This window comes from Molossus molossus, unplaced genomic scaffold, assembly GCF_014108415.1.
Source record: "Molossus molossus isolate mMolMol1 unplaced genomic scaffold, mMolMol1.p scaffold_m16_p_15, whole genome shotgun sequence".
Taxonomy (NCBI): domain Eukaryota; kingdom Metazoa; phylum Chordata; class Mammalia; order Chiroptera; family Molossidae; genus Molossus; species Molossus molossus.
The window spans coordinates 49,318,306-49,462,484 of record NW_023425350.1 but is presented as its reverse complement, the minus strand read 5'-3'; the positions used below and the strand labels follow the sequence as shown (position 1 = coordinate 49,462,484).

Sequence of the window (144,179 nt, the reverse complement as noted above, 5' to 3'; positions counted from 1 at the left end):
CATATAAACAGTTTAACTGCTGCAGCAACATACTTGCTTGGAATTACTCCCTCAGATTCAATTCCCTTTTCCTGCTCCACTTGTAAAAATGGTTAGTGTCCTCTATAAACTGCAGCTCACCAAGGTGCAGGGCTTGCTGTGCGGTTGTAGAATAAATGTTAATCTAATACAGGTTACTAGGTCAAATGCAATCACAGGCTTGTGGGAAAACCTTAATACTGTTCTGCTTCTTCTAACACAGTAAACCTGGATATTATATGATAGGTTAAACACCAGTGAACCATGGCAAGAATTTTCTTGAAAGTAGGATTTAGTACAAAGGAAACTACATTGAAATGGTGACCTAGGATTGACTTTGCTTTCCAAGAGAGCATTCTAAGGCGCCGAGGTGCACTGTGCAAACGAACTCCGTAGAAATGTGACGTTCTAGAATTCCTTGCTCAGAGGACAGCTAGTGGAGCAACTGTGACACATCTGAAGCTTTCATGCGTTGTCAACTATGACTTCAATTCCCCCTCGTTCCCCAGAATTCATGAATGCAGATACAGACACACACAAGCTTTCCTTATGAAAAGTTAATGTGGCGTTGGATGGCCTGTTAGAATTTGGATCCTGACTTGAACATCAAGTCATCACAGCGTCATGCAGGCTGAGCATCTGCGGGCCAACTGCCTGGAGAAGACTATACACAGATCTTCTTGGTGGTGGACTCCTCACTGTTTTATGTGGATGTTAGTGCATTAAGTGTTCCCAGCCTGTGTTTGTGATCAAATGCCAGAGCTGAGAGGTACATATGCTAGCAGCTGGATAATAAATGCTTCAGTAAATGAACATCAGATTTCAGGGGAGCTGTAGTCTGGTTTGTGGGAACACTTAGGTTCTATCCTTCATGGAGACAGGACCAAGCCGGGGTTAACTTTGCAAAGTCTTGTGCTCTCAGACTCTCGGAATTAGCCATGTAATGACCGTGCATCATCCTCGCTTTCTCCTGGGACCGCGTTCAACAAACAGCCACCGCGAGGAGAGGCAGCCACAACGCTGACTCCGGCTGGAACCCACCTCTCCTGAGAGACGTTGAGGACGTGGCTTGATGTCTTCGTTTGCTTCTGAAAAAAAAGTTCTTACCGGGCTCCAGGGATCTGTTTGACTTGTGAAAAATATATTTGTCCATTTACAGATACGGCAAAGCTCTCAAGTGATTAAGCTAGATCACTTAGCAGGGCAGCTGACTTAGAGGGTGTAGGCATTTGATAAAGGGCCTCTCTCTCTGCTTGGGTTTGCAATTAAATGACCGAATTAATCAGGTAATGCATTCCTGGATGTGTATGAAACTCTGATGAAAGTCGTCCCAGGGATGTGAGTGACCCTTAGGAAAACTGCATAGAAGAACCAGTATAGGCTGGATGTAGATTTTGGTGAAATGAATTGTTTAAATTGTATTTTAAAAATCTTAAGAGTCTTAGGAAACAAACCCAGCGAACTGGATTTTATTCCTAAGGCCAGTTGTTGGCAGGAATAGAAGAGACCCTCTGCGGTTAATTTCTGCGCTGTGTCGCTGCGTGGCCGTGTCCCCCGGCCAGCCCGTGCTCGCGGCTTGCAGCGCGCTCCCCGAGGGCTGGGAGCAGGCGACACTCGGAAAGCGGGCTGGAGGGAGGCGGCTGCAATGAGCTCCTATTCGGCTAGTTTCCCTCCAGCCCCGAAGGAGAGCAGGTTCCTTCAACAGAAACGGGACCCCGGGCACTTCCCTTGATGGGAAATGTCAAGCACACAATACAGAGGTGATTGAAAATGCCGTTGGTCCCTTTTCTCTCTTTACTGCAGACTGAATGGTCAGGTGTCTCTGCCTCTTTAGGACTCCACTTTCTCCTCAGTTTTTCTTTGAAAATATGGAAAGGGGAACACATGCCTTTCTCCACAGCTTCTGTGTATTCACTGAGCACAGAGTGTTTGCAAGAGCTGCCTCGTCCGCTTTCTTTATGCGCCTGGTCACAAGCACGGCGCTGGGGATACGCACAGACGTTCACGTTAGCGGACGCCAACCGGGCAAGTTTTCGAGCCGTGGCCTGCTTGGGATAAAAGTGCCCAAGAATGGAATATTTTTTAGGAGGTCACTGCCAAAGCTCAAAATGGAGACTTGCCTCTCTACAGATGTCTGTTCTTCAAGTGAATATGACATCAGGGGTCAAGTGTCGTTTCGCCACTTGTCAGCTGTGTGCCCCGAGACTACCTAAGCACTTAGTGCCTCAGTTTTTCCAGCTGCAAAATGGGAATGATATTATCTAGTTTCCCCGTTACACCTTTACGACAAGGGGGTCCTGGGGCCCGCTGGCCTGTCTGCATCAGCCTTCTCGTTCCCCCAGGTTCCTGTTTCACTCCATTTTCTGTCTCAAGGGCCTGGACTCTGTCTCTTGTTTCGAGGCTTTCTCCTACCCTTTGGACTTAGTTTTTTTTTTTTTCCATTCTCACCTGAGGACATTTTTCCATTTTTTGTACAGATAGAGTGGGAGGGAGAGAGAGGAAGAGAGAGAGAGAGAGAGAGAAACATCGATGTGAAAGGGACACATCGAGTGGCTGCCACCCGCACGACCAACCAGGGCCGGGGACAAACTGCAACCGAGGTACATGCCCTTAGCGGGAACCGAACCTGGGTCTCTCCGGACCGCAGGCCGACACTCTAACCGCTGAGCCAAACTGGCCAGGGCTGGACTTAGTTTTGTCACTAGGTTTTTCCACCTTCTCCTAGTGACCCCTAAGCCCTTCCTCCCAGCCAAGCTCTCCGTGGACCGTTCAGATATCACCCCACAAGGCTGTTAGGGATGTAATGGTGGGTTGTGTGTGGAACACCTAATATAGAGTAATAGGTAATCCTTGATTCTCATTTCTTTCCCTTTCCCAAGAAACACTGTCAATTACCAGATGAGGCAATTTGGAACAATCACTTAGAATCTGAGTCTGTGGAAATAGGAACAAAATCCTTACTTCACTGGGTTAGGGAAGAGCCAACGAGATCATGTAGGTTAGGAAGTCCAAGTCCTGTCATCTTACCCTGAAAAAATTAAGTCCCCTCTCAGCCAACTCCAGGGATGGAATATGGGAATTGGAACCATCCAAGTGGTGAAAAGTATTTGCTATCAGAACCGACTTATCCAGGACACACAGTAGGTACAGGGCTGAGGATGCACCATGATTTTAGGGCCCACAAAAATATCTTAATTTCTGCCTGGCTGGTGTGGCTCAGTGGATTGAGTGTTGTCCCATGGACTGAGAGGTCCCGGTTCAATTCCTGGACAGGGCACATGCCCAGGTTGTGGGCTTGATCCCCAGTAGGGGGTGTGCAGGAGGCAGCCAGTCAATGTCCCTCTCATGTTGATGATTCTATCTCTCTCCAAAAAAAAGAAAAAAAAATCAATAAAAAATTTTTAAAAATATCTTGACTTTTTTAAAGAAAAATTAATCAGAAAAATAAAAGTAAAATTTTAGATTGAAAAACATTTTTATATACAATGACAATATATGCATTTTTATAATAATGCAGTTGCAAAATATAATTTCTTTTCCTCACCCGAGGATATCTTTTTCATTGACTTTTTTTTTTAGAGGAAGGAAGAATGAGTGAGTGAGTGAGAGAGAGAGAGAGAGAGAGAGAGAGAGAAAGACAGAGAGAGAAACATTGATGTGAGAGAGAAACATCGATTGGTTGCTTCCTGTACATGCCTGACCGGCGATCAAACCTACAACCTTTTGGTGTATGAAACGATGCAGCGACCACCCGAGCCACCTGGCCAGGACACAAAATATAATTTTTAATATTTTTTGTGTATGAAGGAAGAGGCCCCAAAGGCCACAGTGCCCATGTGACCCAGGAAGGTCATATATGGCCAGGATTCTATGACAGCCTGAAAATCCCAGTGGTTAATGCACACATTACTGTTGTTTAGTGGTATCATTTACTTTAGTTTTTTAAGTTTAAGTGTAGTTGGTATATAGTATTATATTAGTTTCAGTTGTACAATAGTGATTTGACATGTTTATGCCGTATAATGTGATCACCCCAGTAATTCTAGTGATCATCTGTCACCATGCAAACTTATCACAATGCTATTGACTATATTACCCTCCACTTTTATCACCCGGCCCCCCACCCCACCCCTCCCTTGTGGTAATCATCCCTTTGGTCTCTGTTTTTATGAGTCTGTTTTGTTTTGCTTTATGGCAATATGGATGGACCTAGAGGGTATTATGCTAAGTGAAATAAGTCAGACAGAAAGGCAAACGCTGTATGGTTTCACTTATACATAGGCTCTAAACAACAACACATAACTAACAAACAAGCAAAGGAAACAAAACACAGCACCATTTTAAAACAGAAGTTCCTCTTTTCTTTCATGAACCAGGAAGAAAATCCGCCACAGATAATCAGAGCCTCTTAACACCGGTGACTTCCAAGCAGGGGAATTGGTGGTCGTCACCGAAGTCAAATGCGCTGCCTCTGAGATGCAGAGTCCCTTAGTCCTTCGTTCTCGGGATTTCCTGTGCTGGAGACCTGATGTGACCTGTTCGCCATCAGATCCGAGAGTTCTGGGGCTGGGGAGGCCTGAGCGTTTGTCAGATGTGAGTTCTGGGGTTGGGGAGGCTTGGGGGTGTCAGATGTGAGTTCTGGGGTTGGGGAGGCCTGGGGGTGTCAGATGTGAGTTCTGGGGTTGGGGAGGCCTGGGGATATCAGATGTGAGTTCGGGGGTTGGGGAGGCCTGGGGGTGTCAGATGTGAGTTCTGGGGTTGGGGAGGCCTGGGGGTGTCAGATGTGAGTTCGGGGGTTGGGGAGACCTGGGGGTGTCAGATGTGAGTTCTGGGGTTCGGGAGGCCTGGGGGTGTCAGATGTGAGTTCTGGGGCTGGGGAGGCCTGGGGATGTCAGATGTGAGTTCTGGGATTGGGGAGACCTGGGGGTATGTCAGATGTGAGTTCTGGGATTGGGGAGACCTGGGGGTGTGTCAGATGTGAGTTCTGGGATTGGGGAGACCTGGGGGTATGTCAGATGTGAGTTCTGGGATTGGGGAGGCCTGGGGGTTTGTCAGATGTGAGTTCTGGGATTGGGGAGGCCTGGGGGTGTCAGATGTGAGTTCTGGGATTGGGGAGGCCTGGGGGTTTGTCAGATGTGAGTTCTGGGGTTGGGGAGGCCTGGGGGTGTGTCAGATGTGAGTTGCATTGGTATCCAGGACACATCGTGCCTGCAGCTGCCGGGACACAGGGAATACACATGTATTTAGCTCCCATTGAACACGAAGAGAGAAAACCAGATGTTCTCTCACTGAATTACTTCCCCGAGTGTGGGAATCAGAGAAAGGGCTCGCCATCAGGGAGTCAGAATATTCTCGTCAAACCTTCGAATTGCTGCAAATGAAGTGTAAGCCTCTGTTCCTTCCTCCATGCCCTTCTGCCTTGTTTTAAATCCTCTGGAGAGGAGACTTCCCCCCTGACAACTACAGTCCATCTCTAAGAGGGCAGCTCCTGTGTGTAAGTCATCCCGGCTAAGCAATCTGGGCTCTAATTTCATCACAACATCACGAAACTGATCAGTTTCTTTGTATAAAATCTTAAAAGGGCTCCTTGGACTCTTTAAGCCAAAAAAGGGCTTTTGAAAGCAGTTCAGGAAATTGCCATCATGGAAGCGATTTCCACATGTGTCTCAATATCGCAGCCTCTCTCTTTAGGTGCTGATCTCTCCTGGACTCTAATAAGAAATGAAAGAACAGCTTCGTTTCCTTTTAAAAGGAGGCTCAATTAAAGAAAAAAAGTCCCCAAGAAGTCTGCATGTGGGAACGACATGGCGTTCAGGCCGACCTGTATTCCCCAATTGCTAAGACCATCTAGGTTGGGAGGAATTACGTGTGTAGAACCGAAGTGGAGTGTAGATTTTAAGCAGAGCATGTGATCCTAAGAATGCAGAAAGATGGTATAAATTTGCATCTTCTTAAGAGGAACCCTCTCTAAAAACACTCAAACCATCTTAATCCGATATTAGAAAAAGGAAGGAGTGGACATTCCACCCAAAGTCTTCCCACAACCTTTCCTTTTCATGGGAGTAAAGAGTGATCAAACCATCTGGCCAGCTGTTCGATGACTTTGCACAGACTTCTGGAATCGTAGCGCACACTGAAACGCAGGCTAACACCATGCTCTGGAGGCGAGGGAAGAGCTTCTGTTCCTGGGCAGTGAGTCATCACTTCTTCCTGAAGACCTTTCGCCTGTGGGGCTTGAAGCTACCCCGGGGGCCGAGAGGCCAGTGTTCCAGACCCGTCATTAGTGAGGACATAGAACACAGATTTTTGGGGGCATCCCAGCCTCTTCGATGCCTTGCTGTGGAGCGGAATCTGGGGCTCCACCCAGCAGTCACCAGTTATTTACTGGAAACCAACATGTGGCTCACTCTGTGGGATTTCTTCAGCTTCTGCTTTTGAATTTTTTTTTTTTTTTTATCCTCACCCGAGGATATTTTTCCATTTTTTTGTACAGATAGAGTGGGAGGGAGAGAGAGGAAGGGAGAGAGAGAAACATCGACGTGAAGGGACACATTGAGTGGCTGCCACCCGCACGACCAACCAGGGACAAACTGGAACCGAAGTACGTGCCCTTAGCGGGAACCGAACCCGGGTCTCTCCGGACTGCAGGCCGACGCTCTAACCGCTGAGCCAAACTGGCCAGGGCTGCTTTTGAATTTATATGAGTCTTAGGCTGAGATTTTTTTTCGTCCTTCTCCAGCGTTGCCACTGCGCTGTGCAACCCACCGTGGATTCAAATTTCTTGGAATGGGTTTCTGGTTAATTCATGCTTATTTTTTGTCCCCAGCTGCATATGTGTTTGTCAAAACAAAAGGGTGACATATATGGATAGGCAAGCTGTTCTTTGTGCTGTTTGGGCAAGTTACCTGAGAAATTCAGGGTAATTGTATAAAGAGAGCATTTGCCCTTGAAGTTGGCCCTAAGGGTTCAAGTTAGTTCAGTGTCAGAGTGTCCACTGAGCGAGGCTCTGTGATAGGTGCCGTGAGGAAGAGAAGGATGAAGAAGAGATGGTCCTGCCCCTCGAGGACATTACAATCAAGTAGAGGAAACAGAAGGCCTTGAAATACACACTGTGCTGTCGTGCAGACAGTGCAGGCCCGGGACGGCGAGGGTGAGTGGGGACAGGAGCTGGGCTTGCAGGATAAGGAGGGTTTCACCATGCAGAGAGGGTGTGAGGTGAGGGCATTTGGGGTGAAAGGACTAGGAATAAAAAGGCATGGAAGAGTGAACCAGCACTGAGTGTGTGTGTGTGTGTGTGTGTGTGGAGGCTTGTGTACTAGATGCTGCTGGAGATACAAAGACAAATCAGGCTCAGGATCTCCCAGTCCAAAGGATCTAGCGGGGAAGACAGACACGTGCATAAATAACTTGAATATGAAACAGACTGCAAGAGATGCTAGGAGAAAGTCCTGTGACGTGCTCAGAGCGCATCTCAGAGGGATCCAGAAAGGAAGAGTGTAATAGGACTTAGCATAATTAGATCCAGGGAGTAAGACAGTTCGAAAAGCCAAAGATGACGTCTGCATTTCAAAGATGGGGCACTTGAATAATGAAATAATAGATACAGCTCATTTTGCTCCTTGTTCAGGTAAAATTTATAATTTTTTTTTTCTCTCTAATTCAAGACAACCACATACCGTGGCTTTACTCACGCTTTGGTGTACTGATTTATCTCATGTCCTCATAAATGCATATACAAACTAAAGTCTCTCAAAAACTGTAACAATTCACTCTTGTACTGGTTTCAAACCCTATCAGCAAACAGGTGCCTTCTAGAATCAGTGCTGTGTACCACATATAAGGGTAAATGTATTTGCAAGTGGGGGAAGGGGGTGGTGTGGAAACGATGAACATTTTTTTCTTCCAGTTACTGTTGCAGTGGCTGAAGAGAGATGCCCTGGTAGGCTATGGATATAGAAGGGAATGATCTCTATGTCACACTGTGATAAGTCACAGCTCCAGAGGATGTCAGACTGGAAAATGTATACAATAAGCATAATGTCTTGAGATGAATAAGAGGGTTGAGTTGGAGACAGGTGGCAAAGGGCTATCATTTACTGAGCGCTTACTAGGTTGTCAGCATGGCCCTAAGCACATTATCACTACTAATTCATTTGAAGTTCATAACGCCCATACGAAGTAGATCTTATTATTACATTCACTTTACAGATGAATAAACTGAGGCATTACACTTAAATAACTTGCCAAGTCACACAGTTATAAATAGGTTGTGCCCAGAGCCTTTGGACTTAATCCCTTTGCCAAGATAAGTCTCAATAAGACACAACAAAAGAAGAGAGGTATGTGACCTTAGGGTGTTCCGATATAAAATATTTTGTGTAGACTTGAGAAAAAGAAATTTATAAAACCTTGTTAAATTCCCTCACAGAATCATATCATTTTCGACATTTAAAGTGCCACAATCTATTTCTCATTCATAATAACTTCTCATTTTTCAGATGAGAAAACTGAGGCTGAGAATCAGTTAAAATGACCACCTTTGTTGGAGGTTAGCACTGAGCTGCCTGGAGAGGGGGGTGCTGCTCGCCACCTTGTTGACAGCCAGGCGGTCCGCGCAAGGATCGGGAAGCCAAGGCCAGACGCCCTAACACAGGGCTCTGCCCCTGGAGGGGCGCCTGGAGCACAAGGGAGAAGGTCGGCTTGACTTTGTCGGGAAGCAAAGGGCAAGTCCAGGGGGCCTCTGACCCCACTTTCAAAATGGAGAGTTCACACTTCTCCCAAGGTGCCCTGATTGGCTGTTCAGTCTTGGCCTTCAGCTGACCAGAGGAAACATTCCCTTTACACTCCATAAACTTACTTCTAAGAAATTCTCAATGTACGATATAGAATATGTGTTGGCCGGCACCTTGCTTTTCTGATCAAATCGAATATGCTTTTGCATTCATTGGATGGCCGCTTGGAGTCCTTAGACAGTCCGCCTGAAAGTGCAGGGTGGAAGGTTGCACGGTGGAAAGATCCCTGAGCTGACTTCAAGTTCAAACTCCGTGATGACTCGCAAGTTATATAACCTTGGGGAACATTCTGTACCTCCATAAGTCTCCATTTTCTCTCATGTGTAAAATGAGTGAAATAATAATCCCTGTATCATAAGATTTGGGGGAGGATTCAATGAGCCAAAGCCGAGAGAGGGCTTAGCACTTGCCTGACTAATAATGAGTGAGAACTCAATGTGCCTTCTCTAATTAGAACAAACAAAATACATTAATTGTAAAATCTGTATTGAGTAAGTTCATCATTATTGAACATGTAAATTATAGTAAGATACACGCGTGCGCACGCGCACACACACGTCAAGGTTTACCAGGTTTTATCGCAAATAGCAAACTTCCTTTTCCAAGTTGGGTTTCCAAATTCAGAGTCCCTCTCAGTGGGGCAGAGAACCAATAAAAGTGGTCATGTTTAGAAAACCTTTTATGGAGACTACTGTGTTGTTCAAAACCGGTCATGTGAAGACTCCTGTGAAAAATTTCTTCCAGAATTTAGAGTTAGGAAATGACTTTCTCCCTCTGAGGCTTTCTGACGTTAGAAAAGGAAACCACTCCACTCACAACCTTGTCCATTTTGCTTTGACTATCAATAAACTTGGTGTTAAGTTTTGTGTTTTGTTTGCAGAAATTTGTGTTAGCATCGATTTACTTTTTCTTTTTCTTCTGTCCTTTGACCATTTTAATAATTTTTCACTTGTATGATATTTGTACCTTATACTTTAAGTTTTCTTAAAATCCTTTTGTAAGTTGAAAGAGAGAAATGTAAGTAAAGACCATAAAATAATATCATGTGGGTGGTTTTTCTTATATAAACACACTTTATGCCCAGTTCTACATACTTGGTTTGAAACATTTTTTTATTTGACCAAAATCAAATCAAAATGGCAAAGTTGATTTTTATATAAACATTTATGTTTTAATAGAATAGGATATGAAAGTCCCACCCTCACAGGCCATTTAATTGCAATAGGAAATGGGTCTTACTAGCGACCACAGGTCAAGGCTGTATGTGAGCTGACCAGCCACGTGAGCGTATAACTTGCTAGTAAGCCAATGGCATTAATAATTAAAAAACCAAACCAAATAACAAAACAAAAACAGCAGCTAACATTTATAGAATATTTTGCAAGGTATCCTCATATACCCTGGATCGCATCAGCCCTGCAAAGTAGAAAGCATTATTTTTAGCTCCATTTTATGTGAGAACACAGGCTCAGATATTGTAGGAGCCGTGTCCTGGCTCTCACAGGAAGTAGGTATCCTGGCCAGAATTTAACGTCAGATTTTAATTTAAAATCCCAGGTCCTGTCCACTGTTGTAGGCTGTTTCCCCAAAACCTAGGTGTGACAAACAAGGTTTTCCTCTAGTCACTGGCGCATCCAAAGGTGTGTCTGATAGAAGAGAACAGGAAATAGCAAAGGGTTTCTAAGTAAGAATTGTTTTTCAGTTTTGATTTTTTAAGGAGACTCCATACTATTTTCCACAGCGGCTACACCATTCTGCCTTATGACCCAATGACTCCACTTCTGAAAATAAATCTGATAACAATGATTCAAAAGAATATATGTTCCTCCCTGGCCAGTTTTGCTCAGTGGTTAGAGCGTCGACCCGTAGACCAATGAGTCGCAGGTTTAATTCTGGTCAAGGGAATGTACCTTGATTGTGGTTAGATCCCTGGCCCTTATTGGGGTCGTGTGGGAAGCAAGCAATTGGTGTGTCTTTCTCACATTGATGTTTCTCTCTTTCTCCCTCCCTCCCACTCTATCTGAAAATCAATGGACAAGTGTCCTTGGGTGAGGATTTTTAAAAAGGATATATGTTCCCTATGTTCATTGCAGCATTATTTACAATAGCCGAGATTTGGAAGCAGCCCAAGTGTCTACCAGGAGCTGAGTGAATAAAAAAGCTGTGGTACATTTACTGAGTGGAATACTACTTGGCTGTAAAAAAGGAAAGCTTACCTTTTGCGACAGCATGGATAGACCTGGAGAAGTATTCTAAGTAAAATAAGCCACTCGGAGAAAGACAAATACCATATTATTTCACTTATATGTGGAATCTAATGAACAAAACAATTTAAGAAACAAAAGCATAGATGCATAGAACAGACTGACAGCTGTCAGAAGGGAGGGGAATTAGGGGTCTGGGTAAAAAAAGGTGAAGGAATTAAGCAAAAATAAAAAAAACCTCATGGACACAGACAATAGTATGGTGATCACCAGAGGGAAAGGGGAGTAGGGGAGGAAGAAGAAGCTAAAGAGGAGATAAATGGTGACAGAAGGAGACTTGACTTGGGGTGGTGAACACACAATACAATATACAGATGATGTATTAAAATTGTACACTTGGAACTTACATAATTTTATTAACCAATGTCACCTCAACAAAAAAAAAGTAGAATTGTCTTTCAGGTATGTTTTCTTTTTCTTGCCTAAAACCAGGATGATTCATAGGTGTTTGGAAAAAGAAATTTTTGCAACAGCAGTTAGCTGAGCCCACGTTTTGGAAGAGAGTCACATTTGCTGAAATTTTACACTTTCATGGGTCTATGCAATGAGGAGATCAGTATCTAGAGCTGTAGGAGTGAATTTCACATGTCTGAATGAAGAGTCTTTGCTACTGGGTAGAAAGCAAGGTGACCAGTTTGAGTGAGTCTGGGTGTGGGATGAAGACTTCCCAATGAAGGAAGACAGGGCTTCATGGAGACCTAGGACACCTCCAGGCGGAGTCTCATCAGCTATCTGATGAGGAGGGTTAGGTAACTAGACTTGGCTTAGACTCTGCTTCTACCCACACGCAAACGTATTTCATGTGCCAATGAACTGCGTAGTAGTGGTGTGTGGTGTATGCCATCCCGTGAGTTGAGTTCTTCCCAACCTGTCCTTTATTATAAAAGTGAGTTACAAGAACCCCTTAGGTATTGCCACGGAGACGTCACTGATGTGGGTGGACCCGACCCGACGACCACTCTCTTCAGCACCCTAGCTCCTGAGTGGGCAGATTTGGGTCGACAGAAGCCCTGGTGGAGCTGCACCTGCTTCTGCTGCTCACTTCTTATCACCAGGAGGCAGTGTTTTCCGAGAGACTGCATTGGAAGATTGTTCTGTCCATTTTCTTCTGGAAAATGTGTTTCCTTTTAGTACCTTTTCCAGACACAGGGAAACTGGCACGCCTCGGCTTTCTCCCTCCACCACCCCTAAATTTGCAGAGTTAGAACTCCGAAGCTCTCATTTGGAACACCAGGCTCAGGTCCCAGACGGGCCAGCCGGAGTTTCAGTGGGCACTGTAAGTTTGGAGGTATCGCCTCTCTAGAAAACCGCATTTTGTCTGGTTTGCTGCAGGCACACCCTCAAGAAATACATTCCTTTCTTTTTAGCTTATGAGAGAACAAAAGTCCTATCAGGAGCAACGAAACCACCTGAACCATTCTTTTTATATTTCCAGAAATAGTTTATGGGGCCACTGAAAGATGTTGATGTTATCTTTTTAATATTCTGAGAAATAATCCTATTAGACAAAAAACAAGGGAAACTGTTATGCCCACAAGGCGGAATTACCCAAAGCCGAACAGCAGGGTCGAGTTACTGCACAAAACCCTGGCTGTGCGCGGCTCCTATCGCTCCATCAGGGGTTTGGTGAATGAGCAATAATTTGTGGATTCTGCTCATCTCTCTTTGCGAACTTTGTTCTGTGGAATTAGATACAACTTTGACAAATTAGAAAAGGCTCCCCCGTGCCCACTGTCCCCGAGCAGCACAGTCCGCTGATTGTGCTTTGCCTTCTGAAGTCCGGCTGTGGCGGGCCGTCGGTGACAGCCCGGCCACCAGACTACGCTTTTTAATAAGAAGGTCTGTCAGCACCAGGTCCTTTGGATCTTCCGACCTTTCCTTAATCCTCAGGACGCACTGACTTTCTTCTCTGTTTCATTTATGGCAAAAGGCCCTGTGCCAGGGAAGAAATATCTTCTTTGTTTACAGCACAGAGGCAACAAAATTAACCTCTGAGATTAACTGTAAATGAATGAGGATCACGGTTTATCTTTGCCTGGGACAAGGGCGGGGATTAACACATGCGTAAGGGAGTGAGCGTGTGCACACGCGTGGACGCATGTGCACACATCCCTCCCACTCCCAACAGAACCCCAAATATATTTCTGCTTTTTCCTTCTTTTTATTCATGTACGGGTTTCTTCTGGGGTGGATAGAGCTAATGAATATTATTCCATTGAAATGCTTTTTTTTTCAGTTACATTTTGCATTCAATATTATTTTGTATTAGTTTCAGGTGTACAGTACAGTGGTTAGACAATCATATACTGTATAGAGTGATCTTGCCAATATTTCAACTACCCACCTGGCACCATACATAATTACACTGTTATTGACTATAATTTCTATGCTGTACTTTACATCCCTGGGACTATTTTGTAACTACCAGTTTGTGGCATTTTTTTTTCTTTCTAATCTTTAATTCTGTTTGAAGGGATGTAAAACATCAACATATTATAAGTGATGCTCAGTACGCCTAAGGATACAAACTTGTCTTTGGCTAAAGATATAGGATCACTTTTTGCTGTGGAATTGTTCAGCCCGTAGAAGTAAACAGTGTAGAGCAAAGACCATGAAGGATATCACAAAGGCCAGGATAGGGGGAAATGTCTTTGCACTGGTTTCCATGGTAATGTATTCATGTTTAATAGCGTCAGATGAAAGAGCTGTTGTTCTGCAAGATACAGAAAATGTTACGCTGGTAAATAACCCTCTCCTGTGCTTTTTATGGCAAACAAAAACTGTTTAATAAGACAAATAAATGAGAGGTCTTCATGTTCATTTCTAACTGGTTATGTTCAAAAGGCAGTTTGATTCAATTATACAGGCTTAAAAAGTCTTTTTAAAGAAAAGCTGACACACTAAACCAATAGCGATGAGAGAGACAGAGAGAGAGAGAGTGAGAGAGAGAGAGAGAGAATGGAAGTCAACTGCCTCATTGAGATATTACGCTTGGTCTCTGGAAAGTGCTTGGGACACGATGAGGTCAAGATTGAATTATTTTGACCTATGGAGAGCTGGGAAATGGATTTCAGCATCCACTACTTGCTGCTGAGAGTGTAGGACCGCCCGGTCGTCTGTGCACTCCTGTTTGGTGGGGTCCTCACCTTCCACATCGCTCAGTAAGGACGGGAAGTCATACCACCATGGGGACCAGATCCAGGCCCTCCATTCCGGGGCTCCAGTCTTCATTTCTTGAAGTTGCTAAAATGCACCTGGCACTCATCCTGGCCACAGCCACTTCTCGAAACCGATGGTCCCATCAGAAGCCTATTCTGATCCCAGTTTCTGTATATTTGCTTGGGTTCTGTGGCATTTGACCACTGTTATCATTTCGTTGCCTTTCATCACACAGGCTTGTTTTCTGCTGGTTTTTGTTCTACTCTTTCTCTCTCTTAATAAACAGAACAAAATAAAGTGGCATGTCAGCACAGGGATATGTTATTTTTCACCCAACAGTGGCAATGACAATAACAATTAAATAGAAGAGCGAAGGGACTGTGTTGGAGGTGCAAGGCTGGGCTTGTATGAAACGGAGAAGTAACCAGGTCAGTGCCCAGGAGCCCCTGCCGGAATGATCGGCGTTTCAGGGGACTGTAACGAGCACGTGTGTTGGGATCCCTGGTCTCCCCATTATCCTCATCCTGGGCCAGGTGCTTAACGTGTGCAATGCAGGTTTTGGCTGAGAAAGTGCTTGCAGGAGGCAGTTTTCTAAGTTCACTTGATGTCTCTGGGAGGTCATAAAGACATTTATTTACAAATAATGCACTTGCTGTGAAGTGCCTTTGTGTGGGCTTCGCTCAGCCTAGCAGAACGACAGGTCCTTTGTCTTGCCTTGGTGAGGAGAGCAGAGGTTCGTCCACAGGATGCCCAGTTTACTCGCAGGGAGTGTGACAATGCTGAGGTCCTTCAACCTCTCGGTTCCCCAGTGTTCTCATGTCTGGAATGGAGTTATAGTGCTGCAGAGGAGCAGGAGATGAAAGGCTCCGTTTCACTGCCTGGCCACCTTGGAGCTAGACTTCAAAATGCTGTCAGTGCCACCTCCTCAGAGAAGCCTTCCTGGACCACTGGGAGGCTGGGGAGCCCGGGCGCACGCCGGCGAGGGCGCTTACCGCACTGCCTGTGACCCTGGGTTATCGGGCGGTTCCACAGATTTCCTGCAAGACTCGTGACGGGAGGAACAGTGATTCTCATCTTGAGTCTGATCAGACTCCGAGCCCAGCCGAGGTGGCTCACAGTAGACGCGCAGCAAGGCAGACTAGATGGAGGGACCGGACTCTGTAATTACCACGGGTGCTCCAAAGGAAACTAGACTCCGCGTCCCCGTTCCTCATGGCAAAGTACATTGAAGCAAATTCTTAAATTTTTAAATCAATTTCTTTCTTACGAGTTCATGAAGCCCAAGGAAACTAAAAATAGAATACCTTTATTGGATAAAATACGTGGGCGTGTCATTCTCCCCACCGATCATGTGAATTCAGGTGAAGTGATGACCAGACTGCAGGCAAGGTGAGGGCTTCGGCAAGGCCCTGGGCTGTATCATCATGACGGTCGCGGCCCTGCTCCTCTGTGACCCGCAGAACAGGGCACCCTGCTATCGCTGGGGGGTGAAGTAAGACATGTCTGAGCGGGGTCATGTGGGGGTGTTCGCCTGGCGGGCGAAGAGCAGCAGAAGATAGATTTGGGATTTTCCAGCAGGAGGGATACATCCGTAAAACAAAATTGATTTGTCTCAACCCAGATGACCACTTCGATGACATCCCTCTGAGGACAGGGCGGCCTGGCGTTCCTCTCATCTGTTCCTGCCTCCCTCCCCTCACATCCGCTATCTCATAATGCAGTTTCCAACAGATACGGGTTGTTCCACAATCACCAGCAATACACTGATGGATTATGTGTGCCAGACTTTCAGTATATAATTAAGCTAAACAAAACTGCATTAAAGTAATATGAATAATTTGACTTCAATCCACCAAGACGAGAAAGCGGCGTGAGAGCAGAATCTCTGCCCCCACTCACTGCGGCATGTCGTCGGGGACCCAAGTGCATCGGTCATAAATCACACAGCTGCCTCCGCGTGACAGTGCGAAGGAGGGGGTGTGACCTTTGAGCTGGAGGACTTTCAAAGGTAAAAATGGAAGTGAACACTTCGTTCTCCAGTAGAAACAAAATTCTTCAACTAGAAAATACCATTTTTTTTTTTTTTTTTTTTTACTTAAGTGGGTAATGCCTATTTTTGTTTTTGTCAAAAATTATTTTATTGCATTTTCTGTCTGATTTAGATCCGGCACATTTCCTTTGTGTCAGAACGCCTTCATGTCAACATGCTTTTACTGTCTCCAAAACCGAAATTCACAGGATAAAATATATAAATATAGTCCACATCTACAGAAACCTAATGAGTTCTTTATACCCTCCCAATTTAAAAAAATAATATTTATTCCCTGTGGACAAATTTGGAAAAAGCAGAATAACTGTATGGAATGGAAAATAAAACCTGTTTATAATGCTACTATCTTGAGAATCTGGAGGTGACCACGGTTGATTCTTGTTTCCTTCCAGTTTGCAGTGTGTGTGTGTGTGTGTGTGTGTGTGTGTGTGTGTGATTTATGATCGTCACGTTGCATCTACACTTCGGCACCTGCTCCTTTACTTCACAGTGTTTCACAAGCATTTCTCCATTTTCTGAAATATTTTGCATAAACAAGATTTTTAATTGCTTAATAGAATCCTGCCACATGGGTAAATTATACTTTATTTAACAAGGTTAATCTTTTTAACATTTAATTGTTTCCAATGTTCAATGATTATTTTTAAAAAGCAAAGCACCTGAATGAACAATGCTACGCGTGACTCTATGCGTGGCCTCGGTTTTTGCTACAATTGTGTTAAATTCCAAGAGGAGATCTCTTAATAAAAGGGAATGAGCAGCTTTAAGCCTCCCGTTAAAATCGTATCAGAGATTCGTCCAAAGGCCGGAGAGGCCGCGCTGTCCTCCCTGTGAGCAGCAGAGAGTGAGCACATGACCAGCCCCGAGGAGGGTGTTCTTCAGGGAGTATTTTCACAGAAACCTGGAGACAGGGAGGGGGACATGTGGAACTATAAAATGCAAGAATAAAAAAAAAATCATTCCTTGTTTTCCTCTATGCACAAATAGCGACAGCCAGGAAAAGAAGGGAAAAAACTGTGAAAAATGTAAAAAAGCCATGTAAATGTATTTTTCTTGTTAGAACCTGTGGGGTCTGACATCCTTTCTAGAGTGAGCACCAGGCAGGAGTTGATGGGCAGAGATGTGACCAACCAATTTAAAAATGGAAAGGACCAAAGCACAGAGGGCTGTGTATCCAGACTTACTAGCAGATGGATATCTTCACTGATAGTAGATTTTATTCAGAATATCACGTACCCCTCATCTGAGAACTGCTCATTCACCCAAAGCTGGGGCTCTGGCACCTAGCAACGATGCCTGGACCCCTGCCGTGGCTGATTCGACCGGCTGGCTCAAGCTAGGTGGGCTAGAGAGTTGCCTGAAGACGGTAAGATGTCTCTCATTTCTGTTGGTATTCTTTAGTGGCAAAGAATAGAAAACTTGACTCATACTGTCTTAAGCAAAAGGGAGTTTTGTTGACTCTTGTACCCAAACTGTTCTAGGAGAGATTCAGGGTACAGGAGTGATTTGATCAAGGACTCAGATGCTATCACTGAGATCCAAGTTTTGACTTCCCTTCCTCTGAGTTGGCTCAGCCCTCAAGCTGGCTCCCCTTATGGTGTCACCAGTGAAGGGGTTCTTGCCCCTCCCTCAATGTAGAAATCAAGAAAGGAGGTGAAACAGATTCAAAGGAAGAGGTTTACTGGAAACAAGGTGGAGGGAAAGGAGAAAGGGGGAAGCTTGATGCCTCAAGGGAGCACACACCAATGAAGAGTATGGCTCCCTGAATTTCTGCTGGGGTCTGGCGTACACAGGGTTCCCCATGCAGGTGCAGAGTAGATTTCTTTGCTTCGCAGGTTCCCACCATGAGCTGGCACCCACGGGTGCAGGCGCAGGGCGGAGCTCTTTGGGGAGCACCTGAAGAGAAACTTTCAACTCATCTGGAAGAGGCTTTAAAAATACTGAGGAGCAGCTCCATTCGTTTAAGAGAGACTGAACTCAGCCCTCCCAGTAGCAGTCTCCCCTCAGTGGGCTCACGCTCACATTCTCACCCAGATTGGCCCAAGGAAGCAAGTTTGAGTCCCAGCATTCTAGATAGATATTCCCTGGATTCAGTCTGGCTGGATCTACTTAATCCTCGAGCCTTTTCCGTGGCCAGGGTAATGGAATCCACTGGTTGGCTGAAGCTAATCTGAGTTTCCCTGTGGAGCTAGAGGTAGGTCCATTCCTGGTGTGGTCCATCCCTCAGGCACCGTGTTGCCAGGCAACTGGAATACTTTTAGGAAAGGGCGATACATCCCACAGGGGAAACCAGCAACTATGCACTAACATCTCCCAGGTGGTTGGGACTCTGACTTGTAAAAGCGGCTGGAATCGCGAATTCTACCACTTGGATGAGCGGCAGTCAGGTGAGCAGAAGAAAGCAGGTGAGGACCGAGAGGCAGAGCCAGAGGTGAGGAGAGAATGCTGTGGTTTCTACACAGTGCCTGAGGTCCTTTCCTAAGGTCTTCTATCCCGGCCCTCTGCTCCTTGAGAAGTCCCGCGTCCTTTTAATACCCACCCCACCCCACCCCCCTTTTGCTTAGGTTGTTTTGAGTTGTTGCCTACAAACACATTTGCACCAATAATGGCCTCTAGAACATTCCCAATCTGCCATGGAGTCTGCCTCCTCCACTGCCCCCTTTGGCTCAGATGTGGGGCTTCATTTAAGAGTCCTGTCCCCTCTTTTAAAGGTGATCTGGTGAGGTGTCTTGGAATAAATGTGGCAAGCAGGAACAGGGAGCAATCCGAGCTGACCATGAACCTGAGACGGGCTGGCGGCCGATTCTCCTGCGTCTGAGTTGGGTACAGGGAAGACATTCGACTCCATTTACTTAGCAGATGTTTATCAGCTCCCTCAGCAGGAATGTTGCAAAAATCTTCAAAGGAGCTTTTCTTTCCCTCCCTCCTGCACCTTGGATGCGATGCTAGTGAAACATGTTGTCGTTTTTTTTCTTTACAAAGCTCATAAAAATGTCCTGGTTGACATGCAGTGTTGTGACAAGCCCTAGTAGATTGTGTCAATCATATTGCTTTATGTTACGTTAAGTGACATATTGTAATGTGATTGATACAACATGGGATGGCACATCAGAATGCAAAATATCATCTGGAAAATGTAGAAAAACAACAGAAGACTTGAAGCCACTTCAGCTTTTTAAATTTTTTTGAATAGAATGGGAGAAAGTATCTCCTTCATCTGAATAGTTAGCTGGGAAAGGGTTTAGGTCATGTTGGCGTTTCCAGGGGTTTTGCTGCTCTTTCCTTTGTAATTAACAGGTTATATAGAAAACACATTCTTTGGGGACTGATAAACTCTGAGTTTGAATGCAGTGTCTTTAAGCCTTGTTGCAACTCTTTAGTAGCGATATCTTTTCCACACATTAAAACTGTCTTAATAACACAGTGAAAGAATTCTACCTGCTCACTCCAGTTAATGGTTTCCTATTTAAATTCTCTGGGTTTTTTTTGTTTGTTGTTTTTTTGTTTTCCCTGTTGTTCTACAAAGACTGAGGGGCTAATGCCTTTTCAGATTTCACTGTAAGGTCAATGAGGGCCTCCTAGTGTAATATCTTTAAAAATTATTCCTGTATCTCCAGGAATACACAGTGGCAATAATAACACTTGATACATGCTGTTGCATGACTTACCAAAGAGTCTTTGTCTTTAATTATATTTTATTTACACTTATTGGGTGGCATGTAATTGAATATAGTAAAACTCCACGTATTAGTTTCCTAGGGCTGCTAGAACCTATCACTACAAACTGGGAGGCTTGATACAACAGAAATGCATTCGCTCACAGCTCTGGAGGACAGAGGTTTGACATCCAGGTGTCAGCAGGGCCATGCTTCCCCTGAAGACTTTAGGGGAGATGCTTCTTGCTTTTGGTGGCTCCATGGTTTGTTAGCTTGTGGCCACACACCTCCAAACTCTGCTTCTGTCTTCACATGCCCTCCTCCTCTGTCTCCGCATCTTCTCGTCTCATAACGACACTTGTCATTAGATTTAGAGCCCACTTGGATAATCTTGAGGATGAAAGGTCTCATCTCAAGATTATTAACCTAACTGTATCTGCAAAGACTCTGTTTTCCAACTAAAGTCATGTTTGCAGGTTCCTGGTGGGAATATATTTTTGGGGAGGGAGGCAGCATTCAACCCAAAATACCCAAATTAACCAAAATAATGAGATGAGGGCATGTTGAAAAATTAATATTTTTCATTGATGTTGCATAAAATCTGTTTGTTTTCATCTATGTTTAAAACCTTTTCTGTTTATTTTTATGTCTTAATAAGTGTGGTATTATGAAGATAATTATATATATCTTTACTAATAGATATCTTTATAGTATCACAAGCAGGGTTCTCAATATGAATATGAATTTTTGTTATTAATTGACAATAGAGAGAATTGAAAAAGCTGAGACGAGTTTATTGACCTTGATACAGACTCTTAAAGTCCTTTAGAAAGCACGCCGACGGACCCCCACGATCCCCAGAGTGTGCTATGACAGGTAGGTGGTTTGTCGCTCTGTTTAAGCAGAAGGTATGGAGGGATTCTGGCACTTGAGGATTTTAAGTACATGGGACCCAATTGAGTTTTGTCTTCAAATGTGAACTTCATCCCAATCACCTCCCCTAGGCCCATATCCCCCTGCAGACACAGTTCAGAGAGGAGAGAAATTAATGTTTGGGGTGACCAAGGAAGGTATGATGGAAGAGGTGATATGATAAGGGGACAGGATGGGGAAAGATGTGGCTTCAGAGTTATGTCTCAGGGCCACTGAATATTCGAAACACACTAACTGTGGACGTAGTGGGTCCAGGCCCGTAGAGCCGGGCGCCTCGTGGGCATGCTGGCCAGCATGCCTCTGGCCCTTCTCTCTGACAGCAAGGCAGCGTGACCAGAAACACATGAACTTCTCTCTCGGTGTTCAATGTCTTGTGGCTGCATCGAGTAATTGAATAAATCAAAATCATCTCTTTCCATTTTCATTGTGGCTACATTGGTGTTCTTTTGAATGGAGTTCAATTATTGGGATGGCATATATTACTCGGACTGATTTTATAGCTCAATCGATACACATATCTTCATAATAAATATTGATGTTTCTTGCATTCCTACACCAGTGTCCCGCACACTCAGACCAGCTGGTAGGATCCAGGCAGCTCCGGGTAAGTACTGTTTTTATTTTAGTCTTCCACTGAACTCTGTCACTCACCTCTGCATGTGGCCCTTCCAGATGCATTCTGAAACAAACAGACAAAAAAATCATCCAAAAATCTGTGACACTAAGAACACTTCCTGAAAAATTTGGAGAACTAAAATTTGAGGTGAAGCTCCATTTATATAGAATAAAGAGACTCAACTCATTAAGAAAATGAATAACCTAACTACCTTTAGTCTTTAAAAGTTATCGGTCAAGAAGAAATAGAATGTTTTCCTAGTAGGTGAGGAAAGGGAAAATCTTAACTAAACCTTCAAACAAGTAACGAAGGCCTCTAACTACGAAAACAATAAAAGATACCTGCAGCATATCTTTTTAAGGTGCAATGAAATCTGAGTATCTCATATCCCGATGATCATGCTCCCCACTTTTACTAAATGAGATCCTTATACAATCTTATATTTTACAATCAGATACATTCAAGGATTTACATTACAGTTCTGTACACAGTAAATTACTGTTGAGTAAATGGTAACATGTCTAAATTTCTAAAATATTTTGGTTTCTGCCAGAACTCAACCCCAGGTACTGTCTACAGTCAGAGCATAGGGTATCACCTCCAACTTTCCAAACGAAGGGTACCTAGAGAGCTAATCCGCATGTTCCTTCTCTAAGGGGTCATACAGCCTCTGGTGTCTGTATTCTAATCATAACAAAGCCAACATCTAGACACTCCTTTTTAAATTGTCACTACTACCTCTTTGGAACGCAGAGCCTTGACAAAATCATCCTGGCGAGGGAGAAAGACCCCAGAAAAAGAGAATAGTTTGGAATTAGGGCCAGAGGCTAAACTGTGGGACAAAAGGATTTTTGTTTGTTTGATTCACAAGTATGAAAAGAGATTCCCAAATGCAGGACAACAGGTGTGCCCTTTCACTGTGGTTTTGGGAGCCTACTGTCTATACTCGGGGGGGGGGGGGTGTGTATTTTTAAATCAGGTATTGTCTCAATAATTTTTAAAAAATATTTTGAGCTACATTTCAGTGTTGACTTATTACATATATGAGAACCTCTTGGCAAAATGTTATAAAGAGAAAAGGCAAGCCCTTCACACATTTAACAGTATCAGAACACTGTTGTCCCTAAACTTTGAACTGTCTAAGCTTAGAACTCAATCGCACCTACTTCTGTGCAATTTATTTCAAACCTTTCCCAGATTCAGATTTTTAAACATTTCATTTTGTAAGTTTCCTACTTATTTTTCTGTTTCTTGGTTCCAAGACTATAAAGCAACACTTCTCAGAGTCAGAAAATGTATAATAACTAAATGAGAGCCCTGAGTATAAATCTTAAGTCATCCTACGCTGCTTTCCTCCGGGCATGCGCTTGTACCGGTAATTTGATAACATAGAGCCCAGAATGAAGGAAGTGAAGAATGATCAACGTAGGAGGGAGTGTGCCTGCACATTCAGACCTTATCAGCTCCAGGATCAGTTATGTGTTTGAAGAAAATTACATTGCATCTGTCAATAGACTTAATAACTCAGTGCCTGCTATTTGATAATGGATAATCACACAGATTCAGGAAGCTAGACCATATGCCATTTCAGTTTTCTATTCTCTGATTCACCTTAATTTTCTAGATGAGTGAAATTATCTAGTCCTGGACTCAAGATGGCATACATGGAAATAGAGGAATCTGGCTGTCTCTGATGTTAGCCCACGCAGGTCGGGGCTGCCTGGTTTTGTCTGCGACCCTGGCATCTAATTGGAATGGGCAGAGTTTGGAAAATTGTAAACCTGGACAATGCAAAGGATTAATGGATGGAAAATAATAAAGGGCACATGTGGAACAGCTGAGGGACTTGGCAAGTGGGAAACAGTGAGGCTGCAGAAGCCAAGGATTCAGGATCTAAGGAATAATTCTGCATCTCTACATATGAGCTACGAAAGATGGGGACTAAATGGTAGAGATGATTTAGGGATACTTTTTCCTGTAAGAAGGGGATCCCTCAAGAGCCCTTCTTTCCTGTTGATCTAGGATGCTATCTCTATTTATAGAACCATTTCTCTACTCTCAAATAACATGGTTACTGTATCACTTAGTAATGATTTGGCAGTGAGTATTGCATGACATAATTCTAGTGACTGAAACAAATAGGTGTTTCTTGTTCGCAGATATCAAGAAGACCAGATGTAGGCAGTTTCTGGTGTAAATTTGGCTGCTCGGGGATGTCATCGGGGACTCAAACTCTTTCCATCTTTTTGCTATGTCCTCCATACCAGGGTTCTTGTCTTCATGCTTGTTTCTGGTGGTTACCAGGTGGCCACTGCATCTGTCTCCTCCTGTACAAAACAGGAAGGGAGGGACTGAGCCATCAGCACCTGCCCCTTCACATCAGGAGAAGCAAACCTGCTCCAGAGGCTCCCAACAGACTTTGGCTTTCATCCCGTTAGCCTGAACCACATCCCATTACCATCCTGGACTTCTAAGGAAGCTGGGCAAGCAAGTATCTCACTTGGGATCGGGCATCTTCCTGCTTGAAAACCATCAGATTTGTGAACCAGAAAGGATGGAAGGATGCATGTCAGTTAGGCGATGAGGGGGAAATGCCACACCATGCATTTAAAGTTTGCTGTGGAAGGAGAATGCATTAGATGCCTCTGCTGTTTCACATGATCACAGGGAGGGCGCGGTTCAAGTGAACCCAGTAGTGGGGGTCACCTGGACACCTCCGCAGTCTGGCTTTACATTCTCTGTTTAATATGAATCAATTGAATGTTTTTGGAATTTGTATCGAATCAAGCAAAACCACAAGGAAACACCACGGGGAGCTGACTCAGCAGGAATAGAAAACTCAATCCATGTTTCCAACCTGGTTCTTGGCTGGAATTATCCTTTGGATTTCTATAAGGCCATAGTCTAAACTGAGCTTCTCTCAGCCCCCCCCCCCCCCCCCGTCTCTCAACTTTTGGACCTCTGGTTTCTACTGGCTGGTAATAATGATCACATCATGTCCTTAGAGGAGGACATCTTGCTGGAATGAATCTGTCACCTTTTAGCTTTAGATAAGAACTTGAGAACAAGATGGATCACTTATTAGGCATATTTTGTATCTGTCTTACATTTTTTTTCTCCCAGAGAAACTATTAGGGTTTGATTTGCATCTAATATATCCTCAGAAATGCTAAAGAAGAAAGTTGAGGCAGATCTTATCACCCTAGTTTGCAGCTATGGATCCTGAGACTCAAAGGCTTTTTCCTGAGTCACACAATAGTCATCAGGGCAAACAGGGCTGCAAAATGCCTTCTACGTGGCCACTCTGCCTTCTACAAAAGCATGCCCTTGGAAAGCTGGATCGTGACTGCAAATGAAGACAAGGCCTTTTGCGTTTTTTGCTTGTTTTTTGAGAATTGCAGCATTGTTTTATTTTATTTTTTAATTTTATTTTTGTTACAGATGTTTCTCTTTTTTTACCCCATTGACACCCTCCTCCCCATCCCCCCCACCCCATCCCCGGCTTTGTTGTCCATATCCATTGGTTATGCATATATGCATGTAAGTTCTGTGGTTTATCTCTTCCCACTCCCCCACCACCGCCTCTTCTGAGGGTTGTCAGTCTGTACCCTACTTCCATGTTTCTGGGTCTACCCTATTCCTCAGACTGTTATATTCATAATATTCCATATATAAGTGAGATCATGTGGTATTTGTCTTTTTCTGCTTGGCTTGTTTCACTTAGGATAATACTTTCCAGGTCCCTCCATGTCGTCTCAAAGGATAAGAGATCTTTCTTTCTTACAGCTGCATAGTACTCTATTGTGTATATGTACCATCGCTTTTTTATACATTCGTCTACTGATGGACACTTGGGCTGTTTCCAGATCTTAGCTATTGTAAATAGTGCTGCTATGAACATGGGGGTACATATATTCTTTCTGATTGGCATTTCAGGCTTCTTAGGGTATATTCCTAGAAGTGGGATCACTGGGTCAAATGGAAGTTCAATTTTTAATTTTTTGAGGTAGCACCATATAGTTTTCCATAGTAGTTGCACCAGTCTGCATTCCCACCAGCAGTGTACTAGAGTCCCCTTTTCTCCACACCCTCACCAATACTTGTTTGATGATTTGTTGATGGCGGCCATTCTGACAGGTGTGAGGTGATACCTCATTGTTGTTTTAATTTGCATCTCTCTGATGATTAGTGATGTTGAGCATTTCTTCATTTGTCTCTTGGCCATTTGTATGTCCTGTTTGGAGAGGTGTCTATTCAGCTCCTCTGCCCATTTTTTCAATTGGGTTCTTTGTCTTCCTTTTGGGGAGTTGTATGAGTACTCTATATATTTTGAAAATTAACCCCTTATGTGATGTATCATTGGCAATGATGTTCTCCCATACAGTGGGTTGCCTTTCCATTTTGATGGTTGGTTTTTTTGCTGTGCAGAAGCTTTTGAGTTTGATGTAGTCCCATGTGTTCATTTTCTTCTTTGTTTCTGTTGCCTTAGGTGATGTATCAGTGAAAATTCTGCTCCGTATGATGTCCAAAATTTTGTTGCCTACATTTTCTTCTAGAATTTTTATGGATTCACGGGTCACATTTAAGTCTTTTATCCACTTTGAGTTTATTTTTGTGTATGGTGTAAGTTGATGGTCTAGTTTCATTTTTTTGCATGTAGCTGTCCAATTTTCCCAACACCATTTATTTATTTATTTTTTTATCCTCACCCGAGGACATTTTTCCACTTTTTGTTCAGGTAGAGTGGGAGGGAGAGAGAGGAACAGAGAGAGAGAGAAACATTGACGTGAAAGGGACACAATCGAGTGGCTGCCACCCGCACAACTGACCATGGCTGGGGACAAACTGCAACCGAGGTACATGCCCTTAGCGGGAACCGAACCCGGGTCTCTCAGGACCGCAGGCCGACGCTCTAACCGCTGAGCCAAACTGGCCAGGGCCCAACACCATTTATTAAAGAGGCTGTCTTTACTCCACTGTTGCTCTTGCCTCCTTTGTCAAATATTAATTGAGCATATTGCCTTGGATCCATTTCTGGGTTCTCTATTCTGTTCCACTGGTCTATATGCCTGTTCTTGTGCCAGTACCAGGCTGTTTTGATTACAGAAGCTTTGTAGTATAACCTGATATCTGGTATTGTGATCCCACCTAGACAAGGCCTTTTATCACGTATTTCTTTTTGAAGTAATGAGTTCCTTGAGTGGTCAAGGAGAGGGTGCAGAAGGCCTGAACTAGATTTGTAGATAGCTGGGCTTTTTCCTTTTTGGTAGATTTATGAGAGCTTGAAGATGTCACCATTTCTGTTCCTGCATCTTTTAAGAAGTAAGAACTTGTTTTCAATCTTGAATTTGTACTTCCAATTCTTCTGCCTGATCATGGAATAGCTGCAAAAGGTCACTCACACATTACATTAAAATTGTAATGTGTGAGTAACCGTTTTTTCTTTCTTTCATTCACTCTTTCAACTATTTATGGAGTGTCCACTAAGGCCTCGGCACGGTTCTGGGTGGGGAGAATCAGAGACAGACAGATGAGGCTGATACTCCCCAGAGGCTGCCATTCTATTGAATGGGGGACACAATGGCAAATGTGATTCTCAGTGCTTTTAACGAACTGAACTTGAGAGGTGGCAAACAGAGAGTGACTTCGTTTTTCCTACCCTTGTTCCTTGGAACCTGATTCTTGGTCTACTTATTCTTGTCCTGTGGATAAAATGTTGGGCTGGTTGTATAATTTCTCCAGTCCCTTTAGTTATAAGAAGAATTTCCAAAATTTTTCCCACTCGGTTGAGCATCGACCCATGCACCAAGAGGTCACCAGTTTAATTCCCGGTCAGGACACGTGCCCAGGTTGTGGGCCAAATTCCCAGTGGAGGGCATGCAGGAGGTGGCCAATTAGTGTTCTCTCTCATCAATGTTTCTATCTCTCTCTCCCTCTCCCTTCCTCTCTCTCTCAAATTAATAAAGAAAAAACATTAAAAGAAAAAACACAATTTCCAAAATTTTGAAAGGACATTGCTCTTGGATGGAGCAAGGTTTCCTGAAGGAACAGAATAGCCACAGGGCCACACTGACCTTCTTCACAGCAAAGGGGAGAGACTGTGGGAGGAGCTGAGGCAGAAACGCAAGGGGAGGCTCTCCAGGTCGTGGGCCAGGACCGTGGCTTTTATTTTCCTGTGTGACCAGCAGCAGAGGAAGGTTTTCAGAAAGGGCATGAGATCATCTGATGTGTCATCTAAAGTCACTCTGACTTGTCTGGGGGAATGGACTGTAGGGAGCAAGAGATGAGACACCGTTGGGGGAGGCAGTTGCCCTGATCCTGGGGAGAGATGCAGGGATGTGGAGGAGGATGGAGAGGATGGATTACAAATTTCTCAGGTGGACCCTTCTCCTTTACAGCAGTGAAACCTACCACGGTGGCAGCCATGTGCTAGTACTTAGCAAGTGCTTGATGATTTCACATGGATCTTCCTCCCTCCCCCATTCCCTCCCTCCCTCCCTCCTGCCTTCTTTCTTTCTCTTTTCTCTTGCTCTCCCTTTCATAAAGTAATAAGAGAATGGAAAAGTAAAGGGCTTGACTTCATTTACTTTGGGAGAAAATCCAAGGGGCGGTGCCATCATGAGCCAGGTTGACGTTTATACATGTTTGTCAATAGTTACTTTGAGGAGGGAAGACAGGAAATTCAATGATAACTTCAGAAAATGAAGACGCATCCCTGAGAGAACCATGATCCATCCCGAGAGCTGCCATAAACCTTCAGCACAGTGTATGGTTTCAAAGTAGGACTTGTGAGGCAAAAACCATGATTAAAGTGAGAAGAATATGAGCTTTGTGCAGTCCTGTTGGTCCCTGGTGTGTAACCTAAGACCCTGCCTCTGTGTCCCCTGCAGGGACGAGGCTCTGCCGGGCAAGAGGCCTCTGGGAGGAGCGCTCTGAACGTCCAGTGAGGGGCAAGTTGGTCTCACTAACCAGGGACCTCGAGCTCCACTTCTCAGGATTAAAAACAGAAACAAAACTGAGGTTGGAGTTCAAGGCAATACACTTTCTGACATATACACAGAACACACCTTGTTGGGCTTCTCAGCTAAAGGATACTGGTTAGACTTCTCTGATCCTTCAGACGGACTCTGCTTGAAAATTTAACTGTGGCTAAGTGTTCTCCTTGACGTCCCCTTTTGAAAAAATTCGCTCTTTCTCCCCTCTGCCCACTCCCAATCTTCTTGCTCTCTCCTCTAGTCCAAGTTCTGGGGCTCTCCCTCCCTCTTCCTCATCTCTCCTTCTCACCCTCACCCCTTTTGTACCCACATTCTCCTCCCCTCTTCCTTTGTTCTTCTTGACCACCCAGCCCCCTAGGGCCCCTCCCCCTTCTTCCCTGTCTCTCCTCTATCGCCCCTGTGACCTCACACCAGGCATTAGTTCAGGATAATCACAGGTGTTTATTTCTGTATTCTTCAGACTCCATTCTGGGTGGAGACAGATGTGGAAGCTTCTCTAAGTGTACGGATAGACTCAGGCCAATGAAGCCTTTCACTGTCCCCTGAGCATGCAGGGACACACTGGACGTGTCCTGCAGGAACGGACGGGGCCGCGGTTGGACTCCGAGTGCATGTGTGGACCCATCACAGCCTCTGGGGTCTCAGGGTGCTTACCGGCAAATGAAGGGGTCAGACCAAGTAAGGTCTAGGATCTTTACGCTGCATTTGTTTGCTCGCATTTCCAGCGGTGCCAGTGCTCCTTATTACCACGCTGCTCAGAAGAACAAGGTGCCCTGGGAATGAGACCATCATCCCGCGTGCCTGTGAGTGTCTGGGAAAATATGGGGCCCAGGGGGTCCTAATGAAAGTGGAAGAGCCCCAAGGAGTATGTGCATAAGTGTCCTTGAGCCCCTTGGGAAGGGACATGCCAGGTGTCTCCTGCGGTGTGGAAGGACTCCGCGGTGAGTTGAGTTTGCCGCTGCCCAGGAAAGACCTGCTGCCCCACCTTGGACCCCGGCTCCTTGAGCTCCCAGGCCAGCTCCAGCATCCCTCTCTAGGCGCGATGCAGGTGGGCTCGTCCGCTCTGTGGCAGCAGCTGCCTGCCCGGCTGCCTCCCTCGGGAGGCGACCAGCTGGCCAGCTCTCCCCTCCGCCGGTGAGCTGGCAGCCCTCGGGCCAGTCCCAAAACGACCGCAGAAAACTCATTTAAAAAGAGGGAAAAAAAACCCCAAACAGAGGCAACGTCATAGATCATCTTCTCCTTTCAAGCTTTTGCTTCCCCGCCAATGGTCAAATTGCTCTGGTGTCCTCTGCGGCCTCGGGACTGTCCCCCTGGCCCTCTCTGCTGCTTACAGGCAGCGGGCTGGGCTGGCCAGAGGCTCCTTCTCGGACGTTCCGCCAGGACCACGGCCTGTAATTTCTCCAAAGAGGTTTCTGCTTTTTTCAAGGCAAACAAAACTCCATGGACCAGAGACCAGCACAGGGGAGGGGGTGGGAAGCGGGGAACGGCACTCCTCAGCACCCGCAGAGGAAAGTGCTGAGCCAGCGCGGGGCACTGGGACCCCAGCAGATGGCCGCTTCCCGTGCGCATTAATCAAGCAGCTTCCTGCGCGTCAGGTGGAGCGTGATGCCTGGTGATAAGTGCTCAGTATTCAGAATGAGAAATTTAACAGTCTTACTTCCTCTCTCTCTCTCTCTTTCAAAATAGGAGCAGACATTTTCCATTTCTAGCCCAGATGCTACTATTTCTCTGTTATTTGCACTTTCTGAGTTGAAATGCAACAGATGTTTCGGAGGGTTTACAACGAAATTCCTCGTTAGAGACCATGACAAATAAATCGCACACCTAACTTGAGAGCCTTCCTTTGCTCAGACTCTTGGCGGACTGGTTTTTCCAAGGTGGAGAGGGGAAGAAGAATTCTGTGATGAAACGATGATGAAAAGAACATAATGATCATTGTGATTATTTATTGGTGGCGCTAGGATGTTCAACTACCCCAAGTGGTTTTCCATCTGTTATTTTATTTGACGCTCACAGCTGCCCAAAGGGGGAAGGTATGATGGCCGCCCCCCTTCTTAGGAAGAAATCGAAGAACAAACAAGAGAAGGGCATTGACTGAGAATGAAGTTGAGTCACAGTTAAAGGCAAGGGCTTGGTTACACCCTGGCATCCCAGGGCCTTTGGCTGCACACACAAAACACTCGAAATGAATTCCTTCAGCAAACCACGTTTCCCAGCCTTACCAACAAAAGAGGTCCAAGTATAGGTAGCACCCACACCTCATGGGGCCTCAGTCCCCTGTAGTATTTGCAAAGGCTGCCTCAGATGTGTCCCCCACAGCTCTGTGATTCTTTGCTCTCCTTTAAACATCGGAAGCCCTGTGTCTCACTCTCAACACATAGCTGGAGCCTTTGTATGAACAGTTTCCTTGTGACACCTTCCAGAAGCTCCAGACCCAGGCCTCCGTCACCGTCATCCGGTGCCCTTCAGACTGTCCTGTGCTGGAGCCAGGCTGTGATCCTGCAGGATGGGTGGCCCTTCTCCCCAGCAGCCCTTCTGTCGTCTAGGTATCCCTCAGTCCCTTGTGCTAAGCTTTTTCTTAGACCCTCTCTCTCCAGGACCTGAGCTGGGCTCAGATCTCAAAGGCTCCTATTGTCTCCTTATCTGGGGGTCACCTGTTAATCAAAGTCTGCTGGCCCTCCCACTTCCCTTACATACTGCAAAACCTTGACAAGGAGTCACTAGTTCCCAGAGGAACAGAACCGCTGACATGCTCCTCGAGGAGCACTCGCTGGCTTCTGTCAGGCTTTGCGGACAATTCTCCCCTCAGAACCAGTCGCCAGCTCCCTCAGTGGCCCTGCAGCGGATGAGAGCAGACAGGGCCACAGGGAAAAACAGCGAGAGTGTGGCCTCCCCCGTCGCCGTCTCCTCGCCAGAAGGGTCTTCACTTCTCCCATGTAGCCCAGTCTCTCACCTCCTTCTGGTCTCTGCACCAGAGTCGCTTTATCAGTGAGAACTTTCTTAACCATCCGATTTAAAATCGCAACCTCCCCAAACTCGGCCTAACTAACCCACGTCTCTGCTTATTTTTTCTCCATAGCATTAAAAAAAATACACATAACATAAAATTTCCCATCTTCATCATTTCAAAGTGTACATTTCAGTAGCGTTAAGGATATTCACATTGTTGTGCAATGAATCTCTACAACGTTTTCATCTTGCAAATGGAAAAGATTTCATTCAAAGATAATTCCCCTTTGCCCGCCCCACAGCCCTGAACCCCCCTCTCAGCGTCACTACTCTCCTGTGTCACTGTAACTCTGACTGGTCCCGGTGCCTCACGTGTAGATTCCTACAACATTGTCTTTTTGTGATGGGTCTGTTTCACTTTGCATAATGGCCTCAAGGTTTATCCATGTTGCAGCCGATGTCAAAATCTCTCTTTATAGGGCTGAAGAACATTTCATTGTAAGTATGCCACGTTTTGTCTAACCACGCACCCGTCGGTGGACACGGGTTGCTTCCACCCCTCGGCTTCTGTGAATCATGCTGTTATGAACACTCTCCATACTCTTTTCACTTTCCCATATTCTAACTTAAGTACTTGTTTTTGGTCAAAAAATTTCTGTCTGTTTTGATCCTTGCTATGTTCCCAGCTCCTAGAACAGTATCTGGGGCTGTGCAGGACTCATGAATCTTGCCGAGCGGGTTAGGAGGCTGGAGAAGGTAACAAAACAAAAAATAAAAATCTTTTTTTTTTTCCTCACCCGAGGACATTTTTCCATTTTTTGTTCAGGCAGAGTGGGAGGGAGAGAGAGGAACAGAGAGAGAGAGAGAGAAACATCGATGTGAAAGGAACACATCGAGTGGCTGCCACCCGCACAACCGACCAGGGCCGGGGACAAACTGCAACCGAGGTACGTGCCCTTAGCGGGAACCGAACCCGGGTCTCTCAGGACCGCAGGCCGACACTCTAACCGCTGAGCCAAACCGGCCAGGGCAAAAAATAAAAATCTTTTGAAGAAGTCGGATACCCAGTGCGGTATCAAATGGTTCTAGACAGGAGAGTTTCCTTTATGGGCAGGTCGCCCTCAGGCCAAGCCCCCTGTCTCTCTTCAGCCGGTTTCCTGACCGTGAGGGCTGAGTGCACAGGGGCGCCCTGGCTGCTCCCCTCGCCAGTGGCCCATCGCGCGGTCCCCTGCGCAGCGCCGGCCAGGGGGGTCTTCACCCACCCTTCTCCCGTCCTCCTCAAGCCAGTTCACGTGCGGAGTGACGCTTGAGGGAAAGAAGAAGGGTAGGAAGAAAAGAAAACCTCGTTTCTATATTTGTGCCTTGTTCTCATCTCCGTTGGGTATGGACCTTTAATGACCCTGAATCCAAACAATAAGAAAGCTTAAATAATAGGAGTGTTTTCCAGTGATGATCACTGATGAAACTGAAGCTGAGCAGAGACTAGAAGTACCTTCCAAGTCATCAAATATCAAATGGCCCTTAGAAAAATCTGAGTGTAGAAGGCTGTCTTTGAAAATTGGTCACCTAGGGGCCTGAAGTGTGGTCTGGGTACAAGGGGTGACAGCAGCAGCATCTGGGAGACTGTTAGGGATGAGACTCTCAGGACTGTTCCCGGCCTGCTGAGTCAGGACCTGCCTTTAGCCAGATCTCCACCGGACGCAAATGCACCCGTCTTGGTCAGTTCAGGTGAAAATAACAGAAAACCGTAGATCGGGTGGCACATAAACCACAGAAATGTATGCCTCAAATCTGGAAGCTGGCAGTCCAAGATCAGGGTGCCAGCATGGCTGGGCTCTGGGTGAGGGCCTCCTCCAGGTGGCAGACTGCGACTCCTCACAGTATCCTTCTGGAAGGTAGGCTAGCAAGCAGCCTGGCCTCTTCTGATAAGGGCACTAATTCCATTCATGAGGGCTCCACCCTCATAACCTAGATCTCTCCCAAAGGCCCCACCCCAAATACCCTCACATTGCGATTAGTGTTGCAACAGATGAATTTGGGGGTGGAGGCAAACATTGAGTCCGTTGCGTACCCTAAAGTTTGAAAAGCGCTAGCTTTGGGTATTGTAGAAGATCTGCTAATTTTCAGACTGTGGAAGTAACTTTATGATATCTCAATATTAGAATCAAGAGCCTATGCAATTTAAAATTCAAGGGTAACTTGTGGAAAAGAACTTAATTCTGAGCAAGAGCAAAAGCAAAAATAGGGCTTTGGATCTTAATTATCCTTGTTTTTTTTTTTTTCTGAGAACACTTAGATCCCTGTTGGGCAGTGTGTATCCAGAGAAAGTAAAGAGCTTTAAGTAAATTGACATCATCCAAATTGCCTATTTCTTTTCCCCTTAACCAAATTCCAGCAGGACTTTATAGCCACATTTTCTCACTTGTGTTACCCTCATCCCTGTTATCACTACTCCTCATGAGTATCACTTGGAGTTCAGCTGTCTCTTAGTGATATCACTTCAGATTATTCACACTTCCCTTCTCTCCAAATTATTAGATGAGTTTGGGGGAATACACAAAATACACACAAGCACACGGGCACGCACACACACGATATCAACAAAAGCTTCTCTCTATGGAGCTCAGGTGTCAAGTTTAATCAGTTGAGTCACATCTTTAGCTTAGTGATTTCACCCTTCACTGCTGGAGTAATTTCTGTGCTATGATATGACCATGCAACCTAATTGAGGGACAAATAGCGTGGGGTAAACAGTTTAAGGGATGTTCCACATTAGGCCACTTGCCCTGATGAAAATATGGCTGCCTCTGTCTTCGAGGGAAAAAAAAATTCACCTTGAGACATAGTCATTGTTTTTTAGGCACAGTTTTGGGGCGGAAGCCCCAGGGAATCATAACTTGAAGTGTAATGACCGCAGTGGTTTACCCTCCTCATTGAACGTGGGGGAAATCGAGGCTTCTCAGATGTAACGGACCCACGCGAGGCTGTCCTGTGCGTGGGCGTCAGCCGAGAGGAGAGCGGGGTGGTTCTGCCTCACTGTATTCAGCGCAGAAGTGGGGAGCAGGCTGACCCGGCCCTGCAGCTCAATGCACTTTATGTAAAAACTCACGTAGGTGCCACCAAGGCTCCCACTTAACGTGCTGGGCCCCAGCCCCTGTTAGCAGCCTCACGCTAACAGCACGAGGGCATTTTGAATAAGCAGGTGTTTCCTACCTCTGGTCGTGTTCCGGACAGACTGACACTGGTCCTGAGGCCCAGGGTAGATCGGTGCCCTCCTGCAGGAAGAGCCGCTGGGGCGCGTCGCCGTCCTGTGAGCCACTCTCCCCCCTTTCTGCCGCCTTGAAGTCACGGCACAGAAAAACCAGGCAGGACGTCTCAATTTGGGCCAAATGACCTGTGTAATAGCAGTAGTTACAATTGATTCCAGAGGACACACACTCTTTGCTTCTTTCATTTCTATGTTATGAGGCAAATAGAAAGAAAAATGAATATTTGGGGCAGGCAGTGAAAAAAAAATCACCAATTGTTTCTCTGAAACCATCGTATATGTATGAGCCCGTATCCCAGGGCAGGCTAAAGTGTTTTTGACACATAATACAACCAAGATCGGATATCGTGATTCTGGGAGCATCATGAAAGGAAGTACCTTTGGGGGCTCTTAGCATTAATCACAGGTGATTATGAGGGCCTTGCCATATTGTGAGTATCTCTCATGCATACAGACTCACAGCCCTTCCCCAGTAAAGTGAAGGAAGGTCTGAATCATAAAATAATAAGAGTTAAGTGCTGTGTTAGGACAGCTGTTCCTTGTTGTTGGAGTAACTGAGTTTAAAGGCAGGAGAGAGAGTAAGAGAGAGAGAGGGAGAGGGGGAGGGGGAGGGGGGAGGGGAGGGGGAGAGGGAGGGAGGGGAGGGGGAGAGGGAGGGAGGGAAGGGAGGGGAGGGGGAGAGGGAGGGAGGGAGGGAGGGGAGGGGGAGAGAGGAGGGAGAGGGAGAGGGGGTAAGGGGAGAGGAGGGAGAAGGGGAGAGGGGATAAGGGGAGAGGAGGGAGAAGGGAGAAGTGATGGAGAGAAAGGTGGGGTTTTTTTTTTGTTTGTTTCTGTTTAGATGATATGTTTTAAGACTTAGCCTTGATTTTGATTCAGGTTGTATTTGAAAAAAGAGGTGATATTTTGGTTGCAAGTGTGGTCAGGTATGGTCAGGTAGGTGGCTGATGAAGTTCCAAGCTCAGAATTTGAGATATCGAAGACTGTGGCTGGAGATGGTTTCCAATGTCTGCAGATGGGCCAGGAGCACGTCTCTGGACCTGCACACATCACGTTCTGCTGCCTCAGCTGGCCCCGGGCCTGGCGGCAGGACGGGCGCCCTCTGGGGACACAGTGCGGTGTGAGGCCAGGGAGGGCAGCGCACAGCTTCTGCATGCTGCCGGAAGGAGCTGGGCACGCCGCAGATCAGCTCCTCCTAGATCAGCAGCCGAATCCCACCTTGTCCCACAGCAGAGCTGGCTCAGGGATGCCTCGTTCAAGCTGGGTGCAGGGCATTTACTCGCGAGGAGGATAGAATTTGGTCTCATTGACCATTGATCAGCTATGCCCTCTCCCTGCTTGAATTACAGCTACCCTTCCACTGCACGGGGCTTGGTGACTACCTGTGTTAGGTATGTTTTCAAGCTCTGACAAAAAAAAAAAAAAAAAAAATGGCCCCATGGTTTTTGTTCAATTATGTGAAAACACTAAAAATATTAGTTGTATTTTTTAAAATATGAAAAGCCAAATGGGCTATTGATAGGCGTTACCAATATATTTCCCTTTAGACATGAGAAGTAGTTGTGTGCTAAACTTAAATTAGGGGAACTTCAAAAGACTGCAGTTTGCCTTACGACTTTATAACCCAGAACGTGAAAAGCCCAAGTGCCTCTCCCACAATTCCATCTCACTGCCTCCTTTGGTTACAGGCAGTGTCGGGCTTTCCCCCGAAACCTGTCATTTACCGCATATGACGTTAACTTCCCACCCAAATGCATCACAACCGTGTTCCTGTTCATACATTGTTGTTGCTCAAGGAAGAGCCAGGACTGTATTCTTATTTCTTCTCAAAGTCTTCTGGCTAACCCTGGAAGGTGCATCGAGTCAGCAAAGTCTGGCTCTTCATTAAGCTCTTGCTTTTTCTTTCTTTTCCCTGTCATGTGAAATCCTGAGCCCCTGGTCTGCTCAATAGTACTTGGTTAAAATCTTCAAGTGGCAGAAATTCCCCATTTCACACCAATGATGACCAGCTTTCGTCTTTGTTCTTGTCTGACAACCTACCTCTTTAAATGGCTCTGACTGATTCAAAGTCTCCAGTTTTAAGTAGGTCTGTGGTTCTCTGCCTATAGCAACTTTCAAATGATGCCAGACCAGAGGAGAGTAGCTTTTAGTAACATTTTAGTATAAGTAGATCCCTTCCATATTTGGGACATACTTATACTGAAACATTCTTTCTTTCGTATCTGAAATTCAAATGAAACTGAACATCCTACATTTTGTCTGGCAACCCTATATTAGGACAAAGGGGTGAGGCCATTGTCCGTGGCCACTGGGGTAAGAGTATGGTCCAGTACTAAGACTCCTGTGCCCGGAGGTCGTGTCAAGAGAAGAAGCAGTTCAGGTTACCTAGAACCGCAGAGAGAAAATCTAGTCCATTGCTTCCAGATCAGGGTCTAGGAGATCAGACTCCGCAACAAGCAGAAAGTTGAGTTAGGAAACCAGATCTAAATCAGGTGACCAGACTTGACAGTCATCTCTGTGAGGATGTTCTTTATTACTCTTGCATGTCTTTCTTCCTTTATTCTCCCTCGACTGCCCATAAAGATGGATGTGGTTTGCTATCTAGTGATGCTGTAGGACGTTGAGCATTAATGAGGAAAAGATGGCTATCTGTCCTGGCTCAGGACCCTCTGGGCGTTTAATGCTAACCAGCTTCTCTCCTGCTTAGTATTAAGGTGGTGTTACAGGCTCTCTTATGCAGCCAGTACTTAAAGCACGTAACAGTCTGGTTAAACCCCTTAAGGAAATAGGCATGGACCCACAAATCTGCCACCGTGGGACCCTGGCTGCTTGCTTCATATCACCATGCTGCTGGGGAGGGTGGGTACTACTGTGAAGGGTGGGCACTGGGCCAGAAATCAGGAGACTGGGGGCACCTGAGCACCCAGTTTCTCAGTCTACGTCTCGGTTTGCTTGTCCTCCAAGGATAATATCCCTTGCTGTATAAAGGAGCGGATGTAATGACCAGACAGGCTGGTGAAGGTGTGAGTCTCTTGCAATGGAGAGAATACCAGACAAACACAAGGGCTGCTTTCCTGTGCTCATCTCTGCAGCCTCTGTCTCGCTGGTGGGATGGCCACCTGCCCCGTTCTGCCCGGGACAGTTCCGATTATGCCTCTTGTCCCAGCATAATTATGATCAACGCCCTTTCACTGGCATGCATGGAAGACGCATTGCGGTGTCACTTAAGTTACAGTAAATATGTTTATGAATGCCAACCTAGGATATAGTCAACAGCTGAATACTTGCAATTAGGACCTGGTAATTTTGATGTGTCAGAGGTCACCATGTCAGAGTGGCCAGGGTAAACACCCCGTCTTCCGGTCCCAAGGTCCGGGTCTGCTGCTACACTCAGTCCCACTTGAAACCCCAAAGATGACAATGCGATTTCAGGCAGAGCATGAGTGGAGAAGGTCCTTTTCTTTCCTTGCCGTGATCCCATAGGACAGGGTTTCTCAGCCTCAGCACTAGGGACGTTTGGGGTAGGATAATTCCTTGTTGAGGGGACCATCCCTGCACCAGAAAGTATTGGCAGCATCCCTGGCCTCTACCCTCTAGATGCCGGTAGTACCCCTGCTATTCCCAGTTATGACAACCAACAATGTCTCCAGACATTGCTAAACATCCCCGGGGGCAAAATCATGCCCCTTTGAAAATCACTATTTTTGGAGAAAGAGATTAAGATTTCTTGGAGAAAAGTTTTCTTTTGTCCACTTCGTAGTGGTCATAATTGGACTTGGGAATTTGCCAATTGCATAGTTACAGCTGCAAACCATAGACTTAATACAACAACGACAGTTGCCACTCATGTTTAAAAGCCCTTTATATTTACCAAGAACATTCTGTAACTTGAGGCTGCGGTTGCCTTGGGAAGAGGGAGAAGAGCGGCTACGGCCCCAGGTGTGCTAGGGAGCATGCCCAGGAATTGGGGAGCAGAACAGATGTTCATGAGTGGGGCTGCTTACTGCTGTCTAATTGTTGGTCCAGGTCCCCAGGAAGTGACGTCTTATATCCCAATGCCGAGTACATTGGTCATGAGGGAGCACACATCTTATCAAGAGAACACTGCCGTTTGGGACCCATCCTTATATACAGACAGGAAACTGATGCTCCTTAGCAGAGAGTACGGGCTTCGCGTCTGCATCTTTCTCCACCTCTATCAGGTAGACGCTGCAAAGGTGCTGCAAGCTGTCACTGAGGCTTTCTGAGTGTGCTGTGTCCTCATTCTCCCGGTAAGATCAATGACCTCCATTAAAAAATATTTGTTGAAGAAAAAAATAACCAGATTTCCCCCAGAAGGTGATCTGCTGTGGAGAGGTGTGGCCATCACGAGTCTGGCCGTGGACCACAGAAGCTTGCTCCTGAGACCCGGGAGCAGAGGGAGGGCACCGCTGTTCCCTTCGCCTAGTCACAGGGGCAGGACCGGCAGCGAGCCCCAGTGTGGTCCCGTCCTTGCTGGTCTCCGTCAGTTCCGGGGGGCGTGGGGGGCAGAAGCAAGAAAAAGCAAGTTCTCTGGAGAAGTGATTATTGGTAGGGAATTATTAATAACTAACATAGGCATTAACCAGTAACAATAAGAGCAAGAATGACATGATGTGTGGAGGGGAAGTTCGGGGTCAGACAAGGACCACGGGACATCAGTGAGAGGTCGTGCTACGGCACGTTACGGAGTCCGCGCACTTTCAGAAGAGCATGATGGCGTTATAGAACTTGAGGATGGAAAACCCATCATCTGGTTCAGTTGAGCTAGACACTGGGGGGTCAGTTCTGAAGAATCCCCAAGCTAGGAAATTCTAACGGGTTTGTTTTAAAATTAGCGTTAGTTAGCACCCTCAGAGAGTAAAATAATTGGTGCTCAGTACTGAAGGCGGGGAATGCCTGGGACAGAGAAGAGTTCGCTAGAGTGACAAGTGGAGTCGCGGCGCCAGGGACCAGGTGAAAAGGATTTGGACGTTGACTCCATGATCCCACACAGTCCGAACCACAATGTTGCTGCGGAGGGGACACTGGGACATGAAACCAGTACCACGAGGCCCTCAAGCCAAACTCTTCCAACTGAATAAAAGAGCTAATTCTGCAATATCAGCCAGGAGATGTCTCCCCCTGTTATATCCCCTCTGATCATTACCTTGGCCATCAGACAGTTCTGCTACATTACACGACTGTACTGCCGAGAGAGAGGATCGACAACATTAAAACGACTCCGCTGCTTTTATGAACTGGCTGTAGGAGACTAGAGTTCATTTCCATTACTGAGCTGTGCTGTGCGCCTAACCAAATGCTTTTGGAAGCAGATAATTAGGCATTGCAGACTGACATTGTTTAAAGAAGATGCGATGAGGTTTCAGACTTCAGATGTGGCGCTCTGAAGTGTCTCGTGGCGTGAAGATTCTGCTTCTTCAGAAGTGCCCCCGGGGTTGCTTTAGCTGGGAGCTTGGAAGGGGGCAGGACTGTCTTTCTGGAGCACACACTGCAGTGGAGGCAATGGTAATAATTTAAAGTCAAGCAATCCTGGAGAGGCAACCGTGAGCAGTTCTGAGTAATTCCAGCCACACACACCCCCCTGCCCCACGGGGGGAAAAAAAAATCACACCTTCATCATGTCCAAGAAATCAGGGTGTTGCTTTTGAAACTTTAACCTTCTTGTTCTTAAAATGTCAGTGCCAACATACATAGTTTGTACGTGCTGATACAAAGCATATTTGAAATCTGAAAGCATTTAAGAGTTAAATAATACAAGACCAGTATCTGGAATTAATTACTGAAAATACTGGTGTAAAGGGAACACATTTACTACACCTTTTAAGGCCCCAAAGAGAGCCCTAAAATGAAAAGATCCTTTCAGATAAAATATATAGACGGCCCGGCGATGATAAAGGGGAAAATAAAGGAGACCTTTTCCAGACTTTCCCAGGTGGTCAGAAGTAAAGGTAGGATGATTATTGACTCAGGTGACGCCACACCTGAGTGAGATCATGGGCAGTGTCCACTGAGGCTCCATTACTACTTCCAGGAGTTTCTAACTCTGGGATAGCCTTATGCGGAAGTGACTGTCTGTGAGGCACACATGTATTGCAACGGGAAGGCTGTCTCCAGCGCAGTTACAGGGGCTGATGTCTAGACCCCGGTCGGCCATCCATCAGCTAGAACCTTGATATTGCAAGTGTGACCTGTGGACTAGCAGCGTCAGCAACACCTGGCACTTGTTATAAATGAAGACTCCTAGGCCTCACCCAGGACCTACTGAGTCGGGGTTTAACAGGATCACCAGGTGATTGGTTTGCACATTCAAGTTTGTGACCTGTTTGGGTTCTATCACAAATACTTCCAGGACATAAGCCATTCACGTAGTCCTTCTTTGGTTCATTTATGTATTTAATGAGTATTCAGTGAGTGTCGATTTGTGCTAGGCATGAGGCTAAGCCCTGGGGAGATAGTGCTGAGTTAAGAAAGACAGGATTCCTGCCGTCATCACATTTTCTCTTTATATTTATTTAACAAATAAACGTATCATGCTTCTTACGGACCATCTCCATTGGATGTGCTTCACATATATTGACTCAGTCAATCCCCTAACAACTCGGGGGGGGAGGTGCTATCAGTTTTTACATTTTAGAGCCAAGGGAATAGAGGCACAGAGGGTTAAGCAACTTTTCCCAGGCCACATAGCTTCAGAACGTCTGGCTTCAGAGTCTAGGCGCTTCACTACGGGGTGGGCAAAAGTGGGTTTACAGTTGTGAATACGCAAAACAGAGTTTATTCTTGTAGTATATGTTTTTCCTTACAAACAACTGTAAACCTACTCTTGCCCACCCCTGTATGATGTTATGCTACCAGTACATAAATCAACGATTTACAACCGATGATTTTGCTTTTAAGGAAATAAACAGAATGCTGTGATAGTGATCAATGGGGAGCGGCCTTAGCTGGGCTGCTCATGGCATGTGCTTGTGAAGACATGATATTTACATTGAGACCTGGAGGAGGGGGAAAGCCAGTCATGGGACAGGAGAGCAAATGCTAAGCTGACGCAGTAGCACGTCCAAGGACCAGAAGCAGAATGCATGCGGTACATGTTGAGAACCGCCTGAGACTTCTGTAACTGGAACATGCAGATGATGGGGAAAGAGATTAGAGGCGAGGCTGGGGAGGTCAGAAGGGTAGATCCCCTCGGAGGCAAGCAGAGTAGAAAACAAAGAGCCTAGGAAGGCAGGAACAGAGCTGGGAGAGTATTCCGGTTGTGCTGGGAAGCCAGGCAGGGTTTGCGCAGGAGAGTGAGCTGCCTGCCGGTCCGACTGCTGCAGGACAGCTGGCAGGAGCAGGAGTGGAGTCGTGAAGCCTCCTGGAGTCCGTTTGAGTGTCTGGCTGGGATGGCAACGGGGAAGGGCATGGAGAGAGAGACAGATCGAAAGGGTGGCGGCATGTGCCACTCCAAATATGTCTCTTTGGCATCAAGAGTATTTTGAGCTGATTGTTTTTGAGCAACAGCAGACACAGGAGAAGCTCTGGAAACAGAGTAGAAGTTATCCTTCTGTTAGGAAATTTACATTTGCGAAGGAAATCTCCAGTCATAAGGGTGTTGACTTGAAATCACAAGACACTCTGATCAATGGAGAAGGCACCCACTTACACAACCATCCCTTGTTTACTGCATCCCTGGTTACCTCGGGATAATTGGCCTCCCTGTCCCCCATTTGTGTGTGTGTGTGTGTGTGTGTGTGTGTGTGTGTTTCTCTAGCTGAAGCTGGTATTTAAGGTGGTGACTTGAACCATCTGTGGACTTACTCATTTTTCCCGTGTATACATGAGATGTACATGTTAGTATAATTCTGTTTGTCTCTTTTAAATCTTTCATTACAGGGGTGTCGGCCAATAACTCAGATGGGTAGAAGAAAAAGATATTTTCTCCCCTGCAGATTCAAAATCTGATTTGCAGGCCAGACCCAACAGGAATGATTAATTAGATATGTATGTGTGTGTACTGTTAAAAGAGAAACCGAGGCACATTAAAAATATTGAGGATTTTTTTTTTTTTTTTTTTAGCAAAAACTGATTTGAATCAGGCAGCACCAAACTGGAAGTGATTAGTAGCTCTTCAACTGCCAGGTGCTCGGAGGAGAAAAGGTGGAAATACAGCAAGGAAATTATTGATTGGGTGTGGCTGAAAGCCTAGTTGCCTGATTGGTAGCCCTTTGGTTTCGATGTTGTTATCTTGAGGCATTTCAGGATTCGCTTCTGGTTTGCTAACATAGGACACTCTGGCATCAGTCTGGCGGGCTCCTTGTTAAGTTAAAAGAACAGTTCACATGTGGACATGTGTTAGTGCGTATGCATTAGTGTGCGCTTCTGCCGGGCAATGTGAGTAAAAGGGAGGGATTGGATTACGCCAGAGTTTCTAATTTTTAGCACATTGGGTACGTGGTTCTGCTATTTGCTGTGAGAACAACAATGGGATGAATGGGTTTGGGTGAGTGGGGACCATGTACTCTTCTTAGGATATATTTAATTTGAAGTGCTTATGGGACTTCCAAGTGGAGACATCAGAGAGGCATCTGTGTCTCTCCAGCATTTAATTATGAATCTGGAACAGGGCCAGTACTTAATCAATATTTGTTGAGTGAATTTCAGGGAAGAAGACCTCCCAGTATGAGAAGACATATAGCTCCTTAGGTGTTTGCCATCGCCTGAAAGATGCTCTAGCAGAGATCACAGTGTTGCTCTTGCAGCTGGAATGACATAAAAATGTAAACAACCACCACAGCAGCAAACAATCAAATCACAAATTATGGAGAGGTCACAATTAATTTAATTTCCAGTAAGGTGTACACGACAAACACCAGAACCTTCTTGAAAGGAGATTTCTGAAGGTAAACTTTCTGGCATTGGAAGGGAAGAAGGTACTAAGATATACGTCCCTTGCAAGTGTTGTATTTAATAGAGTATCAGCAGTGGCTACCACAAGGGCTCAATGAGTGCTATTTTTAAAAATTATTTATTTTTAATTTTTATTTTTAGCAGGAGGGAGAGAGGGGGGAAGAGAGAGAGAGAGACATTGATGTGAGAAAGACACATCGAGTGGTACGTGCCCTTAGCGGGAATCGAACCCGGGACTCTCCGTTCCGCAGGCTGATGCTCTAACCGCTGAGCCAAACCAGCCAGGGCTCAATGAGTGCTTTTTTTTTTTTTTTTTAATCCTCACCCAAGGATATTTTTCCATTTTTTTGTACAGATAGAGTGGGAGGGAGAGAGAGGAAGGGAGAGAGAGAGAGAAACATCGACGTGAAGGGACACATCGAGTGGCTGCCACCCGCACGACCAACCAGGGCCGGGGACAAACTGCAACCGAAGTACGCGCCCTTAGCGGGAACCGAACCGGGGTCTCTCCATTCCGCAGGCTGATGCTCTAACCGCTGAGCCAAACTGGCCAGGGCAATGAGTGCTATTTTGAACAAGATGTCTAAGATGAATTTTGTTCAAGACCAATGCTGTTCCATTAAAGTAAATTTTGTGATTACAAGTTCTTTAGAGAATTTGAACATTGTCTGAAAGACATTTACATCCTACAGCCAATCATATACACATCATATTTTGTTGTCTTCTTAGCTTTACCTATTCAAAGACTTCATACTATCAGGGTCACAGAGTTACTCATAGTGCCCTGAGATACGCAGACAAAGTATAGTTTCCATATTTTCAGGCAGGCTCAAAACTTAGTCCAGTAGGATGAGTTATCTCTGCATTATTATTCAGATTCTTCCCTATGCCCTTGTCCTCTCTCCAAACTGTCAGAGAAAAAGAGAAAGATCTTTGTAGTTTTGGGAAGAAGGGGGTCTCCCCATGATTCTCTTGGCTGAATGCTGACTGGTGTCCACTGAGATCCAGTTTAGCTGGCTGCCTTCTCCGGGCTTTCTGCAGCTGATGAATGTGTGGTATGTTTCATAGCTCAGTCATGGTCTGGGGCCTCCTCCTAGTGACTGGCCTCCTCTTGATGCTGCCTACTTCTGTAGATCACCGCACCTCTGTCAAGTCCTCCAAAGAGTTCCTGGACCAGAACATCCAACACACAGCCTTGGGCTCACCTGACTACCTGCAAGGACCCTGTGACTCTCCATTCAGAGTCTATGACACACACATATGACTACCTACCACCTTGTCTCTGTGCCCTTTCTTCTCCTGACCTCCAAGGGGAGACAGGAGTTTTTCTTTGTCATCATCTCCTTTTTCTCAAAATTAGCCCTCTCTTCTCTATTTCAATGAAGTTACAAAGGAGAAAGGGGTATGAGGCATAAGGAAATGAACATTGGAAATTTTCCTGAAAATATACTGCTTATACAAACTTGGAGTCTGTGAGCACCGTTGAGAGGCTTGGGATAGTGTAAAATAAGGCTGTGAAAAGTCCTGAGATATTCTTGATGACAAAGTGCATCCAACCAGAAGTAAGAAAATTGGCCCCTGGAGGAAAAATATCACATCTCTTTTTGGGTTTGTATGTGTGTTTATGTTATTGTAGTGTCTTCATCCACAAATAAAAATATTACTTGTTCAGTAGCACAGAGCAGAGTGTCTAAGAAAATCAAAGTGCTTTGATCAAGCGAGTCCTTCTGGAGCCTACTGTATGTTCTGCATTCTGCTTGGTGCTGTGGAGGAGAAAAAAGATGAAAGGCACATTGACTGTCCACAAATCGGCTCCAGACATCTTGGGGATTCATGACCCACACGTATAACTAATGAGAACAGGTGGGATAGGATTGTTGGGGTCAGTGTGTGGCATAGTCCTTGAATGCTAGCAGAAGCAGGAGTGGAGACCACTCTGGGTTTGGGGGTCTCTAGATATGCTCTCACATCCTAGGTACTGGGGATAGTGTGTGGCAGGTGCAGACAGGCAGAGGTGAGAAAGGGAGGGTGTAGAAAGGAGGAAGGTAGGGGAGCAGCAAGAACCAAAACTTTGAAGTATGACTGAACAGAACTGCAGGTCCAGTGTGGCAGCCACTGGCCCTATGTGGTTACTGAGCATTTACAGTGTCGCTAGTTCACAAAGAGATATACTGTAAGGATACAGTACAAACCAGATTTTGAAGTCTTTATTTGAAAAAAATGTGAAACATCTCATTAATAATTTTTAAAATATTGATCTCATGTTGAAAGGATATTTTGAATATATTCAATTCTATTATTAAAATTAATTTTCCTGTGTCTTTTTCCTTTTTTAAAAACATGGCTAGCTCTGGCCAGTTTGGCTCAGTGGTTAAAGCGTCCACCCATGGACCAGAGAGTCCCGGGTTTGGTTCCCGCTAAGGGCACTTACCTCAGTTGCAGTTTGTCCCCGGCCCCGGTTGGGGTTTTGTGGGTGGCAACCACTCGATGTGTCTCCCTCGCATTGATGTTTCCCTCTCTCCCTCCCTCCCGCTCTGTCTGAAAATAAATGCAAAAATGTCCTCAGGTGAGGATAAAAAAAGAAAAAAATTAAAAACATGGCTACTAGAAAATTTATTGTAGCTTGCATTAAATTTCTCCTGGACAGCCCTAGGAGAGAGAGAGCTGTCAGGACAGAGAACCTCTGAAGAAATGCCCCTGTGTGGCCCAACAGGTCCCCTTCTTCTCAAGAAGAACCCTGTTTTATGTAAAGACAAACAGACAAAAGCTTCTATAGGAAAGCAATTGTTCATTCAATATGACAAGCAAACAGAAGTTCAGTAACATTTCTAAGTGAAGCCGTATCACATGGCTTCCATACGAAGTCCAGCGGTTTCATACATATACAAAGTATGACAGCTGAGCCCGAGTGGCTCAGTTGGTTGGAGCGCTGTCCTCTGTGCCAAAAGGTCGCCGGCTCCGTTCCTGGTCAGGGCACATACCCGGGTGGAGGGTTGGATCCCCAGTGGAGGTGTGCATGAAAAGCAACCGATGTCTCTCTCTCTCTCTCTCTCTCTCTCTCTCTCTCTCTCTCTCTCTCTCTCTCCGTCTCCCTCCCTTCCTCTCTCACTAAGCATGTCCTCAAGTGATGATTGAAAGAGAAAGAGATAAACACAGAGATGGGGAAGGCGACCTTAGTGTATAGGATTCTATGGCCCTGGCACTAACTCTGGGTCCCCTCAGGGTCTGCGATGATAACTTTGGAGCTACAGCTGGGTGGCAATGATGGTGCAGCTCGAGAAAGCTGGCCGTGCCGGGTGGAGTCCTGGATGTGAGGCGTAGGAGTTGGGACTTGATTTCCCAGGCAGTACGGAATCTTAACTGCTTCCCACCCTTTCCTTTGCTGGTCTGAAGCGTGAGGCTCTCTGAGGAGCCCTCGTCTTGAAGCTGAATATTGGTGTGAGCGCCTCCAAAGGAGCAAACTGAAGGGGATTTGAAAGACAGGGTCAAACCTTCCTGGGGCGCCTCACACCTCTTTTAGAATCACTGTGCACACAGCGTGTGGTCACGCCTGCCCGTTGAGGACCTTTGGTAGGCGTGGGTGACAGCTGCGGAACTGTTATTATCTGGTAGCCAGAAACCCTGCTGCCCTCTTGTCTTCCAAGTCTCTAAGTATCTTGAAATCCTTTCCCCGACTTGTGTTAAATGCTGCCTGACTCCCATTTTTAATGCCCAGCTCCTTCCTGGAAGATTCGAAGCATCCAGCTTACCTGTCAGATAAAAGATAACCGTGACCCCCTGTCCAAAACCTTCTGCTCTCGAGGCTGTTATCCGGGAGGCAGGTCTGCGGGGGGCAGTCCGCAGAGTAACAAAAGACAGGCCACGTCAGGGTGTCATCCGAGGTTGGTGGTAATTAGAGTCAATAAGGCCGAAGCGAGAGGAGTGAAAAGGAGACGTTATAAACTTGGGTGACCTTATTACTGCTTGGGACACAGAGATTTATTTTCTGGATTCCTCAAGCCTTTCTCGGGCGATTTTGTCCTGTAAGTCTCGCTGACAGATTTATCCCAGGCTCCTGTCATCGGTGGCTGTTGACCCACTAAGCAGGCAGAAGGCAAAAGCCAGGAGAAGTAGCTGCCTGCTGAGAGGCGGCTTGCGGACCAGCGCCGTGGAGCGGACAGAACCCCCACGTGTCCTGCGAGCCTGGGCTGCTGCTCTGAGTTGCCCTGCATTTCCCCTCGCGATGCTATCTGCCATTGGCTCCAGCGCTGCTGTCTGCAGGGGTGATGAGAGATTTAGGCCTTGCCCGCATGGCTTGTGTAGATTATCACAATTCCTCTCACAGAATGGGTGGTGAGGTTTTGGTGACACCCACTAAAACAGGCCAGCAAAAACCCCATGATACCAGGCTTCCAGACAGCCCTTGCAGGTACACTTCAAAACTGGTATGCCCTGGCTGGTTTGGCTCAGCGGTTAGAGCATCGGCCTGCGGACCAGAGAGTCCCGGGTTCAGTTCCCACTAAGGGCATGTACCTCGGTTGCAGTTTGTCCCCAGTCCTGGTTGGGGTCATGTGGGTGGCAACCACTCGATGTGTCTCTCTCACATCCATGTTTCTCTCTCTCTTCCTCCCTTTCTATCTGAAGGTAAATGCAAAGATGTCCTCAGATGAGGATAAAAGAAAACAACAAAAAAAACAAAACTAAAAACTGGTAGTCATGCCCACTGCAGGCCCCACCATCACCACTGCCTACGGCAGAGGCAAAGATTCCTATTTGACTTTGCTTCCACCCGAGTGGCAGAGGTTCCGAAAGAAGGGAGTGAAGGCATAAAGGAAACAAGGGAAGAAATGTTAGAAAAATTATAGCACTTTAGTCCTAGAGAGACTTTGAACAATATCAGGTGCAAGGTTTTATCAGCCTTTCTTTTGCCATAGGAATCCAATGTTCAAACAAAATTGTTATAATTAACATTTGTGTAGCTCGTGCAGTAAACCGGGAACTGAGCTAAAGGTTTTACACACGTGACCTCATTTTGTCCTCACAAAAGCCCTCCAGGCAGATAGCATTATTGTCTTCATTTTCCAAGCAAGGGAACCAAGGCACAGACATTCAAGAACACTGGTGAAGTCACACAGCTGGGAAGGGGAGGAGGCTAGGATGGAAATCCCAGACTCCGGTGTCAGAGCTGGTGAGACCCAGTTGGACACGGCAGTGATGTCCTTCAGACACACACTCTTCACCTCTCTGCCCCTTAATAAAAGCATGCATGGCTAAAAGAAAGCTTTTCTAGAAGAAAAGGCTTGTTGAGCCCATGCTGGGTCCTGGGGTGTCATGCCCGCCATGCAGGAGTTGATGGGCCCCTTTAAATACTAAGTTTGGGGAAAAGGATGCAAGTTGGTTTGAAAAAAATTGGCATGGGCTACTCACGAGGGGGGTGGGAAAAGGTGGAGGGGGGCAGTTCCGTAGGAGGGACTATTCACTACGTTTGACGGTTGTGGGCAACTGTCCTGGCAGTTCGCGGATGCGCGGGATGTGGCGGCGTCTGGCGGTCAGGATTTGTCTGCTGGTAGAGCACCCGAAGCTCCCAGACATTCAGGAGAGTGAGCCCTCTGCCAGCTGGCTCAGCTCTTCACTGGCTAGTTACTCTCGTCTCTTTCTCTTACTCTCCCACTTGTAATTTAATTTAGAACATCTCAGAATTTTTCTCTTGTCACTCTACTGAGGGGAATAACATGAACAGAAATCAGGGAGCTGCTCTGGTTGAAGTTGGGGTGGGGTGCAGCCCAGACACCACCTATTCCCCTCTGCCCACCCCACCCCAGAGCACTTGAGGGGAGTCAGCCACTCCGGTCTAGAGGAGTTCCCTCATGTCTTTGGTTGATGAGCTGAGAAGCTGTGTTTGGAAGGTGCTGGGCCTGGCCCAGGGTCACATCGCTCAGGAGTGTCAGTGTGGCCATTCTGATTCCCGGGCTACTGCCAACCCAAAATCCCAAACAGCATCACCGACTGCACCAGAAATCCTGTTGTGAATGTTTCTCGGAGCTAAGAAGTGATTGAATAGGCCAAGTCAAGGTATAACTAGAATGTTCTACAGAAACACAACATTTGGGCTCAACTAGGAAACGGCACCAAGCCTTCCAAGATCCTTCCCACCACGCATGCCCAAAGGGTGCATGCCTGAGCACACCCTCCCGTCCGGGGGGGAGACAAAGGAGGTGGAGGCAACACCTGGAAAATCACCTGTGGAGATGGGTACTCACCTTTGCATCCTTGTCCTTTTCCCAAGTATGGCTGCTGTCTTCTCTAAGCTGAATCTGAGGCTGGCCAAGTCAAGTCTAGATGGTTTGATATCTTTGAAAAGAAGAATTATTTTTTTCAAAATTTCTTTCTTGCAACCAGGGCTGGTTTCACGGGTAGCCGGCTGGGCTCCTCATTTCGTTCTATGTGCTGCTGCCGTCTTGAAATTCTTAACACTTTTTTAACGTGAGGCTTGGCGTTTATTCCCCCCCCCCCCCCCCCCCCCCCAGTTTCAAAAGGCTTTATTGCTAAATATGCTTTAGAAAAGAAAGGTCGATCCTATTGCTTCCAAGTTAGTGGAATGAAGAGCTGTGCCCAGGGACACATCCAGGTGGTGCCAAAGGGGACTGATGCTTTTTCCACCTCTATTCATCGATCCAGTCAAAAGCACAAGACTTATGGTCAACCAGTTCTTCAGGCTTAAACCATAGGCTGATTTCTTTCTCAGCACTTTGTACTGAATCACTGCCGTGAATGACGTTCCTGCCAACTTGAATGCAAGAGTCTCCAGGAATGGTGCCTGGCTTAGGTTCCGCGGGGTTGGTCTCCCCAAGCATCAGTCTCCCTGTCTGCACCACGTTCAGCCCCTCCCAGACCATGGCTACCACAGGCCCTGAGTTCATGTACTTCACCAGCCCAGGGTAGAATGGATGGTCTTTCAGGTCAATGTAGTGCTGCTTCAGGAGTTCCTCAGACTTCACGAGGCGGAACCCCTTCTGCTCCAAGCGCTTGATGTTGTCGCCCACCAGGCCGCGCTGCACGCCGTCCAGCTTGATGGCGATGAAGGTGCGCTCCGCGTTGGCCATGATCCGAGAAGCAGGAGGACGGGAGGCGGCTGCGCTGCGGAGCCTGTAACACCGGAGCCAGGGGTCAGGCCTGGCGTTTTCATTTGCACAAGGCCCTGCAAATGGTGTATTCAGTCCAGCCTGCAACCCAGTCCGGGACATGTGCGTTTGTGGTGAGGGTGGTGGGGAAATTATGTTTGTTAGGGACTTGTCACCTATTCTGGTTGGCGGCCTTGTAAAAAAATTGTGGTAACATAGGTTAATCACATTATATACATTGCAGGTGCTATGACATTATAATTCAGTTATCTGTGTACTCTATTGCATGCTCACTACTGAAAGTCTAGTTTCTGTTACCATAAGTTTGGCCCCTTTTACCCAATTTGCCCTCCCCACCCCTTTTCACCCCTGATAACTGACCACCATCTATTGTGTGTATCTGAGTTTTTTTGTTATTTTTTTTATTTTCTACATGAGTGAAGTCATATGCTTTTTGTCCTTTTCCATCTGACTAATTTCACTTAGCATGATAACCTGAAGGTCCATCCATGTTGCCCCAAATGGGAATATTTTATAAACATCTGTTCTGGAATAAAAATATATGTTTAATCTAGAGTTAAACAAAAAGTCTGTCCTATTTGAGAAGCACGTGGTTATACTGAATTTGGTATCTCACTTTTATGAGTCAAAGGACTAGTCCTTCTCAGTGCCTAGTGCTATTTTGGGCTCGTGGATGGGGAGACTCACATGCGTGACCTTTTCTAACCAGCGCTTGCCAGCTTGCCTGGCTGGCTGTCAGGTCACCACAGGCCAGGGCCCAGACGCTTCATCTGTGGTCGTCCCCGTGGGCACGGGGTGGGAGCCCGTAACAGCAGTTACAGTATTGTTTATCATCCTCCTCGCTGGTAATATTTGAAATAAATAATCAAATTACTTCTAGAAATTTCAGGTCATTATAGTCAAACAACGCAGTGTTATTTTTCAAGGTAAATTTTGAAAAATGCCAACATCCCAACAAATTAGTTTATTCATATAATCTTTACTAAAGTCATAATAAAACATATTGAGTATTTGAAAGAAGACATTGGAAAGCAAATGTTTCATAATATAATTATAATTATTAGCAAGATTATCAACATCAAGTTTAAGACACTGAAATGAAGAAAAATGACAATGAAGGAACATAAGTAGCTAAGTTAAAAAAAAAAAAGGATAATGTAATTCTTAATCTCATTTGTCAAGGAATGTCAAAAACCAGAAGTCTTCTCTGTTCTGTAATTTAAAGTGAGGCAGGGGCCAATTAGGGCCTGTGATCTGGCTCTGTAGCTATTGTTTATAAATACGTGTGTATGAAGCAACCTGCAGGGCTGGGTAGTTTGATCTGTCATCTGCTCTTACCCTCTGCAGAGAAGCAGATCAGAATACTGACCCTTGTTCTAAAAGACTGGGCAATGTTTCTGGGGTCCTTATGGTTTTTCAGCACAGACATTAAAAACTCAAGTATTTACAGGGGCTGCGCAGGCTCTTGCAATGGGTATGTGCCTGGGTGGGGCCTGAGATGACGTGGAAAGCCATGTTGGGTCCCAAGTAGGCAGCTCTACTCAGGAACTGATGGTGGTTGACTGCGGGAGATATGATGTCAGTGTTCTGATTTTTCAAAAGAAGTAAGTGGGTCATCTTTACTGAAAGATATAGAATATTGGCTAGTGAATGAAAAATTTTGCTGTCCAAAAAAGCAAACAAGCATCTATGGCTGGATGTTGCCATGGATCGCCCGTCTTCAGCCAGTACCCCGTGTTCTCGCGTTGACCAGGCATGAATAAGAGTAGAGGGGTGGGAAGACGTCTTCGGGACGTGATATTCAGACTCAATTTATTTTTCATAGATGAGAATAAACAAATTCTGTTTTCACTGGGGTAACTCTTCTTCTCATTCTAATTCAGTTGACACTGGTCTCACCTGGCTCCTTCTTCAAGACTCCATTAGCCGAACTACAGAATCGGAGTGAAACCTCCTGATCTTTCCTTCGGGAGTAGGTAAAGACCTTTCAGACCAAGAAGTGTGCAATGGCTGGGACACGCGGAGAAGAGGGAAAAACAGAGCTTTGGGGCTATTCTTTGACTTAGTTGCAATGCTAGAGATGTACACTATTCTGACATTTTATGCACTGGGCATATTTTAATGGGAAAATGACCTAGGAGACTGCACCATTTCTTGCTTTAAACACTGAAATTTTCTGAATTCAAATGATTGACTTCTTAGGATTTATGGACCATTTTTCCTTATTGCAGAGCTGGTTAGACTAAACCAAACACTTGTCATCAAGTTAGTAAATAAAGCATCTTTTAAATTCATTATAATTTATCTCTATATAGAACTGTAATCACTCCTGTGTAATTTTAGATATTAAATTTTTAGGTGTCAAAATAACTGTCTCCCACTAGCAAATTTCATAGATCACCCATCTTTGTTTCTGAAAGGAAACATGAATTGGTTTATTTTGATAGAAATGGGTGTGCTTGTGTTTGTGTGTGTGTGTATGTGTGTGTGTGATGTGGGTGTGCATGTGTGTGTGGTGGGTGGTGTGTCTCTTCCCAAAGTGCTGCTTTAAAAAAATTTTATTTCCTTTATTGATTTTATGAAGAGAGGAAATGAGAGGGAGAGAGAGATAGAAACATTGATGAGAGAGAGCATCAACTGTCTGCCTCCTGCATGCCCCCCACTGGGGATCGGGCCCACAACTTGGGCATGTGTCCTGACTGGGAATTGATCCGACAACCTCTAGGTGCACGGGTCAATGCTCAACCACTGAACCACACTGGCTAGACCCAAAGCACTGCTTTTGCTGGCTCAAGGCCATGGCCAAGGTCCATCAGACCCACCTTCAGGTATATTGACTTCTTGCGGTTATCCCTGAATGTCTCTCTTCTCCTCACTGGTTTTGGTTTTACCATAGCTCCTCTTTTCTCCCACCAGCTTCTACTTGTCTCCTAGAACTCTCTTCAAAGCCAAGTGTGAATCTGCTAACAATTTGCCTCCTTGTCTCTAAATTAAACTTCTATACTCATCCTTTACAGGACTTCTTCCCATCATACTTCTCTTTTTTCCTTTCCCTGGAGGTTTCCTACTTAACCTTCTACCTCAAATCTTTCTTCATTTCTTTTTTTAAATATGTTTTTTTAATCAGTTTTTTAGAGAGAGAGGAAGAAAGAGAGAGATAGAAACATTGATGTGAGAAATATCAATTGGCTGCCTGTTGCACGCCCCCCACTGGGGTTGGAGCCCACAACCCCAGCATGTGCCCTGACCCGGAATAGAACCGCGACCTCTCAGCCCATGGGATGACCCTCAATCCACTGAGCCACACCGGCTGGGCCTTTCTTCATTTCTTACAGTTTAGTTTATTCTTCCTTCTCTGAACCCTGTCTGATCACACGACTCTTGAATTCATAGATCTTTGTCTTGTTCCCAACTCATTTTTCTTCCCCATTTAGACCAATACACTTCTTTCCTTTACTCCACTGTCTACCCTGAGAAGTGAACTTACAATTTCTCCTTCATCTTTCTCCTCCCACTTTTTGCCTCTCTCCTCTTTTCTCCTCTTTGTCCTCCTAGCCTTCTTACTATCTCAGCTATTTTCAAAAAGCATTTAATGCAGCTTACAGAGATGTTTACAAAATGGTGAAATTAAAGAGATGAAAATGAGTCACGAGGTGAATCAGAATAGAAAAGGTGACGTGAATGAGAAGCGAGGTTAGTCAGCCACCTCAGCTACCAGTGGGATTCCCCAGGGACTCCTTGCTTTTTCCTCCTGCTCATCTTGCTAAGCTTTCTTCACAGGAAGCAGGTCAGAAAAGCCTTCCCAGGGCTCCAGGGTCAAAAGGCACTGTGATCCCTGCGTCGACAATTTGTTGGTACCATAACTAAAGGCCTGGGTGAGAACAACTGGCCTTTGAGAGTGTCCAAATGCCAGCCATTTTATTACGGACACACAGCCCTGACTGACAACTGCTTTTCAAAGGGAAAAATACCAGCCATGATGCAGGGGTTGGGTGTCACCCCTCATCTGCATTTAGACCTCATCGCAGGGGAACCTGAGAGTAGATCATGCTTCATCCCCAAAGATATGTCAGCGCTGCAGGACAGCACCTGTTCTTCCCTTTCTAGTTTGCAAAATCCCCGGGAGAGGTTTCCTGAGACCCTCCAGGCTCCGGGCTAGATGCCACGTCTGCCTCTGGAGCCTTCTGAGGCTTGGGAACACTGCAGTGTCTTGATAGATGGCTGGATTACAGATCTTGATTTTCTTCAGCATTTCTCCTTCCTCCTCCTGGAAACGTATGCCTGTTTCTGGCATCTGTCCCGACCTGTAAACACTCAGGCAGAGAATTCATTTAATTATTACTATTTTTTTGCCTCTTCCGGCAGTAAATTTCAATTGCCATTGCTCTGACCTCTTGTTCCTTATGTACTTAAAAATGTCTTCTTTGTTTCAACCTCTTGCATAATGTATATGGGCTCATTCTGCACCTTTGCTTGTCTTATTTTTTAGCCTATCTGTAATAGTTGAGGGCCTCCTCTACCTGATATTTTAGTCCTTGCCTAAATGCTCCTTCTTTGCCTTTGAATGATCTTCCCAATTCCAACCTCCTCTCCCCTCAGGATCCCACACCCCTTTGGTTTACTCTATTCCAGTGCATTTGCTATTGGCTGGTGATCGCTTACCTTACTGTTCCATCTTTTCTTCTCCCTTCCAGCTTATTGGTTTTCCCCGCTGTCTCTCTCGCCACATTTCCCCCCACCTAAGACTGTGCTGCCTTGGGATGATTTGCTGCTGCTTCCAGCACAGGCCCCGTTGGGACGTGGAAACGCAGCCCCCCCCCCCCCATCTCTTCTGTCCTTCCCTTTGCCATACACAGCCAAGTGAATCCAAGTGCCCATCCGCTGTCTCAGAAACCGCTCTCCAGCCATGTGGGGTAGCTCACGGCTACAAACAAAAATTCCCCAAAGTTTTGCTCCTCACAGGTTTCCACTTCCCCAGCTGGGCTTGGGAAGTCTACGAGGTTAAAATCCCCAGGGAGTGCATGGTTTCACGAAATCCACTTTCTACTTCGGGAATGTTTCTTCTACTCACAGAGACTCGACTTTTCAATAACGTTGTAAGACGCCACTGCTGTTCCCTTCTGCTCCCACTCCCAGCTCTGCCTGTACTTTTTCTTTAAGGAGGGCACTTTTGACTTCTCGACTTAATTTGCTTTCCTCAACTCATAGGCTCAAGGAATTATCCTACATAAATATAGGCGCTCAGTGCTTTCTCACTCTAACTTATGAATAAAATGTCACGTTCGAATAAAAAGGCCATTTTATTTAAGTTGATCCTGTGTCTGTGGTGGTGTGTGTGGGGGGGCTATTTTCTACCCTGCTTAAATGGCAACGCTTGGCGTGACCTCAAGCCCAACCGCTCACGTGCAAAGCCAGGGCCCTGTAAGAAGTTGTGGGTGTCACATGGAGTCATATGGGAGCTGATCCTTCTCCAGAGACGTTCCAGAATTTAGTTCAGAGTAAAAATTAGGCACCGAATATACTTTGATAAGGTGTATGTTATGGAGATAATCTCTATAATTGACTAATCCATTCGTTCATTTCTTTATTCATTCTTCATTCCAAAACCTTTCTGAGGATAGAGACAAAGCTGGCCATATCATCCCTTTGACCTGGCCCATGTCTGCACAGTTTGATAGAATTCATTTCTTTGAGGCCATGGTTTCATACATATTTATTAAGCCTTGACTTTCTTACTGTTGACCGTTTAGAGATTTCCTGAATCGTGATTTTCTTTGTAGCTGTGAGAGCATCCAAAGCTTGTGGGAGGGAATCAGCAGGCATTGATTATTCTCTAGGCTCCACTCCTGGGTCACCCTGTGGTAAATGACAAGTCTTGGTGTCTCTTTTTCGTTGATGTATCTTGAGGGCAGTGCTCTTCAAACTCGCTCGGCCTCCCCAGGTGCTATGGAGCGAGAGGACACGGCCCTAGGAAGCAACAGGAAGGAAGAGCAGAGATCTGGCGAATGTCACTAGTTACGTAGATATGCATTTACGCAGTTAGAGTTTAGAGCCTTTGCTTAGTAGATTCCCAATCGTCGGTCCTTTGAAAGCTCTACTCTCTGAAACTTTCTGGGATTCCTAGCATAGGAAGACCAAGATTACAGCTTTTACCTGTGCTAATGTCTTACAGGGTGTTCTAAAAGCCAGGAACTTTGAAATTGTCCTCATAGCCATCCTTTCCTTATTTTTCTGGGTCTCAGTTACACACCTTCAAAATGATCGCCTTTGAAATATGATGCTAAATCATTTGCAGCCCTTTAAAGTATACCTTAAATATACACAACGCTATTACTCTCAAGATTTGAATCGTCACGCTGTCAGGAATTTGGGGAAATTTTCCCTTTTCTCTCCCAAGGGGAAAAAAAAATCACTAAACAACTTTCCTATGCTTGTTGTAGTTCCTGATTTTTTTTTTTTTCCCTGCAGAAAAAAAAATCCATTTTATTAAATATAGGCTTAGATATAAAAGTAGCCTTAGAAGGAGTAATGCAGATTTAAATTTAGACCAAGATCTGAAGGACTGAATCTGGATTCTAGCCTGGCTATATGATGGAACAACTCCCCGCTCTCTTGGAAGGTGGGTGAGAGACCTAGAGAATGACCATGGATAAACACAGAAAGAAAGCTTCCAGAGTTGAAGAAAAGAGATTGCGTCACCCTCACAACTTTGCCTCTGCATTTTCTTAGCGCCTCTGATTGCTGGATCTCGGCCACCTTTTCACAAGCCTTAGCGTGCTTTGCAGAACACCTACTTCTTCAGATTTCATGACATTATACTTTCTGCTGACCTGATTTTCACAACAGTGGAGACAAGACCTGCAAAGCCACCAGGAGGATACCAGTCCAGTGCTTTGGGGGAATCACCAGAAATGAATCTGACTTTCTCACTCCCCTAACCTGGGAGGATGTTGGAGAACCCTGTCCGGCCAGTGTCTTCTGTTCCTGCCACTCAGCACGGAAGATCCAGGTGGGGCAGATGCACCTGGAGGGGCCAGAGATTTTCCTCCCAACCTCTAAACATTACACACACACACACACACACACACACACACACACCAGTCACCTAGTGCCACAATAATGGTCCGTTAAGACACCTCCAAAGCTCTGCTGCTCCGGGAAGCTGTTCTCATGGTCACCCATGAGAGGGCAAGCCTGCTGTGCCCATTTCCAGTTGTTTCCACAAACTCTAAGTAACATCAAAACCACTGGACGTCCTCAAAGGCTAAGACACTTAAAGGGCGGTTGGGCTTTCAAAGGGCAAATACGAACCATAGCATGCATTTATTTTTACAGTAAATTATAAAATGATAGAATATTTTACACTATTCCAAGCTCTTTCATAGTCCATCGTATTTTTGGTTTCAGATCAAATACTAAATGTATGTGTGTGTGTATTTGTTTTTCTTTTAACCATCTACCGAGCACGTACTATAAGCTAGGCTTTATGCTAAGTGCTTTTAGGTCCATCATGTTATTTAATCTGCTCTCTGTTCCCATGAAGAGAGTAGTGTTCTGTGTATTTGAGAAGTCTGAGCCCCAGAGAATGTATGCAACTTAACCAAAGCCACATAGCTGGTAAGAGACAGGAGGCAAACGTCACACGGTGGGTGGCGTCAAGGTGTGTTTTCATTCCTACTGTGCGATGCACAGCCCCCCCATTGTATGGCATCAACAGCCCTAGGGGCGAGATGCTACCATTTGCACTGGACAGACCCGCCAAAAGAGAAGCAGACGTGAAGACGAATCGGGAGCGCGGGGTGGGAATGTGCCTGCACCGGCGCGCGGCCCGGCACTCGGTCCTTCCGCGGCTTCAGCGCTGAACTCAGGCCGCCCAGACTGGTTTCTTTCTCAACCACTTGTGTTTGCTCCTTCTGGCCCTTCTCACCGCCGCCTCTCCCTCCTTGGTTCCTCAGTCCTCTCCTTAAAGATTTCTTGGTGGGATCGAGCTGTGATGAAACCACAGGGCGGCGCTCCCCACCTCTCTGCCCATTTGGGTTTATTTCTGTTCAGACACAGGTCTGGCTGGCAGGACGGTTGGCAGATAAATGCTGAATCCATCTCAGTGTGTCCGTCCCTCAAGCCCGGCGCGCAAAGGGCACGGGGCAAAGGCTGCCCTGGCTGCCCTGGGAGGCACGGTCCGGAGGCCAGGCTGGAGGGCAGTGCAGGGCCGGTGTTTACGTGCATGTATCATTGTATAAAATGATTTCCTAAAGCAATTTTGGAGGGAAAAAGAAGTCATTCAAAGAACCCGGGGGAGGAGGGGTGATAACTTGGGGGACTCACAGCTTGTTTCCCTTTACTTTGATTATTGGGGTTTTTGTCTGTGTGACATGGTAAATAAACCCAGGTCAGTTATACCTGCTTCTCCACCTCGTAGGCCGCGGCCCAAGGGTCTGCCTTCGGGTTACAGTAACTTGGATGACAGGGCTCTTCCAATAACGTACTAGTGGCTCCCAGGAGCCAAGGCGCAGGCAGGGCCTCTTTTGTCTTTGCCGAGATGTTGTCCTGAGCACCAAGCCACCCTGGTGTGAAATTCCTTCCTCTGTTGTCCAAAACCAGAGCAGAAGAGGCGGCCCCAAGACCAGGACTCGGAAGAGAGTGAGGGAACATCTCTGTCCGCACCAGTCCCCTGTCCACCAAGATGCAGAAGTCCAGTGTCACGAGGTTCAAAGGGGCTAGAAGAAATAGTGACATGAGACTGACACAGTCTTGGGTGGGGTACTGAAAAATGAAACCGCTTATTGCGGAGTTTAGCATGAGAGGGACTGAAGCATTAAGTGGGGAAGGGACTGTCAATGTAGCTTCTCGCATTGACCTTCGCGGATGTTTCGTAACTTACACAGGAGGCAGAGAGGCAGAAGCAGCGAGTGGATGGTAAGGAGACCAGGTCACTGTCCCTTGTCCACCTCTGGCAGCTGGGATGCTTTGAGCAAGTCACCGACCCCCCTGTGCTTTCTGTGGAAGGATGACAGCAGCCCCTGCACGGCTCACTGTGAATGCTGGTTTGCGGACCAAATAATGAAATATGCAAAAGCATTTTGGAAACTGGAAAGTCCTATCCAAATATCAGGGTTTATTATTCTTTCTCAGTCTTGCCATTCCTGCCCTCTCCTCTCCAAGAACAGAAACATGTTGGCACAGGGTAATTTTCACAGTTTGGAAAGAGGAGGAAGTTGTTGCCTTTGCACCCTTTGCTGCTAACATCTGTCACCCCAGCTCTGACAGCTGCTCGAAGGTTCCACTAGGACAGTCACAGAACAAGGCTGGGTCAACCTCCAGTCTCTACCACGCCCTGACCTTACTAAAAAGTTAACGTCTCTTCTCTTTCCATGTGTTTGGAGAGAGGCCGTGAGAGAAAGCTCTGGACCATTTTCGTATCCTGTTTTTCATCTGGGTGGGTTGCATCCCCTCCCCTGACATTAGCAACTTACAAGATACAACCGAACATTCATGTAAAAAGCAGCATTTGGAACCCCTTCCCCACTTAATACCTATTGCCTCTCACATGGAACTTTGCAAAGAACTGTTTCGTTTCTCAGTACTCCACCCAAGAAAGTTTCCCACTCAGTAATATTACTAATATATATATATTTGTAGTTGTTGTTGTTATTAATCCTCACTGAAGAATATTTTTTTCTATTGATATTTAGAGAGAGAGGAAGGGAGGGAAGGAGGGAAAAGGGGGGGAGAGAGAGAGAGACACTTAACTTGGTTGACAACCCTTTGGGTGTGCAGGACAATGCTCTAACCATTGAGAAACACTGCCCAGGGCAATAATCATATATTTTTAAACCTTGACTTAAAATTACAGTAAGTGCCAAGAGGCTCTAGTTGCTATTTTGTTGAAATAATATCAGGTTTCCTGTGATGCTTTACATAGCTGTCATCTCTGTGATATGATACGTCCATGATTTATTGACCTACTAAAAGTGCTGTCATTGACTTGTCATAATAAACTTTTCTGAAAATATGAAAGTGTGGAACCTTGAGCAGAGCCTCTATTTGGCTGTGGATGTGGCGTTGGTGGCCTCGTGTTCATCTTCGGTGCCTTGAAAATGAAAACCCTGCCTTGGCCTCTTTCCCCCTCTGCCAGGGTTAGTTGTCACTAAACAGATTGGCAGAGAGGAAGGGACAGAATGTAAGAAACTCTGAATACGAAGGACTGTTGGGCAAGGGTCAGTGCTGTGTCTGAAAAGGCTTTCTGGTCTCAGCAGAGACACATTCAAACACCGTGATCATTACCCAGCTAACTTGCCTTTGTCAACAGGCACTGTATCCGCTGGGGTGGGGTAGGGGTAGGGTTAATATTTTTCAGAAAGGGAAGAAGGTCTAACCTTGGAGTTAGAGTTTAGTGTCCGTGGATGTGAGAACAGGGAGGAAGTTTGAATCAGGGACTGTCCAGGCACAACTGAGACATGTGAAAGGCTTGCAAGCAAATCTGTCTCCTTGGCAAAACCTGTACCTCTGATGCTTGCTGACTGGTCCTCCTACTGGTGCTAAAGGAGGTTGATCCTGGTGACCTGACCACTGCTGTGCAGTGAAATGTTCATACACTGGCTCTCATCTCCACAAGTTCAGCTGGCTGTTCTGATGGTGAGGAAAGAGGGCTAGCCCCCTTAACCCCCTGTAATATATATGTATTTAAGTTGCAGATTTGAGGCCATGCCATCTAATCCCTTTGTCATGAAATAAGACAAAATAATCAAAGTAGAAGTTGTAGATTCATGAACTCTAGGAGGAGGTAAGGTTGGGGGTTAGGTAGGAAGGGAGACCAGGGGAAAACTTAATGAGAAATGAGAAAGCACAAATGAGAAAGTCAAGTGATGAACCCCAATGTCAAAAAGGACACTTATGGGCATATATTTTATAAATATATGTCACAAAAAATGCACAGCCAAAACCCTCACAGATTGTTACCAAATTGCCGTTCAGATGCTGAGTAAAATGTAGTTTTGACCAGATCAAATTTTAAATGAACTATTTAAAAACTTTTTTTGTTTATTCTCAGAAGCTGTACTTGCATGGAAGGAATAGAATTGTGACAAATCTTGAAAAGTTTTAAATCCTTTGTAGGAATGATTTTTTAACTGAGAAAAAACAAATTATCAGAAGAAACAAAATTGCATGTATGTAGCAATGTGTGATATATATTGTAGTTCCAGTACACTTTAAAGTTATTTTGTGAGATTAGAAACATAAACATAGAGGAGTCCCCCTGTCATCCACACCTTCACTTTCTGAGATGTCAGTTACCTGTGGTCAGCTATGCTCTGAAATATTAAATGAAAAATTTCAGAAATGAACAATTCATAAATCTGTACTGAATTTGTTGGGAATGACATTGCGTAATAAAAGTGTATAGGTTTCAAGAGTATACTTCCATAACACAGCACCTGTATATTTATTGTATTGTGTGTTCAGTACCCAAAGTCAAGTCTCCTTCCATCACCATTTATACCTGCTATACCCACTGCCTACCCCTCCCCCCCGCCCCCGTTTTACCTCCCCAGCCCCCTTTCACTCTGGTAATCACCACACTGTTGTCTGTGTCTATGAGGTTGGGTTTGTGTGGTTTTTGTTTTTTTTTTTGCTTAATCCCTTCACCATTTTCACCCAACCCCTCCCCTCTAACAACTGTCAGTCTGTTTTCTGTACCTGAGTCTGTTTCTATTTTGTTTGTTAGTTTATTTCCTTCATTAGATTCCACATATAAGTGAAATAATATGGTATTTGTCTTTCTCTGACTGGCTTATTTCACTTAGCATAATACTCTCCAGGTTCACCCATGCTGTTGCAAAAGGTAAGATTTTTTTTATTTTTACAGCTGAGTAGTATTCCATTGCGTAAATATACAATAAGTTTTAAATTCTGCACCATTCTGAGTAGTGTGATGAAATGTTGAGCCCTCCCTCGCCATCTCGCTCCATCCTGCCCGGGATGTGAATCATCCCTTTGTCCCGCGTATCCACCCTGTGTCCACTCCCACCTGCTAGTCACTCAGTAGCCCCTTCAACTGTTGTGAGAGCTCAGTGTTCAGGTAATCCGTATTTTACTTGATAATGCCACATTCACATAACTTTCATTACAGCATACTGTTATCATTGATTATTGTTGCTAAACCCTCATGTGCCTAGTTTATAAATTAAACTTTATCATAGGTATGCATTTGTAGGAAAACACATAGTATATGTAGGATTCGATACTATCCGCAGTTTCAGGCGTCTGCTGGGGATCTTGGAACATATCCCCCACAGATAAGGGGGGCTGCTGTATAAAATATTTAAATATATGAAGAACTCTCAGTGCTCCCACGTGACCTTGCTTGGCTCATTTAGAGATATGAAGGCTTGAACAAGGCTCCAGCAAAAAAGCAAGTATGCCCGGGACAAACTGCTTAACTAACACGTGCCTACTGACAGGTAGAAAGGTCAAGGTTTGGAGTAGAAGACATAACATTTATGTAGAGAAAATGCTTATGTTTTCATTTCAGAAAGCTAAAAATGCATTTGAGAGAAACTTCTGATTTTTTGTTGTTGTTGTTGTTATGCTTTTACATGTCTGGAATAAATAAGAGAGGGTGCAGAAATGAACTTTCCTCATTCAACTAGCCCATTCATGACTAATGTTTCGTGTTACCAGGGCCAGTGGATCAAAAACAGTGGTGTTCAGTTCCGTTCCCCCAGAGCAGAATGCTGAGGAATCAGTCACTAAGCCTACACCAGAGAGCTGTGTGGAGAATGAGATAAGAAAGCATTTTGGGGGAAATGGGGAGCATTAAATGGCTCTATAAATATCAAATGTAACATTTTCAGTTCTTTGTTACTGGAAATACACTATACATTGGTTATCTTAGGAATACCTTAGATCGTAAGCCCTTTGAGAATAGGCATGAGTTAATCAGGCAGCGGTACGACCACTGCATCAGGCGATGTACTAGTCCCCAAGAGTCGACTTTCATTTCTCTTCCCCGTGTAATACATATTTATCGGGCCCTTGTCACCTTCTAGGTCCTCTGGTAAGCGCGACCAACACAGCAGCAAACAAGTCTTGAGAATCTTCACGATGTTTATATTCTAGCAGAAAGGACTGATAAAATATGGAAGACTTTTTTTTTTTTTAAACCTCAACCACTTACAAGCTAGACTGAAATGAAAAGGAATATATCTGAAGGAGCAAATACAAGATAATGTATAGTAAAAGCGTACATATGTGGACACTCAGACTCTGAAGACGGGAAACGCAGGGGCTCTGGGAAGCTCTGGAAGGAGACCCATGTTTGCGGCTGTGCACACGAATGGGATGGAGAAGGACGGGCGAGACGCGCTCGTCAGCAGGAGCACCAGTGCGCAGAGATAAGGAGAGAGGAGATGCATCCTCTTTGTACACAGCGGTTCTGGTTCAATGCCCAGGACTTGACGGGCATCCTGCAGGGGTGGCCGTCCTCCCTGCTCCCCCCTGCGCCACTGCAAAGCTCGTATTGTTGACAGAATGAGGGAAAGCTGGCTTACAGCACATGTTAGCCTTGGCAATATTTGCGCAGGGTGACACGCCACGGGGAAGCCTTCCCCATACTTGAAATCAATGCCTTGCTGACAGAACTGCTTTTTAGAGCTGGAAAGCAGGAGGCCCCGTAGGTCTCATGTTGCTCTCCCCTAGAAAAGCTGGTGAGAACCCAGGGCTGGACTTGTGACTCACAGGAGCCTGGCGCAGGACACAAGGAAACTGGTTTGGCTCGTTCAGAAAGCCAATGGACTGGGCCTCAGATAAACCACACATAAAATGCAAATCCCTATAATCTGAGGTTGTCCCCCTCAGAACGAAATATAAAGGTTTAAAGGAGTCGTTTTCCCCTTGGGAAGGGTTAGGCAGGGAGGCGGCCCTGTAGGGAAAAAGATGTCCATTCTCCATTTTTTTCCCGAGGACTTTTCACGTAGTAAAAAGACGTGTAGGTCTAAATAGAAACAGAGAGAAACATGATTAGTTTATAAAAAGTCAGTCCAATCCTTTGTTTGCTGTTATGGAAACCAAACAACTGCTGGATTGAATGATGCTAATATTATATTTTTATTTTTCGACTGTTCTTAGAAACATGTAGAGACACAGAGGAATTTTACACCGTCTTTACACCGTCTCAGAGGAATTCCATAGTCCGCATGGTCTGTAGGAAGAAATTAACCACATCAGAGGAAGTCCTAACACTGAAAGGAAATGCATGGATCCGCACAACCCCAGACAAACAAGCTTTACATCCAAAAAGTCGAGGAAACGTGTTGAAGGGTCAAACTACAAATTCAGTTCATGAAGGAGGGACAGTGTGCATCTTCCACGAGGGCCAGTGAGTCTGCAATACAGCACGGACGGGGATGCCCGCTCTACTTTGATGTAAAATCTAATATACGAAGAGGAATGTTCATGGAAAAATAGGTGAGGGAAATGATTACATAAATAAATACATGGGGGGAAATGGGGAAATCTTCTTTAAAGAAGAAATCCAAAGAATATAAGTAGATACCTCTTTTCCAGGCGATACTGCCTAATGCCTCCCTCCTTTTTGAGAGGGAGATGGACGTGATGACTTGCTACCAAAGAGCCGAGTATGGGAAGGGACAAATAGTAGCTTTACTCTGGAGAAATCAGACAGACACAACCTCCACCAAGTATTCAAGGAGAACATCACCGGTAATCAGTCACACTGATATCCTTACGCCCTCTTATATGATACCATGAGAAGGACAGTCACCTCTGTGGTATTCTTGCCAAAAACCTATGACCCCAGTCTCGTCAGGAGAAAACATCAGACAAACTGAGGAATGCCCTACAAAATACCTGCCCAGTTCTCCTCAAAATTGCCGAGGACATGGGGAACCGAGAGAGCGAGCAGCTGTCGCAGGCCAAAAGAGACGGAGGAGGAGTGATGAAATGCACCATGGCACCCTGGATTAGATCCTGGGGCGGGAAAGGACATCAGCAGCAAAACTGCTGAAATCCAAATGAAGTGTAGAGTGAGTGTAGTTAGTAGTTATGGACCAACGTTCATCTCTCAGTTTTGGTAAATGCATCGTGGCGTTGTAAGATGTTAGGGGAAACCGGGGAAGGGATGTAGGAGCCTGCTACTACCTTGGCAGCTTTTCTTCAAATAGGAAATCTAAAATTATTCCGAATGATTCCTGAGTTTTCCTATACCTCCGATCTCTTCCCCATCTTAGATTCCATGAATGTCGTGCTTGTACCTTTATCTCATTGCCCTGTCTCACGACAAGAGAAACGTTCTTTGCTAAGTAAAAGCAGACAAGGGGAATGTCTCCCTCAACTAAACACTCTTAGGCTTTTTATTTCCTGGCTCTATCCTTTGCCGTCATGAGGTCCCAATATATTTATAAAACTCTGAGTTATCTTTATTCATAAAGTCGTGAGAAAGTAAATTTCTAAAAAATTTAAAGGAAAGCGATAAAGATTAGATGCAAAGGACTATAAAAAGCTAGATTATTAAACAAAGACACATTTAAAGGGAAACACCAGCTGCATTTTAAAATGGTACCAATGCTTGATGTTCCATTATAGACGCCTACATCCTGAGCACGATATTTCAGAAAATCCAGGCAAAGAACAAAGGATCAAAGATATATTTTCTTATTATTTAAGTGTCTTCTTTCTTTTTATTTCAGGGCCCTGGGGTAGCATCTCAGCTGAAGCCCAGTGTTCACCAATCACTTGCTAATAACTGGAGCTGAGAGAGGGCTCTGCCCTAATGCCATTATGTTCAAGAGCCATGATTGATTGTGTTATAGTATGTTTTTGAAACCTAATTACTGTCTGTGTGAGTATCTGAACTCATTAATCTTTAGTCCTGTAAATAAGTAAAATGGACTAAATAACTGGATTTCTTTAATGATGGCTTAGGTTATCTTTGGACCTACTGCTTTACCCTATCCTCTTTGGGGCAGCAAATTATTTTGCTTAATGGTAATTGCCTTCCAGTTTTGAAATCAATTTGTAAAAGTCGGCTTATAAAACAATTTCCATGTTGCCCTGTGATTGCTTGGTCCCTATTCTATCTTTGTGGTATAATGAGCACATCCTGTGATGTGTTCACAAACTATTGTGTTTGCTGATGGCCCTCCTTTGTGAGGTGGGCACATCACTTAATGAGGTAAGAGGCTATGTGTGTGTGTGTATGTGAATGTGTGAAGGGGAGGGGGCAGTTGGAAAAGTGCCTTTATTTTCACCTTAAGAACTCTACCTTGGTTTTCCCCCCACCAAAATAGAAAAGAATGTCATGTAGCATGGCCTGTTCCATATACTTCAAATAACGCAGTAATCAATAAAGGTGATTTTTTTTCTTTTTTCCCCTAATATCCAACTCCAGCATAACTAGGGTGTGGGGCTTCACTGTACATTCTTGCTGCTTTGATTTTATTTCATATTTTCCTTGTTGTTACCACTTTATTATTTATTAGAATGGTTCTCCAGATAGTAGTTTATGAGGAAGAGGATTAGGCAATGTTCATATGTACCATGGGACTTTTTCTTCCAACCAAGATGGAATAACAGGCATCCGATATGCTCTTCTCCTGAAAGAGTTAAAAATAAAAGAACAGTGAAAATAAAATCTGTATATATATATTCATTCTTTTAATATATATATATATATATATATATATATATATATATACATACATACAGTTTTAAAGACATTAGTATCAGGGATTAAAAAACAGATCCCCTCACCTGGCTGGTGTGGCTCAGTGGTTGAGCTTTGACCCATGCACCAAGAGGTCGCCAGTTCGATTCCAGGTCACGGCACATACTCAGGTTGTGGGCTAAATCCCCAGTTGGGGGCATGCAGGAGGCGGCCAATTGATGTTTTCTCTCATGGATGTTTCTCTCTCTCTCTCCCTCTCCCTTTTTCTCTCTCTCTAAAAAAGAAAATCAATCAATAAAGAAAGAAAAACAATAACAACAGATCCATGAGAGATGAGAACAAATGAATTGAGCCTTACAGTTGTCACGGCTTATATCCTTAAGAAAGTTGATAGGTTTTGGCACAGGGAGAAAAGACTTTTTGAATGAAAAGGTGAAGCTTAGAATGTGTGGAGTCCAAAGCAGCTAAAGGTCACAGGACAGAATGCCAGAGAGGCAAATACTGTGCAAAAAGAAAACTCGAGATCTGTAGAGATCTGAATATTCACACCTGAGTACCGATTAGCACATATGTATAAAGAAACTACCTAGGAGGAAGAAATAATCATTCAAAAGGATTATAGAGAACAGGACCTGACATCCACACAAGACAAAGGATAGTGCCTGTTTACACAGGTAAGATTGGAAAACTTCACAATTCATTGGGAACTAGGTAGAGTTTTTAGAGGGGTTTTGCTTTAGTAATGGGGAGCAAATAGCTCTAGACCAAAGTCTACTTACTAATGCTAAGAAGCAAGCCAGGAATGAACCAAATTTTCTAAATAACTTAATATCTTAGAAAAAATTTTCATAAATATTTGTAGAAACTCAAAAATAATCAGCATCTAATAAAATAGATTTCACAATATTAACATTCAATTAAAAATGACCAGGCATGCAAAGAAACAGGAATACATAAACCATCTGAGTTAAAAATTAATTAATCAAAATCTACCTAGAACTGACAATTATGTTAGAATTAGCAGACAAGGACATTAAAAAACCATTATTATAACTGTATTTTATATGATCTAGAAGCTAAAAGAAAGTTTTAACAAGTTAAGTAGAGATATGGAAGATGTAAAAAAGACACAGATCAAACTTTAAAACTGCAATGCTGGAGATAAAAAACCCATTTGATAGTATTAACACCAGATTAGACATTGCAGGAGGAAATATAAGTAAACTTGAAGACATAGCAATAGAAATTATCCCAAAGGAAACATATACAAATAAAGCTTAAGAAAAAAATAAAGAGAGCATCAGTGAACTGTGGAAAAAATGAAGTCCACCTAAATATACATGTTATTGAAGCTTTCAAAAGGGGGCTGGGGTGGGAAATGAAAATATTTGAAGAAATAATGGTTAAAAATTTCCAAATTTGATGAAAACTGTAAATTCACAGATCTACAATGCTAAACAAACTCCAACCATAAGAAACATAGAGGAAACCAGACCAAACACATTGTCATCAAATTGCTCAAAACCAGTAATAGAGGAACCTTAAAAACTGCTGTAGAAAAAAGACACATTACATACAGAGAGACAAAGATAACTATGATGCATTTTTTGCATTAGAAATAATACATGTGAGAAGACAGTAGAACAGGTGTCTTTAAAACCACAAAATAACAAAACCTAAAATATCTTTCAAAATGAAGGGGAAATAGAAAGTTTTTCAGACATACAAAAGCTGGAAAAATGTATCATCAGGAGAACTGTACTACAAGAAACATTCACTAAAATCATTTAGGCAGAAAGAATATGATGCCAGATAGAGATATAGATCTACATGACATTAAAAAAAAAAAGGAGCATGGGAAATATTAAGTACGTGGATAAATATATAAGAATTTTTTCTTATTAGCTAAATCTCTTTAAAAGATAATGAACTGTTAAAAATATTAATAATAGAGTGTGAAGTTCATAACATAGGTGGTGGTAAAACATATGACAACAATAGCACCAAGGCCAAGAGGGGGAAAATGGAAGCATATGTATTGGGAATCCGTTCACCAGTGAACATTTACTGTTTAATAAGTGTTGCAAATACTGTTTATTGATAATCTATATACATTAGATACTGTCCTAGTGGTTATAGATACAATGGAGAACAGAATAGATAAGATCCTTGATTTCGTGGATTGTACATTTCACCGAGTCAGCAGTTAACATACAAGTACACAAATAAACAGGATAATTATAGACTGTTGTGTCTTGGAGGAAATTAACAGAATTCCATTATAGAGACTAACAAGGTGCACAGGAATGATTCAGACAGAGTGATCGATAAAGTGGCCTGTGACAAGGGGACATTTGAGCTGAAACTTGAGAGATGAGATAAGAAGAAACCAACTCAGTTGGAATCAAGGGATTCCAGGTTGAGATAACTTCTGAGCAAAGGTTCTGAAGTTGGTAACAATTTGGCCATTTCTAGAACCTGTCCAAGGCCCAGTGTGGCTGCAACATAGTGATAGGGTGGTAGAGAGGTATGAGATGGTGCTGGGGCAAAGGTCAAATCATGCAGGGTCATGAAGGGTCATGGGCTTCATTCTAATTACATTGGGAAAACATTAAAGAGTTTCAATAAAAGAAAGAAGTGATTTGGTTTATCTTAAACAAAAAATATAGTTTTTGCAGTATGGGGAACAGAAGGTAAGCAGCAAGAATAGAAACAAGGAGGCTAGTCATAAGGCTGTTTCAGTGGTTGAGGTGAGGGGTGATGGTGATATGAATAGACACAATGACAGTAAGAAGAAGCGAAGTAACTACATTCAATATGTATTTTGGAAGGATAAGACTCGATGACAGGTTGGATGTGGGGTCCAGGGAAAAGAAAAATCTAGTGGAACTGGATTTGACTCAGGCTTGTCTGAGTCCAAACTTTCTTTGTTTTCAGTGCTGCTGTTAATATGAATGAATGGCATATCTCACCAGTCATGAAAATGTCAAAAAGCATAAAATCATAGTCCATCGTCTTTGCCATCAAGGACAAAGACAGCTGACAATAACATAAACATATTCTATGAGCTAAATGATACCAGCAAGTGTTACAGAAGTTCAGATTGAGAGGAAGAGGATGGACCAAGGAATGTCACCTCAGGAGTGTGCTTTGACAGGAAGGAGAAAGCATTGCATGGAGGGTGAGCGGTGTGAGCAAAGACTTGGAGGTGGGGATTCAGAGAGAGTTTTCAGGGAACAATAACTAAACCACAATGGCTTATTAGTAAATAAACCTTGAAGAGAGCTGGCTTTGGATAGATAGCTGGAGGTAGAGCTGGACAGCTTACAATGATTGAATGGCAGTGCTAGACCTTTAAATGGCAACCTTCAGATAGTCCAATTTATCATCATTGTGGAGATATTGATTAAAATTGGGGAATTGATGTCATACATTACATGCACCATAGCAATGGTTTTAAGTAAAAGTTTTCATTGCCAAGCATGTAAACACAGCCTGAGACAAATGGTGAAATCAGAATTTGAAATTTTCTCATTGTTTGAAATTCTCTACCGCATCACATAAATGAAATGTATCTTTTATTCTCTCTACTCCTTTACCCACCCCCCTTTCTTAATGTAATACTGGTTTTCCTGACTGTGGTGGTCATCTGTGATCTGTGATAGCTGGAACTCTTTGGAGCATTGTCAGAAGCTACAGATGTTGTAAATGGCAGCAGCCCTACCCATTGAGAATTTTCTGAGATCTGTACCTGCCTCCAAAGGCACCAAAGGTTAACCTAATTGGATGACCCATAGAAATGGTCCTCAATTTCGCCAATCTTGAGGAATCAGGGAGAGAATCCACAGGGAAATGACCCACTGGAATCCTTTAGTTTGGTTCTGTAGCCACGAGGTGGCCAGTGCCAATCTTAGGCTTAGACTTCAGGACTGGAGGTCTGAAAGTCACAATTTATGAGTTCAATGGCAAATTATTTCCAACTGAGCCTTCCTCAGTAAAATCCTCACCTCTTTCCATGTGTTTCCAGCTGTGCAGTAAGAAGAAATGAATCATTTCTGAAAAAGTTACAATGGAATCAAGTCCTATTTCTTTCTTTTTTTCAGATCAAACTTCAAACTGTGTTCAGATGAGGGACAGTTGGCGTCAGTAAACTTCCTTTTATCTCTACTCCCATCCCACTTCTGGTAGTTTGAGCTTGTCTAGGTTCTATATACATTTTTACCTATAAATCATTGGGCAAGTGTGTTATTCATCACACTTTGGCTGTGCACACACACATACACCACAATTCCTGGGCAACATGCTCAGAATAATCAAATAATTCCTATTCTGCTAAATCATTTATTTGGAAACATAGCTTGAAAATTAATTGTGTAAATTTTTAACTTTATGATTTGCTTGATGATAACAAGTAACATCAAGATGGAAGTAACAAGATAGCATTTTAATTTTTAAAGTTAAGCAATATTATCTCTATAAAGACAAAATCTTAGAGCAAATGAGTAAAATAATACGTCTCCACAGGTTGTATTGTGTACAGACCTCTTACTTCCCTAGAAGTATGCATGTTTGAAATTTCTATCTTGCCAGAGATAACACAAATTTCTGACACTTGATTCATATCACCTTTCGGGCCAATTTCAAGGGAGGTCAATGTTCATCAAATCCATTATATAATTCAATCTGCTTCTCTTTTTCACTATAATTTTAAGCCCCTTCCTAAGAAGTAAAATTAGTTGTTAGACTGAGGAACCTCAAAGAGAAGGGGGGAGATGGGGCGGGAAGAGAGAAACCAAAGAACTTATATGCATATGTGCATAAACAATAGACACAGTAATAGTGTGGGGAGGGTGGGGGGGGGGCAGAGGGGAGGAGAGGGTCAATGGGGGAAAAAAGGAGAAACATCTGCAATACATTCAACAATAAAGATGAGTTTTAAAAAATGAGGAAGAAACTGGACACTGGCGAGGTTCCAATCTTTTCTTTTCCTTCTTCTTCTTTATCAATTTTTAGAGAGAGAGGGAGAGGGAGAGAGAGATAGAAACATCGATGAGAAAGAACATTGATTAGTGACCTCCTACATGCCCCCCAGTGGGGATCGGGCCCACAATTTGGGCACGTGTCCTGACCAGGAATCGAACTGGCAACCTCTTGGTGCATGGTCGACGCTCAACCACTGAGCCACACCGGCTGGGCGAGGTTCCAATCTTCTATACCAATCCCCTGCTGCGGTGATATCCATCTGTTCCTGACCCTTGGTGATGCCTTGGTTTTTTCACTCTGCATATTTGGCGACCCAGGTCCACATTTAGAACCTTATATTCCTCCCCTGCTACTCCCATTGCTTTCACTCAACCTTCCTGGCCCAGTGAAAACCCCCCCATTTTTGCGAGGTCCCCGATCACACCAACCCGACCTGATGGCTCCCTCTTTTGAGGTTTTTACTTGTACCATTTGCTGCTTTGGATTGTTTATCTTCTCATGTCCATCATCCTGCCTCCCAATTAGATATAGATAAATGAATATCAAAGATGCCAAAGCAGGTGATCATCTACCCCCAACATCTCAGTCTTTAAACTCCCGATACAGTGCTCTTTTGAATGGTCATGCTATCCCTTATTAATTTTACCGGGCCCATTAACTTTTGAAGGCAGTGGTTTATTCACTTATTGAGTAATTCTTTATTTATCATTAAGCACATGTTCACTGAGTGTCTGTTAGATGCCAGGCTCCACCCTAAACACTGCAGATATAATAGTGACCTTGAGAGAATGACCTTGTCTACTCTCTCAAGGAGCTTGCATTTTAGTGGAGGATACACATACAAGATAAAAAAGCAACTAAACAAATACACATTTTAGAGAATGGTAAGTGCTGTACATAAAACTAAAGAGGATAAGGACCCAGGTCACGATGAGCTTGGGGTTTTAGAAGAGAAAAATATCGGTGTGACAGGAAGGGAGTCAACAAGAGGAAGTGGGGTAAGAAGTGGTGAGCGATGATCAGGTAGGCTGAGCCCGGAACACGCATGACCTTTGTGGGCCAAGTGAAGAGTTGTAGGTCATTGCCAAAGCAAGTGGGACCCTGGAGGGCTTGATGCAGGGAAGTGGCATTGAGACACATTTGAAGCTGATGACCAACTTTCAGAGGGAGGTGTTTTTTGTTTGTTTGTTTTGCTTTTGTATTCTTACTTTTTAATTTATTTCTTTGCCTTTCTTTTGCTTTTATTTTTTTGGTGAACTATACAAAAAGTGCACACATCTTAACTGTCCAGCTGAATGACATTTTACATGTGCACATACCCAACGTAACCACACCCACAGTAAGATACAGCACATTCCTGCGCATCCCCGAGGTTTCCCTCACTCCCTGTCCAGTCATTACCCACCACTGTTACGACAGCTTCTATCATCAGAGGTTAGTTTTGCCCATTTTTGAACAAAATGTAAGTGGAATTTTATAGTACACATTGATTTGTGTCTGGGAAGTATTGCTATGTAATATTTTATGGAATGAATATCTCACAATTTATTTTATCTTACTATTGACGGACCTTTGGGAGGTTAGCAATTTGGGGCTATTATGAATAAAGCTTACATGAACATCCTTGTATGTTCTTTTTGGTGGACATATACGCTCATTTAGAGTGGATATATACTCAGGAGTGAAATTGCTGGGTCTTAGGATTTATATATTTAGTAAATACCATCAGTTTTCCAAAGTGGTTGTACCAGTTTACATTCCCACTAAAAATAAATGAGAATTCTGATTTCTTCCCATTCTCGGAAACACTTGGTATTGCAGTCTTTTAAATTTTAGCCATTCTGGTGGGAGGATGGTGGGTAGGTTCTCATGTAGTTTTTTGGGAGGAGGGGAAGGAGCAGTTTCTCCTAGGTGGTTATGATTATGTTGTTGATTATATAATTTGTTTTTAAAAGTTCGGTTTTCAGGCTTCCTGGCTTTCATTTCCTATTTCCAACACCACATTATTCCCCCCCACCCTTGCAATACTCCCCAAAGCAGTATAAAAGCCAAACGTGCTGATATGATATTACCAGTTCATTGTCTTTCAGGAATGTGATATTTCATCTTTTATAGGGTGACCCTATTCCAAGATAGAAGAGAAAATAGAAAACAGGGCTTAGAACTTGAAAGAGAAAATTTGGGCCGGGCTTCAGCCTAATGCAGTTTCCATTCTGAGAGCCAAAGGCCTCTAGTCCACACACAGAGGAGTCGCTAGAGTGGGGACCGCTGCTTTCATTACATGCTCATTAAACCCCTGCATCAGGGCGGCTAGGACTTTGCCCTCACAATGAAATTAAGGGTGTTATGCTTCATTTCTTGTTTTGGAAAATGGAGTCTTTGGCTTTTTTTTTTAAAGGCTAATTGTATATTATTTTTAAAAATTGGGTTGATAATTCATCCCATTATAATTAAACTACTTTGAATACTCTTGTTTTCCAACAGCTTTAATGAGGTCTTCCGCTGGCAGGGAATCTGTGAGACCAAAAAAATATTGCCATTTGTTAAAAGATGGAGAAACCCTGATGACAAACGACTCTATTCAGCTGCATTTTGGTTAATAAGATTTATGCATTAATCTAGTTATGCTTTGTTCCCTCGAGTTTGGCAAACTTCTGAAGTTTTCCAATTTTCTACTGTGTCTCTCCTGCTCCCCACCCCCACCTCCTCCTCAGAGAATTCCTGGCGTCGGAGTTAAAATAGGTGGAAACATTCTCTGTTTCCAGCCGAGGCTCCCCAGCTTGGTTGGAATGCTCGTCTGGTTGTAATAGAGCCGGCTTTTCGGCCAGCAACTCTTAAAATAGCTCCTCGGCTTATAAAGCAGAAAATAGAAGTCGGGGCCGCCGGGGCCGCTCGCAGGATGTTTCTGGCTGCTGGCTTTGGGGGGCACTGTTGCTCCAGCTTGCGGACTGCGGCGGGCTCTGAGTGATGGCTCTCCGTTGCGCGATTTCGGATCTGCGCTCCTTGTCAACTAATCATTACAAATGTTTCTTGGAGGAAATGTTGGCTGAGCGAAGGTCTGCCTTCCTAAAGAAGCGAGGGCCTGAGGGGTGGGCACTGGTCTGCCCGTGGCAAAATTTTCTCCTTTGACAGTGTAATTAAGTGCTAATTAACTAAATGAGTGTAAATGTTGAAGGCTGAGATAAATATCTACATTTCCTTAATCTATTTCCCCCCACCTCTGAAATTTGATAAAGGAAATTTGGATTTAATGGGGGATATATGTCAAAAAAAATTTTTTTTTTTCCCCGAGATTGCAAATCTGTTTACAAGGGACTCGGAGCCACTGGCTTGGCTTTCTGCAGGAAAAGTTAGCAGCATATAAATATAGAAGAGGGACAATAAAATGCGGATGCGATACTGCAATAATTATGTTAAGGAGGCTTAGTGGAGCTACCTTTTTGAAACATCTGGTTTGTTTCTGTTCTTTCCACATCCTGCAGATGTTGCCGAACCCATGAAATATACTGACAGGAGAATCCATTAGCTCACGGAGCCATTCCAATGAATAAAGCAAAGAGGAGCCTCTTAACTTTCTAAAAAATCTAGTTAGAAAATAATTCTGCTTTCAGAGCAGGCAGAGATTAGGCCAATAATTGAGAGGGGCCCAGGGCCCTCTAAAAGTGTCAATAGTGATCTGTTCTTGCCAAAGGGGAAAAGACACACTTTGTGGAGGGGCAGCCAGAGTAATAAATGGAAATCTTTGTAATTCAAGTACTTTCTCATTACCTTCTGTGGTTAGTGATTTTTAAAAAGGACCGGAGAGGGGGCCGCAGAAGCCCAGGCCTGCGGTGGGCGATGGAGGCAGGGCTCCGGAGCCCTCTTGAGTTAGCTCCTGTGCTCCTGGCTTCCGGAGCCCCAAGTGAGACCCAGAGGCGGAGGCAGGTGCCTTGGGAAGGGGATGCATAATTGAGGTACCATCTGCGGTGTGGGGCTGATGACAGCTGCGTGATGCCCTGACACTCCTGTGTCAACACCCTCCCCGAGCAGAAGAAGACGAGGCAGGCACACGGATGCCGAGCCTTCGGAGAGCAGTCTCCCTGAAGGGGAGGGCCTGGGGAGTTTGAGTTTATTAAATAGGAATTGGTTGCCTATGAGATTAACACCCTGAAATAAATGCAAAGTTAAAAATATTTTGGCCTCCAGCCCACTTGGCAGGAGGATTGGGAACCTGGAATGGTCAGAAGGACAAAGCCTTAAAGGGCCAATGTCACATTTAGTTTCTGGCCGGCTGTGATCTCTAAATTTCCCCATCATTCACATCGCCCCTCTGGGTTATGGCGTCATGTGTTCTGAAACCCTTATTAAAATGTGTAACAGATGTTTTTCTGGCCACCAGCCTGGCAGACGAGAAGGACACACACATATAAACCCATCTCCGAGAAACTAGTATTCTCTGGTTCAGCTCTGAATTGTTGGACTCCAGTCACTGACCTCCAGTCCTCTTTGCCTTCTTTCCTGTGGGACAGAGGGATGGCTCCCTAGGGTGCTTCACGAAAGGCTGTTTCTTGCATGTTCTCAGAGTGTTTCTGTCTTCCTTCGGGTCACTGAGGAGAGGGGTCATTGTGGCCTAAGCCACAGCCTTCCATTTTAGCAACAATTTTATGTGTGGTTCCACCAGGCACCCCGCCCCTGGCCAGAAGGGATCTCACCGAAATCATGTACGAGCTCTGCCTCCTCAGAGAATGAATTTAGATCCCCCCAACCCTTCTCCCCACTAGGGTTATAGCCCCCTCTCCTTCTCCTTTGCAAACAGCTAATTCCTATTTTTGATTCTTAAGCTATATCTCCCTATGCTCCACGGACACATCAAACCCCAAGTGACCAGCTTTTAATCCTCTTTGAGAATTTTGACACTAATGTAAGTGTGTTACTTAAGGAAAGGGGGTTAGCATCACCGTTGTCATCACAAGAACGTTTAACATTTATACCACCGTCCATTGTGGATGACATGGCTTCCCATCTTTATTTCGCTCTTCCTCAAAGCAGTCCTCACACAGGCAGGGCGGCAGTCACGATGCTGAGGTTGTAGGTGAAGAAATCAGTGCTCACAGAGAGCAAAGCCATTCGTTCAAGGGCGTGCAGCCAGTGAAACTGGGATTTGAACCCATTTTCGATTCCAAGTTCGGTGCTCTCCTGGGCATAGCAAGCTCTCATGAATACTTTAACATAGTAGGGACATAAAAGGATTGTCCATGGAATGGGACTGTTTTTGTAGGGCAGAGTAAATGTGCCAAGAACGCGAGGAAGTAAGGATGTAGACAGAAACAGAGATATGGAGTCCAGAGCTACTTTTCCCGGAATGTGTGCTGCAAGATTTCAATAGGGGTGGTATTAGGAAAAGAATTGCATAGCCAGATAGGCTTGATCGATATTAAATTAAGTGAAGTCATAAAAATGTCTTGATTCCACACTCTCGGAGCCTTGGACAGGCGGTATGAATTCCGAGGCAGGGCGAGCCCCGCTGTGCGTGAGCGCTGTGCAGCCGTGTTTGACGTGGACCCCTTGACTGAAGCACCTCATGAGAACACACTTTGGGGAAAGTTGGTCAGAAATGCCATCATTTTCTGCCTGAGAAGGTAGGTGAGGGGGTCACACAGGGGAAAGAGCTGTTTAGATGTCAGGAAAAGATCTAGAAGTCATGTTTATTCTGTTCTCTAATTAGTAGGTTTTACGTTAAGAGCCTATAAGGGGCAAAACTGGTATGTCAGTATTTCTGAAGCAAAAGTGTATTGGAAGAGAAACTGGCCAGACTGAGTGAGGTGGCGATATAGTGAGGAGAACATGCAGAAAGAGGGGACTGAGTTCTAGATGCGAATGTCATGAACTAGTCTTAACTGTGTGACCTTGGTCAAGTCACTATGCCGTCTGAATTCTGGTTCTTTCAATATACAATGAGCAGAATGGATTAAATGGTTCCTTTCGGATCAAGATGTAATGATTCTTTAAGTGAAGTTTCATGTTTTCAAGTGTGATCATGGCTGTTTACGGTGGAGACCGACGGGGGAGGTGGTCCTCATGGAATGCCGGGAGAGGCTGGGTTAGCATTGCCAGAGGCTCAGGGGAGAGACCAGGTGGAATTAGAAGCAGTTTGCCGCTAGATACCAGCAGACAAGGAGCATGCTGTGTTTACCTCCAGTATTAAATTCAAATTTCGAAGCCGAGTGACCCCAGGACACCAATCTGAAAGCCAGGGAAGAATCACGAGAGGGCCATTGCTGGTCCGGAGGGAAAACAGAGGTTAATTTACCAGTGAGACAGTAGGCTTCGGAGAAAAAAGGTCGAGCTCTCCTTAAGGAAGAGTGAAAACGATTAATCAGAGAAACTACTGAGACGGAAGACTAAATCATCAAAGAGATGAGGAGCCTCAGTATCCGGGGTTGGGTTGGTAGAAGACATAAGGAAACAGAATGATCATTAAGCCACGTGTGAGGGGAGCTCCTAGAAATGAGGAGTGAGATAAACAAGCCTGAATGAACGTGGCTTAGTATGAACTGATCTTGATCCCCAAGACACAGGAGGGGCTGAGATGATGTGCTTCTCCGCTCAAGACCGCAAAGGTATAAAAATCTAATTCCACACTGTTTCTTTCAAAGAGGTACTGGCCAGGGGCATGAGATATACTAGAGCGGTAGTTTATGGTCTGAGTGTAAAAGTGATTCTGGCCCAATAGTCCTTGAGTCTTGGGGTACAATGATGAAAGTGAATTTTTGTTGTTGTTGTTGTTGTTGTTGGTACATGCCCCATGGCAGGAACCGAACCCGGGACTCTCTGGTCCACAGGCCAACGCTCCAACCACTGAGCCAAACCTGCCAGGGCTGGATATGTATTTGATGTCTATCTACCATCGACTGCTTGGGTGGCCTGAAAGTCATTTCTCCTCTTGAAGAGGTGTGTGGTTACTGGGAAGCAGAGAGTGGAGGAATAGAGATATTGGATGTGAAGGCCAACGCTTCCAAGAGGACAAGGATAAAGCCCACACACCTTAAAAGTGCTGAGTGAGCCTCCTGGGAACTGGAGCTATGTAGTGTCTGTGTTTTCCAGGTTGCCATCCTCCCCTTGCTGATAGGATACAGAGAGAAAGGCAACATGAGGGTGCCTTACTAAGTGTTTGTGGTGACTGGACATAAGAAGAGAAGGCAATAAAACTTCAATCAGACTTCTCAACAAGACAAGCCAATTTATGGCAACCTTACAGTGTTCTGCCAGACCCTCACAGTGTAGGGGGAATGGGGCCTCAGCCATCAACCAGCAGGTCTGTCTAATGCAGAGTTGTTCTTTGTTCTGCTTTTCTCTAATCTCACTAAACTTTGCCACACATGAATGAAACAAGTATTAGGTTGACACATGTTGGAAGCCTCCTGCGACTCAGTCCTTGGTTCTGGAGCTCCAGAATTCTTCTGCAAAGCCAATGCTTGGGAATTTTCTGCAGCAGCAATGTCTACAATGGCTAGCACAAAATACAACCGCACTGTTTAGAAAAAGTTTCCTAATAGAGGGGGCATAAACCAAGATAAAGCCCATGTGTTCTCTTCTGTTGTCACTCATTATAAACAGGTCTATCCATGACCCTGGCACTGGGCTGGACCGTAGTGAGAAAAAAATGATACAGCCATGACCATGTCTATGTTTGAAGGGCTCACAACGGGCATACTCTTATTTCAATAGGGAACAATAATTTCTTAGGAAGTCCCTTGGCAAATAATACAGTTGATTTGATGTGTAGCAATAATCTCATCTCAGATTGTTTCTAAGGAGTGCCGATAGTAAGCGGAAAAGTGAAAAAGTCAGCTGGTTGACCAGACGTTTCTAAATATCCGTATCCTTAGCAGCATGCACAACACACTTCTGTTCAGCAGATTGGTATTTTCATCTAAGAGGAAAGAATGGTTTCTTGCCATCATCGATGTCCAAGTCCCTGTGTGTAGATGGGTGAGAATAACCTGTCCAAACTTATCTCTCCTGAGCTGGCTGGAAGGTCAGGCTTGTTCTGCCCTGGAATCGTAAATCTATTCTTGGGCAAAGACCAGCTTTTCCTTCCTGCTTCTAGGGTGGTCAGTGGCTCAAGAAATATGTGTGGATGCAAAAATGGGCAAGGCCAGGCAATATAGATCTCCTTTTCCTGGTCAAGGAGCAGTACAACATTAACAGTCTTCTCTGTAGAACTTCACTCCTCACCAGCTGTGAATGACTTTTTCCTCCTTCTCCCATGGTGGTCTCTTCTCTCTCTCTCTCAGACCAGTTCCTCCAGCACAGAATTCTTTTCATTACCTGCTCTCCAGTGCCTCCCTTAGCACTGTGCACATAGGAGGTGCTTTATAGATACTGATTGAGGGGATTATGTTCCTTCGAGAAACCACACACAGACTTTTCTATGCTAAGCCATACGAACCTGCTCCAGGTCCTCTTCTTTTCTTCTTTAGATCACTTTAGTTTACTCTTTTTGCCTTTCCCAGCCTTTTCTGCCCCGGGAGGTTCTTTCATGCAAGGTGGACTAAGGGGCCACAGTGTATCAACTCCCCTCTTCCTTTTTGCCTCTGTTATAGATGGAATGTTTGTGTCTCCCCAAAATTCGTATATTAAACCCGATCCCCAATCTGGTGGTGTATGGTGCTGGGGCATTTGGGAGGTGATTGGTTATAAGGGTGAAGCTCTGTGGATGAGATGAATGCCTTGGAAGACAGCCTAGAGAGCTCCTGGCCCCTGCTGCCGGCCACACGCGGAAACGAGAAAACACGGCCGTCTACAAACCAGGGAGTGGGTCCCCGGCAGGCAAGTCTACTGTGTCTTGATCTTGGACTTCCAGCCTCCAGGACCGTGAAAAATAAATTTCTGTGGTTCATAAGCCACAGACTCTGGTATTTGGTTGTAGCAGCCTGAGCAGACTAAGCCCTTGAAGATAAGCCCCCTCTCATCATAAAGTTTTCTCTTCTCCTTACTGTGGGAAATCACATAGAAAAATAACAAACGATACCTTGCAGTGGTCTCATGGACAGGTTTCTGTCTGTAGCTGTAATCTTCTCTGATATGGCCAGTGAAAGAACTTACTGTGTTTATTGCTATAAGCGGAATATAACAAATGTACCATGTAGTCCTGTCTATGTATAATATAGATTCAAAGAGAGAGGAGTATGTCAGGAGGAAATATAATAGAAAGATGTTTAAATCTTATTACTCTCAGAGAACAGGAGCTGGCAAACTATGTCTCACAGGTCAAATTTTTTAAATAAAATGAAGTGGTTATTTTATTTTATTTTTTATTGATTGACTTTTAGAAAGAGAAGAAAGGAAGGAGAGAGAGAGAGAGAGAGAGAGAGAGAGCAAGCTAGAGAGAGAGATTTGTTGTTACACTTAGGTATTGATTCATTGGTTGATTCTTGTATGTGCTCCAACCGGGAATCAAACTTAAAACCTTGGTGTATCGGGATGACGCTCTAACCAACTGAGCTGTCTGGCCAGAGTGAAGTTGGTTTGTTTCTTAAATAAAGTTTTATTGAGACACAGCCATATTTGTTTACATATTATCTATGGCTGCTTTCAAGTGACAAAGTTAAGTAGTTGTGACAGATACTGCATGGTCCTACAAGCAAAAAACATTTACTCTCTGTCTTGGAGGAGCGCTATTCACGTACAGGACAAGTCTTTTCCTTATTTCTGCCAAACTCAGCCACCTCTGCAGGGACAACAGCTAGCCTCTCATAAAAGAAAATAATTCTTTTTGTTTCCTCAACTTCCTACTGAAAAAAAAAAAATTCCTCCTTGAAACCCAGTCTAGGTAGTTCCTAACACCTCTATCCTCACTTAACCACTTTTGAATCAAATTCTTCTCTCCAGCTAGACATTGTCATTTTTTTCCCAAAATACCAGAAACTCTACCCCGACTCTGCTCGTTCCAGCTGTGAGCTCTTTCTCCTGTTTATCACAACGCAGGAGAAGGTTCAGAAGGTTCAGGATTCTCGCCACAGGGTCTTCCTTGGGAGGGGTGTGTGAAGAGGAGGCTGAGAAGCCGGCCGAAACCACACAATTTGCACCTGGTACGTAAGGAGCCGTTTTGATGACAGTTACAGTCCTGAGGGAGGTGCGCCGACGCTGACCTTGGTGCTACCCTGGCCCTTTCCTCTGGTCAGGAGCTCTGCAAGCTGTCCTTCCTCCTGTGGAGGTGACGGCTCGCTCCCCTCACAGGGGTCTCAGGAGGGAGACTACCTCCTCTGGGGCTCCCTAGACAGGATGCCCATCTCCCAGGGCTCTGCCCCTCCCGTCGGAATCCCTTAGGACCCTTCCTCATTCCTCTACATTTATCTTTGCCACGCTTGACGCCTGCGTATTTATGGGTGTTTTTTTTTTTTTTTTTTCCTTAATAATTTCTTTCTCTAGTTATGAAAATGAATTATGTTCATTTCAAGCAAAATGAAAATATAAACTTGCATACATTTTAGAAATCAACTATAATTCCATCTGCAGAGATAACAAGTATTAATTTTCGGTATGCAATTTTATAATTATCATCCTGTTAGGATGTATGGATGTACACATACACATATATATACACATATGTATGACTATTAAATCACATTTTGGTTTAGAGTACATATTCAGTTTTGTATTTTTTTTTTTTTTCAGTTAGTTCTTGCTTTTGGGTTCATATACTGCTTTGTATTTGAACAATTGTTTTCATGAGGGAAAACCAGGTTTTTCTAATAAGATTATAAATTCCTTGAGCACAGGCATAGCTTCTCCTTTATTTTTCATTGTTGTTATTTTTTAATCCTCACCTAAGGACATTTCTCCATTTTTGTTCAGACAGAGTGGGAGGGAGAGAGAGGAAGAGAGAAAGAGAAAAACATCGACGTGAAGGGACACATAGAGTGGCTGCCTCCTGCACGACCCCGACCAGGGCCGGGGACGAATCGCAACCGAGACACGTGCCCTTGACCGGAATCAAACCCAAGACTCATTGGTCCATGGGCCGGTGCTCTGACCACTGAGCCAAACCGGCCTGGGCTGCTTCTCCTTTATTATCCTCACCTCCTTTTCTCACCTCCGTTCCCATCCCTACCAGCGATCAGTGTCATTTAGTAGCAGAACATGAGTTGTTTGATAAATGTCTTCCATGTAGAACTGAATAGACTGATGCTGGACACACCCATTGGAGGAAATCTGAGCGCCCAATCCTCCGGTCTTATTCTTGCCACACAGAGAAAGCCCAGCTTCAAATGAGCTGTGAGTGGTTTTTTGGCAGATGCACAGGAACACACCTGCTGAGTCAGGAGTCCGATGCAACCTCTGCCTGGTGATCGTGCTGTCATGCTGAACTGAATGCCATTTTCAAACTGAACAGGTCGAAACCGGGGCTCTTTCCTTGCTTTGGGCTTGGGTTAGGGTTTCCTCTGCAAACAGTCTACTTATCTCTTTTTAAAAAATCAGTAATAATAAACTTTTGAAAATAGTACTTATTCACAGAACACTTTTCCACTGCTCTTGTCTTTCCTAATAGGAGTTTTATTACATATTGCCGAGTAAATTACATTTGGCCTCTAGTTTTATTTATACATAAAAACTAGCAAAGACATTAACCATGGGATAAATTAATCACAAGGCATAACCCTGCCAGATGTTTTCTTTGGGGGACAAACCAAACAACAAAACTATCCCCGCCCCCCCCCCCCATTTGTTCTTTCCTATTTCATCACATACTTTGGCAGGTCTCAATGTCTTGCTGGTTTAACTGACTTAATGATTTTGTTTATGTTTTTTAATTTACTCCTTTGCAAAAGTTAATATCCCTTTGCTTTAAGCATCCAAAATCTGAACGTTTCTCTTGTGTCCCCGTCTTCCTCCCAGAGCCCCCCTCCCCATTCCTTAGATGAAGAACTGCAAGGGTCACTGAAATTAATGAAAAACACAATCACAAGGACATGAAACCAGAGGTCCAATTTGGCTCTAAGGGCTCCATTTGGGTGTATCACATTGCATTATATGATGTAAGGGCTTCCCATGGGTTAATCAAAATGTAACCTCAACCCTTACTCAAATCACCTGTTGGACTGCTGTTTGCTCGAGGTTAAGCCCTCCCGATGCTGCTGGGTCTGTAATGCATTTAGCAATAGTAATCCCTTCCATTTGGGAGAGTGCTTTCTACTTTGCAAAGCTCTTCACTCTATTCTCACACAGCCCGGGAAACATTTCCCATTTTATGGATGAGGAAACACAGAAGAAATGGACTTCCTCCAATCGCACAATCAGTTTCTCCAGGTGTGAGAACTCTCTGCCTCTCTCTGAATGTCTCTGTCTCTCTCCCCGTGTCCCTTTGTCTTCCTCTCTCCCTCCCTCTTTCTCTTTCTCTCAACTACAACCTTCTAAATAACTCACTAAAGTTTAAGCATCTTATTTATGTTTCTACTTACCACTCAGTATATGTTCCTGTAGTTAAAAAGAAAATACAGTCATATTAAAATGTTGCCCGTGGTTTTATATTAGAAGCTGAGTTCTTACTTCAGTTGCCCTAATCTACCATGTATGGTTTAAAGACACCCAAAGCTGGAAAGCAATCTAAATGTCACCTAATCTATACCTGGCCTCTCGCTCACTGCTTTCAAACTGTCATAAACTGGGACAGTCGAACAGTGACTGACCTCAATGCTATTGGAACAGTTTTCCCGTATCCAGACTTTTTATAGACTTTCTCTGGTCCAACTATCCTTTTAGTAAGCAGTGTCGGTTGTAAGTATCCCAAATCCTCTCCTCCGCAATTTGAGCCATGTTCTCCTTATTCTGCTCTCAACAAACTTAGCAAACAGCTCCTCTTGTCTCTCATCCAGTATCAGATTCTGCTTTCTTCCCTTCTCTCCTCCTCAAATTTGAGTTTTCTTTGCATCAGATCAAGATGATTTATGACCTAAAAATGTTGGACATCCTGGAACTTATTTTTCTGATAAAGGCATAGATTCTCTAACAGAAGACCTGAAGGTCTTGGTGGCAGATTGCAGCCAGAGTAAAAAAAATTCTGGTTTCTCTGGGGCCATGTCTCTTGAGTCTCAATTTCAGAAAATCCAGAGACACTGATATGCACTCCAAGGAACAGGGAGACGAGATGGCCCGAGGCACATGCAGGCTAAAATAAGCTGTGGAGCTGTAAGCTATATATAACTCGGACAATCTCATTTTCTAGTCCCTTTTTATGTTTATTTCCCTTTTGTCATCCTCTAGCCTCTAATAAACTCTTGTTTAAATGCTTCTGCCTCTCTCAGCAGTGCTACCGGGAATTCAGGAAAAGGTTATGTGTCTGTGCTCAGGACTGAGTGTGAAGGAGGGAAAAGCCCCTCTCCTCCCCCAGGGTTAATGTCGTTGAGCCAGACGGCTACATAGCCTGCATTTCAGATGCCAGAGGACAAGACAGAGGGTCTAATCACCCATCCCTGTTGGAGAGCATCCCTCCGTTGCCCATCTTAAAGGATCTACATTTTATTTTACTGCGGATGATAGTGGCTTTTATTTTGATAAAGAATCTTATTGTTAATTCATTTAGCCAATTTATTGAGCACTCAACCTATGCAATATATATGAAGATTCAAAGATTCCTGTAATAATTTTTCTGTCCTCAAGGAGCTAATAATCCACAGGTAGGTAAAACCGAAACATAATGACTGTACTGTTCAGGGTAGCAGGAAAGTACAAGGTGCCTTGGGCAGTCCCACAAGAAAAGAAACATGTCCAGGTTCCGGGAGGGGGTCAGGGCAGGCCTCCTGGTACTGGCGGCATTTGAACTGGGCCTGGGAGGGGAGGGATTTATGGCTGAGGAAAACATGGGCAGGACACCTTCAGGATCGAAAGAGTTTGTGTAAGGGGGGGGGGGGGGGACATTGGACAGTAAGATAAAACCAGATCGCGATGTCATGGAAGGGTGTTCTGATAGGCGTTGAATGCCAGTGCCAGTGACTCCCGCGTCACCCCTTTGCTTCCTGGTGGAAGTGGTGAATTCCAAACATAAAGGCAGGCTCAGGGGTGTTATGCTATGGGCAGTAGAAAAGAAAGAGGATGGACTCTACAGTCAGGCACATTGAGCAGAAATCCCGTGCGTGCTGCTCACTGGTGTGTTATTTTGGACAAGTTGTACTTTCCTTCTGGCCTCAGTTTACACTTCTGTGAAATGGGAGAAATAAAAAAGAATGCCTTTCTATGGTCATTGCGAGGATTAAATGAGGCACTGTAGGAAAAGTGCAAGATTCAGTAGACACGTAAAAAAACAACTGAATTCGTTTTGATCCCTTCCTGGGAATCAACAGAGTATTACCTGGAGAGTCTCGGCCAGCTTTCTCATAGGTGCCGTAGGAGGAGCATGGGTTGTGGAGCGAGCAGTCTAGTCTTTTATCTATTACATCACTTCCAGCAGAGGTTGGCTTCTACCTAACAGCCCAGAGGTATCTTGTTGTATATTCTGAAGTGGGGATGGCTGCGTTACAGCTCACCGCCCAAATATAGCCTGCTGCCTGTGTATAGCCTGGGAACTAAGGATGGCTGTTAATGGTTGAGGGGAAAAAAATCAAAAGAGGAATACTATATTGTGGCATGGAAAATGATATGAAATTCACATTTCAAAGCCCATAAATAAAGCTTTATTGAAGTGTAACCACACTCATGCGTTCTGCCTACGGTGGCGAAGTTGAGAAGTTGCAACAAATTAAATGGCCAGCAAAGGCTAGGGTATTGACTCTCTGACCCTTTACAAAAATGTATGCCAACCCCTGGCCTAGATCACATCCTTCCTAATTTCTGTCCAAGAGCTGTGATGAGTCTGTGCAGTATGAACACTGGCTCAGTAAGAGTCGAAACATTGTAATGTTTCCATTTTAGATTTTGTGACTTGGCTTGGGGAAATTTTGTGCTGAGTAACGTTAGCTTACCTCCCAGAACCAGTTGCCAGTGCCTCCAAGCTCACGTTGCTGATTGTCCACTCTCCACCGGAGCATCACAAACACAAGTAAAAGGAATCTCGGATGCATCACTATGTCATTGTAATCTGTAAAGCTGGACCGAAGTTTCACTATCAGAAAAAAATTTGTTATGAGGTTTAAATAAGCAGTTTATTTAAACTGTTACCTCTCTCCCTCTCTGTGTTCCTCTCTCTCTCTCTCTCTCATTTTCTTTTCCATCTCTTTGGACAAAGTGATCACAAAACCTAAGTATGTGGACCGGAGCAGCTATAGGCTTTCAGTAGCTTTCGATCCAGAATCAAGGGAAACTCAGACTGTCCTTGAACCAAGAAGAGACATGCCAGACCCAGACTGGGAGGTCAGGATGACTTTCTGAAAAGATAATAGTCGGTTTGAGACCCGAAGCTTCACTCAGAATTTTTGCCAGGAGGAGTACAAGGAAGGACTGCGATCCTCCGTGAAAGGCCAGAGGTGAGCGACCCTGGTGTGTGGGAAGCCACAGGAGGTCACTGTGGTTGAAGGACAGGGACTGAGGTGGGGCTGGTACTGGGAGAAGTGGCTGAAGGGAGTTGGGACTTACTATAAACGGCTTTGTTCACCGTGCCAAGGAGCAGGCACTTTTACTGAAGGGCAAGGGAATCAGATCCGTATTTTCGAAGGTCATTAAGAACCAGTGTGAAAGATGAATTTGCGTGGAACTGATTGAATTGGTTGTTAGGAAGCCAGTTGCTGTAATCTAGGCAGGAGGAGCAGAGCAGAATAGCATTCCTGGTGGAATCCGGGCTTTCTCCTTTCGCTCCCAGAAACTTTTCTTTGCACTTATCTATTTACTGCATTCTTACTTGCAGGTTTACGTGTCTGTTTCTCCCTCTGGCTTATGAACTCTGGAGAGAAGAGATTATGCTCAGGTTGTACTTAAGGGTCTTGTAGCTGAACACACTCCATAAAGTTGCTTAACAAGTCAATTATTGAATTAATGTTTTTATCTCAGACCCTTTGCGTTTTGTAAGTCGTCCTTATTAAAGCCACAACAGGTGTCCTCTTTGGAATAGTGCCTGGAATGAGCTTGAAGCAGTAGGGGCCACCCTGCACCTTCCAAGTCTTCTGCTCTATAGAAATCCGCCATCTGGGTCAGTTAAATAAAAAATATTAGATTTCTGTTGTTTTTCTCTTCCAAACTATCTGTAAATATCTTTTCTTTCAGAGATCTGTTTATCTTATAAAACTAAGCCAGAAAGATATTATAATAATAAAGTGAGAAACTAATATCAAGGGCTAAACTCACTTTTATTAGAGTGACAGATTTAATAAACCAATTTCTCCTGAAGGCGTTTAATCAATCAGTAAATGAAGTATAGTGTTTCATAAGAAAAAACTTCTAGCATTCACTGTTATTCATAAATGAGGTGACCCATCTAGAAAAGAGAGGGTCCCCAGGCTCCAGAGCTAGTGAGACAGATTAGGTGGGCATTTTCTGGGATGATACACAGGACACTTCTGCTTTGGGGAAGGTTGGATGAGGTGAGCTTTGTGATTGCTTCCAACTTGAAGATTCTGAGGCTTTATTTATTGAAAGTCTATTAGTTAATGTATTTATTCCCACTGGTTCTCAATTTTGGCCGTGCAACAGAAAACTTTTCGGAGAAGATATGTTTAGCAAATGCTAATGAAGTGGAAGAGAAGAAAGAGGGAGTGGATGTGACCTGAACCCCCAAACTCGAGGCTGTGGCAGATCCTTATAGAAAAAAATTTATTTATTTATTTATTTTTTGTTACCTTGAGCCACAGTGAATTTATACTTTGGTCCTTTGCGAAATGCATCAAAGCTATCTTTTTTTTTTTTTTACTTATGGTAGTCCTTACATAGGATTCCTATTTCCATGGATATAGGAAGAAGACAATGGAAAAAAAAGTAGCATCTCAGTAGTTCAGACTTAGAACTTTTCTAGTATGGACTGATTTGTTTGGGTCTGGGATGGAAAGAATTTACCTTGGGTTTGATATTTCAACTCTTACTTCATAGGCTACTTCAAAAATTATAAGTAGAGTGCATCTGAACTGAAAAAAAAGATTTGAGTGAGGAGACAAGAAACTTGAGGTCTAGTTCTAGTCTATTATGAATCAGCTATGTCTCCCTTCAGTGACTCCCTTAATGACTCTTGGCCTTGCTGTCCTCATCCCACTAATGGGGTGGTAGACAAGACAACTGAGAGGTATCCTCATGTCCCTATTTTATAAGTTAAATATCAATTCTTTTGGGGAAAAAGTATTAACAAAGATGAAATGTCTTTCTCTGGGCTTACTCAGGAATGCTGGACCTCTAGGATGAGCACTCACAGTTTTGTACTAACTCTGCCAGACATTCAGAGCATCCTCTTTTGGGTTGCTTTTAGCATTTGTCCACGGAAAGACACATAAGACACATAGCTGTCCTGGAAATGCAATGGCTTGAAGTATGAGTATTATTTTTTATGTATTTATTTTTTTATCCTCACCTGAGGACATTTTTACATTTTTTGTTCAGATAGAGTAGGAGGGAGAGGGAGGAAGAGAGAGAGAGAGAGAAAGAAACATCGACATGAAAGGAACACATCGAGTGACCGCCACGCGCACAACCCAACCAGGGCCAGGGACAAACTGCAACCGAGGTACGTGCCCTTAGCGGGAACTGAACCAAGTCTCTCTGGACCACAGGCCAACGCTCTAACCACTGAGCCAAACTGGCCAGGGCATGAGTATTATTTTGATAGGATGGGGTGGGGAGACCAAAACACAAATTTTAAAGTCATGGAAATATTAGATTTCTGTTGAATTCCTGTGTAGGAGGATAAACGTTTCTTTCTCTTCAAGTGGTGTTTACGTTATTTACCAGAAACGTGATTGATAACACACAAGCGGGAGGTGCTGGTGTATTTATGTGAGATAGACACAGAGTAATCCCACGTGGAGAAATATCCTATCACACAACCATTAAGGATGACTTGACCCAAGTGTTCCTTTCCCTCCAAGGAAAAATATATCTTTTAATAACTGAATAATTCATCTATTTTGATTCTTTCGACTAGATTATGACCTGAAGTTACTGCAGTACTACAGGAAATCAAGTTTGATTTTGTAATATAGTCAGATGAGTACTTTAGAGTGCCATGTCTAAGATCAATAAGGAAGCAGTAACTACATTTCCTGTCATATGATGATATTGATGTAAAAACATAATGGTCAAAATTATAAAATCAATTTCATAATTTAATCAGAAATGTTTATTGATACTGTTAAAGTTGAATTCAATAGCTTCTGGTATGTACTTAATTTTCTACCTGTCAGAAAAATGTATTGAAATGTTCTTTCTTGAAAATGATTGTAGTTAATTCAGTGGAGAAAACAGCAAGGTTTCATGCTAATAGATAGAGATTTCTTCTCTCTCTAACCCTGGGTGGTGAATGCTGGAAGCTTTTGTTTGTTTTTTTTAACCATGTATATATAGAGGCAGTCACTCAAGTGACTGGGATGATCATTTTCTAAAATATAGTCAATTGCTTTTTGGGGATGAAGACAGAGTTTTAACTTGACAGCAAGACTGCAGAAATGAATAGGCAACCCATATGGCCGTGTGAGAGCTTTGTGAATATTCAGTAGCCCCTTATGAAATTGTATCTAGTTAAATAAATGAGAAGAAAGAGAAAGTTCTAGAGATTGGGATTCTTTGATGCTTGTACTTTGCCATTAGCTACGAGTTTTGATCTTTATTCGCATTAAATTGAAAGTATCTTAATTGAAGCAAAAGTCACTTAAAGGAATGTCTGTAAGTGTGACTTGTATGTTTAATATAAAGCTCTGTGGATTATGAGAACCTGTTCAACCCATTCAGTTTAAATGAGATGAAGACCAAATTCTGAATATTTAGCAGTTCATTCAGATGTGTGAAGTGTCGTATGTCATGGTAAATGACACAATTTTGAAATCCGGCATGACTCTAAGAAATTATCATTTTCTTGTCAAACCTAATAATGGTTTCCCATTGTGTGGTGAATAAAGTTAAGTTTCCTTATACTGGCATTCAACAGTTTTCACTCTCTGGCCAAACTATCTTCTGGCTCAACGTCTTGCTCTCTGTCATACTCTCCACTTCGGTCAAACTTGTCTTTGAACTCTCCCTCAAGTGGCCCATGGTTTTTTTTTTGTTTTGTTTTTTTTGGTCACTAATTCTCACTACCATATTGTCTGCTTAGCACTTTTGATATTGATGCATGTCCTATCCTGCCTTGTACTTGCATCTGCTATTTGGTTGGGTGTCTTGCCTCGCCAATTAGACTATAAGATCTCTAGGGGTTGGTACTGGGTTCTGTACCCTCCAGAACATTAAGCAATTGTACACATAGTAGTTGCTCAAGAGTGTTTGGTCAATGGAATATTCTGCAAAATTGTTAAGATTAGAATTCTCAGAGGCAGCATTTTGGAATGCAGCCAAATTCATTCTGTGGGCATGCGTTTAATTCATTGCGATGAATCAGAATGAAAACTCATTCTTAATTAGAATCATAAAATTTCTGCACAGGATGGAACTTTTGTTCTCATTGTACAAATGAGAGCATGAAAGCCCAGAAAGTTCAAAAAGGTATTTAGGATCAGAGTCACCATCAGACGTCAGGTCTCCTGACACCCATTCACTCCTCTGTACATCAGGATGACTCTTGAAGAAAGAATTCTCATTTTCCACTGATAGCAAAAAAGGGAGACAGGTTACTTTAAAAATGAACAAAATCCTCTGAGTATAAGGTGATGCTCCAGAAGTTTTAATAATGGATGACAGAAGATACCAAGAAATTTTATTTGGGTTTCTTTCTAGTTATTAATTTTTTAAATTTGGGTATAAAATATTCTTATTATAACAAGTGGAGCCAGCAGTTCAGCAAAGAACAAAGCCAAACTACCTGTAAAGATATCCTGACTGTATTTTGAAACAGAAGTCACTGGATATGTGTTCTAATGCTAGGCTTGTGTGGGATCAGTCTTTAGGATTTCCCCCCATTTCCTTCCAGTTGAGCTACTCCTAACATCGTAGGGCCATCTCCTCCTTCTTGGAAGTTGGCTTTTCCCCTTGTCTTCATTGTTTTTCTAATGTCAAATACTCACATTAAAGAATCTACCCCCCAAAATTGAAAACATTTATTCACAAAGGTATATGCATCCCTATGTTTATTGCAGCATTATTCATGGTGGCCAAGACATAGAAACAACCAGAGTGTCTTTTGATAGGTAATTGGATAAAGAAGATGTGGTACATATATATAATGGAATACTACTCAGCCATAAGAAAAGGTGAAATACTGCCTTTGCAACAACATGAATGGATCTTGAGAATATTGTGCTAAGTAAAATAAATCAGACAGGAAAAGTCAAGAACAATATGAGTTCACCCATATGTGGGATATAAAGCTGAAAGCAACAAATGAACAAACAAGACTAACACACCAACAAAAATTCATAGACAAGTATGATGGTCACCAAAGGGAAAGGTCAAATATATGGTGACAAAAGGAGATTTGACTTTGGGTGGTGAACACACAATGCAATATAGAGATGATATGTCATAAATTTGTACACTTGAAACATATAATTTTATTAACCAATGTCACCCCAATAATTTCATTAACCAATGTCACCCCAATAAATTTAATAATTAAAAAAAGAATCAAATTCAAGTTTTGTTAAGCATCAGTTAAGACTATGTCTACATAAAAGGAAAAGTATATATTTAGGTGTGAACAGATTACTACAGAAGGAAATATAAGGGTGTATTTAAAGCTAGTGTGAGTCTGTCTACTGAACTGATATGTTCCAGCAAAACTAAAGCAAATTCTGCTTTCCTATGAACTTCCATATATATTTCTATGGGGGATAAACATCAAATCATTTGGATTAAAATGCCCAAAGCAGGATATTTTGGGCCATTGATGCACACATGTAATGTTATAGAAGACATAAAGACTGTTATAGCACTTTTCTGATATAATATCTTACATTCATTGACTGGCAAGTTTGTTGGCCCTATAAGTGTTTTATATATCTCATTTAATCATCACAATAATCTTACAATATCTACATTATGATCTTCACTGAAATAAGCTTCAAAGCACGATCTTTGAAGTCAGAGATACTGGGCTTCAACTCCCACTTCCTTTCTTTACTAGCAGTGAGACCTCCAGCAAATTACTCAACTCTTCTAAACCTCTGCTTTCTCAGCTATAAAAATGAGAAGAGTAAGATGGACCTTATGGGATTAAAAGTATTAAAATAAAGAATGCATGCAGAGTGTTTAGCAAACCCCAAGTATGTTGTAGGTGCTCAGTAACTGTTAGCAATTTGTGTTTACAGATGCGAAAACTAAGTCTTAAAAGGTTAAATAACTTGTCTAAGGCCACACAGCAAGTAAGCAGGAGAACTGAAGTCTAAACTCCAATCCCTATGAGTTTCATTGTCGGGGAGAATATCGCAGGGGCTCATGAAATATGTGGAGAATGGACCAGGGCAGAGTAGATGAGCATGAAAAAGAATATATGCATTGATGTATTATGAAGAAAAAGATGACTGACAAACTGTAACAGAGAGGGAGACAGGTCACAAATGACTTCAAGGTTTTAAACCTGGACTAATAGAAAATAGAGGAAGCTGTTGGTCCTCTTGGACTGGAGCCCGGAAGCCTAGACCTGCTGCTGTTGCTGCTGCTGCAACTGCCAGTGAGGAGCTTCCTTGGCTGTAACAAGAACCAAGAATGAGGGGTGCCCATCCCGGGACTCTAAGGCTATAGTTCCTCTGCCACCATGCCGCCAGCAACCCTTAGCAACTGCTGTACTGTTGAAATCAGAAGCAGAATAAACACACACTGCTTCTGTCTTTTCTCCACCTTCTAATTTCTTACCGTTCCTTTACCTAGCAGAATGTTACAAGAAGCCAGATGGCAGGGATGTCTGGGAAATGTAGTTTGTAGGCTTCCAGTCTCAGCAATACAGAGCCGAAAATAAAAGGGCAGGCTGCGGGCTGAGAAACAAAAGATAAATCACCAGCACAGGAAGAAACATTACAAGAATTAGGAGCTTCAGGAGCAAGGAATGCTTTTAGAAAAATAGGTTGTTTTCATTACGAATAACTTATATCACCAGAGAAAGGCAAATGCTTCTGCTCTTAGAAATGCATTACAAATAGGATACATTATTTGTTGGGAAAAAACCTGTAAAAGTTAATTAAATTCCATTACCTATGATCATGTTTTAACATTAAGAGAAAAGCTAGTTGAAGTAAAATATAATAAATATAACAACTGGGTAATATATATATATCAGCCTCTCCATATGTCTCCTGTTATCTTGTGCTATATAACAGAATTACATTGTTATTCATCTATAGACCTGTAATAATTGAGAAGTCACTCGAATGAGGAAGATCTGTAGGTGCATGAACTGCAATTTTGTTCTGTTTCCTTTTTATAACACACATAGAGTATCCCTAGGGAATGGAACACTGATGCTTTGTCAAGCTACCAGACTTTATCAAAACATAGCGGTAAAGCCCTTGGCATGTTTCCTTGTACCATAGAAGAAAATATAGAAGAACTATTGATCACTCTCTGAGTATTTCTTTTCCTCTAGGTCCAGTCCTTCTCACACACTTTCTTTCCTCTTCTTTCTGTGTTCACTTAAAATAGAAAACACCTGTATCATGAAACTCTCAGACAGGTCTGTAAGCAGGCTAGGGGTGTTCTTTGGCAATATTTTACATCGGAACTCTCCCTTTATCTGCAAATGTGAAGCCTGTACAATCAAGTTCAAAACTTGTGGTTGAAGGGGCTAGCTTTTTAAAAAATAATTTGCCTAGCCCGGCCAGTGTGGCTCAGTGGTTGAGTGTCGACCCATGCATCAAGAGGTGGCTGGTTTGATTCCTGGTCAGGGCACATGCCCAGGTTGTGGGTCAAATCCCGTGGGGGGCATGCAGGAGGCAGCCAATCGATGTTCTCTCTTACTGATGTTTCTATCTCTGTCCCTCTCCCTTCCTCTTTCTCTAAAAATCAATAAAGAAAAAAAATTAAACTAATTTGCCTAGTACATTTTTAAATTGTTTTGAATAGAAGAAGATAGTCTTTTCTGTTTTTATTAATATGACCTTCACCCTATGACTGAAAATTTTAGTGACCCTCTCTTTAAGTTTCATTGTCTTTCTTGGTAAGTATGGGGCACATATAGCTAACAGCATATGGACTTTTTACCTTATATCAATTGTTTATTTCTTTGCCAATGTGAAAACATATATCAAATTCTTTACTTGCTTTGAAGACTTCCCTGACTAAACCAACTTATAGTGATCTCTGCAGCCTTTGAAAAAGTGACTTTAGAAAGATCCAGGCTTCATGTCTCAATTAATTAGGGTTGAACTAAGAAGGGGTTCCCACTCTTATTTATCTAAGGAAGCAGAGGGGCAATGATGAGCAGGCGGACTAAGGAGGCTTTATTCATCCCTTGTCAGCTCCGCATCTACAAAGACGTGTTCTCCTCAACTCTACTATAGACGTTGGCTCTTCAGTTTATATCTGGTTTCAACTGTTCAAGAACCTCCATGGCCAGCTTCTCAGATTTGCTGCCAATACCTAGATGAACAGCCTCCACCGTGCCTAGGGCAGGTCATAGCAGTGCTCACCAATGTCTGTGTTTCTCCTCCTCTTTCTGGGCATATTCTCCAGCTCCATTAAATCTAGATGGAGCTGTGGGATTGGTTCTGGTCAATGGGGTATAAATAGAATCCCAGTCTCTGAAATATTTGCTCTCTTGGTATCCTCTTTTCTTGGGTGGATGCAGAGAATTTAATGCGGCCCCAATCAGAACCGCTTAGTAGGTACAGCCTGAATCCTGGAGTCCTGCTTGGAGCAGAGCTGGCTGACTTATACCAAGAGGAAAGAAATCGACTGTTGTTGGGTAAGTAGCTCATATGTATCATCATCATCATCGTCATCATCATCATCACAGCCAGTCTTACATATCTGACTAATAAAAATACATATATCTTGAAGAATACTCATTTGATAATTAGGAAACATAGCTTTAACAAGATTACGTAGTTTGTTCAAAGCCCTATAGCTGGCAAGTGGCAAATTCAGGTCTGCAATATTAGACTTAGTTAATTTGCCCAGCGAGCTGATTGCCGCCATGGCTCTGGCAGCAGGATGCCTGGAGATGTTTTGGGTCCGTTAGGAAGACCTACTAAATAACTGCTTGATGGAAGACTGAGAAATAACATGAGATGAGATGCACCTGACAGGTATCAGGCAGAAGGGGAGGAAGCTGTTTTATCAGCCTCCATGCTCTAATAACCCCCATTGAAAGGCATCAACAACATCTTTATACACCAGCCAGATAAGAACAAGCCCTGACTCCTATGCAGCCACAAAACCCAACATGAAAATCCCAAGGACGTAGTCAAAGAAGGCCAGGGCCAGTTCTGAACTTGATGCACTGGATAGGGTCAGAAAGAAAGGTCAGGGGAGCCAGCCTCCTACTTCAAGAATACTCAAATTGAGTCTGGATTTTCCACTGGGCAAGTTTAGGAAGCCCTGCCATTTTTCTCCTACGAGATGAAAGAAACAAAAAGAAAAGGCAATGTACATTTTTTTCCTTTGTTCTTTAAGTTTTATGGCTTATCCAAGCATCTGGTTTAAAATGGTCTATGAGAGCAAGCAATCAAAAGTGGCAAATTTTTAAGATTTTGGCCCAATGGCATTAGATTGATCACTTTTGATCCAGTGGGGTTTCAGTTCCTAGATCCACATTTCTACTTTCCACTCCTCCTTCTGGGCCCTTGGTTTTGACCTCTGTTTCGAGGATTGCTTTGGGATCTTTATATTTCAGCTTTACACCCAACTCTCAACTCTGCTTAACTTCTGCTTTTTTGGAAGGAAATTTCTCCCTCCAGAATGGAACAATTATATTCCCCACCCTCCCCACTTCACCCCTTCCTCCCCAAATTACAATCTTTTTGTCAGGGAGTAAAGATTAAGACAGTAGAGCACTACTAAACACAAGACACAGTGGCTTTAAAACAGGTTCAGATTTAAGTTCTCCCTTATCTGCCAGACCTATACCATTTGTCACAGACTTAGTCAGGGCAAATGACTCTCTTCAGCCGCATGGAACCGGGCTCAGCCAGAGGCTAGTGCCTTTATCCTCACACTCCAAGGCGAGCACACTCTTTGCTGATGGTGATATTTGGAACTTGATGGGACACCAGATGTCCCAGCAGTCTTTCCTTAATGTGAAGCTTCTATGATCAGAAAGCTAAGTGGCTATATTTGCATATGAAACTGTTTTCTATGGCAGTGCTGGGAATATTAAGTGGTGATATTCCATGGAGCTCTGGAGGCTTGTGTCCTTAGCAATGATTTAGGAAGACCTGTTGCAAATGACTACAGTTAAATTGGCAAGCTGTGCAGCTGATGGCCTTGATGTGGTCCTTAGGAGTGTCTCTTAAGTCAGCTAGAACTAATGGTCCTGAATTATTCTCAGTGCCTCAGAAGGAATTGAAGAATATAAAAACCTTACCCGAAAGGAACTTCCAGTCTAGTTATGTAGGTAAGACATACACACAGGAACATTTCAAGGTGACATATACACAAGGTGAGAGTGTGGGACAGACTGTTTAAGCACTGAAGCCCTGATGGCGAAGCCAAAGGCATTTTGCTTGGGCTCTCTTCCACATTCTTAAAAAAGAGGCATCACTATTTGATAATTCTTTATTGTTTATTTCCAGTTTTCAGAGGAGTTAGTCATCATCTTCAAAGCTAACAATAAACCCAATGTGTTTGCTTTAAATATGCAATGATGAAAAATGAGCTTGCCTTCTTTATTAGGGAATTCGAGTAGTACTATAATATACACCCTTAGAATGTTCTATGTCTATTCTGCCTTAGAGTTTTGGACAGTCCCTAAATCTTTAGTGCTTGAAGGCATCAAATGTCACCATTTGTTTTATCTTCTTGCCTTTATTCACCTGCACATATGTTAGCATTTACACTCGCCTTAGAGGTCTTTGTTTTTGTGGAAGAATCCAGAGTGGTTAAAAGGTTTATTCAGAATACATTTTTATGATCAATTTGATTGGAGCAATAAGCATCAGGCAACCTGGAAATATTAGCTCTAATGAATCTTTTGGCTGTGTGTAATTCTGCTATCATCTTGGAATTTGTTTCTTTCAGACTCAAGACATGAATGCTATAGAAAAACAAGAGGAATGCATGGATCATAAGCCAGATACAGACACAGAAGTGAGGGACGGTGTAAAAGCACTGCTCAGGTTTTAAAACAATGAGGAATTCTCCTGAGGGGTTTCAGACAATGTGGAGAAACAGTTACCAAAGCCACAAGAACGCCAGGCTGAAAGCCCAGGCTACAGAATCTGAGTTTAAAAAGATGATGATGGATTACCCAATTCTTTCCTAAGACCCTTCGCAGAATCCCATGGTGAAAGAAGCCCAGGTCAACACGTTTCTGACGAGGTTGCAGGAGTAACTGAGAATGAGCAAAGAGAGGGAATGAAGCTGATACTACAAACAGAGAGAAGGAGCTATGAAGATGGGCTCAGTTCCTTAATCTTTTAAAGATATTTTCCAGGTGGATTGACTGAGCTGCGTAACATTTCCAAACGTGTAGATAAACCTCCTCATCTATCATGATGTCACCAATGACCCTAGAAATCTGTGGTTTGTGGTTCATCATGAAAACATTTCATGGATGCTTTATTATTTTTCTTGAAGGAGGGTAAACTCAGGTTTTTGGAATTTGGGGCTTGCTCATTATATAGGGCTCAGGCTAACATGCAAGTATGTTTGAATTCAACCTTCAGCATGCGGATACTTGAGTGTCAAACGACAAGGCCCTTGATTAAATTTGAAATCATGGGTTACGTGTTGAATGGCCTGCATGCCATCCTATTGTTTAAATTCATCAAATAGTCACTCTGGAATCATTTCTCACAATTGGGATGACTTCATTTGTGTTTGTTTTCTCTTTCTATTAATCCATGACAAACTGTGAAATTTGCCATTTTTACCATAACCAGGCCATGAAATTTGTCATCTCTCTCTGTAATTTACATGGAGCCTTAGCTATAGATACATTTCAGGCAGGATGATTGCTTTCCATCCGCTGCAGAGGACAGAACAAAGGAGGGATCCACACAGAATAGAACACAAACAAATTCGGAACAGGCGTGAGGAAGGACTTTTTTCTGTTTTTTTTTCCTCTAATGCTTTAATGTAGGCCAAAATGTGCCCCGACTGCCTCCTAGGGAAACAGGTTGATGGGACAAGCTAAGGCACTGTTGTCAAATTCAAGAAACAGTGAAATGACACTCCAGGCAGAAAGGAGAACCTAAAAGAGGGGATGTCTTGAAAAACTAGGATGAGCCAGAGAGATGTGACAGGAAATTGTAAGAGTAATGTGGTCAGAAGGCTGTGGAGATTTAGAGGCTACCATAACAGTACAAGAGTTTTGAAGCTTGTTCACAAGCTATTGTTCATGGGTTGGTGAATTTCCCCCTCTCTTTCCACCCCTCTTCCTCCAAATTGAACATAAATTAGTTTCTTCCATGTCAGTTGGATGAAAAGTCCCCTGAACAATTTGCATTGAAAATGACTGGACATTTTGCAATAAAGTTCTTGTATCTGTTTCTAATGATCCTCTTCTTGGTTGAGGAAAGGAAGAAATTAAAACAGCTTTTACCGTCCATTCATCTGATTGGCAAAATACAGCGTGTTCCTTGAACTGTTGACTCTGGCAAGCTAGGTTATTAAAACTGTGACAACAGTTAACTGACCACTGCAAAGGAAGTCACTAAGCCAAGTAGACATGCTATTTCTCCAAGATAGATATAACTTGGGTGTTGTGAACTTCTGAAGGAGGAGAAATGTGACTTTGTTTGAGGGTGGATATAAGGCTAGAAGTGGAGGGTTTGGGTTCCCCAGTGTTGAGTGGCCTGCATTCCACTCTCTGAGCAGAGGGAAAGTGGGAGATCAGATGGGCATCACATAATCGCATGGGTCCCAGGAGACTGAACGGAAATGATGCCTTGGGGTCTGTCAGAGTGCATTTAGGCATTTTTCTCTAGTGAGAGAACACTTGTTCTCTAGGATGCAGAATGATTTATTGAAAGTAGATTGTCACTTCCTCTTTGGTTCCGATGTCAAGTGAGAGGAGGTTATAGAGAATGGAATCCAACCAGTTGCTTTGCTCACTTGTAGTTCTCTTTGCTCATGGTGAATAAGGGTTGCATGGTCTAGGAAATCTCAAAGGCACATTTGATTATTTATTTTATTTCCTCTTTCAATGTTACTTCTACATCCCTGAGTAAATATGAGGCTTTAATGTCTTCCGTTCTGTCATTATCATACAAACCTCCCGCCATGGCTTATTCTTACCTCTTTCCCACCTGCGGAAGAGGTAAAAATGAACAAATACCCAATTTGAATGCTCATTTTGGAAAAGGTAGAGAAGAAAAAAGAAGAGTGTGAAGAAAGCTAACATGCAAAATCTTCCTATGCCCCAGGAGTACTCATTATTTCAATATTGACATGCTTCCTTCCAGTGATTTTTTGTGCCCATATTTTTTACATAGTTGAGTCCAAATTTCATGTAGAAATACGAATGATATTTATTAACTTAACATTTTATCATGTTCTTTTTCTGTAACATTGCAATTTCTTCAGAAGTGTAATTTTTTATAGCATTATCTTATCTCACTAAGTAAATGCATCAGCATTTTCTTTAGATTTCCTTGAGATTAAAACTTTCTTTTTGGTTGCATCTATTTTTTATGACATAAATACTGTAAAGATCATCTTTGTGCATACATGTTTGGATGCATTTATGACTCTTTCCTAGGATATATTTCTAAATAAGGAATAACTAGGTAAAGCACATGGTTATTTTAAGACACATTTTTGTCAAATTGCATTCCAGTATGGGTGTACAAATCTATATTTATAACAGCTTATTGGTAACATTAATAACAGCTCACCCTCACCAGCATTGAATATCCTCATTAAAAAACAAAACAGTAGTGGAGGGGTGGATGAGATGAACTAAAGAACTTATACACATGTATGCATAACCAATGGACATAGACAACAATGCTGGGGAGGGGGACAGGATGGGGAGAAGGGGTCTGGGAGGGAAAAAGGAGAAAAATCTGTAACAAAAATAAATAAATCTAAATTGGAAAAAAAAGAACACACACAAACAAAACAAAACAAAAAGAACATCTCTTTGATAATTTAGGGAAAGAAAGAGGTATGCGGTCTTGCATTGCACTTTTGTGACTGCCAGTGAAACCAAACTTTTTCTATTTCCTTTATTCACCTGTCTATGACTATATTATGGCAGCCAGGAGAGGGTGCTTTCCAGACCTTCCATCATTGCCTGAGGGCCCCAGCTACAGCACTTTGAAACGCATTGCTCTATTTATATGGAGGCCACACCATTTATCGGCTGCTTCTGCCAATGACTGCGGTGGGGATACTAAGGAAGAACCACTCTTGGGAGACACAGAATTCTTTGTCGACTGATTTTGTCTCAAGGACTTCCTTATGGACTTCTGACCCTTCCTTAGACTGCAAGGTGGTCTCCAACGTCTCTCCCACCCCTCCCAGCCTGCCCCGCTCCCTGACGGCCCTCCCAGCCTGCCCCGCTCCCTGACGGCCCTCCCAGCCTGCCCCGCTCCCTGACGGCCCTCCCAGCCTGCCCCGCTCTCTGGCGGCCCTCCCAGCCTGCCCCGCTCTCTGGCGGCCCTCCCAGCCTGCCCCGCTCTCTGGCGGCCCTCCCAGCCTGCCCCGCTCTCTGGCGGCCCTCCCAGCCTGCCCCGCTCTCTGGCGGCCCTCCCAGCCTGCCCCGCTCTCTGACGGCCCTCCCAGCCTGCCCCGCTCTCTGACGGCCCTCCCAGCCTGCCTCGCTCCCTGACGGCCTCCCAGCCTGCCTCGCTCTCCTTATTTTCTTTCACACCGGCAGTTTCCCTAATGTTATAAGTTGAATTATACCCCCCTGCCCAGTTCATAGGTTGAAGACTTGCTCCCCAGTACCTCAGAATATAATTTTATTCAGAAATAGGATTGTTGCAATGTAACTAAATAAGATGAGGTCATGCTGGAGTAGGATGGGCCTCTAATCCAAAATGACTGATACCCTTATATAAAGAACACCATGTGCAGAGACAGATGCTTCCAGAGGGAAGACAAGTGAAGACACAAGGAGAATGCCGTCTACAAGCCAAAGAACACTGGACACCACCAGAAGCTGGAAGAAAAGTGTGGAACAGATCTACCCTCAGAAAGACCAACCCAGCCTATACCTGGATTTCTGACTTCCAGCCTCCAGCTCTGTGAGACAGTACGTTCCTGTTAAGCCATCTAGGCTGTGGTATTTTATTATGGCCGTCCCAGGAAACTAATACAGCTCAGAAAATCCTCCAGTGTTTAATCCCGTCTCATTGTCTGCTTCGTGGATACCAGACTAAGAGAATCTTTATATAAGCTTTTGTATATCAAATACTAAATCTTTATCATAGTCTTGCAAATATTCTTCTAGTTTTGCATCTTGATTTAGTTTATATTATTTTAATTTATAAATAATGTAAACTTTTATATGTTTAGATGATCAATGCTCAGGTGGTTTCTCTCTCCCTCTGTCCTTCCCTCCTTCCCTTTTGCTCTCTTGCATTCAAGTCTTTTCCTATTAGACAGACCACAGTTATATGTCAGTTTGTTGTGGGATGTTTTCCCCCTTGCTTTTAAGGTTTGGTTTTTACATTTAGCTTTTTAATAATATTAAGAACATCGTTTGTACATGTAGTGAAATATAAATTCTATGATATTGCAGCCAGTTTTTATCATTTCTTTTCTCTTTCAAAATGCATTCTTTCATATGAACTTTTGAAACATTTTTTAAAGCATGCTAAAAGAAAGAAAAGAAAAATGCCAGTGGGGATTTTATAGGCTATGTTTTAAACAAACAACTCAATTTCTCAATAATAAGATTAAAACATTTAGTTTTGCCATCTGAGAATGTTATGTCTCCAATGACTCAATAATTAGTTTATATTTTTCAGGAACTATTTGATGTTTTCTTTACATAGGTCTTTTGCATGTCTTGCTAACATTATGCTTAAGTATTTTATGGATTTTTGCTTTTATAAATGTCATATTTTTCACGATATTTTCTAACTAGCATGAAGAAAATTATTTCCACATGGTCATATTAGATTCAACCACTTTCACAGAAATTCCTTATTAATTCCAATTTTGGAGACTTAGCACTTTTTTTTTTTTTGGAATATTCTTCATGGCAGTAAATCTTATAGAAACTTTGGCTGTGAGAGCTAGAAGTATCTAAAGGTCATCCTACCCTCTCATTTTATAGATGATCCATCAGGGAGCCTCAGCACCAGGCTCTACACATTATGAAGGGAAGGCCCTGGAAAGGCCCCACCCCACCTTCCTGGAGGTTCTGAACTCAAAGATCAGACAGCTCAACATTGGTGAATAATTATAGTAATAAAATAAGTCACCATTTATCCAGGTTCAGGTATTTGCTAGATGCTTTACATGGACTCTCTAATTGTATTCTTAGGATAGTCATTTGAAACACAATTGTTCAGACACACTGGCAGATGTGTCTAACTGGAATGTCTGTCCTCACTCCATCTGGCTGTCCCTTTGTGTAGTCTTTTTTGGGGGGCAGAAGGCTACTACCAAACGACTTCTTTGGGTTCTTGGTTACTATGAGTCTTAGTCTTTTATTAATCATTGAAAGAGTTGACCCAGGCTTCTTGTTGCAGAGAATAGACTTCTCATCAGTACCCCTACACACACAAAAAACCCAAAATAATAAAAAAAATGTAAAACTATCTAAAAGTTTTCATTGGCTAGCTCTCAATGCCAAGTCAAAATTGGTTTATTTTTCAAATACATTTTGAGCCTCTTCTATATACCCTATTGGAGACTTTTTAAAAATACCAGGATGGTTTCTAACCAAGAAGAGTTTACATCTAGAGTTACAGAAACAAAATAATGTAGATATTACCTGTTTTGAACTACTATTGATGCATGTTAGCCAGTCTCTTCTGGAACAGCTCCCTAACTGATAGAAAGCACCTCCTTTCTGAAGTCTGTCTCCTTGTGTCTTCCACCCACCTCTACTCAAGTGCCTTTTGTGTAACACAGGATATGTTAAATTTCCTGAAATATGTGAAGACCACCACTGTGTGCTGCATTCATCTCTCTCAGCAAAATCTCTTCTCTGGTCTCCACTTTCCTTAAGTATTTGTCATGTGAGCCCCTTCTCCTTCCTGGACTCTGTCCTCTGTATGTGGGTTTCTTTGTTAATATCCCTCTTAAAATGTAGGATCTAGTGCTGAACAGAGTAGTTATAATGTGTTCCAAACAGCAAACAATAGAGAGGGAATATTGTATCATTTGACCTGAATACTACACTTCTACTAATGTAGTCAAAGTTCCCATTAATTTTTTAGCAATTGCATTAACTAATTAATCATCTTACTTCTCATGTAACTTTTGATTCTCTACCCTGCTCCCAATTCTGCTCCTCCACCAATCTTTCTCATCTTAGTAAACAGCCCCATGATTCACTCAATTGCTCCAGCCAATACCTGGTTATCATCCCTGACTCCTTCCCCTCAAGCCACCCATTGGTATGTCCCATCTGAAATTCCTTTAGATCAGTGGTTCTCAACCTGTGGGTCGAACGACCTTTTCACAGAGGTCGCCTAAGACCATCGGAAAACACATATTTCCGATGGCGATTGATAACAGTAGCAAAATTACAGTTATGAAGAAGTAACAAAAATAATTTTATGGTTGGGGGTCACCACAACATGAGGAACTGTATTAAAGGGTCACAGCATTAGGAAGGTTGAGAACCACTGCTTTAGATGGTATCAACACCTCTACCACTACCACTCCAGTCACCTTTATCTCTGTTCTGGGCTACTGGGATAGGCTGTTAATTTGTCTTAGGGTTTCCTCTCTGGGATCCTATTTTATATATTCTCCACACGACAAACAGAGCAATCTTCTTAAATTATAAATCACATTATGGTACTTCCTACTCAAAACGCGTCAGGATCCTCTAATTCTCTCAGACAAAATCCAGTCTTCCTTACTGTGGCCTCCAAGACACTCCATGATCTTCCTACCTATCCCTCTTCACTCGCGTCCTGCTCCAGCCATCCGGGCCTTCTTTCTGCTTCTTGAACTCACCAAGCTTCTTCCTTCCTCAAGCCCTTGTACTTTCTCCAATGCCTGGAACGTTCTTCCTAGATCTTTTCTTGGCTCATTTTCTTAATTTACTTCTGCTCAAATGCCACCTACTCAGAAAATCCATACTTGACTACTCCATCTAAAATAGAACCCCGACATCACAGTTACATTCTATTCCCTACTCTGCTTTATTTTTCTTCCTGGCACTTATCACCACCTGCCATTATATGTTTATTTGCTCATTTGCCTAACTTCTGTCTATACAAGCACAGAGACTTTATCTGTCTCATTCTTTTGGTGTAAAGGTGCCTAGAATAATTCCAGACACATCCTTAAGACTAGTAGGTTCCTGACACAAATTGGTTAATGAATGGACTACTGAATAAATGGACTGTATTGGGTTTTTAGTCCGATAAATTCTGTAGTTCTCTTTTTTTCTAAGATCTCCTCTATGCATTATGGTTTTCCAAAGAGTTCATTAATTTTATCTTGCATGCATAATTTGTTCTGAGCTACATGATTTAAATTCATTCCCTTCAGCTTACTAGTCTATGTAGGCTCTGGATTTTGGCTCTACTTTCTCTCCCCTATTTTTTTCCATACTCTCCTTTCTAATCTGAACATCTTTCTGTTTGACAGATAAAATGAAGTTGGGACATCTACTTCATTCTGATATACGTTAATGTATTACCAGCTAATCAATTCAGCAGGCTCTGTCTTCCTTCCTAATCTTGTTTTAAAATAGCAAATAAAACAAAATTACTTTTCTCTTAAGCATTTTTTCCAAGTTTTGCCTTTTTCTGGGGTCACGTCATTTGGGAAAGCAGGCCCACTAAAAGTGAAACAACGAGAGAATTGTATACGATATTACATGATTAGGTGATGTGGCAAGTCGAGTCTCAGGTTTGCAGAAAATAGAATGATCACAGAGAGTTTGCGGTTAGAAAAGGTTTTGTGTAGGATGCTTCTCAAGTCTTGACCATGCTGACATATGTTAAAGAGTAAAATCATGGATTTTTAGAAACAGAGTCTTACAGTTTTTTAAAAAATTAGCAGGCCTTGGTGCTGGTAATTCTGTCAGACCGCAGGTCTTAACTGTGCGTGGCTTTTATCGTCAGCCAAAAAGACATCAAGGGCCAGGCGAAGTCAAGGGCAGAGTGGCAGAGTATTCAAACAGAGTGTTCAGGTTGGCAGACAGCCTTGGACGTACTCTTGGAGAGTGAGGTCACTAACATCACAGCAGCAAGCATAAGCTAACCATCTTGAGAGATTAATCATTCACGGCTCTCCTAGCCCAGAGACACAGCAACAATTTTCTCAAAATAGCTTTCCATACAAAGGACAGAAGTGCTAAGTGTGTATGTATATGTTAGCTTGAGAATGTGCGTGTACTATGAACATGCATGTCTGTGTGTACTATAAGGAAAGGGCTTACTCTTTAATTATCACTAAATCCGTATTTTGTTCTTTTTTGTTTTATATACCAGTGAGGCCCTCCAGAGTTCAAAGGCCTTGCCAAGTGCATTAATAGCCCAAAACAGTAGGGGAAAAATATGGTTCTGCCATCGAAGCATTTGAATGGGATGACCCTTTAGATCTAGTGTGCAGGAAGGAATTTAGGGAGACTGTGGTGGGAAAGGGGTCTGATGGACACCCTTGAGGGTATTTTTTTCCCCATAGTGACAACCTAACCTATTGGTAAAGTTGGCTGATAGGTGGTAAACATTATGGAGCATGAAAATTATACCACATGGCTAAGTATTGCTTTTTCAGCAACTGTACAGTTGGGCTGACCTAACTCTCATTTCCTGTTTCCATTATGGTTGTTAGTCTCAATTCCTCCCACATCTGCACCCAGACATATCTTATTCTGCAGCCTGTCTGCCCATCTGGGCTCTGGGGTGACCTCATTCTTGGGAAGAGGCCTGCAAGCTGTGTGCAAGATGGACGGCCCCTGATAAATGGGTGCGTGTGCCCTGAGCACGCAGCTGCAGGGATGGTCTGGCCACCTTGGCTTATTGTGCTGTGGGGGGCTTTGCAAAAAGGTTTTCAACATATGTTTGTCTGGATATTTTCAAGGCTCTTGCACAGCCCCGTTAGAAATATTTAACCTTCTATGAGATGTCTGAGGCTTCCTGAAGTTATTACTGTGATTTATAAAAGAGAAGAAATCTGATCACACAAATCTGAATAGAATGATCAAAAGACCAAATGACAACGCATGCATTTGCTGTCTTTTTTGTTCTGGGACTTTATATGTAGAGAACTTAGTTCTCAGCGTTTGTCTTCCTTGCCAATAGATCTGTCAATATGTATTACTGAACATTGTAAGTACTAAGCACAAAGATAGAGACAGAAACGCAAAAGTCTCAGAAACCTACCCTTCAGGTGTATGGTCTAGTTGAGAGACTATGAAGTGGCGTTATAGAACATTAACAGCAAATGGTTTTGTGAGTGCTTACAATGTGCCAGAACTTAGTGCTATCTTTAAATGTATCGTCTCATTTAAACTTCATAACAGTCTGGCCGGTGTGGCTCAGTGCTTGAGCATTGACCCATGCACCAAGAGGTCACCAGTTCAATTCCCAGTCAGGACACATGCCCAGGTTGCGGGCCAAATCCTCAATGGGGGGCATGCAAGAGGCAGCCAATCAATGTTCTCTCTTATCAATGTTTTTATCTCTCTCCCTTTCACTTCCTCTCTCTCTAAAATCAAAAAAGAAAAAAAAATGTTTAAAATAAATAAACTTCATAACAATCCTAGTGGGTAGGTGCTATTTATCTCCCCATTATTCAGATGAGGGGTCTGAAGTTGGTATGACTGAGGAACTTGCCAAGACCCCTCTTTCAGGAGAGCCAGGATTCACACTAAATTCGTGCTGAGTCCGCAGCTAGGTGGGGCTCCAGAGCTCAACACCTGCACCTCCTGGCCACAATGAGGTGGTGTCTCTCTGGTGCCAAATTCCATTGCGTGTACAGCCAGCACTATTTGAGTGACGAGGACAAGAGCTATAAGGCCAGTGGACTTTCCCATTTTCACGTGGAGTACAACGTGGGCTTTCCTTTAGAACACGTGGATGACCCCACACCAGGCGTGCCCCACCCTTGCCCAAGGCTAAATTCCTCAATCTGTTCCCAGTGTGTTCTTTCTAAACCAACATAATCCTGTTAGTACAAATAAACATGTAAAGAGATGGAGAATGGTTTTTGTCCTTGTTGTTTTTAATCCTGAATCCTGCCACCAAATCTACTTTAGGTTATGTGGAATATTTTTCTTCAGATTACAAATGAAGACCATGTAAGAAATGCAGATTCTCTAAGTAACTCTTCACATTCTTTGTTTCCTTTTATGATTTCTTTTTTTCGGTAATTCTTTTATTATGTAGCACAGTGATTAAGAGCATGGACTTTGGAGTCATGCTGCCTGTATTGAAATCCTAGCTTTTTCACTTACTGGCAATAGGCAGACCCTCTCTATTTCCTTACCTGTACCTACCATATAAAATTATTGCAAGGATTAATAAACTATATAAAATCTAAGACGAGTGGCTGGTACATAGAAAATGCTTAGTGCACATTGACGTTATCGTTAAATAATAATTGTCAGTTATTATTGGTAGAGATGATCGGGCGTATCTATTCTCTTTCAGTGACTCCTAGCACAATTGGTGTTGTCTAAATATTTGTTGAATAAAAGATACAAAGATTTTGTTTACAATGTGATTTGCCCTTTCATGCCAAAGGCAATAATTATGGAATGAGCCTGAGACCTGAGGTTGTGCATATAGAATGTCAGAACTACAAGAGTCCCTCGAGTCCTGGGTTTAGCCCTGCTGGGCATACAGAAGGGCAGACAGAGGCCGCAGATTCACACCACCCTAGTAAGGCAGCCTGGGCAGAATTTTCATCCCCACTTGATGGAAGCCAGTAACAGGGATTTTCAGACTTGTAGTACTCCAAGGCGCCTCCCATTAGTTAATTAGATGGCACAAAAAATTCCTGAAACTCATTTAAAGAACAATTCATCTTGATTCTCTTTAGCTCAGAAGTAAACACTGACCACAGGGCATTTCTCATGGGGTTTTGACGTCAAACCAATCAGGGTTGCCACACAAACCCGGGGACCACAATCCCCATTTTGTCATCTATGAGAAAGGCACCCCCTTGGAGTTGTGCCATGACAGTCTAACTCTGGACCTGATAAATCAACCAATCATAGATGTGGAGAGTTCGGAATTGTTGGCAATGGATGATTCTCAGATCGTTTTGGTTATAATATGGGATAGGTATCCTATTCATTAAAAAACAGCAACAGCAGCAATAAATGGGCATTCAGTCAGCAAATACTACTTCTGACCATGATGCAGGCATTAAACTAGGAAACTGCGGATGTCTTCATGAAGCCTACATTATCATGGAGACTCATCAACAGTTCTGAAACAAAAGGTTGGTTTGATAAAAACAGTTTGGATTATGTGATGCACATAACTAGTTGGGCCACAAGCTGATTGTTTTAACGTGTGTGCATTGTCGGGAAGGGCACAATGTAAGTAGAACTTATATCCAAGAATACACCTTGCCTGGAATCTATTCCTTTTTATAGTCATTTGCTTTCTTTCTTTCTGAAGATAAAGGACAATATTATTCTCTCTTAGTGGAATGGGGCAGTCAACAGAATAATGTGAGACCTTAAATGAAGAAAATTAGTAGCTAGGTAAAATCTGAGCCCTGGCCGGTTTGGCTCAGCGGTTAGAGCGTCGGCCTGCGGTCCCGAGAGACCCGGGTTCGGTTCCCGCTAAGGGCACGTACCTCGGTTGCAGTTTGTCCCCGGCCCTGGTCGGTCGTGCGGGTGGCGGCCACTCGATGTGTCCCTTTCACATTGATGTTTCTCTCTCTCTTCCTCTCTCCCCTTCCCACTCTACCTGAACAAAAAATAGAAAAATGTCCTCAGGTGAGGATAAAAAAAAAAAAAAAAAAAAAAAAAAAAAAAAAAATCTGAAATTGCCAAATAATGCCATAGATTTCAGCAGTGTTTGTACACATGCTCAACATTCTTAATTTTCTGCCATAGTTAACATTGAGTGATTAAGCCAGATGAAATTAAATCAATGAATGTAGTATTTTCAAACTCATTGGTGTTCCTCATTCAGGCCTTCCCGCTGTCTCCAATCTGCCTACCACACCCAAGAGATTTGTAGCCTTTGCTCCACAAATGCATTTTAATAAAAAATTAACATCTTCTTTTTCCCTGAAGTGAATTACTAACCCTTTTATGTTTCAAAGAGATATTTCGAATTCTATCTCAAAAGAGAAGTTTACGAGTTTTGGCAATCAATATGTGCTTTAGCAGGTGAATAGATAAACAGACTGTGGTACATCCAGACAATAGGATATTATCCAGTGCCGTAAAGAAATGAGCTATCAAGCCATGAAAAGACATAGAGGAAACTTAAGTGCATATTACTAAATGAAAGACGATGTTCTGAAAAGGCAACATACTCTGTGATTCCAACTGTATGACATTCTGGAAAATGCAAAACAATGGACCAAGTAAAAGGATGAGTGGTTGCCAGGGGTTAAGGGGCGGAGGGATCTGTAGACAGAGCACAGAGGATACTCTGTGAAGATACTCTCTGATAGTATAATGGTGGATACAAGTCATGATTCATTTGTCCAAATCCACAGGATGTCCAATACCACGCGAGAACCCTACGGTAAACTATGGACTTTGAGTGATGATGAGGTGTCAATGTAGGTTCATTAGTTGTAACAAATGTATCACTCTGGTGGATGACATTGACAATGGGGGAGGTGTGCATATACGGGGGAATGAAGTAAATGGGAACTCTGTATCTTCTGCTCGATTTTGTGTGAACATAAAACCGCTCTTAAAAAGAGAGAGAGAGAGAGAGAGCAGTTTGGACTATACCTGTGATGCCATTTTCATAGTTCCACTGGCCATAACTTAAAAAAAAAAAGAAAAGAAAACATTTGAATCCATGTGAACATTTTGATTGTTAAACCTCAACTATGTCTTGCCCTGGCTGAGTGGCTCAGTTGGTGAGAACTTCGTCCTGATAAACCAAGGTTGCAGGTTCTATCCCTGGTCAGAGCACATACAAGAATCAACCAATGAATTCATGCATAAGTGGAACAACAAATGGATGTTTCTCTCTTTCTCTCTCTAAAAAAAAAAAAAATCAATGAAAATGTCTTAAAAACCTCAAATATGTCTTAGTACAATAAGATTTCAGGGAAAAAGACATATCCTAGGTAACAACATGTAGAACAAGCTTCCGCCCAGAGCAGTCTGAGTTGTCAGGGACATGAAAGCTCATTAGTGGAATTTCTTTACAGAAACACTCACAGCCACAGTCCTGCATTTCTTAGAAAGATGTCGTTGATGTTGGGGTTGTGCTCAGGCAGAGAGCTTCAGGTCTTTAATTGAAAGATAAACATATTGGTTTTATATCTTGTGCTTTCTGGAGGGTGTAGCTTTTTTATTTTTGAAGTGACAATAGTGAGAGAATGGAACGGGGGGGGGGGGGGGGGGAAATCCACTCACCTGTGACTATATTAAACCACCCACCAGCTGTTCAGACATTAACACTTCATTCTACACTATAAGAAGTCTTTACCGTATGAAAAGGAGTTCCTCGCTGGGGGATTAACAAGCAGAACTGGGTGAAATGCTACACTTAGCTTTTGATGGTGTAAGAGTTATCTTTTACAAGCTATTGATATTATTTTCCCACTGTTTTCTTGAAGATTAGCCTTAGGGAATTTAAATAATTAGGCATAAAATCTCTGGCATGATATTTAATCAATCACATCTTGGTTTTCAGCCCATGTGAGGGCTGCGGTCAGCTGTGGGGAAGGGACACAGCCAAGGGGACGAGCCAAGCTGCCCTTGTCACCAGCTGTGTGGGCTTGTTCTCAGGATGACCTGGAGTGTCCCAGAACCAGCCCCATCCTCCAGCAATCTGGTCATGCTGCTGGCATTTCTGTGTCTGTTTATCGTGAAGCCTGAAGTTCTTTGCAGACAAACTGAACCCATAAAGGAGTAAGAACAGACAAGTGACATTTTGAAGGTCCACCCCTACAAGAGAAATTCTGGAATTTTATGTCTCACCGTTCCAGGAAGGATTGGGAAAAGTGATGAGACGTGTGTCAGCTGGTGAAAATGCCTGTGGGCCAGCCTAGTATTTGACCTTTCGGTTCATGGGCGTATTAGTCAGGGTTCTCCATAGAAACAGAACCAACACAGGTTACTTATCAGCTAGTAAGACTAGATACTGTGCATCTGCATCGTGTCAAATTCCATAGAATTTTGAGAAGATAAGCTAAGGAAAGAGTGAACATGTAAGTCGGAATCATTAAGATAATATATATAAAAGCCTAGTTTAAAAAATAGTATGGCAACAACAGGATATAAGAATCTAAATAATATCTAATATTTATTTGGCACTAACTATGTGTCAGGAATGTTAAAATCTTTTTTAAAAAAAAATTTTTTTTCTTTATTGAATTTAGAGAGAGAGGAAGGGAGAGGGAGAGATAGAAACATCAATGAGAGAGAACATCGATTGGCTGCCTCCTGCATGACCCCCACTGGGGATCAGGCCCTCAACCTGGGCATGTGCCCTGACTGGGAATTGAACCGGTGACCTCTTGGTGTATGGGTCGATGCTCAACCCCTGAGTCACACCGGCGGGCGAGGAATATTAGAATCTTCATGAAACTCGGTGAGGTAGCAAACACCCTGAAACTGAGACACGGACTTCAAAGCCCAGCTCCGCCACTCACTGGCTGTGTAACCGTGGCAAGTCCTTTAGTCTCTCTGTTCTTCAGTTTCTTTAATTGGACAAATGGGAATAGTAATAGCACACACTGTCAAATGTTATTTGTAAGATTAAATGAATGATCCCACACCAATTATTTAGCATAGTGCCTGGAATATCAGAAACACTCAGTAAAAATTAGCTATTTTTGTTATGTCAAATGATAGGACAGAGAGATGATAAGCCAAGATGGCAAGGGTATAGACATATCCATCTGAAACCTACACCTGGTATATTTGCTGGGTATCTCTGCATGCTACGATCTAGCACGTTTCTAAATAAATAAATAATCATACCCTTCCACTGAAGTCTTATGAACCCGAAGTTCAACTGAAAACACCCCCTTCTAGTCGCCCTTGGCACACCCGCGACCAATTTTGCCAAAGGGTCATATGAGGGGAAGTCTGGCATTTGCCACGTGTGTTCTTCAATACTGTCGCTTTCAATTACCTTTATTAAGTTTGAATCAAATAAAACCATCTTATGCACAAAGTTTCCCCTAGAGACGATGGCAGAAGAAAAGAGTCAGGCAGCCTACAAGAGGGACTTCACGGGCCTGAATTTTCCTGTTTTTTAAAAATCATGTACAGGCTGCAGGAGTTACCTTGCAGAAACCCTTTCAGACTCACAGTAATACTGGGATCTCCGTACTGAAAATCAATGTGTATTTTGTTTCATTCTAGAGAGTCTCAACGACAGTAGCCCGAAACACACTTTAGTATACTCATTGGGCCATTAAAAGTCAGCTGCTGCCCATAGGCCTCGGATTTCCTGTAATTCAGTCCAGCGCATTTTGGCGTAGGGCTGGCCAGAGTCACAAGGGAACCATTGGTAAGATCTTTAGGTTTAAGTGACTTCTTGATTTAGCATCTCATTGCTGAGCTTCTCGGCGTTGGCTACCCTGATTCGTGAAACTGAACTAATTTCTGCGTGTAGCTTGCACACCGCCCGTCACTATTGGCATACCTTGTTTTATCTCACTTTGCCTTATGGTGTTTCCCAGATATTGTGTTTTTTACAAATTGAAGGTTTGTGGCAACCCTGTTCGAAGCAAGTCTCTAGGCACCAAGGAGTGTACAACCTACTGAAGGCTCAGAGGATGGTTAGCATTTTTTAGCAATAAAGTCCTTTTCGTTAATTGCATACATTGTTTTGTTCGACATAATGCTATTGCACACTTAATAGGCTACAGTATAGTGTAAAAATAACTTTTATATGCACTAGGAAACCAAAGAAAATTGTGACTCGCTTTATTATAGTATTCTCTTTATTGCAGTGGTCTGGAACCAAACCCACAAAATCTCCAAGATACGCCTGTACTTTGATTTCTTTTCCTTCTCTGACTTGGCTCACTGCTGCTCCGGAGAGCAGAGCCCTCATTGGTTTCTTTCGTCTGGGCTATGGTGAAAGAACGGATTTCAAAACCTTCCCATGTTTGTTTTCTGACCAGGATAGAATCCTGGCACGCGAACCCCCTGGCCTGAAAACCCACGTCGCAGGCCCCATGTACTTGTGTTCTTTCTGCCTGTGGGCTCAGTCTTCCAGTTCTCAGTATGGAAAACCAATAAACAGAACAAATAATTTTATGCTAACTAGGTTGAAAGGGATTCTCCATTTCACCATTAAAAATAAAAAATGAGATGAGCACGTAGAGGCTGGCAAATGGTTAGATAACTAGGGTTATTTCCTAATGTTTTGACACCTCCACTAAGCAGAGAGTGAGCTGGAGACAGCTCTGGCCGTGTAGGCCCCACATGTTTTACTGGCCGGGCTGATTTATACATCCTATAGCCATGAGATAATTGCCAGCTCACTCCTTCACAGATGCGGGTTATGTAATCAGGGTGGGGAAATGATTCACTGGGCTGATCTGCTGGAAACCTTTACTTTCAACCTATAAAATATAATGAGGTTAAGAAGAAGAAAGTGTGGCCAAATACTAGTGTTTTTGTAAGTAGTATATAAATGCAAGGTAATATTGTCAGTATCTATCTATCTATCTATCTATCTATCTATCTATCTATCTATCATCTATCATCTATGCTAAGACATCTAAACTTGAGGATTCTGGTATAAGTTAAGGTGAGCAGTGTTATAACCCCATATTTTTATATTTTACAAATAGCCCTCCATATCTTCATAGTGGAGTCAAACTTTAGTTTCAAAGATAGTATTTTAGGATTTTTTTTAAATGAGTAATTTCTTCCACTTAGCCTTTTTTTTCTTCCTTCCTTCCTTCCTTCCTTCCTTCCTTCCTTCCTTCCTTCCTTCCTTCCTTCCTTCCTATTATTGTTGACAGTATTACAGATGTCCCTCATTCCCCGCCTTTGCTTCCCTCCACCCCGCCCCCACCCTGCCCCAGGCCTTCATCACACTATCATCTGTGTCCATGAGCCATGCATATACAGGGTGGGGCAAAAATAGGTTCACAGTTGTTCATGTGGAAAAAGACATGCAGGTCATAATTATTACAATAGCTTTATTAAGTCTGTTCTTTGCATACTCATAACTGTAAACCTATGTGTGCCCACCCTGTAGGCATATATAAGTTCTTTGGTTAATCTCCACCCCCCACCCCACCCCCACCAGATCTGTCAGTCTGTTCTATGCATCCATGCCTCAGGACCTGTTTTTGTTCATCAATTTATTTTTTTCATTAGATTCCACAAACTGAGTCTTATAGATCTATTACTACTATTAAGCAACTGAAAGAGTAAATAATTATTTTAAATGAGTAATTTCTTTCACTTACCCATTCTCTATTTTGATACTGGGTCTTATAGATCACTTACTACTATTAACCAACTGGAAGAGTAAATAAAGTTAGTACCATAGACACATCAAGGGTCAGCCTTGCAAACTGGCATAAACTGTGAAAGTATGTGTGTGTTTGTGTCATAAATTGCTCTGCATGATGATATAGTTATTGTTATTTGCAGAAAACTTTATATTTTTGTTAGGTCAAGAAGCCTGTAATTCTCCAAGTGCTCCCTGAACCTTATTTAATGCAGCAAACCACGAAAGGAGCTGGGTTGAACTTTGGTGTCTGCAAGTTGGAAAATAATAACTTTCCCCATCTCTTCTGTAAGTGACTTGTGCCATGTGATGAATGCAGACCCTTCCCTCACAAGGGTTTCCTGATATTATACACTTGTAGCAAATAAGGTTAGAACCTTTAAAATATAGCATTTAGTAATGTGCTGGAAATAGCTTCTTCCCGGTTCTTTTAAAGGTCACCGCATTTGCTTTCCAGGCGTCGTTTGAGCTCAAGTCTCTCCTGAGTGGAACTGAGAACATGCTTTCTTTGTGCCTTCAATTTCCCAAGCTGAAGAGGAAAATGGCAGGATCTTTCACATAAAGTGAAGTGTGGGGGGTGCACGCATGTGCCCTACGGTAGGTTTAGTGTAAGTGCATTGTCAAGGTAATCTCAGTGTTGGTTGTACACATATGCACACTGCTTTGCCATTGGAGGGGGAAGCAATGACATGAAGAGGGAGCTGCTTGGACCTGCCACCTGGTCTGTATATGAGGCAAAGGAATAGGGGGATAACATAGCCCTTGATGCTGGAGCCGGGGCGTGGGGAGAAGGATTCACCTTTGCCCCATCCCAAGTAAGAATGCTCAGCTGGTATCCTCATCAGTCCAGAAGCCAAGCTTATAAGAGTAAAACTGGGGCAACAGCTACTAAATGAGAACAAACTCAGGAGAAAGCTCTGTTACTGTGTTTTCCCTAAGTACTCCTTGGACCACACTTTGGTTCATAAACCAAAGTATATGAACAAGACTCTAACCAGAAAAATTAGCATCAACCCACAAGCTTTGATGCTGTTCCGCTGGGGCAGGGGAGGGTGGGGGAGTGAATTCATTAAGCCATTAATATAAAGCAAGAAAAGAAAAAAAAAATCACCTCTATCAAATCACTGCTATCAAAATTGGCACTGGAATGGTAAGTTGAAACAAGAAACTAATTCATACTAACTGATACAAATAAAGACCCTCCTGGCAAACACAGAATGACTTCTTTTGTAAGGCATATTTCACTCTTCCTCGAGTTATCAGTCATTGGACAGCATTGCCAATAGCTTTGCCGTCCTCACATCACCTCATTAGCATCATGGTTCACATCAGCTTCATCGTGTTTATAGTCAGCAGTAGTGGCTTTTTCTTTAAAGACATACATTAAATATGGTCCATACCTCTAATTCTCTATGTGCATGACCTGGCTAATTCTGATCCACTCTCTGCCCATTAAAAAAATCTACCTACAGCTCCAAGGGCTAGATTCTCTTTCTCCTTCTGGGACCTCCCTTCTGAGTGCCTCATAGTAGCCATCATCTGGCTATAAATTGTTCACTTGTAATTATCTTTTTTGATTGTTAGCCCTCTTTGCAAATGTACATATTTTATTGGTTCAACTAGAATATAGGGATTTTGAAGGCAAAAAAATGTGTTTTGTACATTGATGTAAATGCCATATTATTTAGATTAGTGTCTTATATATAGTATTATGTAGCATTTAATAAACATTCAACGAATATTTGTCAATAGATTGCAATTTTATAGGAAAGTTGAAAAATTTGCTCAAAGCTAAAATGTTTCTATAAGTGATGTTAATTCAGCCAGATAAGTAGGTAGATGGAGACTAAACCATAGGCCCTTATCTCCAGAGATATCATGAGAGCCTGAGAGGTTAGAAAATTTGGAATGTGTATTAAGTGGGAAAGATGTCTCAGAAGAAAGAGGACTTGGCCTGGTTTTTAAAATAATTTTTGCGTGTGACATGTCAGTTTGGCAAAGTCGGCCGAGAGAGTGGAAGAAAATGCTGTGAGGAGGACGTAACGTGAGCTCAGAATTTCAACCAGCAGCACAAAGCATGAGTGAGGTTAAGGTGGGAGAGCAGACCCGTGAACAGCACGGAAAAGCGGGGCTAGAAGTCTGCATTTAGACTTGACACATGACAACTGTCCTTAAAGATTCTACGTAACTGAAGTATGTCATCCACACAGCACACATGTGAAGGATGGTTTCAGTGGCAATGAGAAGTGAGCAAGGAGAAGAGATGGCCGTAACTCACGGGATGAATAACCTGGATCCAAGCAGGAGCTTGAGAGAAGGGTAAGAAATGAGTGACATGCAGAGGGAACTGCTGGGACCTGCAACCTAATCTGCATGAGAGACAAAGAAGTGTGTGTGTTGGGGGGGCGGTAAAGGATGGGGTGTTGACACTGTCAGTAATGCTGGAGCCTCAGAGGAAAAGAAAGGGTTTGCCTTTGTCCCATCCCAAGTAGGAGGGGTGCGTGGTGAAACTGTGTCATCACAGTGCATGCAGAGAGTTGGATGGTGGGAGGTCATCCACACCCTCGTTCCAGAGATATCTCTCCATGGGCCTCCCCCTGAAGGGCAGGCTGAAGGTTACATGGATCTGGGGCTGGCGAGTTGAGATATCTTTAGCCCTTTAGCAGAGTGTCGGTGCAGAAAGCCACCGACTGGAAGCCAGGAGCACTGGGTTCTAGAGTTGCCACATCTTTTACTGCAAGCCCTGAACTTCTTTGAGCTTTTGAAAAATAAGAGGAACAGACCAAATAACTTCTAAGCAAGCTCTCGCAGTCTGTGTTCTAACTGAATATCCGCACACCGTTGCTGGGGATCTGACAGCAGGGCGTCAGTAGGAAGTACAGCTTCTGTGGATTCAGCCCAGGGAGCGGCACAGGACTCCTGGAATCAGAGGCCATCTGATCCGATACCTGCACTTCGTAATATGTATTAATTTGCATCAAATTTTGTTCCAGGGATGTTTCTTTCAAGATTTTTTGTTTGTTTATCCCCACCCGAGAATATTTTTGCATTTATCTTCAGATAGAGTGGGAGGGAGAGAGGGAGGAAGAGAGAGAGAAACATCAACGTGAGAGAGACACATTAAGTGGTTGTCACCCGCACAACCCCAACCGGGGACAAACTGCAACCGAGGTTTGTGCCCTTAGCGGGAATCGAACCTGGGACTCCCTAGACGCTCTAACCGCCGAATCAAACCGACCAGGGCTCAAGATCGTTTGTAACTGACTTTGCTGCGGGGAAGTTATGTCAGATGTGACAATAAGGGAAAAGATGCCCAGCGTACGAGAAGACAGGCAGGGAGGAAAACAGAGACCTTGGAAGGAGAGCCACAATTTCAGCCTACATTGTTTCTGTGAGACTTTCAGGAGAGTGGGATGAAGCAGGCTGATCAATGAAACATCCAGAAATAAACATCCAGAAATACTGTTTACATCCTTGCAAATGAGGGTACAGCGTCTGTGCCGGCAGTCCTATGCGGATGCAGTTTAATTTCCTTCACTTGAGAAGGTTAGCTGTGTGACTTTCAAAATAACACCCTACCATGTGAACTCCCTTTGTTTGGGTTATTTTTTGTGAATGAAATGGCACCTCACTGAAGCGTAGAATTTCCCAGGCACTTTTGAATAGCCATATCTGAGACATCAGTTGATACATGTATATATCTCGTGGATTGTACTTGAATCTGACAAAACTTCTCCCTCCAGCTACCAATTTACAGGAGACAAGAGAGGAAAGTGTTGAACTGTACTGGGAAATGCAATCAGCTACGTCTAGACTATGGAAAAATCTACAGAGCATATTAGCTGATTTCTTAAAGCATTGTAAGAAAGACAAAAGAGAAATGAGATGAAACCCATAGATCAAAATACACTTCAAATGCTTCTACATGGATGGCAATATGTGGACTTCATTTGCATCCTAACTCAAACATACAAAATTTTAAATTATGACATTTATGAGACAATTGTAAATGGGAACACTGGCTAGATAATTTGATAATTATTTTAAAAATATTGCCAATTTTGCAGGGACGGGATAAAAGAGGTTGGAGAACACATATGCATAGCCCATGGACACAGACAACAGTCTGGTGAAGCTAGGGGAGGGGGCTGGGGGCTGGGTAGAGGTGGTCAAATGTGGGGGCAAAATGGGGGACATCTGTAATAGTGTCAACAATAAAAATTTGCCAGTTTTCAAAGCTGTGATAATAGTATTGTGGTTTCTTAAAGATCAATTATCTTTTAGAGAGACACAACTTATATACTGAAATATTTACAGATGAAAGGATATGAGGTATAATTTGCTTCAGAATAGTATGGGAGGCGGAGTGGCTGAAGCTAAGACTGGCCGCAAGTTTATCGTTACGCTGGCGGATGAGTATGCAGCAGTTCCTTGTACTGGTCCACGTTTGAAATTCTCCGCAATAGGAAAACAGTTTTTAATGCCACAGATTTGCATTGAGCTTCTTATTTCTTTATTATTGAAGCTTATTTTAGCATGTTCTCCAGTAACAGGTTAGATTGGGATATAGATGCTGTCATTTGGATAGAAGGTGTTGTCAATGCTAAAGTGAGGGAAGAATTGCTAACAGAAAGAAAGTGTATTTTTGTTGTAATCATGGATTTCTCCCCCAGTTTCCAAATCAGGATCAGGAGGGAAAAAAAGAAGCTTCCTGTTTCTGGCATTACTGTTTCAATCAGAAAGTCCTCTTTGGCCCTTTGTAGAAGCAAGTTCCTGACAGAGAAGGTCCCCTGCACTAACCAGTTCCAGCATTTAGACTCAGACTTAATTCCTGGATTTCATATGATGACCAGACAACAGAGATGCTTTATAGAGACTTCGGACATTAGGAATTCAAATTAAACAGCTTTAGTTATGGTTTCTCTACTCTTCACTTCCCAGAGCCCATACAAGTTTGAAGTGAGCATGCCTCTTTACCCTCACCTCCTTCCCGTGGTATCTCTTGTGGCATTTGTTGTCCTGGGAGTATCCTGACTTTCACTGGTGGCTTCCTTTCTCTTCTCCTCCATTCTGCTAATGGGATTTAGAGTAAGCTTACCCCACTCCCTGCTCAAGGGTGGGCTTGCATTGGCTTACTCCAACCAGTCCATTCCTTTACCTGGGGTATGGTCATTGGTTCTGGGAACAACTCATGCTCATGCCCCACGTCAGTCCAATCAGCGTGCATCTCAGCACTGTTGTAACACTGAGGCAGAAGGTCTCTCTCCTCCTGGGCTTGAGCAAGGATAACTGCATCCCTCACTTGGTCAGGCAGTTATCTTGCTACAACAAGGAGAGTGGGTATGAGGATGGTGCTTCTACTGAAGATTGCTGAGCAGAAAAGTGGAAGGAAATTGGGTCTTTGGAGACATGACTGAGAGGCTAGACCAACCAACCATGAAGCCGCCATTCCTTGAGACTGTATTGGTTCTGAGGGCCAATAAAGCTCAACTGCTTAAGCCAAACAAATTGTGTTTTATCTCGTTTGTAATTAAGAGCATCTTATCACAAATGGAACATTCTCACCTATTGATATAAAAATGATCAAGATATAATATTTTGATGAAGAATCCAGGGATGAGAACAGACTGCTCACTTTGTCCCTTGAATGAATTGGTCTGTATCACATATCAGATATATTAAGACAAGATTGAGAAGACCTCGTTGGAGACAACAAATAAATAAACATCTTAGGCAATTAGATAAAACTATAGGTGTGATTTTGCTGAGTCCAACCTGACTGGTGAACCTAGAAATTTCTAAATAGTACGAAGTCAACGAATAGAGGTAATGCTTCGATCTAGGTACAGTAGCTTGGGTGATGTTACTAGATTCTGGGGGCTGGGAGTATAAGGAAAGCTGAGTTTAAGCTTTTATTGTTTCTGTTTCCTCTTTGGAAAAATCTGTGTCAGCTCTATAGGTCAGCATGCATGCCAAAATGAGACTAAATGGCTCAGTGGGGATGGACTACACTTGCCTTATACACCCTTGTTTTCATTAATTATGTTGACTGAACGCCATACGTATGCTATGCACTGTTCCAGGCACTGGGAAACATTCTCATGTTGGGGGATCAGACAGTAAGCAACCACACATGTAAATATACAGTCTCTCAGAGAGGAATAGGTGCTAAGGAGAGAGAAGTAGAATAAAGCAGTCTAAGGAGTGGCAGGGGGTGGGATAAAGTATACAGTGGTCAAGAAGATGACATTTGAGCAGAAGTCTGAAGGACATGGGGCCATCTGGAGGAAGTACATGCCAGGAAGAGGAAGTAGCCAGTATAAAGGACCAGCGGTGGGAACCAGCTTAGCGTGTTTGAGGAGTTGTAAGGAGGACTCAGAGGTAGTGAGAAGTTTGAATACGAAGGACTTTGGAGTTGGTCTGAATTATCTAGGGAATTGGTCTGAATTATCGATTACTTGGGATGCTATCAGAACAAGTTAAATTTGTGTATCAATACAGTGTTTTACACCCTCTTTAGTTTGAAAAGGGAATTCAGTGCAAATTATAATTGCTTATAAAATAAGTCAAACAAACCATTCTCTGCAAATTGCTTTGTTTATGAATAATAGTTCATGTGCCATGTCAATAGACATCGAACACCATCCTCTCTGTCTTGCCCTTTTACTGTTTCTCATTTTCTTACATCTCGCATGCTGGATGGTGGGAAGAAGTAAGACCTATTCTGTAGTAGGTTTTCCTAAAACTTTTTCACATACTCTTCCAGATTATGGAAATAATTAAGAAATTGTTTTGTGAAGAATAGCCTACTTTTGATGCTGAATCAGAATTTTCTATCTATCTATCTATCTATCTATCTATCTATCTATCTATCTATCTATCATCTATCTATCTATCATGATTGGTATTCACAGGCATTCACTAGTCTTTTTGCCTAGACATTTGGGACAAAAGTCACAAAAAGCTATATATGAACGAGAACCACAGAACTTTATAATTAAAAGGTGCTTAAGATACCATTTAAACTAATCTCCTTGTTTTGTTAATTTGGTAAATATCTACTGAGTGCCTAGTACTCAGTAGGCACCATAAAAATGTTAGAGATGAAAAGTTGTCTAGGACACAATATCAATATTCATCTTAACAGAAGGGCTAGCAAAAACTCTAAGAGACCGTGAGACTTTTCTAAGACGCACTAGGGAAGTGACAGATGAGATCTGGACACAGACCACCTGGCTCTGAGTACAGGGCTCTTTCCACTGTATCTCATGGTCTATGGCAGTTTTGAACAGTAATTAACTGAAAGGCCATTCCTGAGTGCTATTGTTTGAAAAAGGTTTAGCCATTAGAAGTCCACGTAGTGAATGAAATACTAGTCAGACGGCTCCCATTTATTGGGAGCTGGTAATTTACTCTGAATAATCTTAGTGTAAAAATCTAATTTCAACCCATCTTCTCAGAGGGTAAATTTTATTCCATTTCCTTTTCTCAAGGCTCTGTCATTAGCATATTAAACTAATGAGTGAATCAATTATTTAAAACTGGCAATATTTTTTATTATGTCTAATTAAGTGTTTAATCGGGACATTCTGGTCTTTAATCCTTGGAAGGCAGCATTCACCAGGGAATGAATGAAATGACTGGGTGGATGTTACTAGAAACGCCCCGTACTTAGAGGACTAGAGAGGAAGCTGGAGCCCAAACGGGGAAGGTGAGCAGGTTCAAGTCACAGAAGAGACAGGAAATGACACAAGTCCGACCAGTAGCAGCTGAAGATGATGATGAAGGGGTTCAGCGTGGAATAAGTGGGGGAAAGGCCATATTTCAAATGGAAACGGACTTTGTAACAATAACAAATCACAGGACAGTAACTGAATATCTTGAAGAGATATTCAGAAAGACAATATTATTTTACAATTGCATGCCTACAAAAATACCTTTCAAGAATAAGGCCAATGTAAAAACATTTTATTTTATTTTATTTTTTTAATCCTCATCGGAGGACATTTTTCAATATTTTGTTGAGACAGAGTGGGAGGGAGAGAGAGAGAGAGAGAAACATCGACATGAAAGGGACACATCGAGTGGCTGCCACCCACACGACCAACCAGGGCCGGGGACAAACTGCAACCAAGGTACATGCCCCTAGTGGGAACCGAACCCAGGTCTCTCCGGACCGCAGGCCGACGATCTAACCACTGAGCCAAACTAGCCAGGGCAAAACATTTTAGATGGGTACTAAAAGCTTATCACCAAAGGAACCTCTCAAAGGAAAGACTAACAGATATACTTCAAACAGAGAAAATGATCCCAGATGGAAGATTCAAAAATGAACGATGAGAACAGAAGTGGAAATGGGCAAACTTCAGCATTGACTATGTGAAGTGATAGTTATGATGTTTTAGCTGGTAAAAATAATAAAATTACAATACATTGAAACAACTGAAGTGAGTCAAGAGTGGAAGGTTGCGGTTGAAATGCTGAGTCTCTTGTTTTTGAAAAAATTTAAACTTTGATGAGATAAGCAGACATATTAAATGTCTAGAATCAAAATATATTACTCTAAATTAAGAAGGGGATAAAATAGTCAAGTTATGCAAAAGGCAGCAAGAAAGAAGAAAAATAAATATTTTTTAAATGTAGAACAAATAGTCCATTATTAGATGCTTAAATAATTCAAATATATTGGTAGCTACAGAAAATGCAAAAAACCTAAGAGTTCCAGTTTACAAAAAAAAAAAAAAAAAATTAGCCCAGATAAATATCAAAAACATCACTATATACTATATACAAGAGATACAGCAAAACTATAACATAGCAGAATGGTTAAAAATAATCAAATAAAAAAAGATATGCCAAGGAAAATTCTAACTGAAAGATTATAGGTATTAATATGTAGTAATGACAACACATATTACAATTTCATATGTAATAAAAGATTATTATATTTTAAATAAGAGAATTTAAAGCAATATATTTTAGTAGGAGTTAAGAAGATTATTATGTAATAATAAACAGTTTAGTTAACTAGGCATATATAACAATTCTACCCTTATAAAAAATAAAAATAAAGTCTCAGAACATATACAGTGAAAACAAATAATAGCATTATAGGGAGAAATGTAATAATCAATATAGTGGGAGATATTTAATATACCTCTTTGGAAATTGATAGAGCAAGCAGATAATAATCATTATGGACACAGAAAATTTGAACAACGTAATTAACAGCTTTGTCAGCGGGGCTCGTATAGTGTACTGCAAGCAACAAACATAGAACAAATATTCTTTTCAAACACAAACAGAACATTTACTAAAATGGAACACATACAGTGGATCCTAAAACTAACTTTAAAACTTTTCAAATGAGTAGTCCTGTTGACCACCTAATCTGACTACAACGAAATTCTCTGAGACCAATAACAAAGCTGACTGAAAAAAACTTCATCTATTTGTAAATTAAGAAACATGCTTCAACATGAATTGTGGGCAAATGAACAGATCATAATGAAATTAGACTGCATTAAATTTAACCACAGAGCCCTGACCGGTTTGGCTCAGTGGTTGGAGCGCCGGCCTGCGGACCAGAGAGTCCTGGGTTCGGTTCCCGCTAGGGGCATGTACCAAAAAAAAAAAAAAAATTTAACCACAGAATTACCAACATTCAACAGTTTTTGATCCACAATGAAATACTATATAGCAGTGAAAATAGATGAACCATAGGTATGTACTATCTCCATGTGAATGGATCTTGAAAACATCATAGAAGGAAAGAAGGAAGTCTTGAACGAGTAGTTACAGTATAACTTTATATATATATGTATTTTAAGAAGAGTGAAATCTAAATCATAAATGGTTTAGAAATACTCTTAGATGGTAAAACACTATAGAAAAGTGAGGATGTCTGGGAGAGAGGTTACCGCAGAGGGTGAGGGAGAAGTTCAAACAGAGAAACGTGTAGGAGGAATTCTGATGTACCAGTTATGTTATATTTCTTAAGGTGAGTGATAATTGCACTGGTATTCATATTATTATTGCTTTATCTGTGTTATTTATTGATGTTATGTGTATGAATATTTTAATATTCATATGAATATGTATCAACACACAAAAATTTTAACATAAAAATCATTACTTTTATTTTTTTATCCTCACCCGAGGACATTTTTGCATTCATCTTCAGATAGAGCGAGAGGGAGAGAGGGAGGAAAAGAGAGAGAGAAACATCCATGTGAGAGAGACACATCGACTGGCTGCCACCCACACGACCCAACCGGGCTAGGGACAAACTGCAACCGAGGTACCTGCCCTTAGTGGGAACCCAAACCCGGGACTCTCTGGACCACAGGCCGATGCTCTAGCCACGGAGCCAAACTGGCCAGGGCTAAAAATCATTATTAAAAAGAAGGAAACAGAAGAGCACACCAAGCCCAGTGAAAACATACTGAGTGTGGCTCTCCACCTCAGAGTAGGAGCTAAAGTGTCCCAGGGCTTTCCATGACCGGCACACCCCTGGCCTCCTGACCACATCTCCACCAGCCTCACCCTCTCTCACCTCACCCTCCCTCACCTCGCCCTCCTGGCTGTGGAACCATCGCATGCTCCTTCCCCGGTTTTCTGCAGAGCTGTTCCCTCTGCCTGGACTGTTCTTTCCACTGACACCCAACGTGGCTCCCTTCTTAGCCCCTTCAGTGACCCCCCTCCCAAGTTTGGCCTTTCCTATCCACCCCTCTGATCCTCCCACCTTCCCTGTGTGTTGCAGAGCAATTACCACTGTTTGACGTACTATGTCGTTTACATACAGGGTGGGGCAAAAGCAAGTTTAGTTATTCACATGGAAAATAATACAAGACTTAATAAATAATAATACAAGAGTAAACTCTGTGTTTCACATACTGACAACTGTAAACCTACTTTTGCCACCCCTGTGTATGTTGATCGTGTTGCCCAACTGGAACGTAGCTCCAAGAACGCAGGAGTTGTGTCTGCTTGGTTCACTGCAGCACCCCCGTGATCTGGGTCTCCTGCCTGTCACATGATTCATGCTCAATACTATTTAATGACTGAAAAGGAAAAAAAAAAAAATGGTGCTTTGAGAAAATTTTTGAAAAACGATTTGAATGTAATACAAAATGCATAAAAGACCAGCTTGGGGAGTTACGCTGGAACTGAATCATAATGCATATTTTTTGTCTTATTAACAGGAAGTAAGACTTACATAAGCTACATTTCTCAATTTAACAAACTTTCATGCCCCGCATAAAGGAGCGTCTGCTCTGTCTGCACCCACGGGGGACTGTGGCTGTCATGCATGGCCACTTAAAGTCAGAATTTTCAAGGGATTGTAGTGTGGGTGTAGTGAATACATACACACATATAGATATCACACACGCACACACATATAGATATCACACACGCACACACACACATACACACACACAAATATATTCACTACATACATGTACATATGAGTTTTAGAAATAAGCAAGAAGAGACAGATGCAATGCATTCAACATCTAGAACTTTCTTGTAACAGCAGAAAGGTGAACAAATGGATTGTTTGTGATCTTCTCAAATGGATTTGTGAACAGCCTCCCTGACCTAACCTATTTGTAAGTAGAAGATATTGTCTACACAGGTTTTTATTTAGTTGTAGTTTATAACCTGACTGTGGATAATAGTATCGCATAAGCTAAGCACTGGCAGGATAGAATTTTCAGTTACCTATGAGGCCTTTATCCTGAATTGATTGGTTTTTCTATCACAGATAGCTGTTTTGGCTGGCCCAGTCTAAGCAAGAGGACTATTTGAAAAGCTCACTGCGATCATTCTTTTACAATACTCTGATGGACTATTTGTACAGGAATAAGTTTTGCTGGAACTAATGCATCCTAAACCTCAATGGCCTCTACCCAATAAGTTCACACATGTGGGCTGCTTGGTAATTTCATATCTATTTTTATCACCTTGGACTGAGCGTGTGTGTGTGTATTGTAATAATGCAACAACTAGCTTATCCATTGCCAAAAGGTCTGTTTGACTGTCCTGACGTGTTCAGAAAATTCAAACAACAACAGCAACAAAAACACTTCCAATGAAAAGACACTCTACATGCTCTGCTATAGCTCTTCAAGTCTTTCAGAACCGAGGCTCTGTAGAAAGCATGAGACTTCCCCGCATATGCAAGTTGGCACACTAGCTTGAGATGTAATTAAAGACACATTTCTCCACGGATTGAAGTGTTTTGTTTAGAAATACATTTCCTATTATACTTTTTGCACATTTCTTTCAGAAATGTTTCCTTTCATGGTTTCCTTTCTAAAAAAATTATTGAATAGTGTGAGAGGAGGTTTGTTGTGGTTTTGGGTGCAGCTACACCACTGTGGCCCTTCAAATATTCATGGATTGGAATAATCATATCCTCTCTTACTGGAAACCATTCTGTTTTTCTCGCAAAAACTCAGGAAGGTTTGCTTCTTCCATTTTCCCTAAATCAGGGTCAATCAGGAGTGCACATCTCAGCCAAGCTCTTGGTTTATGCAACTCTGAGAACAAAATGGCCACGTATTTTTTAAGGGCTCCCTCCCATCGGTCCAGCAATTTCGTGATAGGACGCAACCACCTCTTCATCGCCCTCTTCTGGTGCAGCCACCCACATGCTGGGGAATGGCAAGAACTGAACGTCTCTTGGAGAGAAGACGCCATGTCTCATTCATTGTTCAGCCCTACTCCGGTGAACAGTGCTTTGCGTTGCTGATGGAAATTCAAGCGTGAAGCCAATTTTTATGCTCTAGATGGCAAAAAAATGCAGCTAATTCCAAAGGATTTCTCCTTCTTTCCCTGGCAGCTGGTATGTTTACATAGTGGGGATGAAAGGCCTGACATCTGTGTTTACATTTCTACATAGAGGGTCCCCCAAACCCACAGTTAGGAATCATTTATATCCAACCACCTCTGCCCCAGAATTACAACAGCAAAGCCTTTCAACTTCTCCTCGGCAAGGCCTTTGATCTCCTTGTGCAAAATGCTCTCTGATGAGTTGTGATTGGAAGAGGAGGGCTGGGAAGGTTTTATACTTTGACAACTTCCTCTCCTCTCTCCCCTCCCATATAAGAATGTGACCCAGACTGTTAAGTACCCCAATCTCTTTCAAGAAAGTTTATTGAGTCATCAGAATAAAATTAAGACACGCTCGTGTGACCAGAGCAGTGGGTCTCCGAAACTTTGCATTTTTGATCAGCATTCCAGTTGCATCTGAGTTCAGACCGATTAGAATCACCTGAATTGCTTATGAGACATGGAAATTTTAGAATCCTATGCAAGTCGATTAAGTGGGAATCTCTAGGTGTGGGTCCAGGAATCTGTATTTTTCACATCTTGAGATGAAGCTCATGTATATCATTGGTTAAGAACCCTTAGGCTAGTTGGACACTGAGGGGTGGGGCTTTTCATTTGGCGCTAGGTTATAGCAGTCTCTGGTGCAGAACAGTGTCTCAACCTCTGACCCTTTCCATAAAATGGCTGTGGTCTCCTCAAGTCAGAAACATTTAAGCTGATTACATGAAATAATTTTCTTTGACTGTTTGAATGTCTTACATAATTTCTCCTGACCACATTACACTATTTTTCCATTCATAAATTTTGGCTTATAAATTGATGCAAAGTGGTTTAGTAGATTAAGAAATACTTATGGAACCAAGACTTCTGAAATTTGATCTTGGACCTAATCTAAGTTTGCATTGCTGGGATGATGCTGTGCTCTGTCATCTGAAAGGACATTCTGCTTTTCTAAAATCAAATTTTTATTGAGGTAATTATAGATTCACATGCATTTGTAAGAAATAATACAGAGGGACTCTTTGTATCTCTTATCTAATTTCCCCCAATGCTAATATTTTGCAAAATTGTAGTACACTATCATAACCAGAATATTGACATTGATACAATCCACAGGTTTATTCAGATTTTTCACTTGGGCTAAACTCTAACTCTTAGAATTAGGTCTTGCCTCTAGATATTCTGGGAGTTTCTGAACTTTCGGGAAATGGCATGAAGCCCAGTAGATCCTTGACTTGCATGTGATACCTGTTAGAAAGAATTTGGTTTGTGTCCACAGACGTGTTCAATATTCTAATAGTTGCCGCAGGAGGTCTGACTAGGAGATAAAACAAGGCACACTCCCTCCATCAAAGGAAGATACCGGGTGCTGAAAGGGCTAAGGTTATGAACACAAACTGGGTTGAACAGGGAGGAGAATGGGTCCTAGGCATGGGGTAAGCTGTCCATCACCAGCTCCTGTCCTTCCTCTTCTCTTTTCCCCTCTCCACAACATCTGGAGAATTCTGCTAGGAGAAAGTTCTGTGAAAATGTTGATCACAAGGAGCTGAAGGAGCTTTCTTGTAGTGTATAGTGGAGGAAGCTGCCTAGAGCTCAGAGACCCAAGGCAGGATTGCTGGCTTCATAGATGGTAACCCTGGGTCCAGTAGTGGTCACGGGGCCAACAATCACCAGAGCAACGAGCATCAGAACAAAGCTGTGATCATCACTATATTACCAGGACCCGTAAATAAATCACTTGGAAGGGAGACCCTACGTGGGGTTCAGAGGCTCAAGATATATGCAATTATTTTAAAGGCATAGTTGTACTCGCTCAATAGTGAGGGCTGGGAAGGGACAGGCTCCGTGTCTTCTGGTATTCTGGTGAAGACTGAATAGTGAATGTCAATGCTAGTCATGCCTTGGATACTGGCTGTGCTGATTTGTGGCCAGTAGAAGAAATTGACATGTATCGACAGCAAAGAGAAGCTAATACACATAGGGGTTTGTTCATGGTTCTGTCCCTTATACTTCTGTGTTTGTTTCATTTCCATTTTCAATTGTGAAGGCAATGCATTTATTAACAAATGCCTAAAGAGCTGTGTTTGTAGTTTTAGATGTCTGCAATAGGAGAATGTTCATAGCCTAAGGGTCCTGCAGTAAAAAGCAAAATGTGTGTAATTCCTAAATACTTAAGAAATTTTAAGCACAAATTCACTTAGAGCATTAATGACTTTAATAAAGACAGACTCTAACTTAAAATCAACAAATCATTAGACTTGCAGTAAAAGTGTAAGCAATCCTAATTAATATACTTGTTGATTATTTTCCTTGATAAAGACATTGGTTATTAAGTCTAATGGTGCCTCAATGAAGAACTGAATAGGGAGAAAGGCAACCAGTCAATGACTTGGGGTCATTTAACCAAAACAGTACTTTCTTGCTACTCTCCTCCATCAGAATAACATCCATTATTGTAATTGTCATTATTTTATTATTATTATTTGATCTAATTTTGTTTATATGAATAAATTCAAACATTCTGGGGTATACACATAGCTTCAAAGCACTCTGTAAAACAAAGTGAAAGGCAGTGTGAATATTTGTTTGCTATTGTTTTTAAATAAATCTCTGGGTTCAAATTACACTCAGAGGAGCCTGTTCTTCACACAAACCCGTGGAGAAACAGGTGGCTGCCTTGAGATCATGGTGGAGAAGGTTGACCCTCTAAGCTCTGTCTTGGAGATGAGGAGTTTATATAAATTAGCCAAGTTCTCATCACTAGCAAATGGTAGAACTGAAATTAGACACTAGATTGATGTGACTCCAAAAACATCCATTATTTTTCTCGTGCCCAAGAAAGATTATCAAGATGTATGAGCCACCAGCCTAGCCCTTCCCACCAGGCATTTTCCAGGCTATGAGAGTAACTCCCTCCCTTGAGCAATAAGAAGTAGGTAAGCAAGCAGATTCCTTCAGGAACACAAAATATTTAATTGCCCTTCATCACTTCTCTTACTCAGGACAAGATTAATTAACTCTGATCTTTTCATTTGCATAGGCCTAATGGGAATGGCTTAATAATTGCTTCTTAAAAAGAAAGACTTCTGAGAAAATACCATGTGAATAAATCTGAACTCTCTTTACTCCTTCCTACTGCCTGAACTTGTTTTAGACAAAAGAAGTCTGTGATTTAAAAAAAAAAAAGCCAAACATTTCAAATCTGATGGTGAAAAGCCTTTTCATCATGCTCCCAGATACCATCAAAGTCCAAGAATGCGGCACTGTATTAAAATGTATATTTTCAAGCTTGATGTAAATGATAGGGTCTCAAACTGCAGTGTGACTCCAAGCCAAAATTAGGGACAGTTCCCAAATTCCTTACAGTTATACCCAGGAAGAAGTATTGCGCGCAGGCTGTTGATTTGTCAAAAACTTAATTTTCCAGGACAACCCCCTCTGAGGATTGAGGGAAGTCAATAGCCTGGAGTTCATGTCACCTTGGACAGCGGCTAGAAGATGGTACAATAAAGCAAGAGACCATAAACTCCGATAAGCAGTGATTTACCAATTAGATGTGAGAAAAATGAAGAATCGTTAAAATGACAAAATACCATGAGTCATTAAGGGCCGGTCTAATTAAATAATAGCCCAATGTAAGCCAGAGATTTATGATCTGCCAGCTGTACAATGTGGGTTTATCAAAATAATGGAAATTGACATACATTGTACACACACAGCCTCTCTTTAGCTGCCTCTTTTAACATTTGTCAGGAGGTCACCCAGGGAAATATACCTCCAACATAAACTAGTTGCTAGTCTTTCTGTTGTAACCCAGTCCTCAGCGGAGCATTTATTACCTTGTCCTGCCTGGATGGAAAGGTGATTTCTTTTTTTGAGTCTTATGGCTTTCGTCTACTGCAAGCTGCCTTTGCGTGTTTTGTTTTGCTCATTCATGTTTCCCAACAATGTTAACATCTGAGTGTTTTATTTGGCAAAATATTGAGAGCAGCAGGGCTCCAAGTGTTGCCCTCCAGGGCCTTCTGGAAGGGTGTGGTCCCTGCCTGTCACTGGGGCTGCACATTCCATCTGCCAGATGGACCTGTGGCCACATGCTCCTTGACCACATCAGTCAGTGACTTGAGCTGGAGGATGGCAGCTTCAAGATGTAATATGCTTCCCTCCAAAAACAGCCTCTGTGCTTTTTTTCCTCTGGACAACTAGCTTCCGACCTCCCGAAGCCCACGGACACATGGGGTTCCATGCGATGTGACCACTGTCAGGACAGCCTGAATGTCCTCCATCAGAAGGTCAGTTTTCATTTGTCCTGTTGTTTACCCCCAATTTATTATTCATCTTACATGGTTTAACATGTTTATTTTTCACTTCAGCTTCACTCTTAGGAATTGCGCTAGTGTAGGCAGCAGTGACCACAGGGGGAAGGAAAAGGTAAAGACAAAGTCCACAGGAGAAGGAAGGGTGGGAGAGGCCTGAGACCAGAGGCAGTCTTGGTCCAGAATGAGGTTGGCCTGAGTCAGAAACCTGGAGACTGTGAAGTGAAGGGCAATGATCAGGGGACCCAGACATCCTAGATGAGTCGGACAGGCTGGTCTGAATGGAGAAGGAGACAGCTTTGCCCAGGGTGTGCAGCAGCAGCGGGAGCAGGGTGACGTTCTCCGGTGCATGGGCCCTAAGTCTTCAAAGAACAAGTGAATGAAGGTCATGTTGTTACACTTGGTGGAGGCACTGTCCCATTCGCACTCTGGTGCACTGGCACTAGCTGGAGGCTCTCTATGCCCTCCCTGTTTCCCTGTTCCCTTTAGAATGAAGGTGCCCCAGAAAGACAGGCTCTTGGTCATGAATATGGAATAGCTCATCTCCAGTTTGCTTGTCTTGATATTGCATCTGGGCACATGGTGCCCAGGGCAGGGGATGATATATAGGAGCTGAAGTAGTGATTAGAAGACGTTGAACATCTGGGACATGAAGAAGGGTAGTATGGTCTTGCTGAAGTATCCTACGATGCCCACCACGGCAAAGGTCATGCCAGCAAAATAACAGAAGATATCTCCCACAAACACCTGTGAAGGGTACCAGTTATGGTAGAGCAATCCCCACGTGGTGAAAAAAAAGAGGGTATCATGACATAGAGGGAAAAGACGAGAGCAGCCTGACAACCACCTTCCAGTTCCACCAGCTTGAAGGCGATGATGGAAGCAGAGATGACTCGCAGCTGGTCAGCCTCTGGGGAGTTGATTTCTGCTGGCATATTGATGGCACTGCCAACAGACCCATGTAGACACAGTACAGGGTCCCAAGTCCAGATGCAAGCCCCAAATTATAATAATTATTATTATATAAGATAGTTGGTCTTCTTGTTATCTCTTGTTATATAACCAATCACTCCAAAATTTAGTGGCTTAAAACAACTACAACCATTTATGTTGCTCATGAATCTGTAATTTGGGCAGAGCTCAGTGACATCAGTTGGGATTTCTCAATTAGAAATTAGAGGACCCTCTTCCAGGATTGTTCACTCACGTATCTAGCAAGTTGGTGTAAGCAATTTGCTAATAGATCAACCAAGACTCTTAGAGGCCGCATTTTTCTCCATATGGGTCTTGTCATGAGAATGCTTGAGTTTGCTCACTGCGTGGAGGCTGTGTTCTAAGAATATTTCAAGTGATAGAAAGTGGAAGCTACCCTTAAAAACCTGGACCTGGAAATAACACTGTCACTTCCACCATATTCTATTGGTCAAGCAGTCACAGAACCTGCCCAGTTTCCAAAAGAGAGGCTAGAGGTCCTTCTTTTTAATGGGAGGAGGGTGACTTTGCAGTCATCTTTAATCTAGCATAGTGGATTAAAAATTCAAGGTCTAAAATGTGTCCATTCTTTTCTTTTTCTCTTTCTTTCTTTCCTTTTTTCTTTTTACAAAATACCAGCTTGTTTGACTATAGCATATTTACATTTAAAAGCAGTTTCTTTTTTCATCATGAATCCTTGGGTGAGAGAGGTAGAATAAACAGTGTTACCGTCATTCTATAGGGAATCGAGACGGAGGGATTTTGACTTGCTTCATGGTATCAATCACACTGTTTGCTTCCTCAGGCCTCAGATGCTTCCCACAACTTTGTCCAGCTTGCGATTGGGCTCTGACCAGTCATATGCACTGGCCTGTGGCTCAAGAACATCATTTTAATGGTCAGACCAATGCACCACGGGTACCCAAGTTTTATCAGATCCAGCTGCAGAATGTATCATCATGTCTCTGAGGCCTCACTTACTGAGATCATTGTTCGGTTTGGTGTACCATCTGTTGTCCCGGTCTTCCTAAGTGATTTTTCTGGGCTGGCTTCCCTCTTCGCTGGGAATAGAGGAGTTGTCAAAGCCCAGTACATTCTTTTCTGCATTGTAAAGCCATCAGGACTTAATTAGGGGGAAAAAAATCTTCAACAACAATTGATTTGTTCAACTTTCATTCAATTTGGAGTACTCTCTTTATATTAAAAATTACTTGAAAGTTGTTGGATGTCCAACTTTGGGTTTTGGTTTTTTTGTCTGTCTCCATCTATTTTACGTCCTGTCTTTAGCAAGTTTCTATAATTAGATTGCAGTTTGAAAACTACTTCCGGATAGAGTTTGTTAGAAACTTTTATTTAACATTGATTCTTTTTGGATATCTGTAGATTGTGATAACAAAATTAAAACAGAGAGTTGATTAAACCGGACAGTTTTGAGTTTTCGGAAAGTGTTTTACACCATTGTTCAGAGTCTAGGCCTTTGGAAAATCTACTTCATGTTTGTTTCTAGCTCCTTTCCCCTGCATTTTAAGTCTCCTTTGTGTTTAGAGAAAAGTTGCAACCATATGTTTCTGATTCATTCATAAGTAACATTTAGAGTTAGCTCATGAAGCTATTGTTTTGTAAGGACATGTACTTTAAAGTTGAATGTGATCCATTTTAAGTCCCCTTTCTTCTTTGAACAAAGAAACAATTCTTTTTCAAACTTTACCTGAAAAATTAAAAATCAGTTAATTTTAAGATGCTGAGCCATTGGTAGTATTGAAAGCATTGTCCCTGTCAATCTTTCCATGTTTGCCTCAGGATCAGTTTAGATAAGAATTTGTGAGCATGTCGTTGGATCCCTGGGCCGCACTTGACCAGTTAGCAATTGATGTTTCTCCAGGAGCTGAAGAACATTCATATACCTGGCTATGCATTTGCATGGTTATTGCAAATTTTTAGAAATCAGAAGAATAATAGACCCACATGGAAAAATAAACACCTTTGTAAGCCCAAGCATATATGGATTAATTGCAGGTCAAAATATAAAAGAAACAAGAATATAGAAACGTTGATAAATGAAATCACTGGAAGAGAGCCAGCAGAGAAATGGTGAGGTGAGGTGAGTAACGAATATCACCCAGAGCTTCTAAACCTGGTTAATAACAGGAGTCGGATGGACCTGTGGCCCAGGACAGGCACCTGCTTCAGAACTGTGGACTCCTGGGCATCCGTCTTTTTAAAAGCTCCTCAAGAGATTCTGATGATCACCTTAGTAATTGTAATTAATTTGTACCCTGGCCCAATTGGTTGGGCATCGTCCCATATACAGAAAGTTCACAGGTTCAATTCCCAGTCAAGGCACATGCCCAGGCTGCAGGCTCGATCCCTGGTAGAGAGCGTACAGGAGGCAGCTGGTCAATGTTTCTCTCCCTTCCTCTCTGCCCCCCTTTAAAAAATCAATCGAAACACCTTAAAAAGAAAAAGAAAAATAATTTGTGAACTTTTCACACACACACACACACACACACACACACACACACACACACACAATATCAAGAGGAAACTGAGGTCCAATCTGATCGCTCTAAAATCTGACTCTGCTCTCCTTCCAACTTTAAGAATAGATTTCAGGTAAATCAGCAGCTTCATTTCTGCACCGTCTACATAATACAGAGTATTTCTTCCACCAGCTCTCCCACCAGGGCCTGAGGCGGGAGAACAAAACAAAATGGGTGCCTGGTAAGATCTCTAATTGTGCAGAAGTATTTCCCTGGTGTTCCTTTAATCTTCCGCTTTGAGCTCACAACTTTACTATGTGCTTCGTAATGAAAGTCCAGTGTCATCACTGGGGCACTGACAGGTGCTTAAATCCTTCAGACCAGGGTTATATTATGTACATTTCATTGCCTTTTAGAATCTTGTTAATGCTGTCAATGGAATTTCTCAATCGTCTAAATGGGGTTCAATAAACAGGTTGATGATTGCTCCAGGTCCAGTGTGTGAGGTAGAACCCCGAGCCGGGAAATTTACTTTTCCAGTCAGGGCAGTGCCTTCCCAATCTCTGCCTTGAGGGACACCCAGCACCAGGATTGATTTTTAGTCTCAAGATAATGTGTGGGAATGGGTCCAACTTGATTTCAGCAATTAAATTCACCATGTAAAAGCTCTTCTTGTCATTTTACTAGACTAGCATTTTCAACAGCCATTAATGAGCCAAGTCCTGTGCAGTTTTATAAATGAAGGGATTCAGGCTATCATTATGTGTAAATCCTCCCCAAATTACCTGCTCTAGTCAGAAGGCATAATATGAAAGAGAAACAATAATGCTTTGGAAAATGATGACATTCTGTAAATAAAATCTGGCAGCAAAAGTTCTTGGCAAAACGAATGCTCGAGTCAACATGTCTCGATTTATTGCTGCATGAATCAGACATTAATTCTTCCTCCATCATTCTTATCCTTCTGAGCTGTGACATCGTGAACAGAGTCTGAACACTCCACGGGTACCTAGACTGTTACTACAATAAGCCAAAATGAATAGAAATGATTGAAGAGGAAAGCAAATTAGTTTTCTGGAAAATTTCTGGAGAATGGAGTTTACATGAACTAGAATGGATGAGGCTGCCTAAGAGTGTGTGGGTTAGGGAATGGAAGAAGTGGAATGATACGACTTTCAGGTCCATAGAGCCTTTTGTGTTCCCTGGATGACAGTAAACACCAAACACTGAAAGTATATATTGGCAAGGACACATCATTGCTGGAACTGTTTCACATTCAGCTTCTTCCATGACTGTTTTCATCTCCGAGAAGTGATGTGTGCTCCGAGTCTGCTTCCGAAATTATGTTCAGCCCGTCCTTCCATTTATTGTCTGATAACCTTCCAACCAAACAGCAGAAAAGTGTAAAAATATCTACATGTCCTGCTTAGGAAAATATATTTGTTACTGATGTTTGAAAAAACAGCTTGATAGGGTATTTTGGTTGTGAAAAGTTAAGCCCCAAATCAGGATCTAAAGGAGGCAAAATAAATGGGAAATTGAATTGCTCTTCCATGAAACAAAATGTGGAAACTTTTTTGCGTGGGCAGCAAGAGAGAGGGAATGAGGGAGCCAGAAACATCAGAGGCATTGAGCTACAAGGAGATCAGGGGAGAGCAAGTGGAATACCAACATGTTGGGGTATTGGGGCTGGCAGGGGTTATGGGCAAAGGCTTTTCATAATGGCAATGTTTAATATTGCATTTAAATTGTTTGCTACTCTGTTCAGTGATGGAAAACAAGCCCCAAGTACCTCTGAACTTAAGCAGAGCCAACTCTGTTGGTGATTATTTGGTAGAGGAATTCAAAGGACATGGGGGTGTATTGTACATTAGGGTCACAGGACACGAGGCACTGGGTAGAGAGTCAGAATTCAGACAAAGCAGGATATCAGAATAGGAGGGAGTTAGGAGACAACTAAGGCCCCAAGACCCCTCTTCTCTCGTCTGAGTTGCCACCCATCTCACAGTGTCCACTAAGATAATCTTTCAACTGCTCTTGCTGTTCTCTCTCTTATCCTGCTATAGTCCATTCTCCACAACAGCAGTTGAGCAGAACTTTGTAAAATGTAAATTAAAATACGGCAAAATAGGACTGTTCTACTATCGTCCTTCCACAGAACACTCATTTTGGCAACCTACCGATGAGAGTGCCTTTGCGGGAGTCTGGTAGTTCAGTGGGGACGTCCCGGCACACTTAGAGAATAGCTGCATTGAGGAGGGCAAGAAGACCAGTTTCACTTTGTCCTTGCCACCCCTTCCCCAAAGCATCACAGTTTAGTGCCAAGATAGACTCCCTCAGCCTGTGAGTTTCCCACAGGGGAAAGTGAAGGCCTGGTGGGGAATGACCAGCTTCCTTGGCCATGTGGGATACTGCTCAAGAGACCGACTTCTTTTTCATCCCACTCAGAATACTGAAGGGGTTGATATAGCTGAGGGGTTGGGCTGTGGATCTGACCACCAGGCTTTGTCTTTGCAGGAAGCTGTGTACAAGCCACTCGGGACCCATCACCTATTGACCCTCCTGTGCCTCACCCACCCCCCAGGTTGGCTACCCAAGTGCACTCCTGCAGACAGTGGGTGCAGGCTTTCACAGATGCCCTGAGCACCCAGAGAAAGCTGGCCCAACTCTGTGGGATTGGAGGAAGGCACACAGACTTGAGCAATTCAGGGCACTGTTCCCAGGATGCTCTCAGCACTGGTCTGACTTTGCAAGATTGATAGAATGCATGTGGTCTAAAGAATTTCCTCTCAAGAGGGAACAAGAAGTATGGACACAAGAAAAAAATGCTACAGACCAATATCTCCAGTGAATACAGATGCAAAAATCTTCAATAAGATACGAGCAAGTTGAATTCAGTAGCACATTAAAAGGACTGCGCACCATGATCAGGTGGAATTTATCCCTGGGATGAAAATATGGTTCCACATATGCAAATCAATAAATGTAATACACCCTGTTAACAGAATAAAAGATAAAAATTATATGGTCACCTCGATAGATACATTTGACATAACATAGTATCCTTTCATGACAAAAAAAAAGTCTCAGAAATTTAGGTATGAAAGGAATGTACCTAATCATGATAAAGTCGATATATGACAAGCGCATTGCTGGTATCATACTCGATGGTAAAAAACAAAGCTATTCCTTTAAGATCAGAACTAGGTCACCACTCAGATCAAGAAAATTGGCTCACTCTCACCATTCTATTCAACATGGTACTGGAAGTCCTACAGAACAATTAGTTAAAGAAAAGAAATACAAGTTTCTAAATTAGAAAGGAAGACGTAAACTTGTCTCTGTTTGCAGATGACATGATCTCATATATAGAAAACTCTAAAGACTCCACAAAGCACTCTTAGAATTATGAAAGCTTTCAGTGAAATTGCAGGATACAAAGCCAGCATACAAGTATCAGTGGCATTTCTAGGCCCTAACAACAAACTGCCTGAATAAGGAATTAAAACAATTCCTTTTACAATAGCATCAAAAAGAATAATATACTCAGGAATAAATTTAATCAAAGAGGTAAAAAATCAATACACTAAAAACTATAAAACATTGATAAAAGAAATTGTAGAAAACATAAATGAATAAAAAAATATTCCATGTTCATGGATTAGAAGAATTAATAGTGTTAAAATGCCCATACTACCCAAAGCAATTCACATATTCAATGCAATCCCTATCAAAATTTTAATGGCATTTTTCCTGAAATAGAAAAAACAAGCCTAGTTCATATGGAACCACAAAAGACCCCAAATAGCAGAAGTATTCTTGAGCAAGAAGAACAGATTGGGAGTGTAAAAACTCTATGATTTCAAGCTATATTACAAAGCTATAGTAATCAAAACAGTATGGTATTGGCATAAAAACAGACATATGGACCAGTGTAATATAAGACAGCATCCAGAAATAAAGCCATGCATATATAGTCAACTAATCTTCAACAACAACAAAAAAAACTAAGAATACACAATGAGGAAAAGATAGTCTCTTTAATAAATGGTGTTGGGAAACCGGATACTGTACATACATGCAAACAAATGAAATTGTACCCTTATCTTACACCATATGCAGACATCAACTCAAAATGGATTAAAGACTTAAACATAAGACCTGAAACTGTAAAACTCCTAAAACAAAACAAAAGGCAAACCTCCTTGACAATTAGTCGTGGCAACAATTTTTGCATTTGACACCAAAACCATGGGCCACAAAAGCAAAAATAAATAAATGGAAATACATCATACTAAAAGTTTTTTGCACAGAAAACAAGCAATACAATGAAAAAGTAATTTTCAGAATGGGAGAAAATATTTGAAAGCTATCTATCTGGTAAGGTGCTAATATCTAAAACATATAAGGAACTCATACAATCCAATAGCAAAAACAATGAACCCAATTTAAAAAATGAAAAAAAGGCCTGCATAGATATTTTCCCAAAGAAGACATACAAATGACCAACAGGTATATGAAAAGGTGCTCAACATCACTAATCATCAGGGAAATGCAAATCAAAACCACCAGAGGTCACCCCACACCTGTTAGGTTGGCTATGATAAAAAAAAAAAAAGACAACAAATAACAAGTGTTGGCAAGGGTGCGGACATTCAGGAACCCTCATGAACTGTTGGTGGAATTATAAATTGGTATAAACACTATGAAGTCTCTTAAAAAAAATTAAAATAGATCTATCATATAATGCAGCAACTTCACTTCTGGGTATTTCTGAGAAGAACAAACACAAATTTGAAAAGATATATGAGCCCCCATGTTAATTGCAGTACTGTTTACAATAGCCAAGATATAAAAACAACCTAGGTGTGCATCAACAGATGAATAAAAAAAGATATAATAGAATGATACATTACTCAGCCATTAAAAGAAATGAAATCTTGCCATTTGTGAGAATATGAATAGACAAGTATCACCAAGAACCCCACAAAACTTTGCTAATCCCCCAAAATCCCTTATTTTCTATTCTTTACCCTGCTTCATTTTTCTTCAGAGCACTTTTCAATCACCTTCAAATTTATTTATTTATTTATTTAATTTATTTATTTACAGTCTAGCTCTGGCTCTCTGTGGTTGTCAACCTCTAAAAAGGCTCCCCCAAACCCCTGTCTTCTGATATTTATTTATGCTCTTGTGCAAATTCCAATCATTTTGAGTATCAGCTGGACCTAGTAACTCTTTTTTAACGAGCAGAACTCAGCATAAGTAATGAGGTACGGTTACCAAAAGACTGATTTCTATCTTGCCTTTCTCTCTTTCTCTCTCTCTCTCTCTCTCTCTCTCTCTCTCTCTCTCTCTCTCTCTCGGAGTCATTGCTCTGCAGGCAACAGATCGCCATGTGAGTAGCCTATGGAGAGGCCCACGTGGCGAGGAACTGATGTCTCTGGCCCAAAGCCAGCAAGACCCGAGCCCTGTAAACAGCTCCATGAGTGAGTCAGGTTCTCTCCCACTTGGGCCTTGAGATGACTGCAGCCCCAGCTGACACTCTGTATCCTGTGACCCTGAATCAGAGGCCCCCAGCTAACCCTCAGAAACTACGAGATAATAAACAGGTGTTGTTTGAGGTGGTTAAGTGTTGGGATCATTCGTTGCAGAGCAATTACTAACTAGCATCTCCCCTAGAAGGTGGCAGAAGGGACTTTGTCTTGTTTGGCACGCTCACCCAGCAGGTGGAGGGAAGTACTCAATGAACACTGAGTCTACACGAGTAATGCATGTGGGGGTGGGGCGGAGGGCGCTGGGGTTCTCAAAATATGTGGGATGTAAGTTTAAGCCAGTGTTGATGTTTAAAGCTAAGGCTGTTCTTAGGGTCAAAAGTGAGTCCAGAAGTCTTAGGAGTACTCAAGTACAAGACGGTCTGGTAATCCCAGACTTGTAGCACTCATCTCTCGACCATAATTATTGGCCTGGTCTGTGCTGCTTAGCAAACCTTCACTAAATGCCCAGAGGAGCTGGAGCTGAGGGTGTCACTGTGTGCATTTGCAAGAATGATTCAAACCTCTCTCACTGCAAAGACCTCACGGGGCACTTGGTAACACAGAATAAAATATATAATGGGTTATGGTTTGTTCTCAGTAAATGGTAGTCTCCTTCCCCTCAGGGAGCTTCTTATACAAGGGGATAAGATACATACGTGAGAAAAGTAAGTAACATGGTGTAATATTTGTCATATTAGGTACTAGATGTTTTAGTGGCAGGAGTTATAATAATTATTTTCTGGCTCTTCCTTCTGTAGTGTGGGGTGTGGGTGCACATTTGTCACTTGGGAATACCACCAGAAAATGCCATAATTTCCCCTCATTAATGCTGGAAAGAAGAAAATAAACTGCTGAAAACGCTTAATAATGCCAACTTCGCTGGTGAGAACCTGAAAGATGTAGTAAAAAATGACAAGAGTGTAACAGATTTAGTCCTACTGCTGATTACTTACCAGCGATAATTTCACGTGGTTTGAAGAAAATGCACTATTCTTAAAGCCTGAGCATCCATTTCCAGGAAAGACAGAGCGGGCTCTCCCAGTCCATACTGCCACGGGAAGGGTCACACTGCAAATAATGATTTCCTGCTCGTGGCTTACTCGGAACTGTGCAAAGAATTCTTTGGCACGCGAAAGAAAACTACTACTACCAATGACAAAAACAAATATTTTTCTTTTGCCATGTGCTGACTAATATTCAGATTGGGAGCAGCCCTTTTGGAAGGCGACAGGAAAGAATGGATGTGAAATCATTTTAGAAATTCCCAGCTTTCTGAAAGAAATTTTACTTTTAAAGGAAAAGAACAGCCTAATAGGAACCACATTGGCATCAGCCTGTCCAATACCACGGAGAAAAGGGGACTGTAGCTGTCTACACATATAGGCGGCTCTTTCAAGCTGGTTCAAAAATCCCATTTTCCGTCAGTGGTCTGTGTGTCCACATGGTGACAAATGAGCCACACAGAGCTTTCGAGGTGTTGGCGCCACCAGTGAGTGCCAGATGGAATGTGGTGAAAGTTCTGATTTGTACCTTTCAGACCAGGGGTCCCTGCCAGAATGGATGGGTCCTCCTGGCCACCTCTTGTAAGTATAGCCACAGGTATTTAGTTGAAACCTGTGGGTGAGAAAGACATAAACAGGTGCTATAAATTTGTCAGACCAGGAAGCCACAGGCCGTTTAGTAAATGGCAAATCCAATGGCCCAGAAAAACAAAGGGGTCTCTTTTCAT

General features: G+C 43.0%; 1 protein-coding gene and 1 pseudogene across 1 annotated transcript; both read right to left on the bottom strand.

Moving 5' to 3' along the window:
• Positions 1–50,251: 50,251 nt before the first annotated feature.
• LOC118630949 (nucleoside diphosphate kinase B-like) lies at positions 50,252–50,701 on the bottom strand. The gene has a single exon (XM_036263216.1). The coding sequence runs from the start codon at positions 50,690–50,692 to the stop codon at positions 50,252–50,254; it is 441 nt and encodes a 146-aa protein (XP_036119109.1). The 5' UTR covers positions 50,693–50,701.
• A 26,728-nt stretch (positions 50,702–77,429) lies between these two features.
• Positions 77,430–136,730, bottom strand: LOC118630537 (annotated as a pseudogene).
• Positions 136,731–144,179: the final 7,449 nt, after the last annotated feature.

What these genes read in the sequence shown, in the direction of transcription:
- LOC118630949 (XM_036263216.1), bottom strand. Translation starts at nt 50,692, where the DNA reads ATGGCCAACGCGGAGCGCACCTTCATCGCCATCAAGCTGGACGGCGTG.